Consider the following 144179-nt stretch of genomic DNA (forward strand, 5'->3'; position numbering starts at 1 on the left):
CAGAAGCACTCTCCTCTTACAGACTAAAGTCTCTAAACCAGCAGCAGTTTCCAGGAAAGGAAGGAAAAATTTAAACAGGGGGTTATTAGGTGATATTCCAGTAAGAGTCACTTTCATTGCCAGACTTGAATTCAAATATCTCAGTTATGGGAGAAACAACATCATATAATGGTCTCTGTTTCAAAGCCTATCATGTAGTGAATAGTCCCATTTTCCCAAGGAATTGCCTCCCAGCTGGGACCATAACTGAGTCTTCATTAAGTCATTTCACCATTCAGTTAAACCAGATGCTTCCATGGGGGAGGTATGTGCAGTAAGTCCAGTTAATTTTACAGGCACAAACTCATTGCTGTGCTTCCTTCGCTGTGAAATGAGTTTCCCAGATCAGATGCAAAGTTGAGGAAAACATACTGAGAGTAAGTAAAGCATTTTATTAGTTCACAAATAGTGTTGCTGGCAGAAGTATTATGAGCAGAAAAGGCAAATCCAGAATATTTGATTATTCCAATGGGGACAAATCTTTGTTCCCTCTATAATGGAAGAGGTCCAATGTAATCAACCTGCGAGCAGATGGCTGGCTCATCGCCCCTGGGAATGGTGCCATATTAGGAACTCAGTATTATCTCTGCTCCACTTTTGGCATACTAAGCAGTTAGTGGTAATGTTGGCAAGGTGAGCCTTGGTAAGGGGAAATCCAAGTTGTTGAGCACATGTATAACCTCCATTCTTGCCTCCAGGGCTACTTTGTCATGAGCCCTTTGAGTAAGCACTGGAGTGGCTGTGCAAACTTGCTGACTGATATCCTAAAAGTACGCCATTTTTATCTATCTGATTACCAAGGTGTCCTCTGCAGTGGATGCATTGCATAGTCAGATAGGACACGAATATCGTTAAAGTGTACACCTGTTAAAATGAAAATTCTTAGATCAAATAAATTTAACAGACTTTTTGAGCAAATAAAAACAAAGCAAACATATTCATGACTTGGACATCCCCCATCACCAGTGTCTAAGAACCCCCACCAACATGATTAGACAGCATTTATTGAAAACAGAATGATACATACAAGTTGCTTAGAGTTGGTGAATTGGTTACAGAGTCTCCTGAATTTAACTAAAACTCGACTGTTGTGATAAAATTCTACATTGGCTTGGTCTGTGAGACACCGCATAGGAACCAGTTCAAGTCAAATAACCACCTACAGAATTTTATTTAACATTCCTAGTCAGAGAAGTACATCTATATACATCTTTCCCATATTACCTATTTTCCATCCTCATTTCTTCTAAGCTCCTGACGATTTAAACCTATCATTAGTGATAGAGTACGCTGCTGTTCTCCCACTCCAAAATTACTGGGCAAATATATGTCAAGTTTCAAACTTAGAAGAGTTTCCTTCAAAACTGTCGTTTGGATCCCTGAGTAGGGCTGGAAAAGCCATCTGTTCTGCAAATGGTAGATGCTAGAGAGGAGGAACCTGTTGGGGAACATGCAGGAATCATAAGAAAAATCTGTACTTATTTCAGAATCTCTCTGGTATTTTCTACCTAGAGAACAAAACATTATGAGAGCTGGCAAAAGAAGACTACTTACCGGGACCATACACAACTCAACAGTGCAAGTAAGCAGAGTCAGTCTGGAGCCTAGAAGAACAGATCAGTTTCAGACTAGGTGCTGTTGTTGGCCCACCTCTGATCCAAAACTGACCTATCCATCATGGAGGCCACGGCCACTTATATTTGCAGTCTTTTTAAATGGGGAACAGGCAGAGAAGTAATTCTGCAAAATAAGGGAAAAGAGCACTTTTCCCCCAAAGAAGAAAAGAGTTATGGGCTAACATCACACAAATATTCCTTATAGTTCCCCTTTTGCCATCTCAGTACATCATTTATGAACACATACATACACACAATCTCATATGCCTAATTTCTACCCCCATAGGAGAAAAAAAAATAAAACGCAGTCACATCTAACTACTGAATTCAACCTCAAGTTTAGGATCTTTGAGCACTTAACAATCTTAACTAGATACAGATATATCTTAAGTGGTAACTAATGAATTCATCCCATATTTGCAAATATGTGAGAAAGGAATAACACAAGCTAACAACTAAAGGAAAGAAGGAAAAGTAGCATATAATTATTGTGAACATGTACCATATCCTGTTGGACGTAATTAATAGAAGTAGAGATGTCACTTCGGCACCCCAGGCCTTGGTCTGTCAATGAAAGTGCTAAGATTCTCCTCTTCTCAAAGATCCTAAAACTGAGATGGAAATATATTGGAATTACCTAAAACTGTCCTGAAAATATATTGTCTCTTTCTACCAGGTAGGGAGCACAGCCTTGGACAGAGTGTGACAGTAGCTACCTTGTGCTAAGCTGAGGACATTCTGGCAACACCTTCAAACTTCATTTGGCTGCCAGTCAATGCCATCTGGGAAATCCATTAGCTTGTTATCAGAGATGTCACTGAGACATGAGCTCTGAATATGCACTCTGCCCTTCCTGTTTCTATCTCCTGGAAACTTACCTGGCAACTCGTCAGTCTCCCCAGACCTTCCTTCAATGGTTTTTGTTCACAACCCCATCTGAGGGTAGGGGTTGGGGTTATGAAGCCAGGCTGTGGCATCGAACTGCATCCTCTAAGTTGTACAACACTCCACTTGGCATTAAGTGGAATTATCTTTATGGTATGAGGACACAGCAGGAGATCTTTGGAATGAATCCCGAGCAATAAGGTCTCCCTGCTAAATTGTTCCAATGGGTCTCCAAATTCAGTGCATTTTGCATAAGGAAAAAGGTTCAGTTTTTCATTTGGCATAGCAAGTACTATCGACCCTTGCCTGCACTCCCTGGCAGGAAGGACTCCTCTTGACAACGCTGTGTACTTTTTACTCCACTGTTGCCAGTCTCTTTAGCAAGGCCCTGTTGAATCACAGTTTGTCTCTTACAGCACTAAAGAAGTAGCCAACACATTTTAATAGCCTGATTTTTTTTTTCTAAGTCTCCTAATGACAGAACCTTATTAGGCAAAATAAGTCATCTACCAATTTCTTTGGAACTGGCTGTGGTGAAGAATCCATTTGTGTGTTGTTGTTTTTAGTTACCAACCCAAAGTAGACAAATGCTTTATAAGTACAAAACTCCAGGCTTAGATGCCACTCCGATGTCACATTACCAAAAGGTTCAAGATGTTCCTTTCAATTTCCATATTGATTTCCTTGCTGACTAGCACGATTCACAGACTGACTTTACACTGTACATCTCTTTCTGCTTAGCACTGAACGAACTAATGAAGTCAGCTATTTTTCCCAGCCTACAAGGGATGGCTCTTTCTCATTCCCATCTCACCTTGACGAAGCCAGGCAGGGTCAGACAGCTGCAAATTCCCATTAATGAAGTCTTGATTCAGAACACAAAACTACACGATCTTACTAAACAATGGTTAGTCTCTGAAGAATCGGGCCATTGTAAGAACAGGGAAGCCCAGGGTCTTCATCTCATTGTTTCATTTCTTCCTCTGGGAAGTGAGTTCCTGGGTCAGGGGAACATTGTAGGGGCTAATGCGATAGCATAGAAGCATACAGCCAGTTTATGTATTATTCATATGGACTGCAATTCCAATATGAGGAACTAGTGTGCAGAGGCAAATTGTTGGCTGATCCATGACAAAGGGGAGACCAAAGGGATTGGCAAGCTTGGTTCTGGGTGCCCTGCCTGTCTCCTTGCATGAGACTGTCCTGTAAAAAGCTTCAAATTGGTCACTGGTGCTGTAAAACTGACTTCTCAGCCATGGCAGCAACCCTTGGAAAAGCACATTTCCTTGATAAATCTGACCATATTATTCTCCAGCTGGAATCTCACTTCCAACAGAACTTGAACGAAAGAAAATCTAAATGCCTTCTGTGCTCAATAATGCATCGAAGATCCCATGTCTTCGTTTTCCTGCTACTTCATCTGGCGTCTTTCCCTCGCTGTGTTGCACAATGCCCCAGCAGAACGAACACCCCAGCACAGCAGGCAGTATGCTCTCCTGCATACACTGTTCCCTCAGATGGGAACACACCACGCAGATCTCTCCCACACCCATCCCCTGGAGGGATCAGCTGGAATATCACTTCCCAAAGCCCCCTCTCCTCACTAACACAGGGATGCCTAACTCGGGGGGATTTTCTGCACTACACCTGTCATGAGCTGCAATTTTAATTATTATTCTGTTAGTACAGACACGAAAAACGAATTCCATCATCTGACATCCTAGAGCCCTCAACTGCTCAGAGACGTGTTTGAACACTATGAGCAGGCATCAAGTACAAGATCAAGAGGCAGCCTCGGAGGCTCCATAAATAATTAAACCCCCAAATGGCCAAAGGCTTCGAGCCTCTGGAATACAGCCCGTCTCTTATCTTTCAAATGAACAGTGACATTTTCATTTTTCATCCTCGAGTAACACCAGACATCTGTGAACTCGCTTTGTGCGTGGCCTTTTAATGACTCCACTCGGGTCCCCCACGGCCTCCACCGGGGGCGGGAGGGCTCCGGCTCGCGCGGGCTCCGACACCCGAGGTCAGGAGGGCGCGCGGCGGCCCCGGAGCCGTTAGGTCAGCCGGTGTCGTTCCCGCGGCCAGTGGCCCTCAAGCCACGGTCCCTGCGGAGGCCCCGACGCGGCGGTTCCAACAGGGGTCTCCGACTGCTGTCCACTCGGCTCGGCCGCCCCCGGAGCTTCCCGGTGCCCGACGGAGAGTCCTGAGCGCCCGGGCGAGGCTGAGTAAGACACTCGGAAGGGACAAGGGACGGGGGGCGTGCGCGTCCATCTGTCCTCTCTCCTCCCCCGTCGCGCTAAGAGGCGAGCTCCAACTGCCTGCTAGGCGCCCTCGTCGAGGAAACGCTCTGAGTTGGAACAGAGAAATGGGATGATTTTTCATTTCTGCCTCCTTTGGCCGTTCAAAGGCACAGCTTCACCGGTTCTAGGAGGGCCTTTTGTATAACCTGGATGAGCTCATGAGAAAGTTGTAAGCTTTGGGTTTTCAAGTCCATGTACGGCATAGCATCTGGACAGTTTTGTTTTCAGACCCTGTTCTCAAGTGTTTCCCGAGAGAAAGCCGAGCCCGAGGCCCTCTCACCCGGGGCCATTCCCGCGGGGGCGGGAAGGACCTGACTGGGGTGTATGTGTGTGTGCGTGTGTGTGCGGGTGCGGGGCGGGAAGGACCAGGAAAGAGGAAGGGAGAGTCCGGGTGAGGGAGGCGGGGGAAAGGAGACGGGAGCAGTGAGAGCCGGAAGTGGCTGGCTAGCGAGGAGCCCGGGGCGCCCTGTCCGTCGGCGCTCTAGCCGGCGCGCGCCGTCTCTATGCTCCCCCGCGTCGGGTCTATTTATTGTCGCGGGGGAAGCGGCGGCCGCCCCGGACCCGGAACAACAAAGCGCGACAGACGGAGCCTGAGCCTCGGGGGCTCCTAGCAACGGACCGGGGCGGGAGTTCCATGGAGACTGGGGAGCGCGCCCGCCTCATCATCATCCTTGTCCTCCAGCTTCTCCTTCGCGTCCGGCGCAACCGGCAGCAGCGCTGCCGCCGCGTCCTCTACGGCCGTCCGGTCTTCCCACGGTAACTGGGGGAGAGGCGAGCCTGCAGCGGGGGGCGGAGCGGGGACGGGGGCCGCGGCGGGGACGGGGCCGCGGGGCCCCGAGCGGCCCGAGTGCTGGGTGCGTGGCGTCGGGGCGCCGGGCTGCGGTGCGGGGACAAGGGGTTCCCGGGGGTGCCTGGACATCTCGTTTAGGGTAACGGGATGGGGGTGGGGCGTCCCTGCCGGGGTGCTGCATCCTGCCGGGAACCGAGGGGTTTGTGTTTGTCCTGTGAGCCGCTGCAGGGGGTGGAGGATGGGGGCCGGGGGCCGGGGGGAAGGGGAGGTTTGCCCATCTGTGTGTGTGTGTGTGTGTGTGTGTGTGTGTGTGTGTGTGTGTGTGAGAGAGAGAGAGAGAGAGAGAGAGAGAGAGAGAAAGAAACCCTCGCCTAGTGGAAGAGGACCCTGCAGAGATGTGAGGGGGTCCCTTGCTTGCCACAAAACTTCCTGCGGTCCTTCTGCAGCAGCGGGAAGCTTCTCAAGATAGCGGCTTCATGGGTGCCCCGGTCCTGGCGATGATGCCAGCGGCTGCGCTTTATTATTGTCATTTATTTATTTGTTTGTTTGACCAAAATCAGACTTGGGGAAGACGGATCTGAAACCGAGGAGACGAAAGTGAGCTGTGGGTAGACATGAGAGTGGGGCTAACTGCTTAATAAAATAGCCTGTAGGGGCCCGGAAAGTGAGTGTGATGGGCCCTGGCGGTGTCTTGCACCCATCCGCGCCCGCCGGGCTGTGCATCTGCAGGCTCCTGCTCGCCGCTCTCTGGCGGAGCCGCAGCCAACACTCAGCTGTGGGCTCCCTGGCAGCATCTGTCAGCTGCAGTTCCAGGGCAGTGACTGGCGCGAGCCGCTGTACGTAGGCTTGTTTTTTGGAGGAGTGCCTTAAAATTGTGACTGGAGAATGGAGAGCAAGTTCGGTGTAATGTGTGTGTGTGTTTGTGTGTGTATGCAGAAGCCGTGGCATCCCCTGGGAAAACTGAAGGAGACAGATAGAAGGAGAAGGCTCATCCAGTGTTTAGGAAAGTTTGAGAAAATGGCAGTTCATTCACACGGAGATTCACTGCGAGCACTAGTCGATTGGATTACTGTTTGAGACACCCAGCTGCTTATGCATCCTGTTGTCTTTTTTTTTTTTCCTCTCGAAACCTTAGCTTACAAACTCTTAATGGTTTTATTCTTCCCCAAACCTTTATTAGTAAGAGTAAGGGGGCCTTGGGGGGGGGGCGGGTTCCTGAAAAGGGCACATACACCATTACCATGATACCATTTTTGTGATGCATGGAAGCAAGGCTCTTTATATCAAGTTAAAGATGCAGAAATGAAAACAAATTCTGTGTACCCTCTCTTCCCCGCTCATTTTGCAAGTTTGAAACAAGGTGCTCTGCGTATCCCAGACCCCTTCTCAGTCCTGTTTTCAGTGGATATTGGATGCTAATTTCTAGAGGAGGGCAAACCAGAACGGGGCTTTCAACTCCCATGTTTTTCATTCTCAGCTTTTACCTTGGAACTGAGGTCCAGTTTCTCTTGTTAAGAAATTTTGTACATGTGAAGAGGTGAACGTGTGCCCAGTGGTAAGCTTCAGTGGCATTGTGACAGCTCTGAGAGGAAAAGGGCAGTGTTGCCCTCTGTAACGCAGGGCTGTTCGCTGACAGCCTTGCACGGCTCCTCTCTGGGCGGGATGTCCTGGGTTGAGCTCACGGGAGGCTGTGGTGGTTGGGGCCCTAGAGGCTCCCGTGCACCAGCTTCACGGCTGGCTGCATCACGCTCGGTCTTACCTGAACCTTGCTTCTGCCGTGTCCTGAGTGGGAGTCACCCCACGAGTAACATTTGCCTTCTTTCATCTTAGTTTCTGTCCTTACTCGTGTGCCAATCAAAAATGCTGTATCATTGTATTCCTTGAGGGGTTTCCCACTGCATGTGCTCTGCCTGTATGTGCCTCCAGTTAATGTCTCTTTGGTCAATCATCCTTCCAGGCCCCTTCCTCTTGCTAGGACTGCTGTAGTCACGTCAGATGATCTGTATTCATTCCGAGGAACTGTTATGAATACAACAGGTTAAGATCCTTATGCCGAGATTCAAAATATTGTATGAGAATAAGGCATGTGAATATACTTGAGCTTTTCTGAATGAAAAGACATTTCACAAGTACACTGGTAATATTGTAATTTTGTAGAATAGTCGCTTTTTCTGAGATGAATGTATGGTGGCGGGGCAGCCTGGTGGCATAGCAGGCTTGCAGTGCTGACATCCCATATGGACAACGGTCTGTGTCCTAGGTGCTCCGCTTCTGATCCAGTCCCCTGCTTGTGGCCTGGGAAAGCAGCAGAGGATGGCTCAGGTCCTTGAGCTGATGCCGAGGCAGGGGCCGGGAGCTTCTTCCTGCCAATAGTTAAGTGGTCATGAGTATTGTCTTCAGGTAAAGGATATGCTGGTGATTGATTTCTTTTTATTGCATCATAGACTTCTGAGGAAATGATTACTATGAAAAATGAAATTATTTTTAGGAAAGTGTATAGTAAAATGTTACTATGATATGTGAGTTAAAGCTTTTGGTGCTTTGAAAATTTAGCTGTATTGCAACATTAAGCTATTAAAAGAATTCTTGGAATGTATATCATTTTGTTGTACTTTTCATATGCCTAATGCTATGTCAGCTATGCAAAGTGGAGTGAGAAGTACCTTCAGGTGCTTTAATTAAAGAAAAAAAAACCTTAAGTGTGTGCATTTGCATTTTTTATTTATAATTTTTTTGTGTGTGTGAAATGCAAAATGAGAGCACCAGAGCAAGCAAAAGTCGTTGATCTTTTTGTTCGCCTCCCAGATGGCTGCAGCAGCCAGGGCTGGACCGCGCTGAATGCAGGGGTCCAGAGTTCCTTCCAGGTCTGCTGCCTGCGCGGGAGGGTCCTGAGCACGTGAGCCTTCACCTGCTTTCCAGCAGGAAGCTAGATTGCCAGTGGGAAGTAGTGGGGACCTGGATGGATGATATGGGCATTGCAGTTGGCATCTTACTCCACTGCCATAGCACCCACACCCACTTCGGTACTTTTTAAATACTTGGAGATAGAAATTACATTCATGGGTAAGAAATCCTGAGAACCAAAATTGAATTTTAATCCATTGTTACATACTGCCTGGGATGTCAGCTCTTAGGATGTGGATTTCATCATGCCTGCTAAATTAGAAGTGTGTTAAGGATCTGGACTATGAGTCAGCATTGTGTTGTGCATGTATGGTTGGAAGATGTGTAAATTGCAGGAGATAAAGATTTATTTCACGTCAAGGACTTACATGGTGTACGGGAACCATTTTGAAATCTTAACTCCTGATGCCTAAAATTTCAACTTTTTTTATCTTGCCTGCAGGGCCTTCAGATAAAAGTAGCAGAAATTTCTCAAAAATGGTGAGGGCTTTATTTCAGCTAACTCAAACAATAAAAGTAAAAGCTGACTGTCTTGCTGGATACAGTATTTGCTTTTGTCACATGACGGCCACTCTGGGATGTTTCAGAACGATAAGAGACTATATGCATATCTGCGGTGTTTTCAGGCCACCCAGAAAAATATGATTTTTATATTAAGACAGTCTTTTTTTAGAGAGATGCAGCATATATGTTTGAACAGTTATAGAAAAGTTCATAAGTCATTAGTGAAAACAAATCAGGCCACATCAGATCAGATATTTACTTGATCGTATGTCTGATAAAAGGATGATAAAATTGAGAATTTGGTTAAAATGGGTGGTATTCTGGGAAATACGCTGCTAGGGATCCTGTAAAATATGAAACACACCAACATGTACTGAAATGATTTCTGGGGCAATTCAGGTCTGCCCGCCTAGGGAAGTCAGTAATTGAAAGGGTTAGTGTCCTGCTTCTGCGCCTGATTCCAGCTTGCTGTTGATGGGGAGGGTATGGTTCTGGTCACTGGTTCCTTCCACCCACATGGGAGACCTGCATTGATCTCCTTGCTGTCTGCTTTGATCCACCCCAGGCTTGGCTCTTATGGGCATTTGAGGACTGAGCCAGCAGTTGGAAACACGATGGCCATCTCTCTTTTGCTCTGTGCTTTGTTCACACCCTACCATCTCTGTGATTCTGAAATTAAATTTTTTGTTTCCACCAAAAAAGTGTAGCACTAAAGTTTGGCTGTTGGTTATTTTTCTTTTCTTTCTTTCTTTTTTTTTTTAAAGATTTATTTATTTATTGGAAAGTCAGATGTACAGAGAGGAGGAGAGACAGAGAGGAAGATCTTCCGTCCAATGATTCACTCCCCAAGTAACCGCAATGGCCGATGCTATGCCGATCCACAGCCAGGATCCAGAAACTTCGTCTTGGTATCCCACACGGGAGCAGGGTCCCAAAGCTTTGGGTCGTCCTGGACTGCTTTCCCAGGCCACAAGCAGGGAGCTGGATGGGAAATGGAGCTGCCAGGATTAGAACTGGTGCCCATATGGGACCCCGGCACATCCAAGGCAAGGACCCTAGGCCATGCCGCCGGGCCCAATTGGCTACTTTTTCCAAGAATGAGAAGAAAGTCAGATTATGTGTTAAGGACACAGTTTTCTCCAGACTTGTGGGGCATTTGATTAGAAAATTGTCCTTGGGATGGTGAGCGTCTGTTTGGAGACATTGGTCTGTACTATGGGATTTGTTTATTAACTCGTTAGGTAGGAACTACCAGTACCTGAAGAAAATGTGTTACTATTAATCGTTCCAAAAAATTATTATTCCTCCTGATAAATTACATTTTTATTGTGAGGCCGAACAGTCCTGATCAGAACTAGTTATATTTTGTTGATATTATGGGTCATTAGTACTTATGAATTCCGTGGCGAAGCACGTGAAGCAGCAGGTTAGGCTGTGTCCCATGTTGGAATGCTGGGTGAGGCCTGGCTGCTTCACTTCCAGTCAAGCTTCCTACTAATGTCCCTATGAGGTAGCAAATGATGGATCCAGTGCTTGAGGCCTCCACGAGGGAGAGCAGCAGTTCCTGGCTGCTGGCTTCAGCCTGACCCGCCCTTGCTGTCTGGGAGTGTAAATCTCCCTCTCTATCACCCTGCCTTCCAGGAGATGGAAATGAACCAAGTAGAGCGTGGACTCTGAGCACAGGCTATGTTCTGCATTGTAGATTTGCTCATGGCCTTGGTCGGTTCTGTTGTTGCCTTCAGCCACAGTTTCTTCATTTGCACCGTTTGGGTAATATTAATAGTACCTCCTTAGAGTTACTGAAAATTAAATGTTAAGTGCTTAGAATTTTACAAAAAGTGAAAAAAAATTGGCATCGCTCCTAGAGGTGGTACAAGATAGTGTGCTATGGGTGAACCATGAAGCCGCTTGAACTCCTTAGTGGTTTTAATTGGAGGCTTTTTACAGTATTGAAAGCCTTTCTTTGTGATGACTGTTGGATTCATCACTGCTGTCGGGTTTTAGGAGTGCGAAGTGCTTTTTTTTTTTTTTTAATTTTGAATTGTCCCACAGGCATCTGGTTATCTTGTAGGGCAGATGGACTATGTGAAGAGAGACAGCTCTGTTTCTTAGAACAGGACGGCCAATAAAGCCTGGGCTGGCACTGTGTAGAGCTATTGAAATGCTATTTCCCTGTGGACTTGACTGCTTGTTTAGTTGTATGGGGCTTCTGAATGAAGTAGACCCCAATGGTTTCATTTAGCAGAATTAGTCCTTTTTTTAAAAAAGACACTATTTTTTTTTAACTTGTATGACCTTAACTGATGGTGAACTTGAAACTTGTTTGTATCAGTGTCAAACCATTTAACTTGAATCTTCTGTGCCACTATAAATGTTCTAAATAGCAGGCTTCTTGTGATTTTAGAAGAGGTTGAAAATTGCTGCTTTGCTTCAGTAGTGGCTCAAGAATGGCTTGGTGACTTGGTGGATTGTAAAATTTTCTATGTATGATATGGCTAAAAACAAGTATTGGTGCTACCTAATCAGAGAAATGATTTGATAATTACAGCTTTGTCCAAGCTGGTATTGAAATAATTTTTTATTATTTAAGAAGCCAGGAGCTTCTTTCAGGTCTCACCTGTGGGAGCCCTGATACAAGCTCTGAGGCCCTCCTCCGCTACTCTCTCAGGAACATTAGCAGGGAGCTGGACTGAAAGTGGAGCAGCGCAACTCCAATCTATAATAGGATGCTGGCACTGCAGGCCACAGCTTTGGCCGCTATACCACAACACTGACTCAGTCTGAATGTTTTAGTTCAGTTATATGGACATTTCAAGCTAATGACTAAAAAAATAAGTGCTTTGCTTAAACAAAATGAATTGCAGAATATCATCCCCTTTTGCCTACTACAGTCTTGACCTTTAGGTGGATATATATACACACACAGAATCATTTATATCTGTGTGTGTATATATATATACACATACACACATATGATTTATTCTTATTGGGAAAGTGAAGTTAGCAGAAAGAGAAGGAGAAATAGAGATATCCCACCTGCTGGTTCACTCCTTAAATGGCTGCAATAGCTGGAGTTGGGCCGGTCTGAATCCAGAAGCCAGGAGCTTCTTCCAGATTGCCCATGTGATATAGGGTCCCAAGGACTCTTCCCAGGCAGGGAACTGGATAGAAATGGAGCAGCCGAGACTTGAGCTAACACCCATATGGGGTGCCGGTGCTGCAGGCAGAGGCTTAGTCCACACTCCTTCCCTGCCAGCCCCAAAATATATTTTTATAAAATGTGGGCATATTTGTGTGAAATTATTAAAATATGTTTTCCTTTGAAGATACAGTGATAAAGTCTAAATCACTTCTTTCATGTTGTACTACTTTTGTTTCTGTTTTAGTAGGTTATTATTAATGTCTATGCACTGAAGAGATAAAATGTGCTTGTATTTACACGTGTGACTTTTGCTTAAAGAAAATGAAGCAAAGTTACTGTTTATTTAGTTGAATAACTAGCTTAGCCAGAATACTGTGTAATACTAGTAATGTTATTCCCAAAAGCTGTCCAGAATTCTGGATCTAAAAACTATCAAGAAAGGAAATGATCATGGCTGTTTTGTGAAAGTCAAAAAAGTTGTTGGATGTATCTCCTTTAATTTTGTATGCTATCGAGTACTATGTTGGAAAAAAATGAGGAAAGCAGTTCTGCAAGGTGCCAGTACTATTTATTTGCAATATATTAAGATCAAAATTTAAGACACAGATCTAACACACTATTACTGTTTCCCCAGTGTTCTTTCCACCGCTCTTTCATAGACAGCTGTCCTTCAGATAGGAAAATGATACAATCAATGTGTAAATCAAAAGTGCAAATGGAAAATAAATATTTCATTTATTTTGGTCAGTATATGTAGAGCTCATTGTCTGAACTTCAGCTAGAATTGATGCTGAACTTGAAACTTGTGAAATAAGAACCACCACTTTCCCCCACAAACACACCTTCTTCATTTTTTTTTTTTAAGGGGGTGGTGAGTGCGAGAGGGAGATTTATCCAGTGCTTTATCTTCCATCCACCGTGTTGCTTCTCAACTTTTCACCATAACCTTGGCTGGTGATTATAAATGCTTGGGCCATCATCTGCTGCTTGCAGACACATCAGCAGGAAGCTGGATCAAAAGTGGAGGCTGGTGGAGACCTAGACCATCCAGTCTGAGGTGTGGGAGTCCCAAGCTCTGTGGCTTAACTCGATGTGACACACTACCCTCATGTCCTTATAAATTTATCACATTTTGGTGTTTTTTGAAACAAAGCCTTTTTTCCTCTCACCTGCTTATAATTGCAGTGAATTCCAGGGACATGTCCAGCTGCTTTTACACATGTGTGACCAACATGATGTAGTGAGTGTTCTTTAATTCTTCATGAGTTGGTCACAGTGCATGAGGCTTGCTGGCTGCCTCATTAGGGTTATCACGGCCATGTTGAAGGTAGTCACCAAGTCAAGAGATTCCCTTGACACAAATTAAGTGTGCTAGTCTCAAAGATACTCTATTCCGTACTCTTCTTTTGGAGGTGGGAGAATAGAGGAGTGAAGTAGGCGAACTGCCATACTCAATAAAAGTGCTGTAGGGGTAGTCATTCATGTCTCTTCTCAGTAGTGTGTTGCTAACATAGAGCAAAGCACAGCAAAGCAAACCTCTGTGTGCTGAGTAATCTTGAAACTTTCACTTCAGGGCATATTGCAAAGCTACTTGGGTAATTATTTACTTTCTGTTTAAGAACACAATGCCTCTTAATTCGTTCTTGGGCTTTTGTTTCTGGGCTGTAAAAATTGGTAAAGTTTCAGCTATTGAAAGTAGGTTTTTGTCATGTGTTCTCACTTTCACTCTGATAGAGAACTAATGCTCTGTCATGAAAGTGCTGACAGGGTGTCTGTCATTTGATGACCTGCCATCATGGTTGTATGCATTAGAATCCTTGAAGGTGAAGTGAAGGAAGGAGCAACTTGGAGAGGAGGAAAAGGTTTGTGTCTGTGTTATGATTAAACTGACCCAGTGGTGACATTAGAGTTGTATTTGTGTGTTTGTAAACGCTCCAGTTAGCCTTCAAGGTTTTGAGGTCTAGGCTAATACCAATAAAATAACCTGTTAGCTACACGAGCATGAGCAGAACATACCAGAAGGTGATAGAAGGAAATAATAGAACACTCAAGGAGAAATTCACTTTTTGAGGCTATTTGGTTTCTCAACTACCATAGTGTAAAGTGTCTATAATTTCCACTCTATCCCCTGTCCCACAAGTTACTCCTCTTCTATTCATTTAATCTGGTAGGATTTTTGTTTGTTTGTTTGTTTGTTTGTTTGTTTGTTTTTTCCAGTGTAGCACCAAGTGTTGTGATCCTTATTCTGAAAGCATACATTTAAAGTATGCAGTGTTTGGTGGCAAGCATCTGGCACAGTGCTTAAGCTGCCAGTTGGGATGCATACATGCCATATTGGAATGCCTGGGTGTTGGTCCCAGACCCAGCCACAGTTCTAGTTTCCTGCTAATGTTGACCTGGGGAGGCATTAGGTGATGGATGGCTTGAGTGGTTGGATTCCTGACACCCATCTGGGAGACCTGGATTGATTTACTCCTAACTCTTACTCCTGACTTTGCCAGCGTTTGAAAGTAAACTGGCGGATGGGAACCATGTCTGTCTGCCTGTGAAAAATAAGCAAGCCCTTTTCAAGGGGCTTGGTCCTATGTCCGGTAAAAGGTTGTATTACACAAAGTCCTGTTTCAAGTCTCAGCTGTTTTGCTTCCAGTCTAGCTTCCTGTTCCTGTGTCTGAGGAGGTAGCCAGTGATGAGCCCAGCGCTTCAGCCCTTGCGTTTCGTGAGGAAGACATCCGGCCTGGCCCGGCGTGGGCCGATGGGGCATTTGGGAAGTCAACTCTGATGGAAAATGACTTTCTTGCACTGACTCTCTCACCCACTCATGTGTGATTTGAATAAATGAATAAATCTCTACAAAAATCATCTTCCACTCTAAGAAAGTTGACGACTTCCCTGGAACATTCTTCCTAATTTTTCTGTGTAGTCCTCTTGTTAGTTCCTTCCCAGTGCAGATCGCCTTCACTGATGTTGTCACATACTGGCCTAATTGTTTTTTCTCCACTGGAGCGTAACTGCCATAGATTTCCTTGTCTTACCATTTTATTGTGTCATATATTCCCAGGGTTTACCCATAGGACATGTTTTGTATATTACCTGTAAAATATGTAATTGTGAGTCAGTTTGTTAGTTGCAGGATGTGGAGAGGATATTCTGGGCACATACCCAGCATCGTGAGTAGTTCTATTGCAAGAGGAATGCTATAAAATAGAGAACGTTAAAGTGTGTTGAATGTGGAAGGTTATGTTATAAAAGGAAGCTTGAAGGAGCGAAGTGCACTGCCACGCAAACAAGCTGTTTCGATTCTGTTTTGTCCGTGTGAGGGGGCAGAGATTCCTTTTCAAGCAGGGACATGGCACTTGTGTCTGTCTGGTAGATGGACTAGATCATGGTAACTGGAAGAAAGCTAGAGTTCCAGTTAAAACCTGTAGCTCTGGTGACATGGGGGAAAGCCTGCAACACTGCAGCGAAGGTGCAGGAGGGAAGCCAGAGCCTGAAACCGGCTGGCAGAGAAGGAAAGGAAGATGGAGAGAGCTGTGGGATTTGGGCCTCAGGGGAGTTTGTTCAATGGTGCTTCATTCACTAAGAAAAGACAGAGCAAATATTTGGGAGGGGATTAATCATTTTTATTCTTGCTGTGGTGGTTTAATTTATAGATTCTGATCACTGGTAGTTCAGGATTGAGAGACATCTGTAGTAAGCCTTGGAAGTGATTGAGTCTTGGAAACCTTGTAAGAGGGAATGGATTTTAGTCTCAAGATTTATGGTAACTCATTTGAGAATGTGGAAAAAAAAAAAAACGGTGACCTCCTCAGGTACAAATGCAGATTCCTGTGTATGTAATTTCAAGGGTGCTCTAAATTTTCCCGAATCTAGTACTGAGCCTTTTAGGAACTATTATAGACTCCGTTTAAGAACTTGTAATTTAAGCAGCAAAGAGGGAAGTATTTGTGATGAGAGGAGAGTCCACAAGAGAGGCCTCAGTGACCGAAACAAGAGTGGCAGGGGCAGCTTTGTGAGATCTAGCAGGGAGGGCATTGGAGCTGTGCCTGCCGCTTCAGCAGGGAGCAGTGTCGGGGCAGAAGGCAGGCTGTGGCAGCTTAGAAGATGAATCAGACTTCAGGAAATAAGGCTGGTAAGCAAAGTGTAGAAGTCGTGATGTTCTCTTTAATAAGCAGAACTGATACAAAAGTATAGCCTATTTTAAGGACTTTACAGAAAGGGAAATTATACTTTTGGTTGACTTACTGTGGTGTTTCAGCTCAGTGATTGGTACTGACTCCGCATTAGAAACAAACTTGGAAATTTTTCAAAGGTGAAAGTGGTTCTAAAATCAGTCAAGGTCAGGTCTCTAGGTCAGCTGTTTTATGGTTTCTTTTTGGTTTCCTTTTGTTGTATCTCTTAATCGTTAACCCGTGTTCCTGTCGAAAGCCTGGGTTTTTTTTTTTTAATGAGAATCCTTTCATTGACTTTCATGTTACACCAAATTACCTTACTTTGCCAGTTTTAAACAGTTTCTTTTAAACAGTGTTTTTTAGCCTTTCTCACAGTCTTCAATTTCCAGTTTTAAAAAACAGCTTTCGTTCAAATTTTCCATGCTTATCTTCACAGAGTGCACCGTTTATTAGTCACCTTTTCATTACCTTAACTAAATACCTGAAGAGGAAGGTTTCTTTTGGCTTAAGGTTTTGGAAGTTCGTAGTCCAGGATTGGGCGACCCTGTTAGTCTGGGGACGGACGGAGGCTGGCAGCGGTGGCATGCGTGCAGGGGCCGTTCACCTGGGGCTCAGGAGGCAGAGAAACACTGGCAGCCTGCTCAGTTTCTATGGCAGCCTTATCAGAGAACTGTCCCTCCCAGGGCCACCCAGCAGCAATGCAGGACCCCTGCCCGCCCTCTCAGATGCAGTGATTAGATCAGCTGTTGGCAGTTGAGATGTTAGCAGGTGGGATGTTTGAGATTCAAGCATCTGCACGTGACTTCGGAGTCCCAGGATTGTTCAGTCCTGACAGTAGTCCTCATTTACACAGATTTGACCAGCTGAGTAACATTAAACCATCCTTAGTGGTGCTTACCTAAGCTAAGTAGCAAGAGTAGTAATTCTGGAATTCTTAAACTATGATAACTTCTATTTTTTTTTTGTTTATGTTACTTTTTGACCAGAAAAGCTTGAACTTTATAATGTTACACTTCCTTTTTTTTTTTTTTTAAGATTTATTTATTTTTATTGGAAAGGCAGATGTACAGAGAGAAGGAGGAACAGAGGGAAAGATTTGCTGTCCGCTGGGTTCACTCCCCAAGCAGCCACAGAGGTCAGAGCTGACCTGGTCTTAAGCCAGGAGCCTCTTTTGGGTCTCCCGCACGGGTGCAGAGCCCCAAGACTAACTGCTTTCCCAGGCCACAAGCAGGGGGCTGGATGGGAAGCAGGACTGCCAGGATTAGAACTGGCGCCCAAATGGGATCCTGGCGTATGCAAGGCGAGGACTTTAGCCACTAGGCTGCTGCGCAGGGCCTTATACTTCCTTTTCTTAAATTGGTGTTCATGTGCTGTAGATCTTAAACAGTCTTTCTACGCTGGAATGGACGTGTTTATGAAAGGTAATCCTGTCAAAGTAGTTGTATGGATACTGTCAGGACAGGAAGTTCATGTGTTGTGTTTTCATCTTGAGGTACTTTTCTCAGGATCAAATTCTTGATGAGATACCCTGTGTTGAGAGTTAGGTGTTTAGCCCGGCATGCACTGGTGCCCGCATCTCCCGGTCAGGTCCTGGCTGATTCTTTGATTCCTGCTGATGGTGGTCCAGGCATGTGTGCTTTCTCCACCTGCGTGAGAGCCCGGGCCCGAGGTGCAGGCTGCGGTCATCAGCCCTGGCTGGCCCCCGCTGTGGTGGGCATTGGGAAGTGGACCATAGCTACAACATTTCCTTCAAATAAATAAGTACCTATATCTTTCAAAGACCTGCATTTCCACTCCTGAAACAGAATGCAGAATACAGAAAAGATTGCTTTTTATTTTAACGTATGCTAACTCTGGCACAAACCAGGAGAGGATTTGTTGAGTAAATTAATAATTATGCTTGGAAACATTTTTTTAATTGTTTTAAAACTTATATTATTACTAGCATTAGTTTACTGGATAAGCTAATTTCACATGCTGTTTTGTGCACATGTCAAAATTAACTGTTTAAAAGCTACTCAATAATAAGAAAAATGGGTACACATGTAAGAGCTGTTCAGGAAGACTGATGTCTCACAACTTGGATATTGTCAGCCTTTGTTGTGGCTTCGTTGAAGTCTGTTGGGCTTCTGATTCGCCTGCGTTTGCAGCTGTCTACCTGGGAGAGGGTTAGCAAAATGTCTGTGTTATCGGCAGTCAAGTTCCTGTTTTTCCCTGTGCTTCTCACCAGCTTTCTGTGTCTTTCCCCTCGAAAACTGCACAACCAACAACTAATTTGTTTTATTGTAAAAATGATTTTGTTAAGAGATTTCTTTCTTTAAATTAATTCTCTATTCAATTAGAGTGGTTTTTAAACTAATTTCACTTACTGGATACATAAAAATAAAAGCATTGATTTTTTATTGGAAAGGCAGATACACAGAGAGAAGGAGAGACAGAAAGACCTCTTGTCCGCTGGTTCACTCCCCAGTTGGATGCAATAGCCGGAGCTGAGCTGATCTAAAGCCAGGAGCCGAGAGCTTCTTCAGGTCTCCCATGCAGTGCAGGGTCCCAAGGCATTGGACTGTCCTCTACTGCTTTCTCAGACCACAGGCAGAAAGCTGGATGGGAAGTAGAGCAGCCAGGACAGAAACCAGCGCCCATATTGGATCCCAGTGGATGTAAGGCGAGGATTTAGCCACTAGGCTGTTGCACTAGGCCCTGTGTTCTGTTTTTACCCTTTGCTTTTAAACATGAAGAAATGTGATCAGTTTTTGTATTACAAAGCTTGAGGACTACAATGAGCAACTACAAATCTTTTCCATTTTGAACACTTCTCTGTTCGTGGAAGGTGAAGAGTGAGATAAACTAGATTAATATTTAAAAAATTATTATTTGAGGAGGAGAGAGGGAACATGAGTATGTTTCCATCTTCTGATTTATTCCCCAAATTCCCTCAATATCTAAGACTTGGCTGCAGCCAAATCTGGGTGGCAGGAAGCTGATTCTTTGAGCCGTCTCCGCTGCATCCTTACCGCATTAGCCAGAAGCTCGAGTCAGGAGCAGCGCTGGCTGAACCCGGGTGCTCTGACCTGAGGTGCAGGCGCCCTGAGCTCTAGCCCGACGTCAGTGTTAGCACTTATGTTCAGGTACTGTCAGTGCTTTGGGTGACGCTGCAGTGAATGTACGAAGCTCCAGTCGGTACTGTTCCATGTCTGTCTCAACATCCTCACCTGCAAAATCAAAGGTGCTGCTTACCTACCGTGTATGACTGGTAAGAGCCTCGAGTTAGTGAGGCAGTCTGACAAATGGGTAAGTGCTAGTGTGTTTGTGTGTGTGTGTGTGAGTGTGTGTGTGTGTGTGAGTACATTGCCTTTTAGTAATATCAGGGGCCTGGCATGATGGCTCAGTGGCTAAAATCTTGCCTTGCAAGCACTGGGTTGCCATATGGGTGCCAGTTTGCGCACTGCTGCTCCACCTCCCATCCAGCTCCCTGTCTAAGGCCTGGAAAAGCAGCGGAGGACGGCCCAAAGCCTTTAGACCCTGTACCCAAGTGGGAGACCCCGGAAAAAGCCCCTGGCTCCTTGCTCAGATTGGCTCCGGTCTGGCCATTGTGTCCAATGGATGGAAGATCTTTGTCTCTGCCTCTGCTTCTCTCTGTGGATCTGCCTTTCCAATAAAAATAATAAATGTTTAAAAAAAAATCTCAACCTAGCAAGTCCCACGGATATTTTATTGCCTATGTATCATGCTGTGAGGCCTGTGCCCCAGCTAGCGTATGGAAGTAAAAAAGATTTGATCTTGCTTCAAAGGAGCTTACTGTCTACTAAGGAGAAATGTGAATACTAAATATTTCACTCCAGTGTGGAGAGCTGCCATGATGAAGGTGTGTGCGATACATGTATAGGAACACTCTGGCTTGGGCTTGGTTCCAGATTTGTTAGTTTCTTTGATGTTTTTATTTCCCCTATTATGATGTTAACTACTCTCTGTATTAGGATTTCCGAGTTTCCATTTCCAATCTGTATTAAGACTCGTGCTGAACAACGGGCTCTTGTCCCCTTACCTCTTCTCTGGCTTACCTCGGATGTCTTACGAGCTCATTTGTGTCAGAATGTACAAACAGGTGGTTACCGTCCGCTCCTAGTCTCCCCCACTCTTCTGGTGTTTCTGTTCTCAGGCTGCACACCTGGAGTCGGGCTGCCTCTTTCTGCCTCCCCGAATCAATCAAAACGCCGTGCTGGCTGCTTCCCCTGGCCGTGTGTCTGCCCTGGCCGTGGCTCTCTGTCCAGCCAGGACCGTGGCCGTGGTCTGCGCTCCTCTCTCTCACCTGGGCAGCTTCACTTGGCCTGCTGGGTTTCTGTTCTTTCATTTCAGGCGTGATGGTTATGCATTTTTTTTTTTAATTTAAAATGCTTTTCTTTCTCATGACACACTTACATAGGCACAGGGATTTCCCATTTCACCCTCCCATTTCTTTCTCCGCTGTTTCTTTGCCTACTCTGTAGACTCTGTAGTATATAATGAATAGTCCTTCAGCAACAGTCACAAGTCCATGCTTGTGCTATTCTAGTGTGTCATGACTGTAGGTATGGACAGTGGTAGAAGGGTCAGTATTGTATTGTCAGTGTATAGCTGACAGTTGTCATGGGGAGTCCTCCTTTTATGTGGGAATAGAGATGCCCCCGCCACACATCTTCACTTGCCCATGCCAGTCTCCACTGTGCAGTTCATCTGTGAGAATATGTACATGTTTAGCTAATGTATCTATTGATCTTGTATTTTGAATGAAGGTTCCATTGTATCAGAGAGAACATTCGATATATCTCCTTTTGGGATTGGTTTATTTCACTGAGCATAATGCTCTCCAGTTGGGGCCATTTTTTGCAAATGGTAGACTTTTATTTTTAATGGCTGAGTAGTATTCCATGGAGTAGATATGCCACAGTTTCTTTATTCATTTTTCTTTTCTTGGGCATCTGGGTTGTTTCCATGTCTTCACTAACAGGATTGCAAGTCACTTTGTCATTTGTAGATTTCATTTCCTTTGGACATATTCCCAGGAGTGGAATAGTTATACAGGTTTTTTTTTAAAAAAAATATTTATTTATTTTTATTGGAAAGACAGATATACAGAGAGAAGATACAGAAAGAAAGATCTTCTGTCCACTGATTCACTCCCCAAGCTGCCGCAGTGGCTGGAACTGAGCCCATTTGAAGCCAGGAGCCAGGAACCTCTTCCAGGTCTCCCACACAGGGTCCCAAGACTTTGGACCATCTACTGTTTTCCCGGATTACAAGCAGGGAGCTGGATGGGAAGCTGGTCTGCCAAGATTAGAACTAGGATCCTGGCACTTGTAAAGCGAGGACTTTAGCCATTAGGAGGCTACCACGCCAGGCCCAGTTATATAGCTTTAAAGTTCAGATTTCTTGCCTCTGTTAGCTCACCACTGCTTTAGGTAAGAAATATGAGGATTTTAGCATGGTATAGGAGACTTGATTTGATACCTCTGTGGGCTGCCAGAAAGACTTTGGCCTTTTTTCCCTTAAAGTTTTTTCACTCCAATTGTGATGGATGGGTCTCCTTCGGGGCTGAATGATTTCTGCCTTTTAATTCACCGCAGAGCTGAGAACACCTGCTGCTCCCTCTACAGGTGTTGTTGACAGCTGGATCCCTGTGTGTACCATGGGGCTCACAGCATAGAATTCGAGCTCAGTTATATGGGGTTGATTGAGTGAACATGATGCTGAACTACAGAGCATGTAGGTGTAAGCCACATTTTTAACAAAAACAATAGGTTAAACAGCAAAAATCAGTATCAAATCTCAAAGGGAAAAAACAAGATAAGAGGTAGTTAACATGAAAGAATACAAGTGGTAAATAAGACTTGAAAAACCTGCCCTGGTTGATAGTCAAGGGAAATCTATCAATATCACTATTTTTCTTTTCTTCTCTCTCTCTCTCTCTCTCTCTCTCTCTTTCTCTCTTACCCCCCACTCCCCTTTTATTGGAAAGGTGGATTTATAGAGAGGAGATTCAGAGAGAAAGGCCTCCCATCTGCTGGTTCACACCCCAAACAGCTGCCACATCGGCTGGACCTGAGCCAATCCGCAGCCAGGGACCAGGAGGTTCTTGGGGGTCTCCCATGTGGGTGCAGGGTCCCTATGCCATCCTCTGCTGCTTTCCCAGGCCAGGTGGTGAAGTTAGCTAGTTGAGCCCTTGCGCTGGGCTGTTATCCTTGGTACTTGCAGTAGTTTAATAGTTAAAATTGATGTTAGGACTGATTCACATGACATTAGTGGGACGTCCTGTAGTTTGTGAGGCGTTCATTAATTGGTCAATGCTAGTGTTTGCAGTACAAATGAGAGTAGGAACACTCCAGAACATAACTTGAGTTAGGATTCGTGACTACTATGTTAATATCTGTGTTCACTTTTTTTTTTGCATAATTGTACACATTTGTAGAGTGTAGTGTGATAATTCAGTACCTGTATTTAGCATCAGAAAATAAAATCAGTATTTTCCATCTCCTTAAACATATAAAGATTTCCTGGTTAACCTTTAGTAATTGTACAGTTTATGGGGGACAGTGTGATAGGTAAGGAGATGTGTAGGATGTGTACCGGTCAGTCTCGTGGTAACATTTCCCTCTCCTGAATCCTGATTGGACCCTCCAAGCTTCCCCTTCTGTTTGCTCAGAAAATCCTTAACAGGTTAGAGTGAGTCACCTACTGTGCTGTGGAACACTGGGAGTTCCTCTTGTACATAGTTTAGGATGTGTGGAAGTAATGAAGTTCTTATATTGTTGAGACAAAATGGGCTGTAGATAATATATTCTTGTAAAATATTTGATTTTCGGGCCCAGCGCGGTGGCGCACTGGTTAAGGTCCTCGCCTTGCACGCCCGGGATCCCATATGGGCGCCGATTCTATCCCTGCAGCCCCGCTTCCCTTCCAGCTCCCTGCCTGTGGCCTGGAAAAACAGTCAAGGGCGGCCCAAAGCTTTGGGACCCTGCACCCGCGTGGGAGACCCGGAAGAGGCTCCTGGCTTCTGATCGGCATAGTATCGGCCGTTGTGCTCACTTGGGGAGTGAATCATCGGACGGAAGATCTTCCTCTCTGTCTCTCCTCTCTGTATATCCGCCTTTCCAATGAAAAAATAATAAAAATAAATCTTTAAAAAAAATTTATTTTCAACTATAACTTTAAGACTTTGTTTACTTGGAAGGTAAGGTGACAGAGAGAGGGAGTGATGTTTTCATTTACTTGTTTATACCTCAAATGCCCACACCAGGCAGGCTCGATCGGGCCAAACCGGGAGTCCAAAATTAATTAACTAATTAATTAATGATTACTCTTATTCATGCCATAGCTTAAGAGAAATGATGATTAGTAGCAAATAGTCAACACCATATACATCGTAGTTAGTTTAGGTTACACAATTCTGACTGAAAAATTCAAGTGTTAGTTACTCTCTAATGAGTGTGTTGTGCCCAGACCTCTTGCAGACAAGAGCAGAGCTTTCAAAAGACACTTTAAAAAAAGGAGAGGCAGAGGGGAAGCGAAGCAGAGTTCTGGTCCAGCAGTTTTGTTGCCCTCACTCCTGGAAGCCTGGACTGAGGCAGGCTGTTGCTGGGAGCTGGGGATTTGGTGTCCCATGGAACGCAGACACGTATGGCTTGAGCATCACTGCTGTCTTCCAGAGAGTGCATTAGCAGGAAGCTGCAGCCAGGAGCCAGTGGGACTGGGTGTGGAGCTAGGTACTCCAGCATGGAGCCACTGGCATGTCAGCTATTGAAGCCAGATACTCAGCGCTTCAGTGAAAATTTGAAACAAGCCGGGTCAAGATCCTGAAGCATTTCTTGTAAGAATTGTAACGTGACTTTACCTGCGTGAAGGCAGCAGTAGCTGCCAAGAGGTGGAAGTGATATAGTCAAAGCCAGAATGTTCTTCAGAGGTCATGGCAACCGTTACTTGCTACGCTCATGACATTTTTCTTTTTGATTCTGCCCCTGGGGCCCAGGAACAGTAACATCTGCTTATGAGACTGTTTTAAGAAAACCAAGCCTGAAATTGGCATTGTGGTACAGCCTGTTGGCTGTTCCTCTATCTGCAGTGCTCCACTTCCAACCCAGCTTCCTGCTAATGCGCCAAGTGCTTGGACCCCTGCCACCCTTGTAGAAGACCCTGATGGAATTTGTTTCCTGCGTGAGGCCATTTGGGCAGGGGGTGGAAGATCTCCCATAAAATAATGAAGGAAAAAAGCAGGGGAGCCGGGGGAGGAAGCTGCCTCTCCCATGACAGTGTTCCTGGTCGTTCCTCTTATCAGACATGGTTGGTCGTTGCAAGACCTCATGAGCCCATCACTAGCATTCACCTTACCATTCTTATCGGGCTCCTGATTTCTTGGTTTCTTGGTTTCCTCAAGTGAATTACTGGTTTATTCAAACCAGAATACAGTGAAGAACCAGTGATTATATGTTACATGTTTTGCTAATTTTAGCAACAAAAGTGTTCTTCTAGTGCTTTGTTTTATTGCTGTTGCTTTCTTGAACTAGTCTAGGAATGAGTAAGTCTTAGAGGACCACGTAGTGATGACTGTAGGCTCGGGAGGTGTTGTCGCTGCTGCCCAGCAGTGCTAATGGCCTTTATGGAAACACAGAAGTGTGACCGTGTCACAGTAAGATACGCAGAACACGTACTGGCTCATTGGCTGTGATGTGCTGGCCCATGCCTGACATGATCTTGGATTTTTTGTTTGTTTTATTCTCATCTGTCACTGTTTTGCATCAATTTGTTTAGTATTAATTAGTTACAGTATTAAATTTTCCGGGAATCCACCCAAGAGCAGGAATAGTTACCATTTAATAGACATGCTGTGTGCTGTGTTTTTGACATGATCATGTTTGATCCTTAAAAGCACCTGGGGTACAAGGTTGTAGAAGACAAAGAGGGTTTAGATTTAGCATGAGGCTGGGTGGTGATCCGGGGGGCACGCAGCTGAGTGTAACCTTCCTGTGCTCGGCTGCCCTGCGCATGTCAGAACATCCTCTGAAAGAACGTTCATTTCTCCATCTGGTGGTGGGAGTGTGTTGAGGAAGCACCCAGCACTGTGTTGGATCAGGATGTAGAATGTCCCCTACTCTGCCAAGCATGAGATTAGTTTGGATGTCATTTCTTTTTTTAAAAAAAGAGCCATTTAAGAACCCCTGGAGCGTGCTCCACTTTGGGACCCTGGGATGACACTGGCTGTTCCCCATCCCCAGGTACTGATGCGGTTGGGAGGCTGGGTGGGGCTTCTCCTCTTATCTCCGTGCTTTCCCCAGATGCAGGAGGAAGAGAGAAAATTTGGAACCAATGGTCTGACCCACTTTCCCCTAATCCTCTACCCTTCCCACCCTGATCAGCTATGTAAATAAACATTATCAAAAATTGTGCTGCCATTTCTCAAATCTTGGATGGCAATCATAAATAAACCTTTGAGACTACTTCCTCAGTGCTCTCAGCTGCAACCTGAATACACTTAAGTAGCTATATTCTATTTTTCTGTATTCTAGATTTTATTAGTTTTAAAGATTTGGCTTTGACTTAGATTTTAGGGCTACTTTGCTTTGTGTTTTTTTTATGATACTGCTTATTGAGACCTTTCAGTTAAGGGTATTTCCTGATGTGAAAAAAATGTAGTAGCCTTTGATGCAATTTGCCTGAAGAGCCAGGAGGTGGCAGTGTTTTCCAAGGTGATGACTTGAGGTTATAGTTTGCTGTAGTTCCTGGGTGTGTTTTTGATTACTAGAATGTCAGAGGATCTAAAATATGGACCATTTGTTCCTGTCCATAAAATTATTAAGTGCTGAAGAAGCTGGTTTTCATGGAGAGCTAAAAATTGGACATTTCTTAAAGCTAGGGCAGTGCAGTAGAAGGAACATATTTGATCAAGTAAAACCTGAACTGGTATTTACTTGAAAAACAGAATGAAACATTATGTTGTGTCTCAATAAGTAGGCCATGGGTATCAAACATTATTAATATCTTAAAACCAAATTGAGAATTAGTTTTCTTCTGATGAACCTACCATATATGCTTGTTTATAAAACCATGTAGGCTTTACCCCTAGACGAGTAAAAAGGGAGGGCCAGGATTTGGCTTGTGGTTCACAGAGCAGGTAGGGACATGGCCCGCAAGCAGAGGGCTCAGTCGATGACTCGGATGACTGAGTTGCCACTGTCATGCGGTTGGTCCGGATTGAGTTCTGGTCTTCTGCTTCAGGCCCTAGCCACAGAGGGCATTCAGGGAACGGCAAGGGAAGGCAGCTCTTTTCTGTCTCTCAAATAGAATTTTTCTGTCAATAGAAGTAGTCTGATGTCTCAATCCCCTGACTGGGGCAAGTATAAACATTTTGGCAGATAAAAGTCAGTAAGTACGTATGTAAATACATAGACCAAAATTAGCAAACACCATTTTTTGGGCATAGCGGTGTGGCCTAGTGGCTAAAGTCCTTGCCTTGAATGCGCTGGGATCCCATATGGGCGCCGGTTCTAATCCCAGCAGCTCCACTTCCCATCCAGCTCCCTGCTTGTGGCCTGGGAAAGCAGTCCAGGACGACCCAAAGCCTTGGGACCCTGCACCCGCGTGGGATACCCGGAAGAAGTTCCTGGATCCTGGCTCTGGATCGGCATAGCATCGGCCATTGCAGTTACTTGGGGAGTGAATCATCGGACAGAAGATCTTCCTCTCTGTCCTTCTCTCTGTATATATCTTACTTTCCAATAATTAAATAAATCTTTTTAAAAAAACTACAATTATTTATCTGTACTATACATTATGGACTTCAGTCTATCCACTTAGTTTTATAATTTATAAAAATTGATTTAATGTATTTAGGACTCTGTATAATCCATCCCTCTTAGGTGGACCTGTAGGTTTTCCTTGTTAACAATTGTGACATATAGTTTTATTTATATTTTGCTTAGCCATTTCTCAAAATTCAGTGATTATCAGTTGACTGTGATTCTAAATATGTGAATGCCCATTTGTGGCTATTTAAATATATATTACCAGGTTAACTCCAGTAGGAAATTTTTGTACAAAATTGTAAGAGCATATGGGTTTAATAATCTTCATCAGCATTATTTTATATATAAGTGGTATTTCAGGCTCATTAGTATTTCCTAAATTAAATAATAAAATAGTAAAAGCATATGTCCACATGTGTGCTTTTATATATGTTGTGTATGTATATATGTGTGTATATCTATGTATATATATGTATGTATATATACACACACATATGCATAAGAGGAAAGAATTTCTAAACAAATAAATAGTATAAGAAATAATAAACATTTGAACATTTTTAGAACCAAGGGATAATAGATATATATAGCCGACATCAGTCGTCCTCAAACACACTGGGTTATAATGGTCCTAAATGCGTATGCAAGAGAAAAAGTTAAAAACTACAATATTAGTCATCCAGTTTAAATGCTTCCCAGTATAAGAAACTAGACTCCAAATAAATCTGTGGAAAGATGGAAATGGTGACCACAGACAGTGATTTAATAAAGAAGGTCAGCAGTTGATAGCTCATTCTTTGAAAAACCTGATGAAACTGAGAAAGCTACCAGCAGTTTTGTAGGTGGGAGTGCAGGAGTGAGTGAGTGTGGGAGAGGAGGAGACCGTGAATGAATGAATGAATGAATGAATGAATGAATGAATTTGAAAGTAGAAAGTTGCCTTAACAATTTCATTTAGCAAAAGGCACACAAGCAGAAATAGGGAAGTCAGATGTCTTAGAGGTCTGAAAGCATCAGGTTTTTTAAACAGTAGGTAAGACTGATCTTTTAAAATCTGCTGAGGAAATAAGTCCAGATGATTTTAAGAGATCTCCTGAACCGTTTTCCCAAGAAGTAGAAAAGAAAATGACCTTGATTCTGATGAATCGAGTGCAGCCCTGATCCTGAGGCCACGCAGGAAGGCAGTAGAACTGGTTCTGCTTATGAATCTAAATGTATCGGTCATGAGTGAGTCAGTAGTAAAATCAGATCCATCAAACGTGGTTTTAAAATGGTGACTTAGTTGGAGTTAAGAATTATATATGTCATGAATTTAAGAGAAATGTGTGAATGATGCTGTACTGACCGAGCAGTATGGAGAGGAGGAATAGGGTTTGATTGGGAGAAGTGCACGTGGAGGCGCTGGTTGCATGGTAGGGTTTTTTTTCTCTAAGCTGAATGATGGGCATTTAGATGTTCATGGCAGCATTGTGTGCCATGTTGTATGTCTTAATATTTCATACTTGAATGTTCCCGTTAGTAGATTTAACAGCTTTATGGACTTAAATCTCACTTTCAAGCATTTTACTTTTTGTGTTCTCTTAAATATATCCCTCTTGATGTGCTGTACAAGCAAGAAAAAATTTATAAACCATCATGAAATATGATAAAATATACTGCATATACATCTTAATTGATATTGTGTTTTGTGGATCTGTAAGAAGAAAAAAAAGTGCTAGTTCTTTTACATTCATACAGAATTATTTTAGCTGGATAACAAGTGTTTTGCAATTAAAAGAAATACTTGGGTCCAAATTGTAGCATAGCAAATGAAGCCGCCCTCCTGTGACACTGGGAATTGGCTCATATTCTGGCTGTTCTGCTTTCCATCCAACTCTGTACTAATGGCCTGGTAAAAACAGTGGAAGAAGACCTAATTGTGCCCTGCCTTCCATGCGGGAGACCGGGGAAGCTCCCGGCTCCTGGCCCCGGCTTCCGTCTGGCTCAGCTCCGGCCATGTTGGGAGTGAACCAGTGGGTGGATGGGAGATCTTTCTGTGCTTGTCTTTCCCTGGCTCTGTAACTCTTTTAGATAAGCAAATGTTTTTAAAAACAATGCAAAACAAAAAAAGTTTGGAATTGTAACTAGATAAAAAATATAGAGAGGAATCTGAAATACTGAGTTTATAACACCCATGCACCAAATGATAGCCGAACATTCACTGTGTACATCTTTGATGGCGTAGTCTCTGACTTGAAGATGCTTAGGGCTCAGTAAGGAGTTAATGATCTAGGCATTTAACTCTAGGTACCATAATACTTGCTGGCAATTTGGAAAATTTCTTCCCTAGTGACAATTATTTTCTATTTTATTTCCTACAGCAATTATGTTGTTGTTGTTTTAATTTAACCACAACTTTGTATATTTTTAGGAATAGTATGAACTGATACCATTTACTTATGTAGACATTTTTTACCCATTGATAATTATTTCACTGTACTTAAAACTAAAAGAAATATGATAGATCATCAAATGCTTTGTAGAATTAAAATTTGTGAGTTTTACTGGATTGTCATTCTAGTTAGCTTATTTAAAAGTATATTCTTTTTTATTTATTTTATTTTATTTTATTTTTATTGATTACATTGCATTATGTGACACAGTTTTATAGGCACTGGGATTCCCCTTACACCTCCCCAAACCGACCCCCATGGTGGATTCCTCCCCCTTGTTGCATTACCACAGTTCAAATTCAGTTGAGATTCTTTCATTGCAAGCATCTACCAAGCATAAAGTCCAGCATCTTATTGTCCAGATAAGTTCAACGGCTTGTTGGGGAGACCACCTCTGGTCTGAAGGTAGAGCCAGCAGAGTATCATCCCGATCAATTAAAAGCCCCAGCATTACATCAGTAACAATTTATAACGTATGGAATTAGTTAACATGGTATTGAGTAATCAATATGTTAGAAGAGAAAAAAAAAAGAATGCAAGTTCTGAACCACATCCTGTGACTTCTACATTGACATTTCAATTATTAGTTTATATACTACCAGGTTCTATACACCTTAAAATGGCTACAGATTAGTATTCAACTGTCTTCATGTCTACTTTAATTTTAGTATTTAGCAGTTTATAGCATTGAAGCATGATTTTGCAGAACCTGGCTGTTTTCCGGGTAGTCTAACTCTATAATTCTAACAAGAGATGTGTCAACAGTTCAAGTGCAGAACAGTTTTAGGAGGGGTGTGCAGAGAAATCTTCAATACCCTAGTAAGGAGTAACTAATCTTTGTGCCCCACCTAGTAAGGTATAAGTGCATCCATGCTGACTGTTTCCTGTCTGATTCTAAGCTTTCTTTGTTGTTCTCTGTCTATCTATTCTAGTTTTTTTGTTTATTTGTTTGTTTTTAGGGGTTTCTGGAGTGATCCTGATGGTCATTACGAGAGAGGGTGGGGACCCAAAGTGGGAACCAGGCAAGAAAGGACCAGAGAAAACTCCTCTCCCTAGTCCCGAAGGAAGTTTACTGTTCTGTTTCTGCGGACTGCTCAGTGCTCCTGTTTGTCGTTCCGATGACCTTGGATCCTGCAAGGCAGGATTTGGGCTTTTTCCATCCCATGTGGTAGATCCAAATGGAGGTGGGTGACCTCAGAGTTCTTGGCCTCTGAAGGCACTCCAATTCCCCGTGTTCTCCTTGGCAGTTGGGATGTAGTCCTTGGTGCTCGTACTGATAGTCCTTGGTTAGGATCTGGGAGTCTTCAGGGTTGGGATACAAGCCTCCTCCTGTCCGCCTGCTCCACTCTGGGGTTCCCCCTGCTCTGTGTATATGAGCTCCTGTTAACAGGTTGTTAGGATCGCTCCTGAGTCCCCCCATATGCCTTTGTAGTTTGGCTATTGTCTAATGCTGATTCGAGTCTGTTGTCTATGAGTTACCAGTTATGCTCCTGATAGGATATACTTCACGTGTGTTTTACTGGATTGTCATTCTAGTTAGCCTGTTTAAAAGTGATTCTTTTTAAAAAAGGATTTTTAAATTTTAATTGCAAAGTCAGATTTGCAGAGAGAAGGAGAGTCAGAGAGAAAGATCTTCCATCAGTTGGTTCACTCCCTGAATGACTGCAAAGACCAGAACTCAGCTGATCCGAAGCCAGGAGCTTGTTCCACGTGTCCCACATGGGTGCAGGTGCCCAAGGCTTTGGACTGTTCTCTACTACTTTCCCAGGCCACAAGCAGGGAGCTGGAACACTTAAAGAAAGGACTGTAGCCACTATGCTACTGCACCAGCCCCTAAAAGTGATTTTTTGATGCTGCTGTAGTGGCATAGTACACTAACCTCCCTACAGTGTGGTCATCCATATGGGCCCCGGTTCTAGTTCTGGCTGTTCTGTTTCCAATCCAATTCCCTGTTATGGCCTGGCAAAGCAGCAGAGGATGGGCTTAAGTGCTTGCGCCCCTGAATTCACATGGGATATCGGGAAGAATCTCATCTCCCACCTTTGAACTAGCTAAGCCTTGGCCATTCTGGCCGTTTGGGGAGTGCACTGGAAGATGTAAGATCTGTCTTTCCCTCTATTCCTCTTTCTCTGCAGCTCTTTCCAGTAAAGTAAATAAATCTTTTAAAAAACGAATTTTTGTGAACATCCAGTGATACACACTTATCTGAGATTTTTTGTGTAGGATCCCTGTATTTTTGTAAAATTCCCATTTTTCATATTGTGTCTTGAAACTTTATGTTGAAGCAATACTTGCTGAGCCTGCTGGCCAGATTACTCATTCAAGATTTCAAGATACAATTCCTTAGAAATTTAAGATAAACTGTCCCTGTGACCTCATTTTTAGAATGTAAGTTGCTACCATGTGAGAGTGTCAGCAATCTTAAATTAATGTCATAGTTGTTTGAGTTCGCAGACTGGAGCTCTGTCTCCATTTATTTTCACCCTGTGCACTGCCTTTGTACCAAATTGAGCCAAATTGTATTTTGGCTCTATGCAACCAAGTCTAATCCTAACTACAAAAAAATTTTTAAAAAGTCAACGAAGAAAAAAATATTTTACCAAGAAACTATATAGAGCACAGTTTTAGTTGCATGACAGATTATTTTTTTTTTTTACATCAAATAGGATAAAACAAACTGAATCAGATACTGAACTGCCCAAGGGGATATTTGATTGGTTATTCTCTCACACTTAAAACGTCTGGAATTAAAAGCCAATACAGATGTTGACAAAGTCAGAAACCCAGGAGAGCTCTTTCTGTTGAATCATGCTTTTCTCAGTGTGGCTTGATCTCAAATGGCTGCTGGAACTCCAGCTCCCTGTTCACACTCCCAGGCAGCAACAAAGAGACAGGGCAAAAATGCAAAGGAATGTTTACTGGCTAAGTTGGCACTCTGAAACAGGCTTCCCAGAGGATAAAGGGATTTTGTTTCTTGGCCCAAACATAGTCATTTGGCCACCTGGCTGGACCGTGAAAACTATTTTTCTACCACAGTGTGCCCTTCTAGACATCTGAGTTTTAATTTGAATAAAGAGTAGAATGAACATTGGGATTAGAAACTATCCAATTAGAGAATTTTATTTTTTATAGGAAAAGGCATCTAGATATTGCATTAACTGGATTATATTATAAATCACAAGAAGTGATCCTGAGAAAAATCTTAATATGCCTGTTGATTTAAACTTCATTGGTAATCACTGTCATCATTTGAGTTTTGATTTCCCAGATATGTATGCTAAGGATATTTTCTCACTGTTTTATTTATCACAGCAGTATGCCTTAGTGAGTCTGTTTCATGCTCAGATGAGAACACTGGGACACATATATGACCTGCCTGCATTCTCCCACCTAGTAATGGTATATGATGCCTGAGCCTGCTGCCGGGACCCACTGCCTCGGCCAGAGTCTGTCCACCCCTGCGCACTGCTGCCTCTGCCCCACAGGGTGACTTACGATAATCAGACAAGGAAGATAGTGCAATGCCCGCTCAAAGGGAATGTGAGGATAGAAAATAAGGAAACACAGTAAATTTTGACATCCCTTTGGTCTACAGATTTGAATGTGTTTGGTTCTGTAGAGGTGTTAGGAGTCTTGTCAGTCATGTGTCGCTGTGTCCCATAAGAAACTGGAGGGTGGAAGAAGGGAATGTGCTTTATCTGGGTTCTTGGCATCCTCGTCTTGGTCGTGATAGTTCGAAAATCCTTATGTAGAGTACTTGCTTTTCATGTCATGGCTCCAGAGGATTAAACTATATTTTGCTAATGATTTGCTGGGTTGCAAGTAGAAGATAGTTAAATAAGCCAAGTAGAGAATTTTTTAGCTGAACATGGGTCACGTGCTTAGCAAACACTTACTTGTGTATAGAAATGCTCTTGTCCTAAGAGTATTGAAAACCACGTGGTAGAAGATAAGATGGTTTTGTGCTGCTTATTCCAGCTCCTCCCTTACACGCATCGGTGAGCTCCTTGGGGATGAAGGACTTTGCCTAACTCATAGTACTCTAGCAGTTTGAAGGTGTTCAGTGAGTAATGAATTAATGGCTAGCAAATAAATCCTGCTAGACATTCTAATTACTATTTCTGCCACTTTAAGGATAGTAAATTAGTTATTTCACCTGAAATAGTGGAAAGTGAAATCAACTTTGCATAGCCCCACCAGGTTGTGTGAGATATGTGGCAATGGTTGGATATGAGGAACCACAAAATCCAGCCCTCAAATATGGCATATTGAGGAATCACTTTTAACTGTGGCAAAACCTGGAATATAGTGGTTACAAGGACGAGTAATTGGAAAGCCTGGCAAATTCCCAGCATGTAAGTTACTTGTACATTTAAATAATGAAATTAGATCTAGATTTTGAATGTTGTAACAACAAGTTATCTTTTAAAACATGACTTTTTAGTGAGCAGAAAAGATAAGATTTGGTTCTAGAAACATTCAAAGATAAATAATAATATAAATTCATTTCTTAGAATTTACTTTTAAAATTGTTAAAATTTACAAAATATTGGAGTTGAATGACTTTTTTTTGCTTTATTTCTCAGGATGTGATCTTCGTGGTGGGAAGCTGAGTTTTTAAACTACCCCAATGGATGCAGACAGTGACGTTGCATTGGACATTTTAATTACAAATGTAGTCTGTGTTTTTAGAACAAGATGCCATTTGAACTTAAGGAAGATTGCTTTGGAAGGAGCAAATGTAATTTATAAGCGTGATGTTGGAGTAAGTATCTGTATTTTGTGATGTACCTGATTTTATGCTGCTATGAGTGTAAAATACACTCATTCTTTGCAGTTCATGAGCATCTTGCCATATTCTCGTCGTGCTGAGAACAGCTTTGATCCCTGTGTAAGAGACCGCCATCTTGTGAAGCTGGCAGCACTTAGGCACCTGTCTCTTCCTCTTAGCAAGGAACTCATTGACTACTGAGGCATTTTATTGTTACAGAAATTCCTTTAAACCTGAAGGAAGGAACCTTTCATGAACATTGCAATTTTTGTAAACTTTTGTGGAATATTTCTTTTTTTGTCAATATTCTCTTTTTTTAGATGGATTTTTTTCCCTTATGTAAGATCTGTGTGTTTACCTCAGATGCAGAAATTTTCCATTATCTAGTTCACTCTTCAAATGAGCACAGCTGCAGGGGCTGATCCAGGCCAAAGCCAGGCTCTCCCGCATGGGTGCTGGGCCCCAAGCACGTGGGCCATCTTCCACTGATTTCCTAGGTGTGTTAGCAAGGAGCTGGGTTGGAAACAGAGCAGCTGGGACTGTAATATGTAGAACCAGTATTGCAAGTAGCAGCCTAATTAGCTACCCTACAACACTAGCCTCAGATGGCTTTTTAAATTCAAATTATAGCATTAATATGATTCTAACTTTAATATAGGCAATTAGTTTTAATTAAACCCTGTAATATCTAAAAGTTCTGTATTCATACATATTAAATCTTAGTGTTTTAAGATTAATGTTAAATAACAATGCTTAAGCCTTTTATAAACACTGTATAAACCAAAGATTGATGAGGCAGATGTTTTATATGTTTATTACAAATACTTCAAGTACAAATATTAAGAATGTTTATGGGTGCTGACATTGGCAAATTAAATTGCTAGCATGTTCAGGTTCATTATAATACCATTTTCCCTTTAAAAAACAGAATGAATATATCTGCTAAAATGTTTTGACATGGAAATGCCTAACCCTGCCTTCATACTTGAGCTGACATATAGAAAGGAAGGTTTTTTCTAGGAAGGCTAACTGAAAATTTTGAGCTGATGGCAAGTTAGTGGCTAGTGACAAATGCACAGATTCAAGTCAGTGTTTCTCAGCTACTCATGCTTGACATTTCAGTGCAAAAGTTGTCTTGGTCTGTAGTAAACTTTAAGCTTTGTAGTTTAAAAAATACGACATGACAGAGGAACTCAAAAAAGTAGCAAAAACTTCTGAAAAATACCTTGATTCATTATGTGTTATCTGATAATTTTTTTCTCTTGCACGTATTGTGCATATATTAAATATTTCTATAAATGAGAAATTGCAATGAAAATTTAAATTCAGAAGTTATTTTAGAACTCAGTTCTCAACCTATTTTAATGCTGTAGGTGATTTCATTCTTGCTTTAAATAACTTTCATATTTAAGGAATCTGAAACTGCCTTTCCAGTTTCCACATTTTCTTGCACTCAGAATTGCCACTCTGCACTTGAATATGTAATAAGCATCTCAGTAGTGTAACTGCTGTGGGAGCCGTGAGGCAGAATGCAACAGAGCTAAGAGGGCGATGCAAGAGTGCCAGGGAAGGCTTTGCTGTTGTGTGACACGTAAGGAGAGACTTGTGAAGTGAGAAAACCGAGAGGAGACTGCTGCAGGTCCTGCAGGGAACAGCCGCTGCAGAGCGCCCTGAGGTTTGGGTAGATTTAGCACCTGTGGGAAACCATGTCAATCCCAGTTACATGATTAGAGTGGAATAAGAGGTGCAGCATTGCTGTCCCTACACTGTGTTGACTCCAGGTATTTAGTGGGAGTTCCATAACCCTCAAATTTTTAAATGGTATCCCTTCAGGTTAATCTATTCCTTGTGTTCAGTATTGATTTTGAATGGGTGATTTGGAGAACAATTATTTCCATCTTGGACGAGGTTTGAGTAGTGTTTGTAATGAATGTGACCACATAAAGCAGAACCATGTATCAGAATTAATGCTTCTTAAGTAATCAGATCTCTCTTTTTTTTTTTTTTAACCCCAGAAAGTATTAATGAAGCTTAGAAAACCTAGAATTACAGCTACAATTTGGTCCTCAGGAAAAATCATTTGCACTGGAGCAACAAGGTAAATGGCACTTGGGTTTTTAATTTTTTATTTTTCCTTTCATGGAGAGGACAGTTTTCTGTCACTTGTAAAGTTTATTCTCCTCAATGTAAGATTTATGTTACACCTAACTTATATTGTTTTTACTTCCTTAAAACCATAGTGAAGAAGAAGCTAAATTTGGTGCCAGACGTTTAGCTCGCAGTCTGCAGAAACTAGGTTTTCAGGTAACATTTTCAAAAATACCCATTTGTGTGTATGGAGGTGGTACGGGGCTGGAGAGAGGATGGTGAATGGGTATACAAGTGCTACTGGACAAGAGGAATAACTGCTGGTATTTATAGCACAACCAGAAAGCTCTAAGACTGACAAGTGTTGTTTCTGGTTGTGCAGAGAGGATTTTGGCATCCTACCTTTTGCAAAGACAGAATGTGTAACTGAATCAATGGGCCGGGTTCCCCTTATCTAATCATTGCATGCTTTGATGCAAGTTTTGGAAACTTGTGCTGTATCTTAAATAAGCAGTGATGTTATGTGTGATTTTAAAATAAATGTGTTAAATCCAGATTGTAAATATTCAAGGGTTTATTTTTGTAAAGTTGAAAAAAATTAGTATATTAAAAATTGAGAAATCACTGCAGGAACTCTGAATATGTCTTAGGTTTTTATTATTGTTCTTTAGTATGAACACTTAATAGCAAAATTTGGCCATGTAAGTATTTGTAAAACATCTTAGATTTTTCTCAAATTCCTTTCCCATATAAATACTTCTATCCTTACAATTGTACTGCTTTTGGAGGGCCTGATTCAGCTGGCTAATCCTCCACCTTCAAGTGCAGCATCCTATGTGGGTACCAGTAACCTATCCCGGGTGCTCCACTTCACATCAGCTCCCTGTTGGTGGCCTGGGAAAGCTGTAGAGGGTGGCCCAAAGCCTTGGGACCCTGCGCTGGTGTAGGAGAGCTGGAGGAGGCTTTTAGCTCCTGTCTTTGGACCTGCTCAGCTCCAGCCATTGTGGCCACTTGGGGAGTAAGCTAGCAGATGGACAATCTTTCTCTCTGTAGATCTGTCTTTTCAATAAAAATAAATACTTTTAAAAAAAACCTCAAATTAATCATTTTTAACAATATCTGGGCCTATTGATATGACACACTGGATGGTGGGTTCTCATGTATGTGAAGGGATTCTCACTGGCCTGTCACCCTTATCAAATGTTGTTTGTAAAGAGTAACTTTGAATAAAATTGTTGCATGTTAAGTGCGGTCTTGTTGAGTTACTTGCCGATAATAAGTGAATGGCAGATTAAGTTGAGAAAGTCTGTGAAGGAGAGGACTAGGCTGATTGGGGAAGAAGACTTTTCTGTTAGGGGAAGTCGAATTAAGTCATTAACTGGAGTTGCTGTGAGATAGATGTGGGCAGGCACTGCAGCTGGCAGGCCTGGGGGCAGTGCTGGGGAGAGCCTGGAAGGGTGACTGGTTTGATGATGGGGCTGCTTTAGCCTTCTGCCTTTCTGCAACTCTGTTGTGTAAATACTGAGGCAGAGAATAGTTAGATCAACCAGAGCTGTCGTTTTGGAATAAGTTGGAAAAGACAGTGAGGTGGAAACAAAAATTATTGTTAATGTTGTTTTTTTAAGATTTATTTATTTTTATTACAAAGTCGGATATGCAGAGAGGAGGAGAGACAGAGAGGAATATCTTCTGTCCAATGATTCACTCCCCAAGTGAGCGCAACGGCTGATGCTATGCCGATCCGAAGCCAGGATCCAGGAACTTCTTCCGGGTATCCCACGCGGGTGCAGGGTCCCAAGGCTTTGGGCCGTCCTGGACTGCTTTCCCAGGCCACAGGCAGGGAGCTGGATGGGAAGTGGAGCTGCCAGGATTAGAGCTGGCGCCCATATGGGATCCTGGCACGTTCAAGGTGAGGACTTGAGCTGCTAGGCCACGCCACCGGGCCCGACATTGTTAATGTTAAGACGGTGTTATTTTTACCCTTGGAGCTACATTTTTTAACCATGATATGAAAGGGTTGAAAGAAATCCCAGTTAGTTAGAAACACTGTGTTTACTAGAAAGAACTCCCATTGACAGATTTCTTTCTCCCAGTTATCTACCATGGTGTGTACAAATGGCCTTTCTGAGGCCCAACCCAGGAGCTAGGAACTCCTGCATGGGTGCGTGGTGAGAGCCACTGCTTCACAGGGTCTGCACTGCCCAGAAGCTGCAGTCGGGAGTGAGGCAGCCCACTCTTATGCTCAGAAACAAAGTAAACATATTACTAGAACTCAGGGAAATGTCCTCTTGTTGCATATGAGAAAAAATATATGACATTTGGAACTCAGTGCACATAGTCTGTAATTATTGACATTTTAGAGTGACTGTTTCAACTAGCTCTTTAGGACAGGAGTGCAAAAAAAATTTGATCTGGCCCTGAATTCCACAGGTGGAATTCCAGAGTCAATAAATCTATATAGCAGGCTGATTTTTAAGTTCATAGTTTTGTATGGATTATGAGTGATGTTAAAATACACAAATGACCCCTGAATGTATAAAGGTCCTCCCATCTACTTTAGAAGGTGATTCCTGCTTTACTTTAACCCCTGCACTATTCTCTTTCTATTCCTGGTAGTTTTAATTAAGTGTTCCATTTGCATTCTTAAGGAATTAAAAATTCTGAAGGTCCCACACGTAGTGTTTTAACCATGCAAGTCCCTTAGATTATAAAATTAAAGACGTTTTGGGCATATTTTTAAGAATCAAAACTTAGTACATGATAAACAGGTTTCTTTTTTTGTTTTGTTTTGTTTTTCCCCAAAATGATTCATTGGGTTTTACTTCTCTCCTAAAGGTAATATTTACAGATTTTAAGGTGGTTAACGTTTTGGCAGTATGCAACATGCCGTTTGAAATCCGTTTGCCAGAATTCACAAAGAACAATAGACCTCATGCCAGGTATGTCTCTGAAGAATCAGAAGTTAGCCAAGTTTGAAATGACTGATCAGGCTGGAAGTATTTGTATTAATTATGTCCTTTTAAAAATACAGTTATGAACCTGAACTTCATCCTGCCGTGTGCTATCGGATAAAGTCTCTACGAGCTACGTTACAGATTTTTTCAACAGGAAGTATCACAGTAACAGGTATTCTGTGGTGTTGGAAGCAGATTGTCTTGACTGGTACAAAAGATGCCCTGCAGAGTGTCTCTCCCTCGCTTCTTTCAAGCTGCAGCTCATCTCCTGGCTCTCCTGTTGGGACTCCCTCTTCTTTCTGTGTTCACTTTTTCACTTTGCAAATAAAACTTCTCTATCTAGGGGATAGGAGGGAAACTGCCAAGATAGAAATAACATCTAATTCAGGAGAGTCTAGTCTCCTGAATTTTAAACATTATAGATTGGTTTTACCTCTTTGGTAGCATTTGTAAGCCTTTATGTCTGTGTCCCCTCCTTCATGACTGTCTTGGAGAGGCTCCTCTATATTGTTCCATTTAGTTGTATGTGGATCATTCATTTTCATTGTTGTATCATAGTTAATATGTGAAAATACTGTCCATGAGCAAGTAAGTAGATTGCCATATTGAAGTTACTAAAAATATTATAGTGAATATTCCAACACTGATGCTTTTTGATTTGTAACATCTTAGTGTTTAAAATATCCAAGAGGAATCAACTTTACTGAACCTCACAGAGGTTACACTTAAGCAAAATGTTCAGTCATTATTGGCATCTGTTATGTTACATGTATTTTTTACAACCTTAGGCACAATTGAGGGTGACATGACCAGAATAATAATAAGCATATAGATACCAAATAGTAGATCTGTGGGTTTTAGTTTTTAAGACCTTACAGCTTAAAACCCTCTGCATTCTGCTGAACTCTGCCATGTCCCTGTGAACCCCAGTGGTAGTTGAACCAAAAGCTGGATGACCCTGACCCAAAGGACAGCGGTTCCCTGCAGCCACGTTATTCCCCCACTCCACACACGTCATGTAGTAGCTTGTTATTCTGCTTCATGATTGTTTGAAATTTTTGTATGTTCTGATGCTCCTAAGCAAACATCAGTTTGTATTTTAGATTTGTCAGAAAATACTCTTTTCATTCTTATGACTATAGATGATTGTGCAAGTGTAGACATTTTCAACAATTAACTTGAAACTCTTTAACTATTTGCTAATTTGCAATTCTAGTATGTCAAGTTTTCCCCAGTATTCCCTTTTGTAACTCTCCTCACGCTTTGCTCCATTGTTTGTTGCAGGACCCAACGTAAAGGCTGTTGCTACTGCTGTGGAACAGATTTACCCATTTGTGTTTGAAAGCAGGAAAGAAATTTTATAATTCACCACTTAGTGAATCTTAACTGAGCACCTTTTAAAACCTGCTGCACATTGGACTCAAAACATAAGAAAAACTGGACCAACAGCAATTGAGGAAATAGACTCTTTGATTCATTTGTGGCTACAGTGTAAGCTCCAGTCCATTTGGATGTTCTTTCAAAACTTGCTGTAATATAAAAAAGAAGTTTACAAGACATGACATTGCTGCTTTTACAAAAGGACATTCTATTTATTTTCGCAGTGATTTTCATGTCCTCATAAGCAGAGCTGTCACGGTGTGCACTACCTTACATTGTTTTATTGTTGTTATTTTTTCCAGTTGGAGCTAATGTGTTTTATTTGTGAATAGTCTTTTACATTTTTGTATGCTGAATATGGGCACCAAAGAACCTGTAAAAGTTATCTTTTTCAATTGAATGTGCACAAATAAAAGTTTGGAAAAGATCTCTTCATATCCATTCTATAAATTTTATTCCCCATTTTCTATCTTAACAAAAACTGTATCTCTTTTTTTTTAATCTATGCAAGCTTAGACTGGCTGAAGTGTGTCGGCTTCTTTTTGAAGTATATTTTGTGTACATATGTATATGCCTTGTGTGTATAGTGTCTCAACGCCCTGTTACCAAATAGCGAGTAGATTTTTTTCTTGCAGATTAGAAATAAAAGTATGTATATAAACTCTAGGAGATGGGAGTAGAACTTTGTAGATAAGACAGTGCTTATGTTGTTAATTTAAAATGGTAGAAAATGTTAAATAACTCTTCAAAGCTAAGAGATTGTAGTTTTAAAACCAGAAACCTCTTCACTAGATGTTATGAGAAAGAAGCTGTGACAGGATGTACTCCATTTGTACCTTGATTGTTCTGGAAAGATTCAATTGTAGTTGTATGGAATTGGTTGAGATTCTTGCCTGTTAACCTTGGGTTGGTGCTCTAAGGAATCCTTAGAACCTTGTCACGTGTCATTGTGCTCTTTACGGGAAGTACCTACAAACTGCCTCTGTGCCACAGTAGGTTATATGGTTCACCTTGAACTTGAAAGCCATTTTGCCAGTTATATCTGTCTCCCGGTTGTGTCTTACTTAATGCCGCTGAAAATGGCTGTTCTATATATGGGATTGCCACTCTTAAAGTTACAGTAAGTAACACATTTTTGAAACACTGTCTCCCTGGCTTGCCCATGAATCTTGGAATGGTAATACAGGATCCAACCACAGGTGGGCTTCACTGCCCCTATTTGGGAGTTTACTGTATAACCAGCAGGGATTTTACCTGGAAATAAAGCTGAACAGAATCAGATTCACTTATCAGTAGGAACTTAACCCAGGCCAGTGTCCCAACAGCAATCTTCTAAAACCTAAATTGCCAAAATATTTTTAAGCCTTTATGAAAAAATTGCAACATTTTTAGCCTCCATAAAGAGTACATTTTATCATATAAAATCTTGGAAATTTAAGCACTGCACTGAGTAATACATATTATTTCATGCTTATTTTTATCTTTTTCCTTCCTTCCTTGCTTCTTCCCTGCACTGCTTGTCACTCCTTCAAAAATAGGGGCAAAGGCTAAGTTATGTTATTCTTACACAAGATTTAATTGTGGTTTTCTAAGACCTTTTATTTTTACCTTTTATTTAAGATCTAGTTGGATAACTGAAACCTTATGCACAAAAACTAAAGTTAAATAAAAAAAATCACAGGCAGGGTATTAAAAATTTTGGAATTTTCCAATTGATAAGTTATCTCCTGATTTGCATGTTCACAGAAAAATATGGAATGTGGCGGGGGGGGGGATTATTACAGAGCTAAGACCTGAGCCCAGATCATGTAATATTATCAGTATTCAAGTAACTTGAAGCCTATGGGCGGATCAGCAGCTCACTGGAAGTGCTTTATCTGGAAAAGGAGGAAGGACAGGCTGGCCAGGACTGGGTTGGGGGAGCACTGCCTGGCAAGTTGTTCATGTGATCTATAAGGCTGATATTCTCTGCTGGCTTCCCACAAGTACTGTCAGTTTTTTAAAATATGAATAAAAACTGTGAATATGTATATAGAAATTTAAGTATGCCCCTCTTTTTATTTTTGAAAGCCAAATAGCTTGATTTGATTTTGGGGAATGGGTGGGTGTTGTATAAAAACTATTTTGAAGACAAAATTGTTCAGTTATAAACTGGGATAATGAAAGACAAAACTGGGTAAAGTAATTAGTAAGAAACCAACTAAATTTACATCCTGTTTGTTCATTTTCAATGGATGGCTAAACCAAGAAATAACTCAAGTGCTACTGCAGTGTTTGAAGTTTAAAGTGAAAACATGGAACTGCTTTGCTAAACAATCTGTAATGCTTAGCAAAGAAGCAAAAGTTGATACTGATCACTGTCTTGATTTTGTTGAAGATCTCACTGTACACTGATTTTGGACAGAACTTCCCAAGTGTCTTGACTTGATCCTCTGCAGGGCACATCCTCCTTTGTCTCTGCACACAGAGAGAGATACAAGCTGCAACTTGCATACGGACTATATGTTACAGAATCAGATCATGGATCTCTCGTCAGGCGCCCCTGTAAGTTGGTGAGTTTCAGGGCCAGGATGACACGAGCAGTCTTTGCTTACTTTACCAGATTTACCATCTTTCCAGTAGTCATGCACTCTCTATTCCAAATTGTGAAAATTTGTCAGTAGCCAGGAGGAATCTTCCAACCTAAATAAAAGGATTTTGCCCAAGAATTCTTTCTTCAAGCTAATCAAATTTTTTACAATATCTTTGAAGTTAGATTATTATAAGTTTTTGGTGTGTCTTTCATACCTTATAATAAATTACTAAGTTAGCAGGTGACAACTTCAATGGTTCATGATTCTTTATTGTAGATTTTCTATCATGTCCAAATTGTTTTGGTAAAATGCCTGAATAAGTGTTAAAATTCAACTGGAGTAGTACAGATGAGAGCAGTCCATTGTACAGATGAGAATTCAAATTGGCCATCTGTATTTAATCACAGAAAATAATGGAAATATGTCTGCAGTCATTCGAAGGCATTAATTATAGCCCGTGTGCCATAACCTGAGGTAGAGGTTATTCCTGAGGACTGTGAAGGATTTCAGGAAACTACAAATTACTGTAAGTTAACGTAAAAACTGTATGAAGAGAATTTTTATTGACTTGATGTAATAACTTACACCTAATTGTTTAGAGGTTTGGACAGATGATTTAATGGTCTGATTCCATATGTTTTATTAACAGCTATTTCTAAATAAATATGGTCCCAGGATTGTTAAATTGTCCTTTCTATTAAAAAAAAAAGTGAAAATGTTTACTTTTTCTGCTTATTGCAAAACTAATTAAAGCAGATTAATTTGCATTCAGGTATAGTTCATGACAAAGTAAGCTGTATAATCTGTACTCGTTGAACTGTGGCTAGATATTATCACTAGAATCGTTGCTAATATCCTGTCCTAATCTAGAACATATGTGCAATTATATCTTCCACATTGTGTGGCCTGGTTCGTCACACAAGGCCCAGGTGTAGGTGTGTCTTACTGTAGACAAAAACTCAGCTTGTGCCCACATCTCCTGTCTGTCTGAATAGTAACATGGGCAGTTGGTCTCTGTGCATATGTTGCTTACGGCCAAGGTTGCTCATTGCTAGGACTCGGTCTCAGCAAGGCTGTTCTGTGAAGAAGGCATTGAAGAAGTATTGAATCAGACAATACATATAAAATACATATATTTTACCTGATTCTGTGCTCAGAGGAGATCATTTAAGATCTTGTACCTCATCCACCTTGTGGGGAAGAGAGAGCTAAGAGTTGTCTTTATAAATTCATGGAGACCCTAAAGCTAGCTCCATGCCCCGGAAGAGGAAATGTGGAAGTGGCAAATATGTTCTGGTGCAAAGACCTCTTGCATGTTCTTGAACCGTCAGTGTTTCAAAGTGTGCAAGCCGTTTGGTCTCTGGGAAAGCTGCTTTGCTCTCCCTGCCATGCAGCTGTTATACCCCCAGGAGCTGCTCTTGGGGTTTTCCTCTTTGAAGCTGGGTTGGCACTAATTCTTCTTGGTGATGACTCACAAAACAAATGTTGTTTTTCACGAAGTTCCTGAAAGAGAAAGAGGCACTAATGAAGATGTCATTCCTTGTTTACACTAGAATGAGAATGTGCAGGCTGCTATTTTCAGAATCACCTTGGGATTTGAATGTTTTAGCTGTCCAAAAAAATTTTACTGCCAAGTCTTGATGTGTCATGAAGTTCAGTGTACCGCACACAGATCTTTGGTCAATGCCATGCAAAGGGTGAGACAGTTGAACTTCTCAGATCACAACTACGGTCTCTGTAGAGAGAAATTCCAAACAGAACCCGACCCCAAATCCTATTTTAACTTTTCCATTTTTCAAACTCCACTGAAAGGCCTTTATTGTACAGACATGATCCTTCCTTCACATTTGCAGCAACGAATTCTTTACTACAGGATTACACAAATCAGCATATTGCCAGATAGTATTTTACCTTTTTTTTTTTTTTAAGAATGCCATCTTTTCATCTTTGTTTTAGATTTACTTATTTTATTTGAAATGCAGAGTTACAAACAGAAGAGTCACTCCCCCAGTGGCTGCAATAGCAGAACTGGGCTAATCCAAAGCCAGGAGCCCTGTATTTCTTTGGGTCTCCAAGCATTAGGGCCATCTTCCATTCCTTTGCCAGGCACATGAGCAGGGAGCTGGATCGGAAAAGGTGCAGCCTGGACTTGAACCAGTGCCGATGTGGGATGCTAGCATCAGAGATAGAGCCTTAGTTTGCAACACTGACACTGACCCCGTGAACTTTGTTCCCATTTGAGCATTTGTCTAATTTACCCAAGTGGCCAATGTTGTGTTTATTTTTTTAAAGATTTACTTTTATTGTAAAGTTAGATATACAGAGAGGAGGAGGAGAGATAGAGAGGAAGCTCTTCCGTCTGATGATTCACTCCCCAAATGACTGCCAACAGCCGGGGCTAAGCTGATCTGAAGTCAGGAGCCAGGAGCTTCTTCTGGCTTCCCCTCGTGGGTACAGGGTCCCAAGGCTTTGGGCTGTCCTCGATTCCAGGCCACAGGCAGGGAGCTAGATGGGAAGTGAGGCTGCATGGATAGAATCCGGCGCCCACTGGGATCCCGGCGAGTTCAAGGTGAGGACACTAACCTCTAGGCCACCGTGCCAGGCCTGTGTTTAAGATTTATTTATTTTTATTGGAAATTAGATTTACAGAGGAGAGATGAAGAGAAAGAGCTTCCATCCACTGGTTCCCAAGTGGCTGCAACAGCTGGAACTGAACTGATCCAAAGCCAGGAGCCAGGTGCTTCCTCTGGTTCTCCCACATGGGTGTAGGGTCCCAAGGCTCCGGGCCATTCTCTATCACTTTTCCAGGCCACAAGCAAGGAGTTGGATAGGAAGAGCAGCAGCCGAACATGAACTGGAGCCCATAAGGGATCCAAGTGCGTGCAAGGCAAAGAATTAGCCACTGAATTAGCCATCACACCGAGCCCCAACAGGGGGACATAAATGATGTGTTTAGAAGTGCTAAAACAAAGAGTAAGCAGGAAAACAAGTGGCTTAGGGTGGTTATTGTAAAGATTGCTCCCTACCCCCCACCCAAAGGTGACATTTTATTGGACACTGGAGTGAAATTAGCACTTGGTGCGCTGGAGAATGAGGTGTAGTCATCCTAAGACATGACAACATAGATATGAAGGGAGCACCTTGAAAAGCAAGCCAGTCCACAGGAAAATTAGGTGGATTGCAGGGTATTTCTACAGACTTGGCATGAGATTTCTTCAATTTTAAAAAAGACTGGCCAACTTTATTGTGTTTACTGCAGCCATGTTTAGCTGTTCAGATGGAGGAAAAAACTAAGAGGGTTTTTTAATCATCATCATTATTATTATTTTTACTGTACTCAGAGTCTGTTTTTGCCTAAATGCTCAACAGAGGGATGGTGAAATGGTGGAGAGAGCATACCAAAAGGTGACCCTGGAGATGGACAAGGGATCTACACAGGGTGGTAGAAGAGGTGAGGACTGAGTGCTGGGGGCCTGCAGTGGACAGCTTCCCATCCTTCTCCAGCCTCTTGCGGTCTGTGTGCTGCCCACCAGTACACTGACAAGTACCTGATGCCTATGGTCACTTATTTGTAGCTGGCTGCGTAGCCCCACCCCCAACCTGTAACACTAATTTGCTTTCAGTGATCCCTGCTCCCCTGGCTCTTCTCCAGCCTCCCTGTTGGCTCCTTTTGAATCTATCTTGATATTTTATCTCCTCTGATGGATCTTTTCATGTTGGCATCATCTAGGACTTCGTCTTTGGCCTCATTCCCTTCTCTGTCTGCTCTCCAAGTGGATCTCATAATACCCATGTGGGTTTCAGTAGGGTGACAGAAGCATGGGGGGAGTAGAGCAGTGAGCCAGATGCATGTCTGGAGAAAGATGCTTCTAGATTGAGGAGACGTAAGAAAGACCTTGAATCTTCAGTGTATCTGCTGTGTTTGGGATGTGGCAAAAGGCCCATGTGGCTGTGGCAATAGAGGGGAAGGTAGGAGGTGCATGGCTTAAGGCTGTCACAGTGCTTTTACTCCAGATAATTTGAGCAGAGGTCGTGTTTACAGGCACTACTCTGGCCACTGTGTAGAGATTGTGTTGGAGGAAGACAAGGGAGGAATTGGGAACGGCATCTGGTTGTTACAACGACACTGGATGAACTTCCATGGTGATTCAAATTAGGGTTGCACTGGAGGTAGCAAGTTCATTTTGAACAAAGAACCAACACAACTTCCAGACAAATCAAATGTGGGGTGTGAGGGAAAAAGGATCAGGAAAGACTCCAAGGTTAATGGCCAGAGCAAGTAAATGGGTACTATTGATGCAGATTAAGAGGGGAAAAACATGAGTAGATTGGGTTTGGGAATATCACTGGTTCAACTTAGGACATGCCAACATTAAAATTTCTCCCCGATACTGAAACATGTGAGCAATATAGAAAAGTCCCACATAAAGAGAGCTGAGCTAGAGATGGAAGTTTCGAAGTCACTGGCACAAAAACCATGACATTGGCCAAGGCTAGTGAGTGGGACAGAAAAGTGTTCGAAAGATAAAACCCTGAGACTGGTAATGTTGGAGAAAGCCAGGGGTGAGGCCACAAAGGCAGAGGATCAAGTACTGCTTTAGTTCAGCCTCTGAGTCTAGTGAGGTGTGAACTGACCACTGGGCTCATAGGTATAATGGTACTTGGGATATTAAAAGCAGTTTCGGCAAAGAGGCGGCAGAGGACTCACTGCTGCAGGTTTGTGGGATAACAGGAAGAGAAACCGGTGACTGAGTAAAAGCAACTCTTCCCAAAGAACTTGGTACTCAATAGGAAGAGCAAGGCAAGAGCTGGAATTGAAAAATGGCACCAGAAGAACTTTAAAAAGGAAAAGGGGAAAACCACTGCCGGATTTTGTGTAGAAGAGTAGAGGTGAAAATGCAAAGAAGGTGGGGCCAGCACAGTGTCTCTACAAACTAATCCTCCACATTACAGTGCTGGCATACAGTTTGGGTGCCAGTTCATGTCCCGGCTGTTCCATTTCTCATCCAGCTTCCTGCTTATGGCCTGGGAGAGCAGTGGAGGGTGGTTCAAGTCCTTGAGACAATGCCACCCATGAGGGAGACCTGGAAGAAGCTCAAGGGTTCCTGGCTACAAATTGGCTCAGTTCTGGTCATTGTGGCCACTTGGAGAGAGAACCAGCATATGAAAGATACCTTTCTTTGGCTCTCCTCTCTATAAATCTTTCTTTCAAATAAAACATCTTCAAGATGCAAATAATGCAAGAATCAGAAGGGAGAATTGTTGGAATGTGCTGGAGAGGGCATGAAGGCCTGGGAATGGCTCAGGTGCTACATTGCACCTGGGGGATGTTAGTGAACTTGGATGCGAATGTTGCTATGTGGGTTAATGATGAGAGGTGCTTGAGGTCCCTCTTGATTATGTCTGCTTTCTCAGTGAAGTCAAGGTCATCAGTAGTGAGAGGAGGCGAGAAGATTGTATCTTCTCACTTCTTTGAAGTGTTTTGTCTCTAAATAACCTCTGGTCCACAGTAGTAACCCAGCATTCATTTAGCCTGGTGTTAGAGATGCTGGTGTCATCTGACTCCAACTTCCTGTTAAGCAGATCTGGGAAGCAGCAGGTGATGGCCCTAGTGATTGGGTACCAGTTACCTACATTAAGGCTTAGATGTAGCTCCTGACTCCCTGCCTCAGTCTTGCCTACTAGATTGTGGGCACTTGGGCAGTAAGCAAGGAAGGAAAGTTCCCTGTCTCTCAAATAAATATTGAAAAGAAACAAGAGTGACCCCCTCAATTAACATCCAACCAGCAAGCCGAGCAGCATGCTGATAGCATCTACATCAGTGCATAATAAATGCTCAACAAATATTTAGAATAAACAAATTTGAATGAAGGAAGGAATGGCCACATCAAATTAACTACTGAAAGTGGGGAATAATTAAGGTTCAGAACGAAAGTATTTACATGATATTATTTTCTTTGTTTCTGTTTCCACTTCAGCTGGGGGAGAGAGCAAATAAAAATGCAGCTGAAATAGCAAATATACTGAACATCCCATTTTGAGTGTGTGACAGGCAGGGCAGAAGTGCAAATTAAAATCTTTTCAAATTATGTTATTGCTGAAATCTGTTTTGCCCTCTCAGCAGAATCACTGCTTATTTTATAAGAAACCTAACATCCTAGAAAGAACATTTGTTTTTTCAGCTTTGTAGAGATAGGGATAAAAGAATTCAACTATGTGAAAGGAAAATAGTAAGTAATGTATAGCACTAAATTTGAAGTTAATTATGTATTAAAAATAGTTTCCTTCCTTAGGCCTTGGGAAAAACTCATTGGGATTTATGCATCAGTACTGTTTCCTTGGTAACACAAGTTGATTCGTTGTTTTATTTATCGCTAAACTAGACTAACTCAGTAGTGTCCTTCCTTAATCTTCAAGTTCATTTCCTCTACATACCAGTAATTTACATGGACTTTCCATTGCTCCATATTTCTATACTTGATTTGATAACTTATGAATATTATTATTATTTTTTGTCCATGTCATTTCTCTCCAGGAAGCCTAACACACATGATCTCTGTACAGTTTGGTCAATATACAAACTACGTCTCCTTACCATTGCATTTTAAAAGTCTTTGCCAAGCTGCTGCTTCCAGCCAAGAATGGCCACTGGCTCGCTCGTGTTGCATGAGTAGAAGTTAACTGAGATTCTGAAACTGAGTTTTCATCCTTTCTGCCCTCTGCACCAGGCTTCCCCATAATATATACTGCTACTGCTACAAAGTAAGGTTTATATACAGAGCTGCTTTTCCTGCTCATTTTGTATTGTTCTCTGCACCAATGACATTAACTGTAAAATTTTTGTTCTCCACCATAAATTGTGCAGGACTCCTGTAGTCTGTTTGGACGTATACCCGTGGCTTTTGGTCTTGTCCTAATTTGTAGTTTGTAACTTTCTTGGAGAGTGTCTGGATTTAAGTTGGAGTCCTTACATGACTCAGAAGTAACAAAAATGTGATTCTTTCAAAAACATTTCAAAGATCACAATTTAGCAATTGCAGCAAATTCTTTTACTGCTCAAATTCTAACTAGTAAGTTTTGTTGAATTTTAGATTCCCAAGTCCTGTTCTTAAGGAATGGCTTATTCTGGAATCCTGCTATGTGGGAAGATTGGATATCCTTAAGTCTGCCTTCAGATTTTTGGTTGATTTGCGATTTATGCATTCTGACAGTCCCCACTAAAAAAGTAAATTTGAAAGCTGTAAAATCTTAACTCACGCAAAACATTCTGCTTTACAAGCTAAACTTTTAAAGATGGTAACAGTGAGTGATACTAAAGTAGGCCCTTTCTTCAGTTCATTAAACAAATATAGTAATTCGTTCAGGCAGTGATGCAACACAACTGCTTTCACCCAGTGCTGTGCACATAAATTTGAGCAAGGGTTAGTTTCAAATTACTCAGTTCCAAATCACGACTACTTCACATTTCTAATCCAGCTTCCTCCTCCTAATGCACCTGAGAAGGCAACAAACGATCCCAAATACTTGGGCTTAGTGCCACACGTACGAGAGACCTGGATGGAGTTGGTGACTCCTGGCCCTTCTGCCTGGCCTATGTTTGGCTATCACGAACATTTGAAGAGTGAACCAGGAGGTAGAAGATCTGTCTTTCCCCCTCTCTGTGTCACTCTGCCTTTCAAATAAATATTTAAAATACAATATTTAAAAGTGCATATACATAAGATGGATTTAGCATGAAGCTTGTGAAAGTCACACTGCCAGGGTCTCTCACCTGCACAACTCCTCCAACACCCGTGTGTCATGTCCAATTCTGCTTGTAGAGTTTCCATTAGTTTTTCTGAAACAGGACCCTCCGCAGCTTAGTCTCCCTAAGATATGAACATGCCCTTGCATCTACCTCACATGCCCACGAGTTGAACACCAAATCTCCATCTCCTAAATAAAATCACCTTCTAAGTTCCAAGCCCCAACGAACGCTTGTCTTATTTTCTCCTTCCACTTGCACATCCATCGGCATCTCAAACAGGATCTGCACAAACCAAGCCCATCTGCATCCCCAGTACCCTGAGACACTCTGCTCTTTTTCCTAACTCCGGTGGATGGTACTGTTGTACACAGCATTGGTTTCTAAGCTTCAAACACGGTCTGTACCCCTTGTTCTCACAGCTGAATTTTCCAGTGAAGTTCCAAGTGTTCTGAATTCTATCCCAGTACCACGTTCGGCTTCCCAGCTTCCTGTCAAATTCCTCTAATGGCTTCCTCATGAGTTTCTTGTGTAGCGCCTCTATTTTCTTGTTTTGCCAGAGCATTTCTTCTGAACTCTGGTCATTTTGTAGTCCTGCGCTGTTACTTGAAATACACTCCCTGACTTCAGTGCAAGATCTGAATTCCCTGTCAAGCCAGACAGGACCCTTAATGACAGCCTTTTGCCCTAGGCTTTTCTCAGTCCTCAGACAAGAATCCTTAGTGTCATACCACACCATGGAGTGTCCTGGCTGTTAGAGGTTCCTCTCCTCTGACACTACCCCCCTCCCCCCTACATACCTTGCTTCCCCAGACAACTTCTAAAGCACAAACAGTCTCCGATATTATCTCCTTCAGGAGCTGTTGCAGAATGAACCCTTCCAAAACAGGCAAGCTGTGCAACAATGTATTGTACTGGTTTGACTTGTTCTACTTCCTCAAATGAAGGAAACCAGGTTTTTTAATTGTTTGTCACCTGTGTTTTCAGTTCTTCCCTACTCCAGAATCTATCACATAGTAGATGTCAACAAAGGGTTGAATAAATAAACCCACAATAGTGGGGAAGGCGTGATCTAGTATGACCTCAAGTCACACACGCCTCCACTTCCTCATGTTTAATTCATGGATTAAATTACATCTGGTGGCCTATGGATCAGAACCTGTGCAATTTATCCTGTTGGTGGTTACGCAGGACATGAGGTTTTTCTCCCTCAGATCCAATGCCTGGACGTGATAATTCAGCATCAGTTCCGCATCAGCCTTTTCCACAGGTTAGCAAATCAGTCAGCAGATACTTTGGAGCCATCTGCTAGGAATTAGTATGAAGCTGGGTACTGTAGACGTCACGTAAAAGGTAGTGGCAGAGAGCCCTTTTGGAAACATCATCACTTAGTTCAGGAAGTGAAAGCATGTGGGTATTAGCTAAGGCAGTGTAGAAGACAATGAGATTGGTGACTATTCAAAATACAAGAGAGAGGTTGCTTTCTAGGATTAGACTTACTCTGGGATTCGAGGACTTGACATGACTCTTAAGGCATATGATGTAGGGCCAAGTTTCCAAAGGCAGCTGAGATGCTGAGGGCACCTCAAAAAATTCTTGCACACTTAGTTTCTGTGTGGCAAAAATTGAAATCCATCCATTTGAGAGAACCTTAAAAAGTTCATGGCTGATGCATACTATGAAAGATCAGGCCCAGTGCCTCAAAAGGCTAAACACCCACCTTGTAGAACCAGCATTTCAAATGGGTTTTGGTTTGAATTCTGGCTGTTTGACTTCCCATCCTGCTACCTGTTTATGGCTTGGGAAAGCACAGGAGGATGGCTCTCCCTACACCCATGTGGGAGACCCGGAAGAAGTTCCTGGCTCCTGGCTCAGCTCCAGCTGTAGCAGTCACTTGGGGGTTGAACTAGTGGACAGAAAATCTCCCCTTGTCTCTCCTTCTCTTTGTAAGTCTGCCTTTCCAATAAAGATAAAGAAATTTTAAAAGAAAAAACCAAACATGAATTTCAAAATATTTTGCTTCTAAATAAATTTATCTTTTAGTTCCATGAATTTTATTATTTTTTAAAAGATATATTCTATTTATTTGAAAGGTTGAGTGACAGAGAGGGAATGAGATACACAAACAGACAGATCTTTCATCTACTAGTTCACTTCCCAAGGGTGCTATGCCTGGGGCTGGGGCTGGGCCAGGCTAAAACCAGGAGCCTCGAATCTCATCAGGTTCTCTCAGGTGGGTGCCAGGGACCCAAGGACTTGAACCAACTTCTGTTGATTTCCAAGGTGTATAACCTGGGGGCTGGATCCAAACTGGAGCACTGGCTTCACAGGCAAAAGCTCAGTTCATTGTGCCACAATGTCAGCTCCTCTGTGTACTTTCTAACTCATACTCTGATAGAAATAAGGAGGTAAAAATCAGTGAGGTAGGAGACGCAAGTACTATGATTTTGTAGAGACTAAAAGAATTTCCAGAAAGAATAGGTTGTTTAAGGGCTGTTGAAACTTTCTGCCCCTATTTCCCCAAGAGACAAAGTTTATTTCTATGACCCTTGGCTCTGAACTGGCTGTGGACCTGGGGCTGGAAGAGAAAGCAGTGAGTGGCAGTGATCTTGTGTGAATTCTAGAATGTATCGTTCAGAAGGCCTGGCAGTTTCTGCTTGCATGGCCCTGGAACAGTACCACACATCAGATGTGTGAGCATTGTTCTCCAGCCTTCCAAAGCATGGAGGAGATTGGAAGCCCCACTATCCACTGGACATACCACCATTTTGTGGTCAGATCCTTTGTCACCATAGGCCCTTCAGTCCGGTTGCCCAACCAGCCCATGCAGCCAGGTCCAGGTGAATGGAGCAGAGGTACCAACAACCTGGAATATGAGTTGTGGAAATGGTAAAGGGTCGGTGTTTCAAACCTGTCCACCAGGGCTGTTTATTAGGCAGCAATAGATAATTGCTACAATGCAGGTGCAGGGAGGAATGGGAAATGAAGGCAGACCAAGAGAATCTGAAGCCACCAGGTGCTGCCTTGTTGGTTCCAGAATGGCTGGGATCTTAGGAATGTTTTCAGCCTCCCAATGGATGTATTGAATTATCCAGATCTAAAGCCATTTGTCATCCAAATCAACTGGTTGTAAGCAAGAGCCTGATTCTTGTCCAGAAAAGCTCAGCCAAGAAATCCAACTACCTGATTTCCACTTACGTAAGGACGGGTAATAATTCACTGGTCAGGCCAAGGGCACATCCAGTCTTTCTGACAATTCTTTCTCTCCTTGTAAATGAGTTATTTTCATGTTCTTCTTTTACAAGCAAGGGATTTTCTGAATCAAATTTTAACCATACAATTTGATATTTAACTTATGGTTTCATTTAAGAGAACTCTTTCCTGCTTAATAAAGTAAAACATACAAAAACTTTCCACCATTTGAATGTGCAAAGGGCACAGAGTGAAACTTTTCACACTCCTACTTTCTACATCCCTATTATACCAGAATCAAAACCTTGAACTACATATATATACACATACATGTGTGTGTACCATCAATTCACTTATCAAGTTTATTCTTCCTTCAGATAAAAGCTGTAGAATCAGAGTGTCCACCATTTTTATAACCATTTATTTCTAGTGTTTTCAAAGTGTTTATACTTTTAGATTACTTATTGAAGAGCAGAATGAGAGCAAAAGTGCACGCACTCACAAGAGAGAGAGAGAGAATCCTTAATCCATTGACTCATTTCCCAAAAGCCCACAACTGGGACTGGAGCAAGCCAAAACCAAGAACTCCATCCGGATCTCTCACATAGGTGGCAGGAATCCAAGCACTTGAACCACCATCCACCACCTGCCCACATGCATTTGCAGAAACTTGGATAGGAGGCAGGTAGCCAAGTCTTGAACAAGGCACTTCAATATGGGATGCAGAATATTATAAATGGTGAGTTAACCCACTGTACCACAATGTCTTCCTCAAAAATATTTTTAAAAGAAATTTGAAAGTTGTAAAAACCTACATTCCAGGGCCAGTACTGCGGCTTACCAGTTAAGCTGCCCCCTGTAGAGCCGGCATCTCATATGAACAGATTTTAGTCCTGATTGCTCCACTTCCCATTCAGCTCCCTGCTAACATGCCTGAAAAAGCAGCACGAGATGGCCAAATGTTTGTGCCCCTCAATCATATGGGAGACTTCAATCTGAGCCAGCTCTGGCTATTATAGCCATTTAGGGAGTGAACCAGTGGACAGAAGACCTCTCTCTGTCTCCCTGCCTTTCAAAATAAGCAAAATAAATCTTGAAAAATTAGCAAAAAAAAAAATACATTCATTTTATTATAGTAAAACCCAAGAAACCCAAGAATAAGCATCAAGCATCATACACTTCGCAAGGGCAATGATCTCATCCCACGAAGTTTGGTAAGTCTGTCTTCATTTCCAGTTCCTTCTGCTCTTTCCCCAGGCCATCGTTTGTAGAAACTGTCACCATGAGTTAACAGTGTACTGTGCCTAACAGGACCTGCTTCTAAATCAAATTGCTTCAATAATCTTTCCAAGTAAAGTTGACTTAATCACTTTTCTAAATGCCTGTTCATATATGAAAATTTTAAATCTTTCTTAAAATTGCGTTAACTCAAACATATCAAAAGTAATAGTGGACATTTTGTCCTGGAGGTTTTTCTCTTTATTGTGGCCTTACCGGGTACTCAAAGCTCAAAGACCCATAAGTCTGATAGAGACGGAAGGGCTGATGTGCATGGTGTATGAGGGATTCCAGAACCTATAGGAAACCCCAGAGAAGGCAAACTTCCTAGAGAGAAGGGAGAGGTGCCAGGCCTATTGCTGAAACAGCTTCAGAAGGCTCACTAATTGGAAGCATTATTTCTTCAGTCCCTTACTGGAAACTGCAATTAAGTATTGGTACATGCTGTTACAGTAAAAGGCACCCTAACAATTTCAGGTCTCGGTGCTTAAGTGTTGAGAAAAACTGCCATTTTGGCCAACAGCTGTTGTTCAGAGATTGGTGCACATAATACTTACGCTTTTGCTAGCTCCACTGATATTTGTTCCAAAGAGCGTCCCTTCGTCTGAGGGATAAACATGACAACAAAAGCCAGGGATGCCAGACTCATGATTGTATATATAAAGCACACCCACGGCAGGCCAATGAGATCTAGAAAGGATAAAATAAATTGATTAGAAATGTGGTTTGCGTTTCTTTGATCCTGTTTGTGAACAGCTGCTTCTAAGAACATTGATAAATGTGTTTTCAAACACACCAGGAAAATAGGTAGCACAAGTTAAAAAAAAATGTAGCCAGCTCTTGAGGCAAGTGTTCATTGTAGCAGTTAAGCCACCACTTGGGAAGCCTGTATTCCATCTCAGAGTGCCTGGGTTTGAGTCCTGGCTCTGCTCCCATTTCAGCTTCCTGCTCATGCAGGCCATGAGAAGCGGCAAGTGATGGTTCAAGGAATTTGTTTCTAGTCTCCCACTAGGCAATCCTGGATTAAATTCCTGCCTCCTGCTTTTGGTCCCTGGCTCAGCACTCTTGCCGGGCATTTAGGAAATGAACCAGCATATGGGAACTACATATCCATCTCTCAAATAAGTGAAAATAATAAAATATTTCTAAAAAACTTGGCCAATGCCAAAAGTTTTTTTTTTTACAAACAACCCCAAACTTATCTGGTGAGAGGAACAGCAGTCTAGCAGTCTTAAAAAAGATTTACTTATTTTTTATTGGAAGAGGAACAGCAGTCTTACAATTGACCATGTAAGCTTGATTTCAGAGTGGACATTCTAACACATGGTAAGCTGCACAAGGCGTGCTCACCTCCCCTAAGGGTGTCTTGCTGCTCTGCACCTCCAATCTAACCTCCTGATGATGCATCTGGAAGCAGCAGATGACAGCCCAGGATCGTGGGCTCCTGGCTTCAGCCTGGCCTTGCTCTGGCTTTAGTGGCCATTTGGCAAGTAAAGCAATGGATGAGATCGCTCTATCTCTCCCTCACTGTGTCACTCTGTCTTCAAGTAAATATGTATATCGTTAAAAATAAATAAGCCCAATGCCATTCTGTTGATGGGTGTGTCTTGCTTTTAACAAAATGATGATGTGTCTTTATTAATATTAAGAAGCCTGTGCCTATGGAAAAAGGGAATCTCAAACTATTGCAAAGTACAGTGAAGAAAGCAGAGGATCTCTTTTCAGCCTCCTCAGCCCCCCCTCTTGGGAACTCTTACAGTCATACTTTCCTTTCTATTCAGAGACAGAACTTTTCATGACAGTTTTCTGCAGCTGGACTTTTCCTGGAATGACCTCACCCTGCTTTGCTCTCATCTGAAGAAATCATCTCATGCTGGTGCTATTTCACTATTTTTTTTTCATAGCTGAGAGTATGCTTGCAATGTTCCTTATGGGGTCCAGTGAGAAACAGTGGACCTGGTGAGAGGCACCACTTTGCTAAGATTCATCAGCAAGAAGCAGGGTCCCCTGGGTCTAGTTTTACCTCTTATCGCTTCTACCCTGAGATACTCACACAGTCCCATGGTACTCGCTGGTCAAGGAACATTAACTGGTGAGAAGTGGCACTGTGCCCCTGAGTCTGCTGTATGCATTGTCCTGGCTCCTGGTTTCCTACCAGAATGTCTAGCATGACAAGGAGTACTGAGAAAGAAACTGGCTCTTTTTGAATACAGGCACAAGCTAACTGTGGATGAAATTTGCAAGCAGCCTTTACCAGTAGAGGCCCTGTCATAGCTGGCACAGCAGAGGGCCTGCCTGAGTGGCTGGGAACTGAGGCAGCTTTGCTGGGGCTGCGTGGAAGGACAGGATCAGGAGGCAGGAACTGTTGGGGGTGAGCTGTACCAAGGTAAAAAACTGGGAAGGGCCACGGCCTGCAGTGCTTTAAAAAGGCAGTGTCCATGTGGTGCCCGTTTCCTTGTGTTTTGCTCTCTGTCCGGCTGATCGCTTAGTAAAGTGCTTGTAGAATTGGCTCCTAATCCCACTTTGGAACATGAGAATGGAATAGAGGGAATGAAGGAACCCAAAAGGCTGTTTCAATAACCCTGTCCTCCTGCTGCTTGAGCACTTTCAGTAACAGAGAGCCAGGCACCTGTGCTCTGTGTCTTCAAGCTTCTCAATGTCAACAGAGGCAGCTTGCTCTGTTTCAGAGCAAACCCAAGCCTGCCTTTCAGAAACCCTGCTTGCTTCTTCCCTTGGCAGCACACACACTGAATCAACTCCCCCACCCCTTAGTAACAAAATAGTTGAATACACCTCTACCCTTTCTCTGAGAAGTCTCTGGTCCAAGTCACCTTTGATGGATACATCATCATTGTCAAACTACCTGCTCAGAAACGTTCCTCCAAGCTAACTGTGGCATTGTGGCGGTGCCATCGCCACTGCTTCTGTCAGCATCCATCTACTTTGATGGATATAGCTGCAATCCCATCAAAATGTTGGTAACCAAGAGCTGTTGTCAAGTAGAACCCTGCATCTTTGAGGCCTCTCTATCTTTTGCTTAGAAAATTGATTTTTGGAAGTGAGTAGTGGATGTCAAGCATTCCAATGAAATGGCTTTAGATCATCCAAGGCTTTATTTTATTGACTCTCTTTTGCTGACATTTGTCTGAGAGCTCTTGCAAGCAGTTTCTCATTCTTCCTTAACTCAGACAGTATGTTACCGAGACATCCCAAAGATTCATGCCACCTTGACTCACTGTCGCCTTCTTTTTTTTATGTTTCTCTTAGAAGGGTGTGTGTGCATGTGTTAAGTGAAAGGTACACACTTACGCTAATAATCACTTTGTTTCTTTTAATCTTGTGCTATTTCTAAAAATCTAGAGCATAAATATTTTTTAAAATCTACATGTAAATTCTAACCATGCTTAATTAACAACTCCAAAAGAAAATTTCCAAATATGGCCATATTAAGTATACCTATAATACATACATATGTGTGTATGTATGTACATACATAAAAAGACAGTTTTGAGTAAATATCTGTTTTTGAAAATTAGCTGTATTTGTGTGTGAATAGATACAGAAATGGAGAAATTGGGTCATTTCTTTCATAAAATTTTTCAGTATATGGGGCTGGCATATTGGCTCAGGGGGCTAATCCTCCACCTTCAAGCACCCGTATCCTGCATGGGTTCCAGTGAGTGTCCCAGCTGCTCCACTTCCCATCCAGCTCCCTGCCTGTGATCTGGAAAAGCAGCAGAGGATGGCCCAAGGCCTTGAGATCCTGCACCCACATGGGAGACCCGGAAGAAGCTGCTGGTTCCAGACTCATATCAACACAACTGTGACTATTGTGACCATATGAGGAGTGTCTTTTCTCTAAAAATTTGCCTTTTCACCAAACCAAAATCAAAACCAAAACAAAATCTTTTAAAAAAAGAATTTCTCAGTCTAGATTTTTTTTTAAGTTTTATTTTGTTTGCTTGAAAGGCATAGTTACAGAGAGACAAAGAGAAAAATCTTTCATTTTCTGTTTTATTCCAATATGGCTATAACAGCTGGAGCTGGGCTGATTTAAAGCTAGGAACAAGAAATTTTTTTCCCCCAAATCTCTCAAATGACTGTAAGGGCCCAAGAACTTGGGCCATCTTTTCCTGCTTCTGCAGGCCTATTAGGGAGATGGTTGGAAATGGAACAGCTGGGATTCAAACGTGTCAGCACTATGGGAGGTAGCTTAACCCTCTAAAACACCAACCCCAGTCTGGATTTTATTGATTGTAGCCATATCGCACAGCCCAAATATGTTTGTATACTTTTAAAACTTCATACAAAATGAAATTAAGGGTCTGCTCTGCAGCGCAGTGGCTTAAGTCACCACCAACATTTGCTATCAGATCAATTGTAAAGTCCTAGTTGTGCCAGTACTAATTCAGCTCCCTGTTCTTAGATTTGAGAAGGCAGCAGAAAATGGCTAAAGTACTTGGGTGCCTGCCATCCATGAGGGAGTCCCAAATAAGAAATCCCAAGCTCCTAAAGTCCTGTCTGAGCCAATCCTGACCTGTGCTGCCATCTGGGTGATGAGCCAATGGGAAAAAGATCTCTCACTCTCTCTCACTATGTGACATTTCCAATAAAGAATGAACTTTTTTTAAAAAAGAAAAAAGGGAAAACAGAATTAAAGGATAAGTTTATTAAAAAAAACTTTTTGAACTCCATGAATATTTTTAAATTCACATTGCCATGAACTTTTTCATGACAAATTATATACAACTTTCAAAAATTATCTTTTAAATTCCATTTTTCCATGGACACTTTGTAGCACCTTTTGTATATATGTGGACAAAATAAAACCCAATGCATTACAAGATTATATTAAGAAAAAGAAAACCCAACTCATTGGTCATTTTGGAAGCTGATGGGGGACTATCACATGGAATTTCATGCACTTATCTTGACTTTCTTCTGTGGTCCACAGAGCAGGGTATCAATAACTATTGGGGAAAAATTATTTTTAAAGAAATGTAGTAGAAGAAATGATCCCAAAACAAAAACAAAAAGAAATCACAAAACAAAAATGGATCTGGGAATGACCACGCAAGGGGGCCAACTGGGCAAGGTGGAAACGATGTGGGCCTATGCTGCTTGCCGTGGAGGCAGGAGGCATATTCACTGGTAAAAGAGATGATACACAGTAATGCATAACCCAACTTACAGGAAACATCAAGGACAAAGGGAAGTGAGGCTTGAACATAATCAACACCATCCAGCTTGTGGAAAATTCTATGAAACAAATGACCCAGTTTCTGCAGTAAAAGTGCAGGGGCAGGACATGAGACCTACAAATTATGAGACACAGCCATCAACTGTGAATTATGTTTATGAATCGTATTTCAAAGTATAACGCATGATTACAAGAGCAGTGGAGGGTTGAAGGCACAATGGATACTAGATTGCGAAGGGTGATAATTACTATTTCCCGGCATGAGCGTGATGCTATGGCCATGTTTCTCTGAGTGTTGTACTTTGTAAAGGACACGGCTGAGATCTTACTGACCAAATGACATTACATGTGGGACACAACCTGAAAAAGCTTGATAGGCAGGGGAGCCCAGGTGAGGTCATGAATAAATGAGTATTGAGAATCACCTGAATTGGGTGATGGCTGCACCAGGTTCCCTGCCTTTCTCTTAAGTCCTGAGTGTGTAAAATCACTCACTGCAGCCGAGGTGCATGTGTGTCCTGACACTTGTCTTGATTGAGTTTTGGGGGAAACAGAAGGATCTTACCAGTTACTGTCAAAAATGTCAGAGAGATGAGGAGATTGATGCCCCAGTTCATGCTGGAAGTTAATGCCATGGCTCTTCCTCTAATGCCACCAGGAAAGATCTCACTGAGCACCAGCCAGGGCACTAGAAACAAGAGATGGAAGGGAACACAATGAGCAAATACCCAAGGAAACTGAGGCCAGCCCGTCCCCCAGCGCCCTGATCTCTCTGGGTCTGCAGTGGGGACAAGGAGCATTTCCTAATGTCAGTGGGACAGAAGAGCTAAGGGATGTGCCAAGGGAAAATGAACTAGGAAGAGCCCTGGGAGAGCTTGACAGTGATCCCTCTGAGGGGCAGGGGGAAATGCGTGCATTGTTGGTGTCAGACACAGGCCTACAGACAGGGTACAGGGGCTGCTCAGAAGCCCTGCCTAGCAGCAACACAGAACCAGCTTTGAACATCTGTTGACCTCATCTGGCACCAGAGGCCTGTAGTCCACCTGTGCCTGCCTAGGGATCAAGCCCTTTTCTGTAACCTCCTTTTCATTAGACCTTGGAGAACTCTGACACCAAAGCCACTGAGTGGGCAGGACACAGAGCTAGAAGGGCAAAAGGGAACTGACACCTTGATTTCCTCCCACTAGGACTTCCTGGCAGGGGGCATGCTGTAGAGAAGTTCTGAATTCAGTGAAGCGCCTAGGTTAGTTTATTTGGCCAGACAAGATTCATGCAATTCTTACCATCAAATTTGATCAGAAGACTTGATCTGAGTGACAGGGAACGTTATAGAGCCTGTTTGATGTCATTAGCAAGGACAGGGAGGAGGAATTAAGTTGTCTTTTGCTCATGGTCCATTCAAGCCAGTTTGCGTAATCAAATAGCCACAAGCACTTTCTGCAGGCTGACTTCACAAACATTATCTCATTTGACCTCACCAAGTCCTACAAAGTACACACTATTACTGTCCCTCTTTATAGAAGAGGAAAGTGAGGTTTAGAAGGATTTATAACTTGCCAAGGGCACAGGGCCTGTAAGTGACAGAGGTGAAACTAAGCTGACAATCTCTGAAAGTCATACTTTTTAATCACTGTACTTTCCTGGTGGCGGCTCAACAAATACTTGTTAATTAATAGATAAACATACACAGTGCTCCATGAACTAAGTCGTTCCTGCTTCAGAATCAAAGGTGCTCATACTGGAGTGTATGAGGGGACTGCAGAAAGTTCGTAGAAACTATGTATTGTTGAAACACTTTTTAGGGATTTGAAAATTTGTCATACCAAAATAAACTTCCCCTTCACTTCTATTTTCTGTGAACTTTTCAAAGTACTCTGTTCTTTATTTTTAAAAATCAATTTATTTATTAAATATCTGTTTATTTGTTTGAAAATCAATGTCAAAAAGAAAGGGAGAAGTCAAGAAAAAGAGAGATGCTCTATCAACTCGTCCACTCCCCAAAAGGCCACCATGGCTGGGGCTCACCAGGTGGAAGCCAGGAGATAGGAACTCCATCTGAGTCTTCCACATGGGTGACAGGAGCCCGATTGCTCCAGCTTTGCTCTGCTGCTTTCTTGGGTACATTGGCAGGGAGTTGAATCAGAAGCAGGACAGCCAGGACTTGAAGCAGCACTCCATTATGGGATGCCAGTGTCACAGGTGGCAGCTTAACCCGATGCACCACCACACCAGCTCCCTTAAGTGCTCTTGTACCTATTTCATATTATCACATGCATATATATGTACACATAGTGTGTGTCAGTTTTAAATAAAACAGTGAAACAAATATATACAGGAAGAACTTGGGTGCTGACAAGCCCTAATTACAGGTTGGCTAAGCATTGTTCTACCACCCAACCACAACATCCTAGTCTAGAGCAAGGGACTAGACTAAGCGGCTGGAGGTCAGACATTGGCCCCACTGGGCAGCAACTATGTGGACTGCCTATGCTAAATTCGAGTAGAGCTGTGCATCTAACTCAGAAGTGCCTTTCTTTATGCTCTTGATTGCTGCTTGCAATAAATTTGCTACTTTAAAGTAAACAAAAAATTATAGTATTATAGAAGAGTATTAGAACATTATGGTTTTTCTTGAGTATCTTCTCCAAGCAAATTGGCGTAGGATTACTTTTCAGACTTGGCACAGGACTATAATAAAGGCAATATAACTTTCATTATCCTAATTAATGGAAAATGTTTATTAAAGAACTCATATTTTGGGGCTGGCATTGTAACATAACAGGTAAAGCTGCCATCTCCAGCATGCCATGTAGGTGTTGGTTCATGTTTCAGCTGCTGTACTTCAAGATCCAACTCCCTGCTAATGTGCCTGCGAAAGCAGCAGCAGATGACCCAAATTCTTGGGACTCTGCCACTTCTGAGTTAGACCTGGAGGAAGCTCCTGGCTTCTGTCTGGTCAAGCTCTGGCCATTGCAGCTATCTGGTGGAGTGAACAAACCAATGACCCATTTCTCTCCGTCTCTCTGTCTCTCTCTCTCTCTCACTCACTGTGAATTGTGCCTTTCCAAATATAAATAAATGTTTAAGAATAAAGAGACCCGGGGCCGGCACCGTGGCCTAGCGGCTAAAGTCCTCACCTTGAACGCACCTGGGATCCCATATGGGCGCCGGTTCTAATCCTGGCAGCTGTACTTCCCATCCAGCTCCCTGCCTGTGGCCTGGGAAAGCAGTCGAGGACGGCCCAAAGCCTTGGGACCCTGCACCTGTGTTGGAGACCTGGAAGAAGTTCCTGGATCCTGGCTTCAGATCGGCACAGCACCGGCCGTTGCGGTCACTTGGGGAGTGAATCATTAGATGAAAGATCTTCCTCTCTGTCTCTCCTCCTCTTTGCATATCCGACTTTGCAATAAAAATAAATAAATCTTTAAAAAAAAAAAAGAATAAAGAGACCCCATATCTCCTACAATTTCATCTTACCTCCTTTTTCCTACGCCCTCACCCCAGAAAAAACAAATCACTGAGTTCTTTAGATTATATCCTTTGTGGAATCACTTTCCACATAATGAGACCAGTTTAGTGCTCAGAGAACCCTCTTGTGAATTTGCAAGAAGGAAAAAATCCAGCTCTGGGTAGAAGAACAGCCACATAATTCTAGTTAAGCGTCTGCCATGAGGACTTGTCCTTGAGCAAATGCAAGAAAAAATTATATGAATCAAAAATGTTAAGCTAGATAATGTATACCACAGATTCCCATGTTCATGTCCCTTTCTGCCATGGGTATTTGGCATGGGTCAAGTGCAGCTGAAGTCATCTTATAGCCTTTTGCTTTCACAGTCATGAAGAGGAGGTAAGGAGAGGAGTACTCCCTTTTACTGTTTTTAAAAAAGACCTATTTGTGTTTTAGTTGAAAGGCAGAGAGAGAGAGAGAGAGAGAGAGATCTTCTATCGATTTGTTCTCTTCCTAGATGGACTCAATGGACAGGATGGGCCAGGGTGAAGCTGAGAGCCAGGAACTTCATCCAGTCTCCCATGTGGGTGGCAGGGGCCCATGTACTTTAGCCACCTTAGCCTACTTCCCCATGTGCATTAGTAGGGAACTGGATAAGAAATAGAGCAGATGGCACTAGAACCTATGCTCCACTATGGAATGACAGGACTGCCAGGGGCAACATAACCCACAAGGATGTACTCTCATTTTCTTTTAGTCTAGGAGTTAGCTCATGTTTTCTTGTTTTGGCTTCTATCCCCACCACCTTCATTTTTCTAATCCCTTCATCACCTTTTATCATGATGGCCTCTTAGAATTACTTGGAGGAGATTGGGGAGAATCATTGCTGGGCTTATCCCAGCTACATTAGGCTCAGAGGGAAAGGAGTTGGTATTGCTCTTACAGGAAGTAGAGGATCATGCTAACAAGAAGACAGGAGATGTTTGCACAAAATACCAGTTGTGCACATGCTCAATTTAAACTGCCAAGGGCCTGCCTGAAAAACACAGGGTCCAGAGTGAATGCTGACTCAGGCAGAGATCCAAGGCTACAGCTGAGCCAACTCCTCAATGAACTGCATGTTGCAAGAGACCCCCCTCAGTCTCCATTCTAATAGGAACTTGTGGCCAGGCAAGCGCTGTGACTGATGTTTTCAGAAATAGACGTAGTATTGCTGAAACTGTCCATTTCTTTTCTGATCAAGTGGAGAGAATTCAAGAATTGATGCCTTGGGTTATCTAACATCAACAAAGTGAATGCTGCAGCAACTGGCAACTGTTTTTACAAGGGTGATCCAACCTCCAAATGTGGAGCATGTTGAGTTAAAAGTGAGGCCATTACAACAATGGTTTCAGAACTGTAAAATCATAAGTTTTCAGTTTGTAGAGATTGAAGTAAAAATCTACAGGTGTCTGATTCTTTCCATAACAGACTTAACAGCAAGACTGCAAAAATCTTGCAGGCCACAATGTTCTCTGCAGAGAGACTTGGACTATCCCAAGCAGAAAGAAAAGGGGACGCTTGGTTTCGTGTCACAAACAAGAGCACAGAGGCTTAAATCACCTCTGGAGAGTTAATGCAATGGTCACTATATCAGGTAAAAGTTTCTGTAAATCACTTTTCTTTTCCAATGTAATGGCCTGGTTTCGCCCCCATAAAAACTTTTTTGACATTACCCAATTGGAGTGTTCTCCTATCCTCCCTCTGGGCATCCTTCTGATTCCCTTTGTGATGACAGGTCAATGGGGGATGCATTGTTTTATTTACTGTTGGGAAACCCATGGAGAGCTCAATGTAGAGATACAGCAAACTCTCCCACAGGGGACACAGCGCTGCAGCTCAGTGATTGCTGAAACACAACTCCTTGACTCCTGTCATTTCTGCCTTCAACTTCACCTTGCCAGAACCTCATCAGCAAAGCTCGGCCAAATGCACTTTATACACAGCAATCCGTGAACGTGTTTCCTGTGTTCTCCACACTGCAGTGACTAGGGACACGTTGGACTTGTTGAGGATTAAGGGAGTTGCATTGGTTCACAGATAAGCAACTCTTTAACTTCATAGGATATGTAGTCACTGGAGCTGCCCAGGAGGACTTGCCTGCTACAGATAAAATGTGCAGAGCATTGCCGGCAACACGAGTATCATGAACAGATCATTAGCAATTATCTTGGGCACTTTCTGTGTTAGTTGAGGATATGAATGTAGATGGATAAGTAAACTTAGTGAAAATGATAGTCTCACTACATGTAAGTTACCCCTGCCTATTTCCTTCCTGGCTGCTGCCCCAAATCTTCCCACAGAAGATTTCTGTAATCTTCACACTTTTAGATGGCAACCCTGCAGCTCTCCAGGCATTCTCATCCTGAGCTCTTTCGGAACCACCTGGCAAGCTAGCTAAAGGTTTGAAAGACATAGAGATCTTCAATTCTAACCAGGCAAGTCCTAACAACTTCAGAGAACTTTCTTTACTTAGCATGCAGAATTTTCAATAACTTGACTTTCCAAGAAGCCATGTGCTATGCTTTGTAGGAAGGAAGTAAAATTATATGTTTTTACATGTTTTTATTTTAAAAGCTGATTTGAAAGAGAGAAGGAGAAGAATGAGAAGAAAAGAGGCGGAGAAAAAAGGAGAAGTGAAAGCAGACAGAAAAGCGAAGGAAAGGAGATACAGAAACAGAGAGAAATCTCCCATCTGCTTGTTTACTCCCCATATGCTCACAATAACCAGGCTGGAGCAAGGTGAAGCCAGAAACCTGAACTCAGTCCAGGTCTCCCAAATGGTTGCCGGAGACGCAACCACTTGTGTCTACATCTGCTCCTTCCAGGATGCACATGAACAGGAAGTTGAAATTAGGAGCAGAGGGCAACTTGGACCTGGGGAATTGCATGTGGGATACAGTTTTCCCAAACAGCATGTTAACTGCTTCAACTAACACTTGCCCCAGTGGTTTGTTTGTTCGCTTGCTTAGTTTTTTGGTTTTTTTTAAGTCAACTTTGCTCTCTGTCTGCAAACAGTACTCTAAATGTGGATGCAAGGGGGAACACACCGATTTTTTCCAATCAGATTTAAAATTTTGGCTCCATAAATTTCCTGAATGGAAAAATCATGTTCTTTAAAAAACAGACTACACAATGGGCAAGACTATCTATTAAGGGTAATGCTATGCTGGCTCTCATTTTCTTCTTTTTGCACTTCTCTTAACCCATCTAAGTTGTGCCCAATATGGCATTTTGTAAGAAAAAGAAAAGGCTTATCTTGGATTACTTACAAACAAAGAAAGGTAATGAAATAAAGCCTCAGTGTTCCCTATCTTTCTGCCCTAAAGGTTTCCAAACAAAGCAACTGAAGTTATTTTTTAGGGAGAATCAAGATGGCGGAATAGAGTAAGGGAACGTTTATAAACAAATGGAAAAGTGTTAGCCACAGGAAACAGGAGAGGACAGAACAGCAGCAGAGGGGGACCTGGAGACTGACAATACAGGAAAGAAGAGATAAAACGGTGTGGTATTGCAGTGACTCATACCCCAGGGGCATTCAGCGAGTGGCTATCGGAATCGCACAGGCAGCTGGAACTACACCAACAACCAGGTGGGAAGGGACTTTCACTGGGTGAGCTCAGGAGTTGAACCCAGACAAAGAACTGCTCGTCCTGCTGGTCTGTTTGATTTGACCAGGAACAGAGACAGAGCAGCAGGTCCCAGATGGGCAACGTGGGAACAGAGTGGATTTCACAACCCAGTACACCCCACTAGAGCTGAATTGGGCACCATTTTGTTTAAGGATGCAAGAACAATGGACAATATTGTGCATGCACTGAGCTGGAAGTGAACTAATTTCTGACTCAGCGAACTACAACTACGTGACATCCTACAGGTTCTATCCAAGACAGGTCTGGGTAGCCCTCAGATCTGACAGCCAGCAGATCAAGAACTCCAAGAACTTATTAGTGCCACATCAGGTGCCATTTGGTACAGTGTGGAAAAACTTAAGATTGTAGGGGCAACAATGCTAAGCTGCGCATGTGCAGAGCTTGGGGAGAACTCACTGAGCTCATTGCATTGCACTGGTCCCACAGGAAAATAATATCGACAGTGGCAAAATAGGTCCATGTGGCCCTCAGACGTAAAGGCTGACAGGTTTCAGCAAGGTCAACACTGACAACAACCTAGCTATATAGGACTCCTGGTATCTCCCTAATTGTGGGAACTGCTCAAACAGGAAGTGGGAGAAAGGTTATACAGACAATGGTACAGCCTCAGCACAGTATCACAGAGGTGGAGACTGATGAGCCAGGAGCTGGGGCTACAGACCATGGTGGAAATCTAACATAAGAACCCAGTCCTGGAACTTGCTGGAGAGAGTGGCACAAGTGGCTGCAAAGAGCCATGTATTAACTGCAAAGGAGTAAAATAGAACTGTAGACCTGTGGGTGGCACAGCTTAGAAACCTGCCCCAAGGAGAAGAATCTGCTAACCAGAAGTACAATGACCAAGAGCAAAAGAACAGACAGAGGCACAATGAATACTACTGAAGATTTTTGCAAAGGAGCAAAACCCTTTGCCAACCTCAGAGTTAACTAAGGAAGACATCAAGAAAATGGGAGATACAGAATTCAGAACACTTGTTAAGAAACTTCTTATCAACAATGAGAAGCATGTAAAGCAGGCATTCAAGGAATTTAAGGAATCTGTCACACTGGAAATTAGTCAAATGAAAGCTGATATATCAGAAATGAAGAATACAGTGGAATAAATTAAAAATACAGTGGAGAGGCTGAAAAACAGAATGAAGGAAGCAGAAGAAAGAATCTCAAAATTAGAAGATATTTCCTGTCACCAGGAGTAAATAAACAAAAAGCTGGAAGCAGAGCTGGATCAAGCCAAAAAAAGTATTCAAGAACTGAAAGACACTATTCAAGAACTGAAAGGCCAAGTACAAGAGTTATGGGAGTCCCAGAAGGTGCAGAAACAGAAGCTGGCTTTACAAATGTATTTAATGAAATAATAAGGGAATTTTTCTCGAATTTAGAGAAAGAATTGGGAAACAACATCCAGGAGGGGCACAGAACTCCCAACAGGCTTGACCAAAAGTGATCTTCACCACAACACATGATCATCAAGCTCTCTTCAGTCGAACATAAGGAAAAGATCCTTAAATGTGCACGTGAAAAAAAATCAACTGACATATAGAGGAATGACAATTAAACTCACAGGAGACTTCTCACGGGAAACTCTACAGGCCAGAAGAGAATGGAGTGACACATTCCAGATTCTAAAAGCAAAAAATTGTTGATCCAGCACAATGTACCCAGCAAGGCTTTCCTTTGTTGTTGAAAATGAAATAATGTTATTCTACAGTCTAGAAAAGTTAAAAGAATATGCCTCTTCTAAATCTGCCCTGCAAATGATACTTAAAGATGTCTTTTGACAGAGAAGAGGAACAGCACCCACCAAAACCAAAGGTAAATGTGAAGAATATTCCGATAAATTAACAACAAAAGAATGAATCAATGAACAATCCATTGCTAAAATGACAGGACCAAATTATCACCCATTCGTATTTACCCTGAATGTAAATTGATTAAACTCATCAATCAAACATCATAGATTAGTAGACTGGATTAAAAAAACAGAACTCATTTATTTGTTGTCCACAGGAGAGACCTCTCACCAACAAAGATCAATAGAAATTATCTCATGGATTTTGATTTTTTTGTTAGTTTCATCTCTTCAAAACACTTTCATCTGATTAAATACTTCAGTGACTCATAGATCATATGGAAGCATCATTTTCTTCAAGAAGGTTCTTGATTTTCATTTCTTCAGCGACACATTAGTCATTCAGTAGCACGTTATTTAACTTCACGGTGCTGTTAATATCTTTTTTTTTTTTTCCTGTTGTTGATTTTGTTTTGTGACTTTAAGGGAGTGTACAGTAACTGTGTAATAGAGATTATCAAGTTTAGATCTGAGGATACAATGCAGTATGCATTTCTACTTCCAGACAAAGATGGACTCCCAATGAAACTGTTTACTATATATTAACAATAGGATGCTGGATTCTCTGCCATTGTCCATGCCTGCAATGCTGGACATGTGACTGTGTAGCAAGAACTACACTATAGTAATGATACAGGGAAACTCAATGATGGGGGAGTGATTTGGGGAGGGGATAAGGGAAATCCCAGGGCCTGTGGAACTGTATCATAAAATGATAATAATAAAAAGAAGTAATATAGCCCAGCACCATGGCCTAGCAGCTAAAATCCTCTCCTTAAACACACGGGGATCCCATATTGGCGCCGGTTCTAATCCCAGCAGCCCTGCTTCCCATCCCGCTCCCTGTTTGTTTCCTGGGAAAGCAGTAGAGGACGGCCCAAAGGCTTGGAACCCTGTACTCTCATGGGAGACAGAAGAGTTAGTGGCTCCTGGCTTTGGATCAGCACAGCACCAGCATTGTGGTCACTTGGGGAGTAAATCATCAAGTGGAAGATATTTCTCTGTCTTTCCTCCTCTCTCTATATATCTATCTTTGCAATAAAAACAAGTAAATTTTTTTTAAAAAGAAGTAATGTTAAAACAAAAGCAAAAAAGAAAAGAAAAAATAAAGCAACTTGTTATTTTTTAGAGTATTTTTAGAGAAACTGCATTAAACTGATTTATTCTTAAAAAAAAAAAACTAAATAAAAGCGTGCGAAAGTCAAAATTAGGGCTCTTTTTTTAACCAGTACCAATTGGGAATAAGAAAAAACTCTGGCAGTGGTCTTTAAAGTTTCTTGCTTGTGCAGCTTGTAAGGAAAAGCTAAATGTTCTTTTTCACTTGTAGTAGTGTCCTCTGCCTCTTTTATCTGCAGGAGATTCATTTTCAGATAAGTAGATGCCTAAAGTCATGAATGCTACTGAAATTTACATGTGCTATGGGTTTCGTAGACAGATACACTGGTCGTGTTCCTAAATCTATAACTAAGGCACAGTAGCATATTAATAATAGTAACACTTAATAGTAGAAAAGGATAATCATAGCAATATGCATAATAAAAGCTAATGAATGTAATCACTCTTTCTCCCTCACTCAGAAACCCTAACTGGGCTTTTACCTTTCCCCTTTGGCACATCTTAATTTCCTGTGTCACTACTCTTGTACTTCGGAGCTATAATTAAATCCATATTACTTGATTACAAGTATTGTGATATGGTCATAATTGATGAAATAATTGAGATAGCTAGTAAGTGACTAATGAGAAGGTAGCTTATGCAAGGTGCATAGAGTGGACAAAGTTACAATTTATCTCTTGGGTGGGACGCACAGGGCATCCTGAGATTTTATCAACCTACTCAGAGTGGCATGGAATTCAAAACTTGCTTTTTCTGAAATGTTTTACTTTTTAAAAAAAGATTTATTATTTTTTATTGCAAAGTCAGATATATATATATATATATGGAGGAGGGCTTTGGTCCAGACTCAACTGCTTTCCCAGGCCACAAGCAGGGAGATGGATGGGAAGCAGGACTGCCAGGACTAGAACTGGTTCTCATATGGGATCCCAGTACGTTCAAGCTGAGGTCGTTAGTTGCTAGGCCACGGTGCTGGGCCTGAAATTTTTTACTTTTTAAAGAGGTGAAATTTATTGCTCTTAAGGATAAATATAACATATGTGGAGTTAAAGAAATAGTATAATAATACCACCTAATGCTTTGAATTAATGAGAATTATGTGTAATGATATATCATCAGATGACTCGTTAAGTTCATTCTTTTTTTTTTTAAAGGTTTATTTATTTTTATTACAAAGTCAGATGTGCAGAGAGGAGGAGAGACAGAGAGGAAGATCTTCTGTCCAATGATTGACTCCCCAAGTGACCGCAGTGGCTGGTGCTGTGCTGATCCAGAGCCAGGAACCAGGAATCTCTTCCAGGTCTCCCACACGGGTGCAGGGTCCCAAGGCATTGGGCCATCCTTGACTGCTTTCCCAGGCCACTAGCAGGGAGCTGGATGGGAAGTGGAGCTGCCAAGATTAGAATCGGTGCCCATATGGGATCCTGGCACGTTCAAGGCGAGGACTTTCGCCGCTAGGCCACGCTGCTGGTCCCGTTAAGTTCATTTTTGTTGCTAAAAATAAATTACTGGAAGCATCTTTGCTTATTAAGAGCCATTATCTAAAGAGGACAGTGATTTGTTCAATGACCTCACTATTATTTCAATGATCTCCTTTAGTAGTATTCTCGGGATTTTATGTTTAGGATGTGCAACATAAGAACGCTTCTGATGGGTAATAAGTGTGCTTTTTTTTACATGGTAATAGTTGCAATGGAGTAATTCTTGAAACTGGATGGATGGGAAAGGAAAATGGTAAGAAACTTGAAGTTCAAACTTGATTCTCTGGAATTTAATTCCTGTTGAGGCATCTTTGAAGGAATGTCCTTGGGGAAATGCACCTTCTCCAGTCCGCATGCTTTAATTTGCAGTCCATTGCAGTTCAGGATGCCAAACATAAATGGAGGAAGCTTCAAACAACAGTCGTTTCCCCACTTTTTCTAGATAGTCTTTTCTACTTTGAACTAGAACTTGAATGTCATGGCTACTGATGTGATATTGCATCTTGTACTTTTATTTTTTGCTTATTTATTTATTGTATTAAAAAAAATCTTACATAGTTGATTAGGGTACAAAGGGTCAAGGGCTACAGGAAAGTGGGTAATACCATTGTCTCCACTCTACTATCATCTTTTCCCCCCCTGTATTTGGGGTCAAAGGAGAAACAAAGGGAGAAGCCCCATCCATCTTCCCACCCATCCTAGGTCCCTGATGTGGGACATGCTCCAAGGGTCCTGCTCAAGCAGTTTTGATAGTTCAACAGTTCTGAATTGCTGCCAATCTTGCTGTTCCAAGCGTGATGAAATCTATTCAGAATCCACTGGCTGACATAGTCTCGTCATGGTCGGGATTCTGAGATCAGCAGTTCAGTTGGAGGAATCTCCAAAGAAACTTTGTCTGAGGTGATCCCCGACCTGATTCTTGTGTGTGCTTGCCAGTACAGGGTCCGGCACCGTCTGTTGCCCCAATTAGCTTATGCACATGCTGGTTGTTGCAATTGCTAGGTCTGTTCTGTTTCTAGTCCTGTCTTCCATGCAAACAGATGGGACTTCCAGTCCAGTCCAAATCTGCCCACTTCATGCTCGGCCCTCACACAAACCAATGGGAGCTACAGCCTAGTTGGGGTGTCTCCCCATAACCCCCACCAGGCCTGCCCCTACCATGGTTCCCATGCATGCCAGTATGTACCACAGACTTGTTCAGTCCGTCCCACATCCCATTTAGCTCTCATACATGTCAATGGGCATTGAAGCCTAGTTCAACCCAACCGACTCTACTATCCAGCGCACACACAAACTGGCGGGTACCTTTCTGCCTAACCACCCCTGTCCCTGTCCTGGTTTTCATGCTCTCCAGTGGCAGTGGTAGCCCAAGAGAAAGGTGCCCATTATTTCCCGACTAGGCCACTCTCATTCTCTGATTATGCACTCTCCAGGTGGTTCTGGAGTTTAGTTTGACAGAATTGGCCCCCAGTGCCAGCCTCTGCCAACTGATGCTGCAGCAAAGCCCAACCAACCCTCACCCATTCTAATTTTTTGTTTGCACCAGTCAGAACAGTTAGCCCAACCTGGCTTTTCCCTGATCTAGCTCACCTGAGGCCCACAGGTGTTGTAGCCCTGCCTGCTCTGGTCTGCCCCCATGCCAACTCATGCTCTCCAGTGGGAATGGTTGTCCAGCAGGGGAGCCCACATTCCCCCTGCCAGCTTTGCCCCTTCCCTCCCTGGTTCTTACATGTGCTGTTTGGGTGCTGTGGCCACATTTGGTATGGCTCACCTCACTTTGGCATTCTGTAATGTATGTTAATTTGTGTTGCGACCAAATCTGACCCAACCCACACTGTATTCTGGTACTCGGATTTTCCAGTGGATGATGGGAACTGGTTCAATCTGGTCTGCCCCCGATCTATGCCAAATGTATGACTGTGGTATCCTTCTCTGGCCTGGTCTAGTTGCTCCCTATCATGGTTCTTGCACTCACCTGCAGGGACTGTGTCCCGACAGAGGAGTTTCCCAAGCTTCTCCATCAGAACCTCTCCCTATGCTGGATCTTGCGCATACTGCTAGGTCCATGGGCCAGCCCTCCTTTATGGCCTTCAATCCATTCTAGTTCTTACTGTTGGGTGTTTCAGCCCAGCCATGGCTTGTTCATACCCAGACACTGCTCACAAAGGGGCAGAGACCTAGCCTAATCCATCCTATATCTACCCAGGTTCTCCAGAGCACCAGATGGTGCTGACATCTAGCCCGGCTAGGTGCACCAAGCCCCAGTCCACACTTGTGCCAAGAGAGATTGCAGCCATATCCAGACCAGAATGCAGCCTCCAGTCTGGTCCCTGCACTCTCCCTTGGGAACCCCAACCCTGCAAGGGTGTACTCTCACAGTTCCCCAACTGAGTGTATTCCCAGCCCTAGATTACGTGCTCTGACCTAGTTGGCTTAGTCCCTCATGTGTCTCAGCCTTTGCCTTCGATGCTGTGGCCCAGTATCCCTGGCTCATGCAGACCAGTCAAAGAGCCTAGTTCAGCATGACCTGTGCTCCATCCTGAATTTTGTTCTTCTTTGTGAGTTGAGGTTTGCTTGGCCCTGCCCCGTCCACCGCCTTCCAGTTGCAGCTAGGCCCACTCCACATCCTATTTTAGGATGCACTTTTGCATGCTGCTGCCTTGACCTGTCCAGACTGTTGTCAGTTCCTTTACCCATAAGTAATGGCAGGTTCCATGATCACATATAAATCACCCCATCACCACCCCAGCTCATGAGCTAACCTGTGGAACTTGTATTTCCACAGGGATGGGCCCACATTTCTCCAACAGAAGCAACCCCCGGACCTGGTTCTCTTGTGTTCTCGTTAGTGTGTTGACCTTGCCAAGTGTGACCCATCCACTGTTCTATCACTCAGTCAGGTAATTGTACCTAGCCCTGCCAGATGGGCCCCCATTCATAGCTCTCGTGTGGACTGGTGTGTGGCAGTCAGTGATGCTCTATGCTAACAGCCCATCTCAGGATTCCCATTTGTGCTGGTGAATCAGTCTGGCCCAAATAGATCTTATGGACTCTCCCCTCCAAACCATCAGGTCTCAGTCCTTACACTTGCCAGAAAGTCCTGTGACCCTGTTGCTGGGAATCACCCAGAATTCATCCCTTACCTGTACTCACACTTGTCTTATCCATGGCTATCCCTAGGCAGCAATTACATATCCTAAAAACCCTAGAGCTTACCGCCGGGTGGCCAGCAGGCAGAGCTTCACGCCCAAAGCCTAGGACTGAGTCCCCAGCATTGAGTCCAGCCTGGCTGGGGCACCACCCCCACAGCCACCACTGTATTTCTTTTCATTATTAAAACTTCAGTTAAGAAAGTACTTTAACTTCTAAAGCTGCAATGTTTCTTGGAAAAAATCCTTAGGGTAGCTTTTTGAAAAACAATAAAGTCACAAATGGATGCTTATGTTTATTGTAACTGTATTGAAACAATCTGTCTCTGTAATGACTGTCTAATATTTATAATTTTCAAGGACAAAGAGCTATAGTTGGAGAGCCAGACTTAGAAGAAAATTAGAGGCTGGCACCATGTGGCTAGTAGGTTAAACCTCTGTCTGTAATTTTGACATTCCATTTGGGCACCTGTTTGAGTCCCAGCTATTCTACTTCTGATCCAGCTTCCTGCTAAAGGCCGGGAAAGGAAACAGAAGATGGCCTAAGTGCTTGGACCCCTACACCTGTATGGGAGACTCAGGAGCATCTCCTGACTCCTGGCTTCAGATTGACCTTGCTCTGGCCATTGTATCCATTAAACACTGATGCATTGTATGAGCAGCTGCTGATGGAGAACAAACAGAATATTCCATTGTGTTTGCCTGTGCTTATACTACAAAACCACAACTCTATACTCTTTGGTTCTATTAGGTATTTCTACTTAATGTCTCCCACCAAACCAGAAAATGGGATTCAGTTGTTGATCAAGAGCACAATTTTGTTTAATTTTTTTTTCCTGTTGTTGGATGCGGTAGTTTCTGAACCATATAGATACTACTTTTCAATACTTTACATTATTTTAATGATTTTAGAGAACCAGATGATTCTCCATTTCTATAATTTCTATTACCTACATTTCTGTTTATTACCTTTAGCTTAAATAGATAATTAATTAAGGGATAAATTTTTGTTGAGTAATAGTGATACCTAAAAGCTAAGGTTTAAAATGGGGAAAAAAAAGATGATAAAAATGCACACATTGAGCACAGCCCCTTTATGTGGGTATTATTATATAATAGCTATATTTGGTAGAAAAACTCTGCTATTTCAGATAGCTACACAGTATATCTTTTTTCTAAAGATACGTATTTATCCCATAAGAATGGTGGGAAAAGAAGATGAGCCACTTGCAAAGCCTTTGATTGGGATAGTTCTGAATGTTAGGAGCCTGGAGTCTAGAAAAAAATGTGAAGACTATCAAAGCCTGTTTTAAAACGCCTAAGGTGTTGTTGAAATGTCAGTTTCTTTGTCTTAAATCCAGTGTGTCTTGGAGTGAGATGGTTAAGTCAACTTCTAAATTAGAAACTGCTATTTTTCCATACAGGAGTTGTCACAATCTTCAGCTCTCTAAACATCCCATGAACTATCTTTTTTTGAAGAGTCACAGTTATTTGAGTATAAAACGTAAATGTGAATATTATGGCAGATGATTCTTAGATCCTACTGAGACCTATCATTCAAAAGCTTGATACAGCTCTGCAAAATGAAACAAAACAAAAAATAAGGCTCTATTAACGCTTTTAGAAATCTTGCTTCCCTGTTTAATACAGAAAAGAAGATATTTGAGTTTTAAGATATTTGAGCTCCTCCAGGGAAGAAATCAGACTGGCTTACTGTCTATGATAAAAGATTTGAGTTCCATAAGCTTAAGATTCCTCTGTTATAAAACAGCCTATAATACGTTCAGGCAACGTTTAGTCTTCCTTATGTTGACCTATAGAGATTTGAATTTGAGGAACTGGTGTAGCTGGTGAGTTTTAGTTATTGCAATTGCTTTCAATAATAAACTGTCTTTTGTCCCTGCCCAAGCACTCTTGTGTCTTTTGTCAACATCTGTGTGATTGCAGCAGGCTAACCTGTGAGCTTCTAAAACCTCAGTTTCTTCATAGTTATTGACTGTTTGATTATTCAAGGCTATAATAAGACTTTTCTGTAAAGACTTTTTATTACTGACTTTGGATTATGCATTCACAATCTAGGGAATGTGATTCTTAAGCTTAAAATAATCCACTGAAATATTTCTGTAAGCTCTCGTGTTGTTTTAGAAATTGGTAGAAAAAAGCTTTCCAAAGCCTAGGTCTAGATTTCTACATATTTCCCTTAGAAAAACCATGAAGAAATTGCCCCAGTCTTTTTCTGTAGATAGCCAAGTTCAAACACAGCCAATTAACAAACCAAGGTAGGAAAAATTATCCCATGTTATTGTTACTCTGAATCTTTTTTAAAAGAAAGGCCAAATATCTTTAGAAGGCAAAATGGAAGAAAAAAGGACTTTAAATAAACATTTTGTCTGACACTATAAAATGTTTGAAGACATTAATCTTAGTAAATTTAAAAGATGGACATTTTTCAGTCATCAGACATTAAACATGGCCCTATATTTTCAACTGAGTAACTTTCCTCATACGTAGATTTTTGCAAATGTGCATAGAGTGCCACACAAGCGACATTTTCCTCTTGATGCTTACAGTTTCAGTGCAGTCCATACAAGAGGAGACTAGGATTATGGTAACAGAGTCACAGAAGCTGAGAACTTGCTAGAAAGATTTTAAGAAGTATTTAAGAACTTGCTAGAAAGATTTTAAGAAGTATTTAAGAACTTGCTAGAAAGATTTTAAGAACTATTTATTGAACCTCTATCATTGTCCAGTCTCTATGTTAGGCTTAGAAAAGAGTTCATGTGCTTGTCAGATACAGAATCTAAATTAGTCCAGTTAACCTAAAAGAAGACAGTTGGGCCCAAATCTTACAAGTGTCACCTTCTGCAAAAGCTACATGATCTTCTATAAAATCTCTCTGATTTTCAGTAAGCCTCTTGCATGTGGTCCAAGCTTCAGCCATGCTTAGTAAAGTCACAGATCTATTTTCTATCTAGTTGATCCAACTGGAGTGGTAATAGAGGGGATGAGCCTGATCTTGGCATCATAAATCAGTGCAGAACTATGTGTTAATCCAGTGAATTCCCAAGCAGCTTCAGCACAGTGTTTGCTGAGGTCAGAACTGTTGATTTTCTGCCTGGACCACAGCTGGACACTTAGTACTGCTCGTCACTCCATGTAATGAGTCCACACTGCACACCAGGCAGGCAAGAAAGGACACGTTTTATAGACTGTTTCATTTTAACTGATGATTATACTGTGAGGTAGCTGCTGAAGCCCCATTTCCTAGATAAGGAAAATGAAATCTGTAAAGATTAACTGGCTTTCCCAAAGTCTTATAATTTATCTGGAAGTCAGAGTTAGAGTGAGGCAGGGAAAAACAAAGATATAGAAAAAGAGTAAGAGAGAGAGAGAACTTCTAATCTGCTTTTACTTTGCAAGTAGCCACAACCCCAGGACCGATCCAGGCTGAAGCCAGGAGTCAGGAGCTCATATGGGTGCTCAGCCCCATATGAGCTCAGCCAGTCTCCCATATGGGTGGCAAGGACCTAAACACCTGAGTCATCTTCCACTTCTTTCCAAGGCCAGCAGGAAGCTGGATCAGAAGTGGAGCAGCCATGAAAAGAAACAGCGACCATTAGAGATGCCAGCGTAGACACCAGTTCTCCCTTCCAGTCTCAGTACTGAGCTGAAGCTAGTTGAAATTTAAGCACTATGTTGTACAGCCTCAGCAGGATGTTTCCCATTCTCCTAACCCATCAAACTTACAACTTCCTTGGGGCCATTTTATTTGCTGAATCCATGTCGAAATTCCTTCTTTCTAGCTCTTCCCTTTGCTTTCTTCATATGGTCCTTGGCCCAGCGTTCAGCACCCCATAAATGGCCTGTGACCAACGTGTATTTCAAATAACCCTCCTCCAAGCACTTCCTTTTTTATTTTCTGTTTTCACTATTATCTCTACCTGAATTTTAATATTCCTTCTGAATTTGTATTATAGATGAATACAGGTGCTCCACTTCTGAGGGCAAACACATGGTGATTAAAAATATCAGAAATTAAAAAAAAAAACAAAAAAAAACAAACCAAACAACTTACTTAGTACAGTGCACCTGCCAGGCATCCTAGCACACTGTTGAGGATGACTATCCTTTGTCTTGGAACTAAGTGGGGCTGTGGCTCACCACTGCTGCCTACTGTCACGCAAGAGAGAATTTGTTATGACATTCCACTGGATACAAAAAGATCCAGATTCGAAGTGTGGACTCGTGGCCTAGTGAGGAAGACCTTTGTTAGGATGACTATATCCTACATGGAGTGCTTGAATTCACTTCCTGGCTCTGCTCCTGATTCCAACTTCCTGCTATTGCAGACCCTCGGAGGCAATGGTGATGGCTCACCATGAAGTCATTACTACCACTTGGTAGGCCTGGGTTGAGTTCCTGGCCTAGGACTCTGTCTCTCTCTCTCTCTTCCCCTTTCCCATTTTCTCAGAAATCACTTTTTAAACATTTTTGAAGTAGAGTTTCTACTAAAGTTGAAAAATTACATCAAACCAGCCTCAGTTGAAGACCATCTGAATTAATTTTCTTGTTTATATTGTATGCTCCATCACTAGTTCTATGAGGGAAAGGAAACGGTCTTTCTCATCCCTTCCTAAATCTCTAGCACCTACATCCTACTCTGCAGGTGGTGAGTGAGTGAGCGAATCAATTTATCCCCATCACTCTTTCCTTCTTTCTGTCTTTTCTTCTTGGACTCTCCCACATGGTTCCTTTGTTGGAACTTCCACTCTGTTTTGGCCTTCAGAGTTGGTAGAAATCAAATAAGGTTTTTCAATGTCACTTATCATTCAGTCTTCAGTGCACTATGAGGTTGCACTAGAACACATGAAGATAAAATTATTCATAACCTCATTGCCTAATTTAATACAGGATCTTGGGGGAAATCCATTTACTCATAATGAAAAAACATTAATCATGAGATGCAGAGAATCATTAGTCAACTTACAGACAGTTGCATTTTTGGATTAAGCAAAGAGCGTCCACACACATTTTTCTGTTGCATATCATTGTAAGAATGATGGGGTTTCTGCACAAATTTGCCTCAAATGAACTCATGAGATGATGATGTTATGACCATTGGGTGTTGGCTCATCATGATTTTACTTGGAAAACACGAGTGGAAAAGAATTCTTCATATAGCTCTAAGCCCTAACAACATCAAGAATCCGTGCTATGATGCAGACATGCTCAGTGATTAAGAAGTGCTGCCGGTGAGCAGCAGAAAGCTGTTCGTGTCCCATATCCAGGATCCCGGGTCTGAGTCCCAGCTCCAGCTCCTGAATCCAGCTTCCTGCTGAGGCACACCCAGAGAAGCAGCAATGGTGCTTCCAGTGAATGGAATCCTGCCTTCTAGTGGAGATCTGGACTGAGTCCCTGCTTCCCAGTTTTGGTCTTTGCCCAGCCCTGACTCTGCAGGCCTTTTGGGGAGCAAATTAGCAAATGGGAATTCTCTTTGTCTGTCCCTCTCTCTGGTTCTCAAATCAATGGACCAAAATTTTTAAAATAGGCTGAAAAGGAGCTAAAATGATGATCACAATCAGCTCAAAAACAGAGTGTTTACAGTCAGGGTTATACTTTGATTCTGTTTGGAGCTAAAAGATGAAGTATTCTGAGTGGAGCATTTTTAATGAGAGTCTCGAATAACATGTACTATGCTCCTTGATTTCAGCTGATGGATGAGTTTTAACACTGGTTACAGAAGAATGGAGGACAAGGGTTTGTGACTTCTTTTGAGCCCTCTAGTACGCTGGTGAGGTGTATAGACTGCTTCTTAGAATAATATTTTATATTCATAAAATTAAGTCCATAAGATTACTTAGTTCCAAATGTGCACTCCTTCCCTGAAGCCTGGATTCTGAGGCAATCTCATTACATTACCGTCAGGAAAACAGGCGAACAGAATGTAAAATGATGAAGTGCACACACTTTCACCTCAGAAAAGAAATATTTTCCTGGCAGGAGCAAGCCAGGCTGTGATCTAATACAACAGTATGATGTTGTTCTAAGCCAACTCATATTTAAGGTTTAATGAGGATGGTTTAATGTTGTTTTTGATTTCACTTTAGAACAGCAAGTACTTTTCCTTTTATATGTCTATTTACACAAAGGATATGTTTACCATACTAGCAATAAACCATAATTGAAATACCTGAGTGATAATCACATCAGGTTAATAAGTTTCATAAAGCATTTGGAACTGGTGTGAAAATCTTGTGCCTAATAAAAATCATTACATTCCAGCTGGCCAATATAGTTTACACGAGGGCCATAGAAAATAGTTTTGAGGATTGAAAATATGATTCTTAAGGCATTTGTTTATAGAAAAAAAAAAGAAACTATAGCGCAAATATGGGCATCAATGGCCAATTCTTGAAAAGATAGAGAAAATGGACACTAGGAGAACACACAGCCCAAGCCACGGGTCCTGGAATGGCAGGTGTCTGCAGGCACCGACAGTCAGTGCTGTGGGAAGGGAGGGAGGCCTCCCTGGTGCAGTGCACTCCAGGTGACAACCCACATCAGTCTTCAAACTACAATTACAACCATGAGATGAAAGCCTTACGTCCCCCTCTCTGCCCAGACTTCCTTCAGCCCTGGGAGACTCCATCTTCTTGGCCTTGAGTTTGGTCTAAGAAATTCTCAAACAGACCCTCTTTTCAGCATTATGTAAAAAAACAGAGGTGGCCCTAAACCACCAGGCTGACTTTTAGATACTCTGTGTCCAAAATGGCCAAATAAGTATTGATGGCTTAACAAAGGAAAGCTCTCAATGTCCCCTCGCAGCTGTTTCTGAGGACTACTTAAAACCCCCGTGTCTTTTCTTACAAGCAGAAACAGAAGACCATTTTTTAAAAAAAACATACCCAAGTGACAGAGGGCACTTCTATGCTAAATCTCATGATGATTGGAGTCTGACATGATGGAATTTCTCTGGCAGCCCAGTGTTTCTAGCCTGCAAGGTGTTTAGCCTACCTACAGGACAGCTTGACACGAGTAAAGAACCACGCTGTGAGAGCTTTTCTGTATCTGCATCACGTTTAAGTCCTTTCTCCTGCCTCTCTCCTTAGCAACTCAGATGTAACCCAGCGTGACTTCCAAATAGACCGATGGAGTGTTCAAATAAAGGGACAGGAAGGAAAATGCAAGCTGTCTTTTTTCCCCCCGTCATACCGCTTATATTCTAGTAACTAGATTTTGGTGAATAAACCAAAATAAAACATTAAAGAAGCTATCTATTAGATCGTTAAGGATTAAATTGTGTTATTACACTGTGCCTTACATTGATATCTTGCCTGATACATGCCTGTTCTGCTCTCAGAGACTGGACAGCTATTATGTCACTCATTTCATAGATTAGAGTTTAGAGAAGAGAAACAGTTTAAGGATTGCACAGCCAGGAAATGCAACAGCTCAGATTAAACACCAGATTTTCTGATTTTAAATTCAGACTCTTTGCTACCTAGAACTAAGTTCTTCCAGATTAGAAACACAATAGTTCATACAAATTAAGACTTTTGTGAAAAGGTCTGACTCTTAGAGGAAACAAGATTTTCACTAAACTTATATATGTAAAGGATTTGATAGATTAGAGGAACGAGGAGGAGGGCACAGTGAGTATTTTTTTTTTAATGTAGAAGGGAGGGTTTTAAGCAGAGAAAGATATGGTCCAGGAAGGTGGCCAACTTTTCCCTTCTCCCTCATGTCGCAGCCCGCCGAGATCAACCAATCATGCTCTGCTCCGTGTTCCGGGAGCTCTTTCAAACAGTTAGATCCCTCCATCCCAAGTCTTGTGGGCTTGTGCACAGATCCCAGCACAAGCAGCAATGGCCTATGCCCTGTGTGAGGGCTGCCACATCAGGTGACACAGGTAAAAAGGATGTTAGATCACATATTAAACACCTAGGGGTGCACTTCCTGAAAGGAGATCCAGCTCTGGGGTCCCCTCTTTGGGTCTTGACTATTGGGGAGCTCTGCTGTTGCATTTTTTCTCTTTGCCTTGTTCTCTCCCTTTACAGCTCAGATTGTTGCTTTGTTTCTACACTGGAAGAAGTGAAGGACCAAGTAGCGCTTTCCAGCTATTTACAGTAGGGAGATGAGCAAAGAATTGCCTCATTGTATAATGTCAGGGACATCATTTATTCTAAGTGAGGCCTAGTTGCACTTCTGCAGGAATGGTGGCCTAGCAGCACAACCACACAGACCGCACTGTTAATAATATCCTGGCATTATGCAGAGAGAGCCATAAATAATGACCAGGGTCTTGAAAAGGAGATTGAGATTTACCCATCAAAGCTGGTGACAAGGGTCAGCCTATAAGTACCTGGGTGGGGTTCTACTCTCATATCTTCCTGATCCCAATCTCTTGGACATTCTTATTTCTTCTCTGTAAAAGGAAAATGCTGGACTAGGTAATTTCTGTTCATCCTATAAACGCTTTGCCCTCTCTGGTGTAAAAAATAAGAAGGCACCGAAGTTTCATGATTATCAGTGATATGAAACAAATGGCACCAAAAGAGTTCTGGTGGGTCTGGTGTGACGGCTCAATTGGCTAATCCTTCCCTCGTGAGCACTGGAATCCCATAAGGGCACTGGTTCACATGTTGGTTGCACTATATCTCATCCAGCTCCATGCTCGGGTCCTGGGAAAGCAGTAGAGGATCATGCAAAGCCTTGGGATCCTACACCCACATGGGAGACCTGGAAGAAGTACCTGACCGTTTTGGCCATTTGGCAGTGATCCAGCAGTTGCAAGCTCCTTCTCTCTGTCAATCTGCCTTTTCAACAAAAATAAATAAATCTTCAAAAAAAATGAAAGTACCGGGCCCGGCACAGTGGCGCAGTGGTTAAAGGTCCTCGCCTTGCACGCCCGGGATCCCATATGGGCGCCAGTTCTAATCCCGGCAGCCCCGCTTCCCATCCAGCTCCCTGCCCGTGGCCTGGGAAAGCATTCCAGGACGGCCCAAAGCTTTGGGACGCTGCACCCGTGTGGGAGACCCGGAAGAGGCTCCTGGCTCTGGATCGGCAAAGCATCGGCCGTTGCGCTCACTTGGGGAGTGAATCATCGGACAGAAGATCTTCCTCTCTGTCTCTCCTCTCTGTATGTCCGCCTTCCCAATTAAAAAAAAAAAATCTTTAAAAAATGAAAGTACCGATGTGAAGCATGGAGGATATGTGACAGGCCTGCAATGGAAGCGGATCTTGGTCGGCATGTCCAGCAATCTAGGAATGAGATCACAAGGCTAGACTACAATGTCAGAAATTACAAACGTGGAGCTACCTAAGGGGAAACATCCAAGAGGGTTGGGGTTGCACTGCTCCCCAGATTGTAGCCCTAAGAGCAAGATGAGTGGAGATGGAAGGGAAGAGGGCGGAGCCCCTGGTGTAGGGGGAAAGAAGTCCAGCACCGGGCTTGTTTTGCTTTGCTGAAGTGAAGCATCAAAATGGAAAAAGCTAACTGCCTTGGGAAAGAGGAACTGGAAGTCATGTGAGGTGACAGAATCGATGATATGAGAGAGCAGCAGCTCAGCGAGGCAATTAACGTTCCTGAGAAGACAAACACAATACCTTCCGAGTGCGTTAGTCAAAGCATGCTTTCAGTTTTATAGCTGAAGACGCAAGGTCCAAAAGGCATTAATAAGAGGATCTTGTCTCTCTTTTTAGAAGTAGCTGGGATGAAAACTAGGTATATTCTTTAATAACTTGCATTTTAATTTTTTCAATTGTCTAGAATAACCAGTGAAGAGTGAATGCAGGCTCATTAGCCTGTTGAAAGGCTATCCTCTTAGAGTTATGTGTTTATTATGGTGGTTTTATGCTCTCATGTCAGCTAAGCTGGAGCTATGTTTCCTAGAGTCTCTGTGGCCGTGTTGTTCTAAATTAGGGTTAGCAAGAAGGGAAATTTATTTGCATAAGACCTTCCAGATGGAAGGTCTCTTCTTGCCTGGGACTGGGGATCTGCACTGCATATCAGAAGATAAGTGTTGCTTTCATTTATTTCAACCAGTCACTTAACCTCTCTGAGGCTCATGGTCTTTATTTGTAAAATTCCATGAGCAACACATGTGCTTGCTGTGATGGTTAAATGAAGCACTCGAAACTGCCTGTCATGGCTTTTGACAAAATAAATATATAGAAACTATTGTTGGCTAATCATTATTAGTTCAATCTGAGCTGAAATTATCTTTTAAAACAATTAGTATAGAATACTGTGTAAGAAATTCTAGAAAGCAAAGTACTTTTTTTCAAAAATCAAATTGTTTGCAAAAGTAGAAACACTTGATCTAACATAGGTATCACATGATGTATGATAGACTGAAAGATGTGCATTTTCCAAAGCCAGCTCCAAATCAAGAGAAGGTTGGCATGAGTAAAAGGGCTCCAGACAGGAACAGGTGGTTCTGGACTGTTTCTCACAATATTTATCACATTAGCTCTTTTACAACTGAGTTACAACTGAGTTAAAACAAAGAAGACATCCTTTCTTTCTGCAGACTAACTGGATTTTTGATATTTCAAAAGACTAGATCAGGAAAATTGATGTGAAAAAGGAATATTTTTAGCTTTACAATGAATATATAAAAGGGAGGGAAGATGCTTGCAAAAGAAATCAATGAATTAATAACTACCACCTGAAGTTTGTCTAATGGATAAAACTTGCAAAACTTGTTAAAATGAAACTTTGTTTCATAGACAAGGATAGGGTATTCCTCGGAATATGACAGGACCCATATCTTGCCTTTCTGATAGATTTTGAAGAGTTTCTTGAAAAATCCAAGTAAGATGCTTAACCAAATTTGATTAGAGTATCACAGGGTTCACTTAAGTGTCTCATAGCTACACAGCCCAGAAAATTGAATCCTGATAGTGGTAGAAATTTGCTTATAGGAAACTGTTCTTAGATGGTGCTTATCACTGTTAAATCTTGATAAACAAGGTCAAGGCTCAAGAACAAGAAGGTGATCAGACACTTAGGGCACAGCTGCCCAGGTACAGCCCTTGCATGGGAACACACTCACGTGTCTACTCATGTGCCTGTGGAAGGGTCAGCTCCATTCTGTGGTTTGGAACAGAGGACCCAACCTTGCCACTGCTGATTAGGTTGGAACTGCCACCTCAGACATGACAAAGAGCAGGGTCCATCAGATCTCTCCCTCCTATGGAATTTGAACAAGTCAATATCTGGAAATTGATATTTTAAAAGTTGATGTAGCAGCCACAAAATAAGGAGATTGAGTCAGGGTTACAGACTCGAGGTTTCAGCCACGTACAAAGCTGGCTATTAATTAACTGGGATTAGACAGACCAACCATGCAGGTGGTTGAACAGAAACAGATACCGTGAGTGAGGCTCAGTCCACTCAGCTACGAGCTCTTTGGAAAAAGTGACAATGTTCGCTTTGCTCATTTCTATTTCCGCAGCATTTCTCAGAGTTCTTGGGATTTAAAACCTGATCACTCAGTGCATATCAGGTGAATGCATCATTAATGAGCTAGCAGTAGTGATTGAAGCAGGTTTTTATGTGGCTCTCTTACCAGAAACAATCTTCCACTTCCGTGAAATTCCTTCCCTGCAGCCCAGCCTATGTCTTTTTCTTGGTCCTGAAACTTTTACACTTTTCTTTTATTTAGGCCAATTGTTTACCTCCTTGTTCCTTGTAAAGAGATTTCAAAACCAACTCTATAATAGAGAGGACTGAAAAAGAAAGGAAAAGGGAAGGAGAGGAATGAGAGAATGATAGAAAGCTGCAGACGAAGTGGCAGAGAGAGGCCAGTCTCATTTTTAAACACTTTTCTTTCAACAAGGTGAACAAAAGGCTTTCTGGAAGGCACCAGGTGATGGTTCAAGTACATGGGTCCGTGTCACCCACATGGGAGACTCCAACAAAATGGAGTTCTAAGCCTCTGGTCTCAATTTCCTGGCTCACCCCTGCCTGATGAATGTGTCTGGAGATTGAACTAGCAGTCATAAGATCTCTCTATTTCTCTCACATTAATAAACATAAGTACATTTTTTAAAAGATTAGAGCAAACAACCTGTTCTAACAAATCCATTTCTGATGAGAGTTTGCTCAATAGAAGTGCTTAAGGATTGTCACTGGAGCCAACTGGCTATACTAAATAAAGCAGCCTAATGATTCTCTCCCTGTGAATCATTTGTGTTGCAATGAAGGGTACTATAAGATGGTTTCACAGGAATAATGCATTCTCCTTCCCAACTCATAATTTCCCTTTCTTCAGTATTACTGGCATGCATCCATTATTTGGCTTTGAGAACATTTAAACTCTTGATTGTTTTTTCTTCCATCTATGAAGAGACTCAGACATGATATGGAAAATGTTATCACAGCAAAGCCTGTAATAATAAAGCAATCTTACTCTCCTGGGCAATAAATACTTTTCTAGTCTGAGTCATCCCCAATCAACTGAAGGTTGAGTGTCCTCAAGCGACTGATAGTAGGCAACTTGTCTGTCAGCTGAATATTAGCCCTGCATATTCACAAGATAGAATCCACACATACTTTCCATATTTACAGAAATACCAAATGGCTAATAGGATTCTTATCTTGTCTTTAGCACTTAGGAATATGGTGAGTTTTTTGAGGAAGCCCTGACTAGTCAAAAACAACACATCAACATACATGAGGAAACAGAGGAAAAGAATACAAATAAAGTACTTACTTGGTCCTAGACCAATTGAAAAAGCAGCCACATAAATAAGCAAGCTGGCTAAAGACAGCCATTTCAAGTAAGTTGGAACATCTGCAGGGTCTGCGACTGTCTCGTGTTCTGTTTGGCTTAGTCCTGAATTTGGTAAGGATGTAGGGGCTGTCTCCGCTTTTATATCTTTATCATTTTTCATAGGCACAACAAGTGAGTTGCTGCTGTGGGAAGGGATCCCTTTAAAGTACTCCCTGAGAGTGTTGTTGCTGACAGACAAGTTTCCTGGACCATAAAATACAAGCTCATCCAAAGACTGGTTGACTGGGCTATGGCTTTGGCAGATATTGGTGACATTCATGTGGATGTTGAGATTCACAATGCCCATGGTCAGCAGTGAGGCTGCCATCACAGAGGAGCCAATGCAGAGGAAGGTTTTGCTGCCAACGTGGTCAACAAGAAAGGTGGCTGGGATGGTGCTGACAACCTTGACCACTCCAACCCCAGTGGAAGCCAGGCTAGCTGCCTCATTGCTTTGGAAGCCAACAGACTTCAAAACAGTTGATGCATAGAATAGTATGTTTGGTTGTCCAGTGACTTGTACAAAAAAAACCAGTGTTAAACCTATCATTATTCTGGTCCTCATGTTGTCTTTTGAACGAAACAGATCCCCAAAACTGAACTGATATTCATCTTTCAGGGAAGATTTGATTGTAGTGAGTTCCTCTGTGGTATCTGAGACAGATCTTAGTTTTTCAAGGACCTTGCTTGCAGCTTCCTCTTTTCCTTTCATCACCAGAAACCGAGGGCTGGGAGGAAGAAAGTACATTGCAATTGCTTGCAAAATTCCGAAGGGAATAACAAGGCCAAACATATATTTCCAGCCCTGGGTCACGTTGGCAAAGGCGTAATTTGAAATATAGGCACAAAGAATGCCAATGACTATCATCAGCTCATTCAGTGACACAAGGAGACCTCTTCTGTTCTGAGGTGCAATCTCAGCGATGTAAACACACGTGGCAATTGAAGAGAGGGAGATAGAAACCCCTATTGCAATGCGTCCTATGATCAGAACGGCATAGGATAAACTGAGAATTAAGACCAAGCTTCCAAGTCCAAGAAGGCAGGATGACAAGATGATCGCAGTCCTTCTGCCGTGCCTGTCGATCAGAATGCCACCAATGAGGGAGGCCAGGAAGGCCCCAATGAGGAGGGAGCTCACCACCATCTCCTGTTCGTGACAGGTGAGGGCTAGCAAGGTTCTGATTTGAAGAAGGGCCCCAGAGATGAGGCCAAGCTCATATCCCACCAGGAGTCCGCTGACGGCTGCAGTGACTGACGACAGGAAGGTAAACAGGCTGCAACCTACAGGCAGAGGAGAGACAGAGGAGTCGGTGCTGGATTTGTTAATTTTAGATATTTTACAGGCAAACCAAGACTTACCTTTTCTAGCACTGAATGTAAGCACAAACTATATTCAAATAATACACTAACCACAAATATAAACTTTTTTCCTTGTTTAGAGAGAAAGGTAGGGAGATTTTTAGAAGTTCAACTTCCTCTGATCTTTGATCTTTTTGATGTTTTTAGTGTAGAGCAGAAACCAAAAGAGAGGCTGATGACAGCTGATGAAGACAGAATGAACAAGAGTGTTATCTACTTTATGCCTAGTCATTGGATTAGAAATTCAAATAGCTGCTTCTTCTGGTCTTGGAAAACAAAGTGGACACTTAAGGTAGGGCTTTGCAGGTCATGCTCACAATTCTTTACTGTTATCCTAAGTGTATTGGAGTTAACATACAAATGCTATGGAAGGCATTGACTGTACGAGTTCCTTGTCTTAAAGGCTACTACTGCTGTGGAGTAGAGATGAGAAGACTGGAAGCAAAAAGGAATTTGTTAACCTTGGTTTTGGCAAAATTATGATAGTTTAGGCATGGGTGTTTAGAGCAGACCTGGAGTTAAGTGTATGGATTTTTCTAAACCAACATATAAACCAAAAATGACTGAAAGTGCTCATGCATTGGAGGTGGAGGTAAGCAGGTAGGACAGAAGCCAAGACAGCTGTTGGTTTGAACAGTTGTTTGGATAATTTTACAGCTTTACATTCATCATACACAGTTTTATACATTATGTAGCACAGTATACCAACATGTGAGAGCTTTATAGAACAGGTTTTGGGTGACAACAAGTGGAAGAGTGAAAAACAGAAGCTCCCTTTTGGTTTTACGGAAATGTTTTACTTGTTGTACATAACAACATAGTTGGGTGACATTTTCAAGTGGCATATTGGGTATGTGTGAATATGGAACATAAGGGATAGGACCTGCCCGGAGATATGCATTTGAGAGTCAATAGCCTGTGTTTAGCATTAAAGAAATGAGAATGGGTGAGCTCTCTTAGGATGGTAGAGAAGAGGACACAAAAAAGCAGAATTAGGATTGGGACCTAGGGAAATCCAATGTTTAGAAGACACATCAGCAAAGACACAAACACAATTGAGCAGCAAGTAAAGCAGGTTCAATACAAATGCTTTGGCATACAGTTATCAAAGGCCTTGCTGAGGCAATGTGATATTGTCCCCCTTTTCCGTAAGGGGGCTAGATTTAGTCAAAAATTCTATTCAGTTCTAGTGAAATGAGCAGGTTAAATAAATGTGATTTAACTCTTCCCATCACAAACACACAGCTTTTTCACCTGTAGGATCTTGACCAGATATGAGAAGTAGAAAACTCCAAATGGCATGAAATATTTAGATGGAGGAGCAAATAAAAACGTAATAATCCACGTCAAATGAATTTGTGAGCATTGTAGACAAAAAAAAAAATCAAACTGAGATTAAGCCAGAAATTGATCCAACATGAAAATAAATACTTTTAGAGATCAGTTTATTATTTTAAAGACAGTTACAGAGAGAGAAGGAGAGACAAAGAGAGATATTTCATCCACTGGTTCACTCCCCAAATGGCCACAAGGGCTAGAACTAGCCCAGGCTGAAGCCAGAAACAAGGACCTGCTTCCGGGTCCCCTGCATGGGTGCAAAGGCCCAAAAACCTGTGCCGGCTTCTGTTGTTTCCCAGGCCATTAGCAGGGAGCTGGATTGGAAGCAAAACAGATAGAACCCGAATCATTATCCGTTTGGGATGGTGGCACCACAGGTAGAGACTTAACTTTCTATGCATGGCCCTCAAAACAAATATTTATCACCACGACTTGGTAGGTACTTTTCCAGGTATTGAGAGTAATGGAGAGATAAGATACTTAGGTGTGTAGAGCAGTACAGCATTTGGTCCTTACCTCCAAGACACAAATTATTATGGTAACACATTCTATCATCTTGTACTCTTTTATTTATTTATACATAAAGTCACTGTAAAGTATTCTTGGATCTTCATTCATGCCCTCATTTTCTTTTCTTTTTTTTTTTTAAATAAAGATTTATTTATTTATTTATTTATTTTTTAAAGATTTATTTTTATTATTTTTTCATTGGAAAGGCGGATATACAGAGAGGAGAGACAGAGAGGAAGATCTCCCGTCCGATGATTCACTCCCCAAGTGAGCGCAACGGGCCGATACTATGCCGATCCGAAGCCAGGAGCCTCTTCCGGGTCTCGCACGCGGGCACAGGGTCCCAAAGCCTTGGGCCGTCCTTGACTGCTTTCCCAGGCCACAGGCAGGGAGCTGGAAGGGAAGCGGGGCTGCCGGGATTAGAACCGGTGCCCATATGGGATCCCGGGCGTGCAAGGTGAGGACCTTTAACCACTTGCGCCACCGCGCCGGGCCCAAAGATTTATTTATTTTATTGAAAAGTCAGATGTACAGAGAGGAGGAGACACAGAGAGGAAGATCTTCCGTCCGATGATTCACTCCCCAAGTGAGCGCAACGGCTGGTGCTATGCCGGTCCGAAGCCAGGAGCCAGGAATTTCTTCTGGGTCTCCCACATGGGTGCAGGGTCCCAAGGCTTTGGGCCGTCCTCAACTGCTTTCCCAGGCCACAAGCAGGGAGCTGGATGGGAAGTGGAGCTGCCAGGATTAGAACCGGCGCCCATATGGGATCCTGGTGCGTTCAAGGTGAGGACTTTAGCCGCTAGGCCACGCCACAGGTCCCATACCCTCATTTTCCACACATTATTCTTTTCATGTGATTGTAAACTCCTAAACATCAAATTCTTTTTCCACAAAGGCTAAATCGTAATATTTAGATGAGAATTGTATTATTCTTTTCTCTGTTTGCCATTGTTCATTTATATTTTATGTGCTTTAAGAAAGTGTTTATTTGGCGGGGAGAGGGGTGCCCAGTGCGGTAACCACCTAGCAACTAAAGTCCTCGCCTTGCATGTGCTGAGATCCCATATAGGCACAGGCTCTATCCCAGTAGCACCACTTCCCATCCTGCTTGTGGCCTCGGAAAGCAGTCTAATACAGCCCAATGCCTTGGGACCCTGCACCCGCGTGGGAGACCTGGAAGAATCTCTGGGAACCTGGCTTCAGATTGGTGCAGTTCCGGTCATTGCAGCCACTCGGGGAATTAATCAATGGATGTGAAGATCTTCCTTTCTGTCTCTCCTCCTCTCTGTATATTTGACTTTTCAATAATTAAAAAAAATCTTAATAAAAGAAAGTGTTGTGCTCGCTTCGGCAGCATATTTATAAAAATTGGAACGATACACAAAAGATTAGAATGGCCCCTGTGCAAGGATGACATGCAAATTCGTGAAGTGTTCCATATTTTTAAATCTGTAAAAAATTATCAAAAACAAAATCAAAATCAAAAAAGAAAGATTGCTTTTTCATTTATTTGAAATATGAAACAGCAGAGAGCAAAAGGGAGAAGCTTTTCCCTCTATTAGTTTACTCCCAGATGATGCCAACACCCAAGGCTGTAGCAAGTGAAAGCCAGGAATCTGGAGATCCACCCAGGTCTCCTACATGGATGGCAAGGACTTAAGTACTTGCACTGCGACCCACCAGCTTCTTGGGCACATTGGCAGGAAGCTGGACTAGAATCAGAGTACATAAGGTTTGAGTCACCACTTTGAAACGGTATGCAGAAGTGCCAAGCAGAAGATTTAGCCCACTGCTCCGCAATATCTGTCTCTGAATGTGTTGATTAGGGTGTGTGCCTTGATAATTAATATTTAGTCTCTGATGTTCTTTAAAAAAAGAAATGTTTCCTCCTTTTAGAAACAAAGTGAGAGACAAAGAGAGATCACTCCCTGGTTCACTCTACTGATCCTCAGGAGCTGGGAGTTTATTCTAGGTCTCCCAGATAGGTGGCAGGAACTGTCACTCGTTGCTTGCCAGGGTGTACATCAGTAGGTTGCTGTGACTGGAATGAAATTAGGACTCAGACCTAGGCACCCTGATTAGGAATGTGGGTGTCCGAATCACTGGGCGAAATGCCCACCCCTCTGATATTCTGATTGGAGCAATGAAGGATTTTGAAGAATGACTTACTGGGGAGGCAGATTAAGTGAAGGACTTAGGCGGGTATTGGAAGTGATAGAAGGTAGCCAGGAACACCAAATTAAGGATGCAAGAAATTGAAGCTGGAATTTTTTCTTGCCACTTATCATTCTCCAGCACCTTCCTTATTTGCCTCTTTCATTGTATAGAAAATGATATTTTCCTTCATTTGAAATTTAAGAGCTCCCTTTTCTGATCCTCTCTTATACTGCCTGAGAGAGAGCCCAAGAAGGTGGCATAAGGGACATATTTTAAGGATCTGGAAGCCATCCTAGCTTTGTATAAGGTCCCTCACATGGCCAGAGTCTGATAATATGCTCTTCTGGGACATATTAAAAATATTTTCAAGTGGATCAGTAAAAACATTTTTCTCTCAGTTTAACATATTCCAACACATGACTCTCTTGTTACTGATCTGTCTACTCTTTTCACCTGTCTTTAGGACACCTGTCTCCAAAAGATTAATAACTGTCAGAACATTCCATGTCCCTAGTGCTACAAGTCAAATTTACTAAGAAAGCCTTTTTTTCTGTCACAAAATCAACATGAAATCTCTGTCTGAGTTGTACTTATCTTCCCTATTACATGCTTTAAGGGCTCCTTCCCCAAAACCGACTTCCCCACTCACCTTACTTCCGACACTTAGGACTCCAATTGTTCTACTATAGTCCTAGGTCATCCATTGGGGACTTTGAATTCTAACTAGAGGTGTAAGGGTAGCCCTAATTTTCCAATATTATGTCCTGTGATACCTCAAGATTTATTCAGAAAAATTTCTTCAATGAAGAGAGACATGGAGTGGGCTCTTTACACTAATGATGATTCCTGATGATGAGAGAGCAAAGGTATGCCAGAAAATGGAAATAACTTTTCCAAGAAGTCTGCAATGATGATAGGAATAAAGATATAGGATATGATCTGAAAGAGCTGGAAGAAATTGAGATTTGCTTTTGTCTAAATACATCTGTGAGAGTTTGGGGCAGCTGGGTGGGCTGAAGAGAAGCAGGGCATGCCACAGGACAGCATGACATTAGGATTCATAATTAGTGACTTTTCAAAACAGCTAGTGCTGATATCAAACTCAGTCTGCATTTCAGCATCACACTCCTGTTCCAGCCATTTTGCTCCTGGCATCTCTTCCCAAGAGCCCTCTTTTCATGAATTATTTCTTCCACAAGGTACTATACAGATGATTTCTGTAGCCATCTGTGAACATCATGGAAGTGGAAGCCATTGGGTTCCCATCAACTATTGGGTTGTGCTTCTCCTGTGTCTTCTTTTTGCTTAGTTTGCAGAGCAGCAGTTGCAACAGGAAGATCCCAGTTTGCCCTTTGATGCAATGACAATCCTTTGTTACAGTAATAAAATGAAACTGTTCCTACTGGAGATATGATGCAATTCTGAGGCTTGATGTAAAAGGCTCACCTCACCAGAGAGCCAAGGACAGGTGGTCACTCACCAGCCTGCTCCAGGCAGGGCTACCAAAACAATGGCCCCATTGTCTGTTCCCTCATGAGTCATATTAACATACTCATAACTGGTGCTGAATAGGGCACTTCAATTTTCACAATATTTGCATTTCTGCCTGGTTTCTTCCTTTCTTTCTTCCCTGTTCATGTATTACAGCCACACAATAGACGCTTGCCAGCTCACTAAATCTTACAGCAGACTGCAAAGCATGCCAGCACAGGTTCTTTTGGCAGACAGCCAGGAGATCACATAGCTTGACCAAATGCGAATGTTTCACAAATTTAAAAGATCTGCTACTTCACACTTATTTAGAAAGGAGTCATTTATTTATTTGAAAAGTTGAGTCACATACACACACACACATACACGTAGAGGGAGTGAGAGATTTTTTTGCCCACTGGTTCAGTTCCTAAATGTCAATAACCAGCACGGCTGAGTGAGGCAGAAGCCTGAGCCAGGAACTGCATCCAGGTTTCTCAAGTGAGTGCCAACACCCAAGTCCTTGCAGCATCATCTGCTGGCTCCCAGGCACATTTGTAAGAAGCAGGTTTGGAAGCACAGAGCCGCTGGGACCAAGCCAGAGCTCCAATATGGATGTGTGTGCCCCAGTCAGCAGTTTATCCTGTTTAGCTACAATGCATGATTCCCCCATGTCACACCTTGTGCAGGAAACACAATTGCCCCCTAAGTAAATTTGACATTGAAGTCTGCCCAGTCTTGGGTGCTTCTCTCTGAAAGCCTTTAATTCCAACTTGTTTTTCTACAGTCACCTTCAGCATCACCTCCCCTAGCAAGACTCATCCTGCCTCCCGATACTTACTGGCCCTGTCCTGAAGGACTCTGTTGTTCTGCCCTGTTGCCTTTGTGTCCCCACAGTGCCCAGAAAGTGTGTTTTCAGAATCCAAGTCCACTTGAAGACATTCACTTATTAACCTGCTTATGTTTGCTGGTAGACTGAGAGGCCTTTAAAGGCTACAGTGTTGTTTTACTCAAGTATGTCTTCTCCAGTCATTTGGAGCAAGGTAAACAATTCAGGTTTATTGAGTCAATGAATAAAAGAATAATAGGAAGCATAACTCCCAAGTTTTAATCCTTGATCCTCTTCCCTCCCACCTCCAAAGATATGTTTTCCGATCGGTGTGAACATGTGGTATTATGTAATGGTTGGTCTATAGACCTCTTGAGTTAACATAATGGCTAAGCATTGGAAGACCATGCTATAAACACTTCTACACAGCTTTCAGCACTATTCTAGCTAGACAATACAGCATCATTGGAGAGTGGGAGGGTGACATGGAGGATTTTGTTGTCATTGGACATCTCTATTTTACTAAATGTGAGCACCATGTGAGGAATTGTTCTCTGTTCTTTTAGACTCAGTGTTTGCCAATTCCTTTCAGTAGACCAGGTTTTCATCACTCTTACAGCATTCATTTCCTGGAGCCGTAGAAACTTGTTTCTAGAAATTTGCATACCTTCCTGTTCTTTCTCAGAAGTGTGTTTCTCTCTACACAATTCTCCTCACCCTAGTGGACTTGGCTTTCTCTCCAACTCAGAAATCCTGACACTTCTTTGGTGAGCCAGCTCACATCTCCAAACCTTTCTCAGCCAAATCTCTCCAGACTTCTTGGATTTGTGTTAATCTCTCCTCTCTCACTTGAATGTGCACTCCTGGTGTTAGGTACCTGAACTACATATAGGTAGCCTTGAATTGGGAGCCTTTGGAGAACAGGAGTGTGTGCATGTCACAGGCTGTGCTCAGGGGAGCCCATAGAATGCTCTAGAGAGGAGATACCACACATTAACCAGAGAATGGCTGCACACTACCATGGAGAGTGGTGACATGTGCTGCTAGTCTGCCAGAAGTCCCAGGTACTACCTCTGTGCACTGTACCTTGGATGATGACATTGGCAGTGGTAAGTACTGGGCACGAACATTTATCTGTTGAGGGTGGGGAACCTTTTTTTCTGCCAAGGGTTATTTGGATATTTATAACATTGTTCATTGGCCATACAAAGTTAACACCTTTAAAATTAGCCTGTCATATATTTATTGAATTTTGAGTCTCACTTACAGTTGCCTTGGCAGGGATGGACCAAATGATTTCATAGCTAGTAGGCCAGACATTCTTCACCACTTCCCTTTTTAACTACCACCCCTTCTCCACACACCAATCTTTTATGGAACACACAATGAACGTTAGGTCAACAGAAACAGAAAATGGAAGAAGGCTCAAAGCAACAGACTTTTACCCCCTTCTACCTCTCATTTTTCACCAAGGACAGAACTTTCCAGAAGCACCAGGGACTACTTACCCTAATATCTCCTTGACCAAAATCAGTGGGTTACTGGCCAAACCTGGCTGCCAAGAGAGACTAGGAAGTAAGTACTGTATCTCTTAGCGCTCTAAGAAAGAAACACAAAAGGGAATGGGGTGACTGTTTTGTATTCCAGATCTGACATACCTGTGCTGGCCACCTGGTTGCAATTAGAAACTTAGTCTTGAACTGGAGATGCAACTGATGTGCACAGCTACTAGGCATAATCTAAAATCTGGAAGTGATTTTTCTGGTGTGGTTACGTTGGACTGAGAAAGGAGCACTTTTGGCTTATACTTTTTGATTCCATAACTATGAATGAGATCTATTTTTCCAGAATTATTTAAAGAAGTCTACAGTTCTTTGCCAATCAAAAACACTCTGTGGGATGGATATTTGGCCTAGCAGTTAATCCACCACTTGGCATGCCAACACCCTATATTGTAGAACATGGGTTTCTGCCCTGGCCACGCTGCTGATTTTCAGCTTCCAGCCAACACAAAGTCTAGTTCAAGGAGGAGTTTGGTCCCTGTCATACACAATGGAGACCTGGATTGAGTGCTTTGCTCCGGAAGTCAGCCTGGTAAAGCCCTGGCTTCTATGAGTATTAAGGGATTAAATCAATAAAGAGGAGCACTTTTTCTGTCTGTCTCTGCTTCTCAAATTAAATTTTTCAAAATTCTATATTAAAAAACTTTAAGTAACAAACAAACAAAAACAGCATGGCCAAATCACCACTTGTGGAATGAACCACCTCAGTGGCCCTTCTAGGCTTGCTACTTTCCTAACAACAACTTAGTTTTCCAAAACGCAGTGAACTGCTGTGTTTCCTATTCAACCCGGACATGTTGCAATCCTGGAAATTATAGTCCCTGAATAGGAATAGTAAGAAATGGGAAAATGACACAATAGTGTGAAGATTTGGGCTATGGTGCAAACGTTTCTGAATAATCTCCCCCCACCCCAGCAGCAACCTGCCCCACCCTGCCCTGATGCCAAACAAACAAACAAAACAACAACAACAACAACAACAACAAAGCAGCTTTAGAGAGTTACCTTCTTATTGCCTGGTTGGTGAAAATCCTGGATGTCCCAGGTGGGGTGCCAAAGAAGGAGTGATTGGAAATCTAGCATTTTATTGTGTGGTCTTGTAGGACAAGTTCACATCTGCATTTATTTATTGCTATGTTCTAACTCACTGACAAACAGTTCTGGCTTACAATGCCATTTAATGTTGTGTGTATTTCCATGTTTTTACGGAGATTCTCCATAGATGGTTAGAGGGTAAATCTGGAGAAGAAGTTGGTAGCCTCTGGTGGCGAATGCTCTGAGATGAAGATTCTCAACGTATGAGAGGTGTAGTGAATTAAAGATACTTGAGGATCCACAAGAGCTTCTCAAGAATTCTTAGTACAGGGAAGAGTATTAAATGTCTTAAAAGAATGGTAATATTCGGGGCTCGCACTGCAACTCCAAAGGCTAATCTTCCACCTTGTGGTACCAACATCACATATGGGTTCATGTCTCAACTGGTCCACTTCCCATTCAACTCCTTGCTTGTGGCCTGGGAAATCAGTGCATGATGGCCCAAAGTCTTAGTATCCTGCACTCACGTGGTAGACTTGGAAGAAGCTCCTTGCTCCTGGCTTCAGATAGGCTCAGCTCCAGCCATTGTGGCCAACAGAGAAGTGAATCAGTGGAGAGAAGATCTTTCTTTCTCCACTTCTCTCTGTAAATCTGCCTTTCCAAATAAACAAATCTTTAAAAATGGAGTACATGATTCAATAATCACTTCTACAGCTTTAAAATTCTTGGGCCCAGCATGGTAGCCTAGTGGCTAAATCCCCACCTTGCATGCGCCAGGATCCCATATGGGTGCCACTCCTAATCTTGGCAGCCTTGTTTCCCATCCAGCTCCCTGCTTGTGGCTTGGGAAAGCAGTGAAGGATGACCCAAAGCCTTGGGACCTTGCACCCATGTAGGAGACCCAGAATAGGCTCAGAGCTCCTGGCTTCAGATCGGCATAGCTCTAGCTGTTGCGGCTGGAAGATCTTCTCTGTCTCTCCTTCTCTCTGAATATCTGACTTACCAGGAAAAATAAAATAAGTCATTAAAGAAAGTATTTAATAAGTAGAACAAAGTGGGAAGAAGGTAAAGAATATATGGCTGAAGGTTCTTTTGGAAGGTTATCCTTTGTATTTACTAGACTAATATCTGGATGGCCACTGGCTGTTAGAGAGAAGCTCACAGAGCATGTGATTAGTGGACAGGTCAGCTTCAGGAAGAGGAGAAAGGCTGAGATGCCTCATCATCCAGACAGAACTTTGCTGGAGGAGAGAAAAAGACTAACAAAAATAAAAGCCAGTGACGAGAGCCCAGGGGTAGAAGCAAAAAACAAGGTTAGGATGAGGTGTAGGATTGTACGTAATGGGCATGGAGAAAAGCCAAGGAAGCAATGTTAAGAAGCCTGATCTCCAAAATATACATGGTGGATTTGACAGGATGGTTTTCTTTTTAAAATTGTATATTTCACATGAAATAAAGAGAGGCAGCGAGACAAACACACACATACAGAAGTTATTTGCTTTGAACTTAGTGTTCTCACCACGATGGGACTTCTGCACTTCCACGAACAGGCCCTCTGTCTTCCCCAAATGTGCACTGATGTGTTTCCTCTGCTCAGGATGCTCTGCAAGCAGGTTGGCCTTGCCTCTACCTTCTTGACCTGTCTTAGTCACACAGTCTTCCAGGAGGCTTCAAGAGCCAGATGGGCATCCCTCTGTGCACCTGCTATGAATCTGGACACTTCTTCTATCAGAGCAGTCCTGGTTTACTGTGTCTCTTGCACAATGGGCAATAGACATCCGTCCTCCCTCGATGCCTCTTGGGGACCTCTGAACCTCAGTATTGTTCATACTAGGCACTCAATATGTGCTGAAAGATTGTCTTGCAGTCATTAAGATTCTTATCTCTCTGATGAACTGGGAAAATCTACACACAGGCGTAATGTCTTATTCCTCTCTTTGATGCTAAAGCATCCAGCTTAGTGTCTTTCATACAGTAGGTGGCCGGTAAGCATTTGCTGAACTAGTCTGTTTTGTTGCTCTTCACTCATACACTGTTGAAGCAGTCAGCACCTTTGTGGGCATGAGGTTGCTAGAGAAGACCCAGGCAGATACAGAGCACAATCAGCCTTGATGGCTTCAGTGAGCCCTGTGTTAAATGGTTTCCTAGTCTCTTCTGCATTGGATGGCATAAGATGGTAGTACTTGTGTCACTTGTGTATGATACCTGATGTTTATGAGCTGCAACTATGGAAAATGTGTATTACGAGAAGATGAGTGGGTTTCAAACTTCTCTTGTACCAAAATAAACTTATTTTCAAATTTCATTTTCTACAAAGTATTTGAAGTGCCTGTATACCAAGGGAAAACACATAATTCCTACCCATTACAAATTGCACACAAATTTCTAGACAGTATCAGTTGGCTTGGAGCTCTGCTAAACCGAATAAGCTTATGCATTTTATCCAGGAGTTTATAATCTTATAGAAGAATGAGTGGCATGAAAAATTCAGGAGCTAACTAAAATTAGAATGTAATAAAGTTCTGAAATGAAATGTAGCTGGTATCCAGGTTTCCAAATTGGACAAATCAGGAAGTAGAAACTGTGGTGCTGGCTGGTGTCAGCCAAGGGGCCAAACCCAGGGCTGGATTGAAGATACAGTCTCAGGCCTCTGTGCTCTCACCTGGGCCAGGTCATTTTGCTTCCCTCCAGAAGGAAGCTGGGCATGATAGGGAACATACAATCTGAAAATAAAAGACCTAATTGTTACCAGCTAGACTTTGCCACCTGCAGTAAGACTTTAACCTCACTGTTCCCGGAGTCCTCATTCATGAGATTAACAATAACTATAGTACTCTTTGCCACAGTTGTAAGGATAAATGAGAAGAATGTCTGGGGCATGATCACAGGCACTTGGTGAGTTGACTGTTGTTTCTTGGACCTCAGTTTCCCTCTGTGAACTGGAAGTAATAGTATCACTCCCTTGGATTGTAAAAATAAGAAAGAGTAACAGTAATAGAAGCTCTTGGACTATGGTGATTACTAAGCAAGGATTTGTTTCATCTGAATCTATAAGTTAAAACTTTCATAACATGATACAAAAACATGGAAGCAGTTTCTCTTTGCAGATAGCAAACGAAATAAAAATGATACCTTGTTCCTAGTGTCATAATCATACCTCTTTACAAATTCTTGAAATCTTTTGTTTTTAAAACAGGCAGTGCCTTCAGAATCTAGCTCACATTATATATAATGTATATATAATTAATATATACAATAAATGTATGCAAATTCTTTCTGTGATTTCTGTTTTGTGGTTTGTACAAGTTAGCTTCCCTAGAGAAATAAACATTTTATAAGCATGGGGATGCTCTCGAACCACAAACATTTACTCTAGTAATTCCGCCCTCCCCCCCCCCCCATTCTTAAAAGTCCTTGTATCAGAAACTAACTTGTCAGCTTGGGCAGGTTTTTGAATTAACTTGGTCTATAGCCCGACTCCAACTTCCACAAATTGTGGAAACACCTTGTAGAAATGATATGGACATTGCTAAGGAGCCCTAAGACACAGGGATGTCAGGCCGACCTGAGTCATAAGTTGTCCGAGAAGGGATTAACTTCCCAGGGAATCACAATGAACAGTACATAGATCACTTACACTTGGTTTACTTAAGGAAAAAAAATAATAATCCTGTGAGTCAAACAAAGGATTGCAGCTTTCTTCTTAATATATGGCACAATTATATAGTTTTTACTTAAAAGTAATGATAGCTCCTAAATTAGAATAACGTGATAAATCCACTTGTTATTCTTAGTTTACCTGAATTGCATGGAATTAATATATTGTTGAGAGATAGCCTAAGCTAGTAAAACAAGAAAGAAAAAGCTCCTACAAATTTATGAATTACTCTGAATACATTTTCTCAGTGTCAGCTGGGAAGTAATTTGAGGGGATTTCAGTTGTTGGGACTTTGAGATTGGTTACATTTAGAAGAAGAGGGAGTGAGAAATTGCCCTCATCTGCATGCCGATTTGCTCAGATAGCCCATGGGAAGGAGTTGATTCCAATTTCTTCCTTTCTCAACACTATAACGTGGTGTCTTTCAAGAGGCTTTCCTGGTGCTATTCTGTTCAATAACTCACCCATCTGGGAAAGACTACTCATTATGGGGGGTGGGGGGAAAGAAAGAAAGAAAAAGAATAGGGAACTCCAACTCTGCTTAACTTAAAAATCTTATAAAACCCATTCTTGCTCACACATGCTGAGTAAATAGCTTCTTTAACTCTTAAGAGCCAAAGCCAATTGCTCATGAGTTGAGGGCCTTTTGGAGCCCTCAGAACCTTTTCCTAAAACTAACTAGTACTTGGATTCCTATCATTAAGAAAATGCTGTGGCCTAGCTCAATGGCTCAATAACTAAATCTTTACCTTGCAAGCTCCAGGATCCCATATGGATGCCGGTTCATGTCTTAGTTTCTCCTCTTCCCGGAGAGCTGGAGGTGGGATTCAAACCTCATCTTCTCTGATGTGGGACACGAGCATCTGAATGGGCATCTTGACTGCTAGGCCAGCTCCCTGCTTGCTGCCTGGGAAAGCAGTAGAGGGTGGCCCAAAGCCTTGGGATCCTGCACCTGCATGGAAGATCCAGAAGAAACTCCTGGCTCCTAGCTTTGAATCAGCTCAGCTCTAGCCATTGCTGCCACTTGGGGCGTGTACCAGAAGAGGCAAGATCTTTGTCTCTCCTTCTCTGTGTAAACATTCTTTTCCAAGTAAAAAGAAATAAATCTTTAAAAAGAAAAAAAAAGGGGGGGGGTGGGGAAGGAGGCTGAATGTGGGTTGGGTCCAAATGCCCAATGTTTGCCCCCCTTAGGAAAAAAAAATTGCTGCCTCCGAAACCTTGAATTAACAACTATTCCTCCTTCCAAAGTTGTATTTATTTGAGGGGCAGACAGAGAGCTCACCCTTCAACTGATTCATGTCCTAAATGACTGTGACAGCCTGCACGGGGATGGGAGCAAAGCTGGAGGCCAGGAACCCAACGCAGGTCTCCCACCCGGTGACAAGGACACAATTCTTGGTGTCATCCCAGGATCAGGAGCTGGAGGTGGAACTCATGTTCTCTGATGTGGGACATGAGCACCTTATTGGGGTCCTAACTGCTAGGCCAAGAGCTTCCCTCAGAAGGAACCTAAAGGGAAAGACGATCTCACACAGCTACAACAATTAAAATGAGGATTTTGAAACTGACCAATCTGTCTTTCATACACATATCTGCATTTGCATTTCCTTGAGCTGTCTTGGAGAGGGCTCATTTCATTCTGAGCGTTCCCCTAGCCAGTCTAGGATCAAGGCATGTGAATAATCACTCCTTTGAGGATTACTCACCGGAACAACCCTCAAGACTTCACATGAGGGGCTTGCTCCTGGGATCGCAGAGGCCTCAAAAACTGTGGCACAGTGGCAGACCGCGGGGATGAAGTGGAGAAGAGTTAACAGCCTTGACACGGGCGCCGACTATCAGAAGGGACACAGACTGCCAAAACCAGTTCAGGCATGCAGGTGAGTGCGGTTAGTTCCAGCCCGCCCAGGTCTCCCCAGTGCCTGGGTGTCTGCTATGAGGCTGGCTCATCACATCTTGCCAGTGCTGTGGCAGCCTGGAGGGGGTCTGCAGCCAAGTGGCACTCTCTGCCCTTTCTGGGTGTGGTAACCTCTACGTGTGTGCAGAGTTGGCAGGGAAACAGCTCCTGCCATGTTTGTTGTAGGCCTTCCCCCTCCCAAGGAGAGCCAGAGGAGCCATTTGCCTGCACCTCACACTCAGGGCAGAGCCTAACACTTAGACATTTGCCATAATCAACAAGAGAGGCTAAGCGTGCAGTCCCACAACAATGCCGACCGGACTAGAAGGGGACGTGATCAGCTTTAAGTGAGCTCCCATAAGAACTGTATCATAAAAATAAAATAAAATAATAAAATAAAATAAAAGTGGTCCCATGACCAGCCAAAAGACGCTCTTGTCTCCAATAAATCCATGTGTTCATAAATCCACGAGTCCATAAATCCTGTCATTTTACTGAGTATCTTGAAAGATGTACAATAATTTTGTTATTATTATCAACCATTAATTTGCTAGAAACATGTGGCCTTAAAGCACAATATTTTTTGGTCAAAGTTTTGGCATTTGAACTTCTGGTATCTAGGAAGCCTGGAAAAGTGGCGATGTCCCCAGATTTCTACAGATTGAGAGGCCCAGCCGCACTGTGAGTGAGCAGGATCCCATCTAACCTCAGGTTGCCCTAGTGGGCCTTTCCCTTTGCAGAAGTTGCCTCTGTTTGGCTTCAAGCTGCTTTCTTCGCTTTGGGTTGCACAGGACAGCCAAGCAATCCTGGCCTGATTGATACCAAAGGGCTAAACCCGAGGGAACCCTTAATAGGAGCTTGTGTACCATTATGGCTTGCGTGCTGACTACCTGCTCAGCTTTCAGATGTGAAAAGTATGTTCAGAATCTTAGGGTGTTGCTCTGAGGAGAGATCTGAGTAATTCTTAAATTTCTCTCATGCAGGATGACGTGTGGCCCCGTCAGAGGAGTCAGTGAGTCCAGGTCTCCATGCTCTGCTTCCAGTGCCTTGTCTGCAGTCCTGGGTACCTGCTATTTATGGAGTAACTATCACTTTTGATCTCTGATTTTCTGAGAAGAAGCTAGAGGATGAGACAGAGCTGGTGGGGAGTAAAGGGAAACGTAAGGGGACACTCAGCCACTTACTTGTATCATGAACAAAGGGATGAAGGAGCAGGCATCAGGCTCCGGCTCAGAGGCCAGTAGGGTCAGCTCTGCACCAGCTTCTGCATACACTTGGGCCAACCACAAAGCGCCGGGCCTCAAGCTCCCCTTGTCTGAGATGTTTTGGCTGTCTAGTTTCTCACGTCACCTGTATCATTTGTGTGTCTAGGCACCAGGATTTCAAACTGAGCTCAACTCTGCCTTGTAAGGTGGATTAGATCATGTCCATGAACACTGAACAATTTACTAAAAGTATATCATTGTGAGTCACAGCTTCTTGAAATGAGTGGTGTTCATTAGCTTCTAGTCAATGAAATAAAGCATTCTTTTCGGTTGCAGAGAGGTCAGCCTAGGAAGACCTGCCAAAATTTTTCATTGTGCATGACAGCATCCCGGGGTTCAATCACAGAGCTCAGGGACTTTTGTTTTGTTGCATTTTTCAGTAGCTCACATGACTTAATTACCTTGTCTTGGGTTACATAACTTATTCCTCTTTGTGCTCTGATTTTTCCATGAAGAAATGAAGGAAAATATGCTGCCTTTATACGCAAAAATAAACTCATGGAGCATGTTTTAAATACTCCAAATGTCCTAAACAAAGGAAAGTATAGAAATTCAAAACATAAGGAGCCAAAGGAGTATTTGACAAATATCAAGAGGGTTATGGGAGGGGTGGGGGGAATCCCAATACCTATAAAACTGTATCACATAATACAATGTTATTAACAATAAAAAAAAAAACTCAAACCTAATGATAAGGAGTGGAAGTGTGAAATGAGTTGTTAAAACCACATGGCTGTACTGCACTATGCACTCATACCTCTGTGTGTCTGACTGCTCTGGAGCGCCATGAGAGGTTCCAGACAAACTGGGACAATTTGTAGAAGTAAGAAGGAAAGGCCTGTATTTATCAGAGTGCAAACTTAGAAGAGCACAAAGTTGTGTTTAGCTGAGATTTTAGAGAAACATTCAGGCTTCCTCTTCTACATAATACATGTGCACTTGGAATTGAGTGTGTCATTGATGTATGTCATTTCTTCGTGCACTACTTCACTATGGCAACATGTAAATAATTGAACTTCAAGTTGAATTCTGGCCATGCACCCTATGCGTATTAACTTCCTCGAGAACAATTGTGAACGTGTACACTATGTAAGCTATTAAGAGCCTTTGAAACCGTATCAAAATTAAGTAATGATTTCTAATGGTCACTACAAGGGTCTCCCTAAACTGTTTCTTTTCATCTTTGTGACATTATCATTGATTTCCACTTACTTGGATGAGGTCACTGCTTCAGTGTGCTCTGCCACCTGCACCACCGACCAGTTTCTCAGGAACTTGGATAAGAGAACTCTGTAACTTTTCCCCTTGGACCCCTCACAAAAGTCTCCCCCTGACAAATCTCCTTGGCTTGCTCTTAGGAAACCCGTGAGCCAACCAGCAAGCCATCTGTTAGGGAAAGGGGCAACTCACTTCAGAGAGGACTAGGCCATGGAAAAGGTGACTTCAGAGACTCATTCTTGACTACAGTCGGGAAGGCGAGAGGAGGCTGAGCATGGAGAGATACCGGGAAGACTGTGGGTATCTCCATCTCATACTCAGGGGCTGCCCACTTTCATGAGGGCTGAAAACATCAGACAAACTCACAGTGCCACTATCAACACACCGCTTCTTCCAAGAGTTCACAGGAAATGTCATTATGCACAAACTTTGCACAGATGGCACAAGGATTTTGCACTAGGGCAAATTTCTGTATGTTTTGCTTTTCCCACAAGCCTTTGGAAGTCCCCTTGTGTAGATCCATTGCAAGGCGAAAGGGCGAATGCTCTTAAATAAAGAGAAGTGTGTGAGATTGTTCACAGAATTTCAACATGTAGCACGGAAACGTGATTTACGCCTAAGGGCAGGGCTGAGTGAAGCAGAGGAGAGGTGTGTTCAGTTTGGAGAACAGACTCAATGAGTAGCAAGAGGCAGCAGAAACAGTTCGGTGTGTCGGGGAAGTGTAAGTGCGGACGCAAAGGCACGCATTTGGGTTAGCAGAGGTAACTGAAATGAATGAATGCCTTTCCAAATTCCACCTCCAGAAGGAAAAAGCTTGAAAGGAGCCTTAATTCAAAGGGACTCATTAAAGAAAGCCGGAATAAGGGAAGGAGTCATGCGGGCCTCACGTCATGCTCAAGTTACAAACATGCTGGTAATTTAAAAAAAGTTGTGTTTATTGGTTATGTAACTAATAATTTCATGAAACTTCCTCAACATACTGATTTTAAAACCAGCGACATTAAGGTTCACTTGCGACAGTCCGTGTGTGTGTCCGTGTGTGCGCCCTTATAAATGAAATTTTCTTGCTGACAATCTTTGCCAAATGATTAAGATTCATATATTGATGTAAACACAATGAGGGCACCCATTCTACCTGCTCCTGTGAGTGTAGCTTACATTTTCGAAGCACACCAAGTCCCAGGAAGCCTGCAGGGTTCACTGCCTTTCAGCTCTGGGTCCCTCTGCATCCCACCAGAGCCCCGTCTCCTCTCCACGCAAGCAGCGCGCTCACTCGCGCACGCGCGTGCACGTCCACACGCGCGCACATACCCCAGGGAGACGCGAGCACGCCTCGTTCCTCGCTTTACCTCCAGAACAAGAAGGATGCCGGCGGCGGCGGGCCCGAGCGCTGCCCTCGGTCTGGGCCGCTCTGCCCTTGTGTTTCAGGAGCGTGGGGCCCTCGGTGTTTTCAACAGGTACCATGGTCACGTAGAAGTCACAGACTCCCCGTCGCCAGCCAACCTCTGCTCCTTCTCCGATTGACAGGAATGGTCACTTCGCCCATAGCAGCATGCTAAAGAAGAGCTAGGAGGAAAAAAAAAAAAAACTTCGGGCAAAGCCAATGTGATTTGTGAACAACTTTGTTTCTATTTCCGAAGGCTTTGCCCTCTTCGGTGACACAGGCTGTTGCTATTCCAAGCAGCCAATCCGAGGCAGGGGGCGGGCTGAACCGCTGCGAGGACTGTTTGTGCCTTGCCTGGCAGAGTTACAAGCAAGAGGTTGAAAGACTTGGGACTGCTGTCTCAGCTAGTGTGTTCGGTCCTTAGCTAGAGGTGGCTCTTGTATTCCTTTCTGCTCCTTTGGAGAGAGACACAAGAGAGCATGCAGATGAAGATGCGAGCTGAGTGGAGGCAGAACACTCGCAGGATGGGATCAGTTTTTCTAGCCGAAGAGGAACAACTGATGCCGAGATATGCCAGAAAGTCAAGTATGCCAGATTTTTCAGCAAGGCTGTCATTGCAAGAGTCATGACACTAATTGAGTTACACAAAGCACCAAACTTCTTTATTGTTTCAACCTGGTTTTGCTTAGGTAAAGAGATGCTTAATATGCCTTCCTCTCGGCTTAGCACGTGTGTCAAAGCCTAGAATCAGGAATACAGCCACTCTCAATGCTAAAGTCTCTTTAGATTTTTCACATCCTGGGATCGCAGTAAAGATATTCAGTTTCTAACGCATCATGGTCTCTCTGAGAGGACATTCTGTCATGTTGCACATTTGCCTGGGAAAAGGAGGGGACCAGTTTGGAGGCCAGGCTGAGTGACCCATTGTGTAGGTGTGTCACCAGATAATCTGAAAAAAATCAGACTGTGAGGGGCAGCAATTTTTTTTTACCTGATTTGTGAAACTAGTTATAGGAAAAAGCTTATAGAGCTAGCATATAGTTCATGTTTAGTTGCGTATTTAACCAATTTCATTTATTTTAGAACTTTATAGAAAGAAATGATGAGTATTTTTTAAAATATTGGAGTAAAAAAAAAAAAAGAGTAAACTTTATGCAGCATTTGTTGCCTGCCAGGAATTACATAAGGGGCATTAACTCAAATAATTCTTTTTGGAAAAACCTGTGAGCAGGTGCCAATATTACAAAGAGGAAGTGATGGCTTGCAACTAGCCTCAAGTCTCATGACTGCTCTGAAGTGGGCTAAGATGATGAACTCAGGAGGCGAAATGTCCTCCCCACTCCTGAATCCTGACATTGTCTTTCTCTGATTTTCTTGGCTTCCTCCACCTTGAGGTGATGCCATGACATATGGTTAGCCATTCGTTTGGGTAGCCAAGAGAATTTGTTTCCATCAGTAGAAATGGACTGATTTTTGACAGTTTTCACTGGATTATATTTAAGCTTTACATGAACTTATTTGTATATTTATTTTGTCACTGAGTAAGTCTATATGCTTTTTATCTCTTAGACAATCAGGTGACAAGTGGACACAAATCTGTAGTAATGCCACTACTATCGGTTTTGCACCTGCCAGATGTTGCTGATAGCACTGGAAAATTGAAGGCCTCTAAGCATGGCTCATAGCGCACCTTCAAATAAGGAGGGCGATAGGCTCACAACCGTATGCATGTGCAATGCAGGGATGGATTGGATGACTCTTTAGATGTGTTCCCAGGGATGTTATGGCAGTAGGAACAGAAGTTCTTACCTGTGAGACACATATTTCACCTACTTCCCCATCTCTTGACTTCTATCTCCTTTCTACTAAGATCAATGAGTTTAGAGAAGGGGGATGTTCTTGCACTGGATCCTTGTGTAATTACTTTGTTTAATGATTCCAGAACCTGTGTCTCGAGCAAATTGGATGTGCTTGCTGAATGTTTGAATAGGCAAGGCCAACCCAACTCCACAAGACTCAACTAAGCAACTTAACGATTCTCTCTCTGCTTTCTGTAGCTGAGCTATACAGCTCTCCATAGGCATAAACCCATCACCAGGACTAAGGAAACGATGGGACTGAGCACAAGGCCTCCTGCTACACCTAATTCTGTTCCTACTCTGCTGTTGACCTCACATGGGCCATTGCCCTATGCTCCCTTCATTATCTTAACTCCGAGGAAAGTTTCAGAATGGGAAGGGAGGCTGTTGTTGACAACTGTCACACAGGTAAGGAGTAGATCCTTTATCACAGTCCTTCTAGGAGACCAGAGCAAAGCCATAAAACAGAAAGCTCACTCTCTCCCTTAGAGCCTTTCATTCCAGAGCGATCCAGATTATGCCCAGGAGGAAGGAGGGCTCCACTGAGAGGCTGAGAAGAATCTGAACCAACAGGCCTTGCCGGGTTTCCCTCATCTGTCTATTACCATTAGCTCACATGCTGTTGTCCAATCACATTTCTAAACAGCTGCTCATTTCCATCAAATGTAAGCATCGCAGTAGACAGTATTCTGCGGTCTTTGGGTCTTTGTTTGTGAAGATTCCTATGTAATGTGAAACTTTGGTTAAATGCTTATTGCTTTTCCTTTACTAACCTCTCTTTTGTAATAGGAATGTTAACCATGACCCTGATGATGGATGGGGAAAGATTGTGCACTTTTCCAGCACTACAGCTAATCAAGCGACTCCTGCCGAAGCATTATTGGAATGTAAGCTCCTGGAAGATATGCCCTGATGTCTGGCTGAACAATCGTTCGTTTCTGCAGCCCCAGCTCCTAGAGAAACATCAAAGATGTCTGTAGACACGCAATAAATGTTCCTTAAATAAATGAGGACTAACAAATGGAATTCTCAGTGAGCCAAATAATTATATTTTTACCATCAGAACCCATGGGATGGTCTATAACACTTTATCCTGTTTCACTCCTTTTTTGCTATCTCTTTCTCTTTTTAAATATTCATGTATTTTTATTGAAAAGGCAGATTTACAGAGAGAAGCAGACACAAAGAGAAGGATCTTCTGTCCACTGGATCACTCCCCATGTGTCTGCAATGGCCAGAGCTGAGCCAATCTGAAGCCAGGAGCCAGGGACTTCTTCCAGGTCTCCCAAGTGGGCGCAGGGTCTCAAGGACATAGGCCATCCTCGTCTGCTTTCCCAAGCCACAAGCAAGGAGCTAAAAAGGAAGCAGAGCAGCTGAGACATATGTGATCCTGGTGCTTGCAAGATGTGAACTTTAGCTACTGAGCCATCATGTCAGGCCTTCTGCCAATCTCTTTAGAGAAAGTATCACCACAGCCTGTCTTTTTTCTTTTTTTTAAGATTTATTTATTTTGCCTGAAAGTCACAAAAAGAGGATACAGAGAGATCTTCTATCTGCTGGTTTACTTACTGAGTAGTGAAACAGCCACAGCTGGGTTGATCTGAAGCTGGGAGCCACAAGTTTCCTTGGGGTCTCCCACATTATTTCGGGAGTCCATGGCTTTAGGCCAATCTTCACCGCTTTCCCAGATTATTAGCAGGGAGCTGGCTGTGAACTGAAGCCAGTGGGACACCGATATGGGATACTAGCACTGCAGGTGGAGCGTTAGGCTACTATGCCCCTGCACTGTCTGCCACGGTCTGCGGTTCTTCACTGGAACCTGAGAAAGAGCCAGCACTGAAAGCTGTTTCTCCACTGAAGGGCTACATAATCAGCAGATAACAGACAGATAGCTCATTCCTAATAACCCCAATCGTTTCACTGAGTATTATTTCAGATAACTGTGCATAGGAAGTGCCACCCAATCCAAGCCGACACATTATGGCTTAGAAACTAAGAAACAGAGAAAAGGGTGGGAAAGAAAGCAAGCAACTTCACAAGGTATGTGAGCTTCCGCTATATTAAAGGCCTCTTTGCTGGCAATATTTTTTTAAACTCCACAAGTCTCCACAGCACCTGCTATTACCACCATTTGGCAAACATTGAAACTGAGAAGTTTTAAAAGATGTTCAAGGTCAAAAAATGCTTAGTAACATTTTATCATGAAAATGTTTATTTTTACAGGAAAGCAATGTTATAGTCAATATTTTCCTCTGCTTGTTTGCTTACCTCTCTGTGAGTCAAGCCCCTGGCCATCCATTAACACGTTTCAGTTTTTATGCATTTCAACACAAGCTGGAATACTTTGTTTTGTGCATTATTTTAAAAGATTTATGTTATTTTTATTGGAATGGTAGATTTTACAGAGAAAAAGAGAGAGAGAGAAAGATTATCTATTTGCTGGTTCACTCCCCAATTGGCTGCAACATCCAAAGTGAGGAACCAGGAGCTTCTTTTGGGTCTCCCATGTGGGTACAGGGTCTCAAGGAGTTGGGGCCATCTTCTACTGTTTTCCCAGGCCATAGGCAGCAAGCTGAATGGGAAATGGAAAAATTTGGACACAAACCAGTGCCCATATAGCATGCTGGAACATGCAATGTGAAGATTTAGCCATTGAGCCATCATGCCAGGCCCTGTTGTGTGCACTTCTAACTAGAGTTCAATTTGCATTTAAACTTCTTTTTTTCCCTTCAGGTAAGCTTCACGTACATGGTAGTGCACAAATTCTCAGGGTGCCATTAGAGGAGTTCAGAAGACCATGTGCACGTACAAAGCACAACTGGCATCTCAGAAAGTCCCCCTTACTTCTTCTGACTATAGCCATGCATCACTTCCTGATAGGGATGAGTTCTGAGAAATGTGTTGTCAAGTAGCTTCATCACTGTGCATACATACTAGAATGTGTGTACACAAACTTAGGCTAGATGGTAGAGTCTATTGCTCCCAAACAGCAAACCTATATGACATAGCATTGTACAGAATGTTGTAGGTAGTTGCAATGCGATGGTAAGTATGTGAGCATCTAAACATGGAAAGAAATAGCTGAAATGGTAGGAACAAGAGGGCACTTATGAGAAATTGATCCTGCAGGAAATTGAGGTGGATTAGCCTAGAGTGTTAGCATACACGACTATAGACTGTATCAGCACTGTGCCATTAGGTTACGCTAAATTAATAAAGAGTTATTTCTTAAATAATAACTTATTGATAATTCTTTGTAGCCTTTATCCTTTATAAACTTTTAACTTTTGGACTCTAGAGAAAAACACAACTTAAAATACAACGTTATTGTCCAATCATTCAAAAATATTTTTCTATCTTTCCTGTATAAAAGTTTTTGTTAATTTTTAAAATTTTAGATCTTGTTTCTCCGCATTTTTTATTATGGAGTAAAACAGAAACACCACATTGGCCTAGGCCCCTCGTAGTGTCCAGGTCCTCACTATCACTGCCTTCCACTTGGGCATCCTATGGCTATGGAAGATGCTCAGAGCCAGTAACCCACCTGGCATTGCTGTCTCCGTGGTAGCCGGTTCTTTGGCCGCCTCCTGCAGGACCATGTGGAGACTGCTGCTGAGAAGGGACCACTCTTCAGAAATCTCTCCATATTGAGTTGTTAGTTGTTGGTTTCTGGAGGTGTTTGTTTGTTTGTTAGTTTGTTTGCTGGTAAGTAGACGATGAACCTTCTTCTCTGTGAATGAAAACCTTTTCCTCTCAGGATCCATGATTTCAAATGTTTTAAGGAGCTTTTTGGAGTCAAAACGTTTCACAGTAAATTTTCCTGGGGTTTTTCTTCTTTTTCTTCTCCTGCAGTTTTTCTTGTTTTATCCTTTTCTTCAGCTATGTGTTCACTGTACAGCAGGGAGTTTTCAAGTTTATTATACCCCTATGAGATAACTTCTGTCTAAGTGGCTCATCATTGACAACACTGCCATTTTGTTGCCCATGAAGGTAAATTCTCTCCCTAGTCCTTAGAAGCAAGCAGGGTTCTGATCATTTCCTCAGGGATTACAGCTGCCTGTTTGTAAACCTTCATGTGCTGAAAGCACAGGCTATTCACTCTTGTGCACAACTTCTTTTTCTGAGTATAATTTTGAAATTTATACCTATGTATATTATTAGCTCATTCTTTTCACTGCTAACAAAGGACCACATGACTGAATATACTGGAATTTATTTATCCATTTTCCTGGTGTTGGACACATAGGCTGTTCCCATATTGATCTGTTCGAACTAATGCTGTTGTAAGCATTGTTGTGAAGTCTTTTTTGCACAGCAGTCTAAGTCTATTTAATTCCAAAATCCACATGCTTTGCACTGTACCCCATTGCTTCTCTGCAGGGCGCCCCAGGGCACTACATTTGTGTGGAATGTGCCCTGGGATGTTTTATCCTGCAAAAGTTCAGAACAGTACAAACACAAGTGAGAAGGCACAACCTTTTGACAAACAAAAGTATTCCACATACAAATGCAGTACTTTATTAGCCATATTCAGATGAAGAACTCACTCTGCTATGGCTGTTTGAAAGGATATATAAATTTTCATCTGATTATTACTATTATTAAATCACTCTGCTCTCTCAAGGTTTTCCATGTAACTTTCTAAATGTGAAATAGTGTCAATCATACACCACACTCACTAAAGCATTGAAAATTACAAATTCACTCCAGCTAAATTCAGTATGACACGGTCAGTTGATATATCACATATGCAACCATTAAAAAGAAGATCATGTTGCAATACAAGTAAATGATATTTCTATTATTTTATGTATGAAATAAAGTCAGGATATGAAATTATGTATGTATTTCAATACTTATTTAAATATATGTACATGTTAGCACTAGAAAAGAATTTTCAAAAAAAATGAAAATAACCTATACTGGAGTAGTAAATAGAGTGTAAAAGGCATTTTGCTTTGTTTAAGATGTGCTTATTTATTTATTTATTTATTTATTTATTTATTATTTGGGAGGCAGTGCATCAGAGAGGGAGGGCAGACAGAGACAAAGAAAGAGAATGAGAGAGAGAAACGCCACCTGCTGTTCCCCCCCAAGATAGTTGTGAAAGGCAGGCTTGGGCCAGTAGGCAATAACCAGGAGACAGAAACTCCGTCTGGGTCTTCACTGTGGGTGGCACGGGTCTTCAACAGGGGCTTTCACAGGAAGACAGATTGAAAGTATGGCAGCCAGGATTTGAACTGGCACTTTAAGTTTCGACTTAACCTACGATGTCACAATGCTGGATTCAAGAGTACTTTTTTAATAACTGCTGTTTAATATTATAATATTGTATGTATAATAACAAGATTGAAGAGAAGTGCTTCATATTTGAGGCCACCATATACTATGAGCGATTTATAAGGAGTTCTGCTCTAAATGAGCCATTCCCATTTGCAGACAGGAAATGTTTGCTCATTTATAAAACAAACTTGCCAGAATATGACAATAAAGGTGTCTTCAGGAAGGAGCGCTTTTTCTAATTTGCAAAATTTGAGCTACTGAGAGGATTGTTCACATCATAATCTCCATTTAAGTAATGCTGAAACTAGTAGCTTCATGTAGATCTGCTTTTGTACTGCTTGTTGACATAAAATAAATACTCTTTCCTACTTGATTAGAAATTTTTCCAAATAGGTTACTTCCAGTCGTAAAAATTTACCCCAGTGCCATTCCTGTCACCCTGAGATAGAGATCAGGCAAGAAGTGTTCTTCAATGATTAACCCTTCCAATGAGGTTTCCTTCCTTTTACAGTTTAATGTCAAAGAAAGTGTTTTGGTCATGTATGACAACAGGCAGTATTTATGGGTTAGGGGACTCTGGTCCCCTTCTATTATATGTTTGGGTTGGTTTTCTGGTTAATAAGGAGAAAACAACTTCATCTAAAAAAGACTTCAGTACATTTATGAGCAAAAAGAAAAAAAAAACACCTACCGAAATGAGAAAAAAATATCTCTTCTTCAGATGAACTCATCAAATTTCAGCCCCTGGGCTTTTTTTTTTTTTTTTTTTTTTTTTTTTTTTACAGTTTCTTGTGGACCTATATCTACCTTCTAGGCAACCTGAAATGCAGGCACCCTTCCTGTTTGGGACATTCCCTTCTCTATAGAAGAATGTGATTCTTCACAAGAAAGTGGGAAGGCCTGACGTTCCCCTCCCTTGCTCCCCTTTGTAGAGAAGGAAAGATGTGAGACCTTCATCTATCGTAAGAGTCATGGCTGCCAATCCTATAGTGAAAGACAGGCTGGTAAGAGAAAGAAGTAAGAGATTGCCTCAGGGAAGCTTAACATAACATAGAAACTTTCAGAAATGAAGATCCAAAGACAGGTTTGATGAAGAATGAGCAGCTGTGTAGAAATGTGACATGAGGTCAATGTCGTAGATAGAGTAGGCTGAGCCTTTACCTGCTGCACCAGCTGCTCTTGTGAGCGACAGCTGTGTCCTGCTAGTTCCACTTCTGATACCGCTCTTTGCTTCTGGCCTGGGAAAGCAGCAGGAGAGAGCTCAATTCCTTGGGCCTCTGCACTCATGTAGGAGGCTTGGGAGAATGAATGTGATTGGACAAGAAGGTAATAATAATAGAAGCAGAAGAGAAGCCAGTGAGATCTATTTGTCCAAATTCTTCACCTCTCTTTAAAATATCCATTCCTCCTAGGTATGGTGCAAGACCTCTTTGGAATAAGGATCTTTAAAGAAGAAGAGAGAAAAGCATAGCTTACTTGGGGGAAGAAGAGTTTTAATTTCTTTGTGACCTGTCTGGGGGAAGAGACATTCTGACTTCTGTGACTTGCTTTAGGGGAGATAGAGAAGCTGAATGCTGGCAGTAGGAGAAGCTCAGAGAAATTTTGCTTCTGGGACCCTTCCTATGTCATTCAGTTTGTAGTATTCTGTATGCCAAAAGACCATATTTTGGGGTATCATTTTCTGAACCCAAACATATTACACTTAGGGATAGGTTCTTCCAAGCAGATTCCTATATTTGACAGTAAAACAGGGTAGCAGGAGCCTCAGACTCCATTCTGGTGAGGATGGTAGCAGTGGTTGTGGCCAAAGGACTCAGGGCCTGGGGTTACTAAATACTATGAATTCTGTGCTGAGGGGTGGCTGAGCCAGATCAGAGCAGCACCTAAGTTCTCCTTCCTGGACTCAAGCCTCGGCCTTGTGATGCAGGATACAGTCATCCCAAGTGGCATCCTAGCTACTGTGCCAAACACTTGCCTCTAGGGGTTATTCTCTTGACTACCAGGTCTCCAAGCTGGAGTAGGATTCCGTTGCTTCAGTTCAGGATCCGTGAATGACACCAAATTCAGCTAGTTCTGCTGTGCTTTGTTCATGTGTGCAAAGGTAGAATAATAATGAAGCGAATGAAGTTGAATCTTTAAGCGACTCACGCTCATGCCCCTTCTTAGGCTCCAGGAAGCATCCAGAAATACATTTGTATAATGTTGTTTTTGGCAGTTTTACAAAAGTAAAACATTTAAATGCAATAAGTCACAATCATTAATTTTTTGCATCTTGTTTTTTGTATGTTGCTGTCTCCTTTGTGTCATGTGACATAGCATAACCATGGAATATTTGGGATATGATTTAAGGTCAATTAAATTAGGAATAATGTTTGGTTCTGTTTTCGTGTATATGGTGTATAGTTAACCTCACATTAGCTCTTCTCATCTACAAAAGAGTTCCAGGGATTTGGCTATTCACAATGCCAAATCAGATTGCATGTAATTCCATCATCAATCGTAAGACACAAAGTTGAAAGGCACAGACGTAGGGTTTGTCTCTCAAATGTGAACTATTCCTTTGTTCCATTGGTTCTCAGGACTAAAAGGGCAGCCATGTAAGCGGGTCATCTAGTTCTTTATCTTCCGTATCAAGTAATGTCACTAGAAACATCGCGTTATGATACGTATATAACCAAAAAGTGAGTAGAAAAATACTATAGGGATGTATCAGGCAATTCCTTTTTTATGCTGTATTATGATTTAAATAGTATCCATTTGATACTTCATGATTTAAATAGTATCCATTTCATACTTAATTTTATACTCTTAGGTTTAAAAAATATTTACTTATTCAAAAGTGAAAGATAAAGAGATAGGTTGACAAAGAGCTTAAATCTTTTTCATCATCACAAATGCCTGCAACAGCTATGTTGAAGCCAGAAGCCAGGAACTCCAGGTTTCCTACACAGGTGGCAGGAGTCTGCCACTTCTGCCATTACTTATTGCCTTCTGCAGTGCAGAAGGATGCTAGAATGAAGGAATGAAGTCTCACATACCAACATTGGGATATGGGATGCAGGTGTCCCAATGGTATCTTTATGGCTATATCTACTATATTCTTGTATTCTTATTTTTGAAAGAGTCCCCAGATATTATCAATTTCAGAATCTATAGAACCTGGTCTACCTCCATGAATCTGTTCTGGGAATATAATTCTTTCCAGATGACCATGATAACTAAAAACTTCTCAAATCCCTTCACTCCTCTCCACACCAGTCCCACTCTCTAAAACCAGACCACCCAACCATCTCCCACCTAGTCAGCGGCTATTGCCTCTGCCAGGGCTCCTGGCCTGTGTTGCTATTCCCCCAATCTATTTTCCAAACTGCAGCCGAGAAGAATTCCCCCTTAACCCTAAAATCTAGATCCTTGAATGACTTTCAGTTATTTCAAGCTTTTTGCTGGCTTCCAGTTGTTTTAGAGTTGCTCTGAATTCTTTCTGAGATTTCAAATGTCCTTTGAATTTTGCTTGAGCTGACTAAGTCGTATTTCTTGCGACTTGCTAACTTGAGTGTAACATAGGTAACTGAATGCTTATAAGAGCACAAGAAAGCCTGAAAGATCAGATTCTAAACATTTGGGAATGACTCCCAGAATAATATAATACACAACTGATTTTTCAGCTGAGTTCCTACATCTAAACTGCCCAAAGTTCAAGAATGCTACACTTAATCCAGGGACCAGAGTCCTTCTACCCCCATCACTACAACAGATGACAGGAAATACTCACGTCTTCCTGGACCTGAAGGTCACCAGAAACTCCTCAGAAAAGCAAAGGCAGAAGCCTGCCCTATCAAAACAACCTTTAGGCAGATGCATCTAGCTGATACCTGGAGCCATGTTGCAAGGGAATTGGAAATCTAGCTTTACAGTTTCCCCAAGTGAGAGGGAAGATGGAGAACAGTTTGAGAAAGCCATTCTTTGTATCCACAATAATGCAAAGTGCTGGGAATATGGGTCATATGAAATGGGGCCTGGGATCAAGGCCATAGCATGCCAGTTATAATAGTGGAGGTAAGAGCAGAATGCAAAATAAGAGAAGATGAATACAGACCAATTATATGAATTGAAGCCAAGAGGTCAAACTCTTTGAGTATGTGATAATATGATACGGAAATGATTTGATACAATATGTTATATATGTCCTTGTTTTCACCCATAATTTGTAGCTCCTTCAACAAAGCACACCACAGAAACTATAATTTCTCTTGCCTAAGTCACGGAAACTTAAACCTTCCTCCACCCTAAAGAAATTCTCTGACCTGCTTTGTTTGATAGTAGATCATATTGCCATTTTAGACAGAATCATGCCCACTATCCACAAGGAAGAATTCTTGAAGAATATGAACAGACTGTCATAGATTTTCCCACTTGGTCTATTAGCAATAGATTGTGTTTTTTGTCAAGTCACACTTCACCACATTTGTTCATGCTCCACTGATGTGTATGTAATGAAGCATCCACAATAACCCCAAAGGACAGCTTCAGGGACACTTCTGATAGTAAAACGTGCAGGCTTGCAGGAAGGAGAACAATAATTCATCTACCTGCTGGAGGAGGGAGCGTGCCAATCCCACAGAGACAGAGTATCCATGTCTCAGTTGATTATTTGTATCCTTAAGGAGCTGCATATAATGATTCAGTGGTTCAGTGGGTTAAGTTGCTATTTGGGACACCCACTGTATCCCATAACAGATTCTTGATATTTCACCTGTGATCTAATTCCTACAAAGGGATACTGGAATGGAGCAGATGGTACCTCAAGCATTTGCTGTCTTCCATCCACATGGGAAGCCCAGGTGGCATTCTGAGATTCTAGCTTCACCATTGCTATCACAACCATTTGGGGAGTGAACCAGTAGATAGAAAATCTCTCTTTCTCTCTCTGTCTCTCTCTTTTTCTCTCTCTCTCCTTTTCAAGTAAATGCAAAATATATAAACAAGCATTAGAATACATATACTGTATAAGAAATATAAATGTTAATTATAATATTTTCCTGAACTCGGTGAATGGCTGTAACAAATTTATTAAACTATAAAAGAGGATTGTGGGAATCTTGATTTAGAAGGGTCAGTCAGAGACACAACTAAACCACTCAGGGCTTACAACTGGCATCAAGAGGGCAGGGCAGTGTTGAAGATTCGAACTATCAATTTGTGGGATTTGTTGTTTGCATTGTGCCAGCACTGAATTGAATTAGGGGAGACTCAGCTGGTGGTCCCTGCAGAAGGAAGGGCTTGCTTGCTACTTGGAGGGAAACATAACTTTTGAGGGTTACAGAACTGATCTGTGCTGTGAGCACGCAGCAACACAATCTGAGTTAGCGTGTTACTTTTGTTCAGGCCCCGCATTCTTACGGTCTGAGTTTTCTATGAAGCCCAGTTGTGTTTAATTCTTACCCTGCAATCCTTGAGACACTGGGTGGTGTATTCTTTTCTACCTTCCCTCATTCCTTCCCATCCCTATTTGCCAAACTCTTTGACCTTCTGACTCCATTGTGTGGGTTGGACCAAGTGACCCTTCTCATTGCTGCCAGGGCACACGTTGCCAGCCCTGATGGGTCACTGAACAGAATGCTATAATAATTTACTAATCTGTTTATCCCCTTAATCTGTAAACACTGGGAAGGCATGGGTACGACCTTGGGCATGTTTCTCCAGACTCTTGCGTGGTGTTGGAAACCTTAAGCTATTCAAGGAATACTTGCTGAAATTCGAGAGAAAAGGATGGTCGTGATAAACTTCTGGTTGATCCTGTGCTATTTTATTGCCACATGACTTTGCGAGTGGCCTTTCACATGACTCCTGGTTTTAATTCTGCCTGTATGATTAGATCGGAACCTCTTTTTGCTTCAGGTTCCTCATCTGTAAAGTGGAGCAATAATAGCCCCATATCAATGGTTTCGGTGTTTGGAGCAGATCCAGGGCACAGTGGTGCTCCATAAATGATAACTGCTGTTGTCTTGAAGGACTCCATGAGGTTGTAAGGTAATCACTTAAAAAATACTAACTTAGGAGTAAGATAGAATGCATTCTAATTTGCACTTTTATTATCTGCATAATGTTGGACAAATCAATTGATTCTTGTAAGTTCAATTTTTTCATGCTGGGACAAAGAGGCACATATTTGCCTTATATAAAGCAGCTGCTGATGTGACCAGAAGCCAAATACTCTCCTTTTAGCAATATTTTGGGACAACTGCATGCTACTTTGACAATCTGCCAATGACGCACACCTCTCCCTAGCCAGGGAACAGTCTTTCAACTGCCTGCTATGATTATTGGATGTTCTAGTTGTGGAATCTGAGTAATCAGGGTCAGCACGACCCCATGTAAAATAGTGCTTTCAAATGGCAGAACTCAGAAAAGCTCTACTGCTGCTGCATCGCCTGTTTCTCATGAAATATCTTGGCTCTTCTAAAGACTTAGTTTTTCCTGCTTTCTCTTTAGTTCCACATACAACTTTAAAGTCAAGGAACAAATTCAGTTTAGGCTGGTACCACCCAGTGTCCAAAGATTCCCTAATGCAAACTCTTTCCGAGGATTTCAGCTGAGATAAAACCAGATAAAGGATTTGAAAACATTTGGAGCAGGCATTTAGATGAGCAGTTATGACATCATGAACTGTACTGGGGCGCCTCAGTTTGATTTCTAGCTCTAACTTCTGCCTCTAACTCTCTGTCTATACAGAGCCTCGGAGGCAGCACCGAACGCTCAAGTGGTTGGCTTCCTGCCCACTTCCCTCACTTCCAGAACACCTGGATGGGTTGAGGTCCAGCACCTTGGCTTCAGCCTAGGCTAACTCTGGGTGGTGCAAGCATTTGGAGAGTGAACCAACGGATGGGAGCACTATCTATCTCTCGAATTTTAAGCATGTAAAAATGCTACTTCCTGTGTGAATATATACTTTTGAACATATACATAATATATATCTTTTGTGTGAAAACATCTTAAAAAGTAAAGTATTCATTGGGCCCGGCATGGTAGCCTAGTGGTTAAAGTCCTTGCATTGCATGTGCCAGGATCCCATGTGGGTACAAGTTTGTATCCTGGCTGCTCCACTTCCCTTCCAGTTCCCTGCTTGTGGCCTGGGAAAGCATTGGAAGATGGCCCAAAACCTTGGGACCCTGCACCCATGTAGGAGACCCAGAAAAGGCTCTAAGCGCCAGGCTCCTGGCTGTGGATCAGCTCAGCTCCAGCTGTTGCAGCCACTTGGGGTATGAATCAGTGGATGAAAGCTCTTTCTGTCTCTCCTTTCTGTAACTCTGCCTTTCCTATAAAAATAAATAATTTTTTTTAAACTAAAGCACTCTGTAAATATAATCTGTTCACCTAGGTAACAGGAACTGTAGAAAATAATTGAGTTAGTGCTTAATCTGTTTATCCATTCAAACTATATGCTGCCTTTCTAAATAAGGTTTTAAACACTGTATGACAGTGCACTGGCAACTGATACAGTGATGATAAACCAGAAAGGTTCATGTCTTTCCCACCTTTACAATAGCATGACCTGACTCAGCACTTCATAGAGACACACACCCAACTGGAGGCGACTGGTGAGATCTCGGACAATAATTTGGGGGCCAAACTTATTTCCCAGGACTAGTAAGCTAACTAATATTAGAATATATCTGTATTTTTCAAGCTCCTTCATTAGACAGCTTACTCCAGGAAATGACCAAAACTGTAATCTTTTCAGGGTTAGTAGAAAGAACTGATACTTCAAAGCTGAGATAATCAGTCTTAGCATAGGAAGGAATGGATTTGCTGGGCAGCATTTCTGAATATATCTTCTGTAGAGCTTGCCTGTTTACAGGTATTCTGAGGAATTAAAAATTAGAGGGCTGCCTCTCATCATTCAAAAATTTGAAGAATTGATACTACATATTGTTTGCAGAATATCAGAAGACTACTTTATTTAAGAAATGTTGCAGGATAGATGTGCAGTTTTAATGTAGAATTTTCCATACCTTAATTTTCTGGATCCTTAATCCACTACCCAGTCCCTAGACACAAAAACAACTATTAGGAGGACAGAGCTTGGAAACTCTCACCTGGTCCATGAGAAAGGGGTGGCTTGGCTCACAGCAGGCCATGAACTTGAATTTTTCTCTTCTCTGCTGCCCCCTTTTGATAGATAAAAGGAGAACAGAGTTCTAATTGCAATGGGTAATGGAATGAGTTTGAAGTTGGCTGCTAAGGTTTACTGAACAAGCCAAAGAGACAGACATTTGAACCCTGGGAGTTGCTCTTGTCAACCATTCTATGCAGTGGCTGTGACCCCGATAGCTGCCTGCACACATGTCTTTGGGTCCTAGCACAAAGGAACTATACCTATTCATCCTGAAACACTTGTACTTACATGTTTGCTATGCTTGATATGTACTTGGTACAGTGCAAGATGGGAGGGATAGAATGGCTGAATGAAGGCTTTTGAATGAAGACTCAGAGACGCTTCCAGGAGCTCGAACTATTCATTGCCTGACCTTCTAAAATGGAAGCCTTTCCTCTAGATTTCTTCCTATCACGTCAGTTCCAATAACCATCTTTCTACAGTTTTTCAGATCCCAAATGCTATGTAGTAAGGACACTGGTTTTTCATTACAAGTGGCCTCTTCAGATTCGTATAATTTTTGTTGTCTCTGGAATTCTCACATCATTCTGAGATTTGAGTCAAGAATCTGGGTCACAGATGTATTGACGCTGGAATGAAAGGAAATTGATTATGGGAATGAATTTTAATGAAATTCTTAAGGTATTAAAGTGTCATTACACACTGTTCACAAAAACTAGAATTTTAGAATTTTTAGAATTTTTATGAAAAAAAAATTGTGAGGCAGTTTCTAGCCGCCTTTATCCTTTGCTTGACTGCCTCCAATTTTACACAAGCCTCTAAAGTGATAGTAAACAACTTATGATGGACCAGCGCAGTAGCCTGGTGGCTAAAGTCCTCTTCTTGCATGTGCCAGGATCCCAAATGGGCACCAGTTCATGTTCTGGCTGCTCCACCTCCCTTCCAGTTCCCTGCTTGTGGGCTGGGAAAGCAGTGGAGGATGGACCAAGGCCTTGGGATCCTGCACTCACGTGGGAGAACTGGAAGAACCTCCTGGCTTTGAATCAGCTGAGCTCTGGCCATTGCAGCCACCTGGGGAGTGAACCAGTGGACAGAAGATCTTTTTTTCCTCTCCTTCTTTCTGTAAAATCTGACTTTCCAATAAAAATAAATAAATCTAGAAGGAAGGAAGGAAGGAAAGAAAGAAGGAAAGAAAAGAAAGAAAGAAAGAAAGAAAGAAAGAAAGAAAGAAAGAAAGAAAGAAAGAAAGAAAGAAAGAAAGAAAGAAAGGAAGAAAGAAAGAAAGAAAGCAAACTTTCAACAAATGCCATAGTCCTGTTCCACTGAGCACCATGGAGCAGCCCAGATAGCCTAAGACACTTTGTCACCTCGATAATTATTGTGTGGTGTTTACTCATGAGTAGATGTGAAATAGTGGAAGGAAATGAAAGCAGCCTTTTATTATGCCAGGCGCAGGGAAAGTGTGTATTCTCCACGACCTGCTTGCAAAACCAGTTGTTATTAGGGGAGGTTCCAGGACCTGCGATATGCAGGAAAGTCTTTCACACTTTCTTCACTGTCGGAATCCACAGAAATGATTCATTCCCTAGACAAAAGCAGTTCCTTTTGTTGTTCTCTGAACTCCTACCAGACCGGTGTAGGCAGCACTTTAAATCTATTTTCTGAAAACAAGTACAAAGCTTGGACTTATCTATTACGGGCAGCAGGTCGTTAGGGATAGTACCATTCCCTAGACTTTTTTTCCCAATAATCTACCACCCAATTTACCAGCGGCAAGAATGCAATCTTTCCCAAAAACTTCATCTTCATCCCCTTGCTTCTTTTTACAGTTCGTAGAATTTACTCTATTATTTTAAAAGGATAACAATTTCATCTCATGCAAACTGCACTTTCCTTTTTCATAATAGTCATTGCATACCTTAATCAAGCATTTAAAAGAAAAGGGAAACTCATATTCAAAGCTTAGTATGCCTAAGTAACACAATAAACAGGATTAGCAAATGTGTTCATTGGAGCGCTGAGCACCCGTCAGAGAAGAAGTAGGATCCAGCTGTCTCTGAACGAATTTCCAGATGACTATGTCAGGGGAGAGGATATTTGTATTCTCAAAACCTTCCAACCACAACCTATATTCTGAGTCTCAGAAGAGATTTTTTTTTTCCTGATGCATAATCACGATTGGGCAAGTGAACAGAGCCCTCTTCATTTGTTGTTTTCAGGATATCACTAAGAATTACAACCTGTAGAAACTGTGGTAACCTCAGAGCCTATTACCGTGTCTCCCTGTGATGGTTGGGAAACAAAGGACCTACAGGATTAAGTAATTAGCCTTAGTTCATGGAAGAAGTAATTATTATGTAGTAGAACTATTAACTGAATGCTATTTCTTATTTTTTAAATGGTTGAAAACACTAGTAGAGTCCAAATCACTGACTGGACTGCACCTGGTGTAGTTTTGCTAGACCCAGGGCACTACTTGTAGAGTTCCTATTTTTCCTCTCCTCAACAAAGGAAAGCAATTTGTTCAAGATCAAAGGACTGGTGAGGAACAGAACAAAGATAAACATATCAAGCACTAGTGAATATGGTTTCCTCTCTCCGTATTTACGCAGGCACTTATTTTTATTTTCTGCTGTTCATGACACAATATTCAAATACCATGGTGGGCAATTGAAAACACACAGCATGTCCACATTCACCGTGAACTGGCAGGAATACTATGAAACAATTTTTTGTTCATCCTAGGATAAATTCTTTAAAAATCATCTTCCCAGTGCATGTTAGGTACTTCTTGGTCTTAGTTAACATATAACAGGAATGACAATGATTATTTCTTAGTTACTCTGGGCAATGACTGCATTATTTTGTCATAGAATGTCTTGAGGTATAACTGGTATGGAGATGTGAAGTCAACTTAGCGCCTTCATAAATTCCTTCCAGATGGGAGTCCTCAAATGTTTTACTCATGTACTCTATAAAAGAATTTGAAAAACTCTGTACCTCTTCACACATTAAAAATATTTATGACTAAAGAGGCAGAGAACAGAGAAGGAAGAAGTGAGAGAGTGAGAAAAAGATCAAGAGAGGAAATAATGAGAATTCAGCCCAGGTTTCCAACATATCCAACATGGGTGGCAGGAACCCAGCCATTGGAGGCATCCCTGGTGCCTTCCATGGTTTGCATTAGCTGGGTTTAGGAGTCAGTCAGAAATCCAATTGAGACACTCAGATAAGGAGACATGAGCATCTTAACAGATGTTTTTACTGCTGAGACAAGAATCCATCCTTTCTTCACAGATGCCAAAGCTGCTAGCTAAATGTTTTAATGTGAGTTAAAGTAGTTTCAAAGTCTTTTTCAGAGTATTGTATACTATACTTACATTCAAACAGGAGCAATGGATTCAATCTGGGTATCTGCCACATACCTTAGGAAGCCTCAGTGTCAAACCAAACAGTCAAATAAAATTCTCCATCACAAAATGTCTAAGCTCATTTTTCAAGTTTAAATAAAAACATTAATGGGACTCTTCAGTCACAATCTTCTTGTTTCTGAATTCTTATTCTTGAGAAAATCAATGGCCATGGAAGGATGAGAAATTGCCACGAACTATTGTTTCAGACCTGATTACAGTAGGAGATGAGCACAGCCCCCACCTCACATTGGAAGTAGCAAATGGAGTTTCAGTCGATGGAAAGATGTGGAAGAAACATACATGTGTATTGCTAAGTAACAGAAGCCAATGTGAGAAGGCCGAATGCTATCTGATAACAACTCTACCGCAGTCTGGAAAAGTCTGACCTATGGAGAGAGTTGAAGCACTTAAGGTTGCCAGGAGTATGGGGACATGGAGTGAAAAATAGACATCATACAGAAGATTTAGGGGACAGTGAGACTATTATAATGACACTTATAATGATAGATTTTATACATTTCCCAAATGCATATAATGTCCAATACTAAGATAAATACAAACAATGGACTTAGGGTAATAATAATGTGTCCATGCAGGTTTGTTGTAGCAAACACACCACAGTGCTAGGAGAGGTTCATGGTCAGATTGACATGGAATGTTGCAGAAGGCATAAGGAAATCTTTGAATTTTCAGTTCAATATTGCCGTGAACTTAAACAAAATTGGTGATACAAAATAAAAGAGAAGCAAGAAACTGGTCTAAATTCAACTGGTCCCATCTTATCTGCTCCTTCCTTGCCTCCCTGTTGTAGTGATTCCAGATTGCATCATTGTGCTAACTTGTGTGCACGCCCCCTTGCTACCACTAAGCAAGGAATTCACTCTTTCCTATTTGGGGCTGTGTCTCCATGAAGCAGATGAGAATTTGCACAAAGACTACCAGAAGGGGCAGAGCTGGAGACCAAAACTGAAGGCATTGAATTTAGGCATGAGACTGGATGGCAAGAATGAGAAAAGAGCCTCTTTCTTCTGTATTTAGGACAAGAAGAATTTCAGATCAGAGCAAACTGATCCAGCAGACTCAGCTCTGTGAGTAGATGGCTCCAGGAACTAGAGGCAGCAGGTAGAGCAGATGGCAGGAGAGGTACCATGAAGCCAGCCCTAGGTCCCAAGCTGAAGGCTATTCTCTGTGTTTGCACAGGCTGTGGATTCAGCAAAAGCTCCATGGGGGGCGGGGGGAGGGGTGAAGACCATTGTCTGTGCTGTGGGCATGCTCAGAACAAAGACTGGCAGAAGAGCATTTGCCTGTGAGCTTCCAGGTATTGCTTTTGCTTCCTCCACTTCCTGGGAGGCCAGGTAGACTGCAGCTCTCCATCTTGCTCTTTTCCTACACTCTGCACTCTCTACCTCAAAACCCTCCACTTGGAACTCAGCAAGGAATTTATGATCCCTTGATATCCAAAAAGCACCTATGGGGTGAATGTTGTGGCTCAAAGGATTAAGCTGCCCCTTTGGACATGTGGATGCCATATAAGAGTTTCTGAGGTTAAACCTCAGCTGTCTTGCTTCCAATCCAGCTTCCTGTGAATGTGCACCCTAAAAGAAGATTATAACTTAAGTACTTATGTACTCACAGAGGAAACCCACATAGCACTCTTGGCTCCTGACTTTTACCTGGTCCAGCCTCTACTGTTTTGGTCATTGGGAAGTAAACCAGCAGATGGAAGATCTCTCTCCCTCTCCTTATCTCTCACCCTTCCTCTCTTCTCTCCCTTCCCTCTCCCTATTCTTCTTCCTCTCCCCCTCACTCTTTAACTCTTTCAAATAAGCATACATAAAACCCTATGCTGTATTTTTAATTTCAAAATTTCCATAACCTTTTTTGAAGGCCCTTGATATAATTAAACAGGTAATGTATTTGAGGAAGAAATATTTGATTCCTATTCTCTTCTAATGAACAAAATGCACAGCCCTACAGTAACTTTTGAAAATGTCTCAAACATGATTTTTGGTGCTTATTTATAGTTTTAAACCCTTTATCAATGGTTGACATTGTCAAATATGTGGATTCAGCTGCATTTGGAGAAAAAAAAAAGGAAGACTCACTCGAAGATATCTTTTTCCCATAAACTTTACCAATAGGGAGGGTATTTTTTAAGCCTAGCAGTTAAGACAGCAGTTGATATATCTGTACGAGAGAATAGAGTTTAGCACAGTTGTTAACCACTTGGCAGGGTGAGCATTGAAGTGCAGCTAGATAACGTGCCACTTTAGATGCCTCATCCTGTCTGAGAGTACCTGGTTCAAGTTCCAGCTGCTTCCAGCCCAACTCCTTCTAATGCTTCTGGAAGGCAGCAGATAATGGTCTGGTTTTGGGGGTAATTGGATGGAGCAAATCAATGGAGTTACTGGATCCTGGTTTCATTCTGGTCTTGCCCCAGCTGTTGCAGAACTGGAAGAATGAAGCAATGAATTAAAGGTTCTCTCTGTCTCTGTGTGTGTGTGTGAGTCACACTGCCTCTCAATACACACACTCACATTTCACAATACTGTTTGGGATGCCTGCTTCCCCTGTCAGAGTACCTGGTTCGAGTGCTGGCTCTGACTCTGATTGTAGCTTTCTGCTAATTCACACCCATGAGGCAGCAGAAGTGACTCACACTGTGAGTCTCTGCTACCCACACAACAGGCCTGAATTGAATTCTGGAACCCTGGCTTTAAATCTAGTCCAGACCTGGCTATTGAGGGCATTTGGGGAATGAGACAACAGCAGGAAGATATCTCTCTGTCTCTGTCCTTATCTGCCTTTAAAGCAAATTTTAAAAAAATTAAAAGACATCTGTTCCTATCTCTGGCTGCCTACAAGGCAGTGTTGATGGCACAAGTAACTGAGTCCCTAAAACACATATAGAAGAACTTGATTGAGTTCCTGGCTCCCAGCTTTGGCTTGGCTCAGTCCCAGCTGTTACAGACATTTGAGGACTAAACCAGCTCACAGAAGCATATATTCCGTGTGTGTGTGTGTCCCTCTGTAGTCACAGAAGAGAGCAACAGCTTCCTCACCTGGCCCATCTCCCTTTCTCTCACCTGCTTCAGTGGAGAGCAGAGGGATTGGAATGCGGAAAGCAATACACAGAGTGGAGAATCAATGCAACAGAATGAGACACAGCTGTGTGCTTGCCCATGCCTGTTTGAGCAGAGCCAGGTCTGAGTCATTTAGATCTAGCTGTCTCAAACAATAGCAAGTAGTGTGTGCTTTCCATGTGGATGACTTACACATAAGCAGGGAGCTCCTGTAGCCCTCTCTCAGTCCCATTGGGCATCTAAGGACGTAATCAGGGCTGGATGCATCTGCTTCCCAGGGGCAGACTGGCAGTAGCAAAGACCTGCACTGAAATATGAAGCTTCTTCCAGGTTTTTGTTTTGCCCAAGTCTGGACTAAAGGAGGTTGGATTGTTCTGGATTGTCCAAAAGAGAGAGATAAAAGCAGCCAGCCTTACGGCAAAGCCTTCTTAAGCCACTGCCCACCACAGGCATCCCATATGGGCACCATTTCATATCCCATCTGCTTCACTTCCAATCCAACTCCTTCCTAATGGCCAGGAAAAGCAACAGAGGATGATCCAAGTGTTTGGGCTCCTTCAGCCTCACTGGGAGATGTGGATGAAGTGCCCGGCCTAGTCTTGGCTCATATGGCCGTTTGGGGAATGAGCTAGTAGTTGGAAGATCTCTTTGTCTTTCCCTCTTTTTTTCATAACTCTAATTTTCAAATAAATAAATACATCTTTTTTTTTTTAATAAATACATCTTAAAGAGAGAGAGAAGTCAGTGTCTGGGGCTTGTATTAGCTATACAAATTTCCAGAACAAATTATCACCAACACCAGGTAACCACTTTCTCCAGGTTCTGCAGGTGGAAAGCTGAAATCTGGCCCTGCTCTCTGAGCACTCCAGAGCACTCCCCTCTTTCTGTTTCCTGTGGTTAGTAGCATCCTTTGGTTTACGGACATAGCACTTCAACATCTTTCTTAAGTAATTAAATCAACAGGGACCTTATTTCCAATGACTTTAGTCTGGGCCTGTAGGAGGTTTAGGAATTTGGGGGGACCCTATTCAATTCAGTATAGCACCGAAGAGACAGAAGCAACCACAAGAAGTGCTTGAAGAATTTGCAGATGAGACTGGAGGTTTGTGGGGTCACCATTGTTAAGGAGTCTAATGGTGCCCCTGGTAGGGTCCTAGAGAAGTGCCAGAGCCTGGGTCACAGTGGCTTTCTGATGTACTCAGAAGGGCTTGGGCACAAAGCAACATGACTGTCATTCAGCAAAGATCTCTGGGCTCCAGCCTGGCACTGAAGCAGCAAAGCCATGTTAAGTGTTTGTAAAGGGGAGAGCTTCACAGTGACTGGCTTGGGTCAATGACCAGAGGATGCTTTTCAGCATTGCAACCAGGGAAAACCTCCATGTTGTTCACCAAACCTGGCACAAACAGAGTTCAGAAACGACACAATGAATTTTTGTCAGCCAAGATGTTGAACAAAATTTCTAACAAGTGCTTATGAGGAATGTGTCAACATTCTTATGCAACCCATGACTAATTAGAACACATAACATTCAATGTCAGTGATTCATTGACAAGGACTAAGTTTTGTTTGTTTTTGGTGAATTGACTGACAGAGCTGGGTAGAGTCTTTTTGTAAGTTGTTATTGATTTAGGGCAAAACTGGTGGATTCTGAAACAGTGCTTTCTAAAAAAAAAAACTTTTAAAAATCTTGAGCAGGAACTAAGTGAGATATCAGAAAAAGGTGTCAGAAAAGCATCACAAAGAAAACCTCGTGTGAGTTTCATTAAAGCGACTTTGATATTGATCCTGGGAATCACGAAAGGAGAGGACATAGATGGTGATTGTCATGGCCACCATCTCAAAGTGTGAATTTCTCCTTTAAAAAATAATGTGCTTTCTGGAGTGCAAGGGCAGCCCCGTGGTCTTCTATTGTAACCATGTGGTCCAAGTTACAGACTGAGCTGTTAGGATTCTTAGCAGGAGAAGCTAATGGTAGAAATCAATCAGGAAATAATCCACTGTGGGTCCCAGGCTGGGAAAAGTGGGACAATGAAGTACCTGTGTCACCGTATTCAGGACTAGAAATGATCCCTAATGAAATTTCCCAAAGGCGATAATTTCCTAGGGCTGCTCTATGGAAGTACTATAAACTAAGTGGCTTAAACAACAAAATGTGTTTGACAATTCTGCACACTTGAAGTTCATGGTCAGAGTGCCGGCAGGGAGAGGTTCCCTCTGTAGGTTCTATCTCAGTCCTCTCTCCTAGCTCATAGTCCCTTGGCTTGTAGCAGAAACAGCTGACACCTAGTGCGTGTCACGTGTGTGTCTGCTTCCGAACCTCTGCTTAGGAACGCTGCTCATCTTGGATGAGTGATCCACTGTACTCCAGGATTACCCAATCTGAACTCTTCACCTCTGTAAAGACCTTGTGTTCCATAAGGTCATGTTCTGAGATTCTGGAACAAACTTTCTTCAAATCGTGTACCTGAAGGTCTGAGAACTTTAGCAACTGGCTTAGGACCCACTGAAAAACAGAAGACCCTGCAAGTCAACTCCCTGAACATCCTCTGATGAAGGAGCCAGACTCTGGGTTATACTGAGATTGTAGTCTATGCTACAGAGGGAGTTGGTCAGCGAGTCGCAGATGCAAGTGGCTCAGACCAGGCTCTGCTGAGTGAGGCAGGACAGGCCCATATATACTCACTTTGTCTGGATTCTGTCGACCCTCACCTCAATTATTCTTACCACTAAAACTGGTAAAGAAAAGGAAAAATGGCAAGTGAAAAAGGTATTGCACATTTCTATCAAATACAGAAGAAAAAAGCCATGGGTGAGTTGACATAAACCACTCAAGCTTTACCTGCTGAGATAGCTGAGTTTATTACAACAGTAGGAAGCCCTGACTAGCAGTACTTTTCCATTGGGTACTGAAATTGGGTACTGAAGCAGAGTACCCTCTGTTCTGGCCCTTCATCCACAGACATGGCTCCTTCATGGTCCTTGAAGGAGTGATCTGGTCTGGAACGAAAATGACAGTATTACCGAAGGCAGCCCGAGATTCCAGGCTCAAAGCAAGCCACTGAGGGTTCCAGGAATAACAACGGGCTTTTGTTTTCCCCTAGCTTCACAAATGATAGCTCTCAGCCATGAATGAGCATATGCAACCTGAAAGAGGAAAGTGGGTGAGTCTTTGAAAATCAATGATGGAACATGAAGTGGAGGCTTCCAAAAACTAAGAAATCAGGCCCAAGGGCTCCTTTTTTTTTTTTTACTGCAACCTACAGAGGTCCTTAACTTGAAGGGTTTAGTGTGAGGTGAAGAGGGTATGGTTTATTTTTCTCAAAAATGGATCCTCTTTTTTCTGAGCCTTTGGACCAAAACCCTGAAGTTACCCAGGGCCTTCACCCCTCAGAGAACATTCCAAGACACAGATTTCTTGGGGTTGCCTCCCTGGCCTGGGCCTGGGCATACTTGCTGTAGACCCGAGCTCCTCTGGCTATTCCCAGGGGTATCTGGGGGAGATCTCTCACCGACTTAACTGGCTGCTGGAGGGAAAGTTAACATCCTGGCAAGTCCAGATCTGGCCCTGATGGTGCCGACAGAGTAAGGAACACATTTTTCTTTCAGAAATCTAAAGATTGTCCGGGAGGGAGCTGGAAAGGGGTGATATAAGATCCTTATCCCAACAGCAGTTCGCTGGTTGGGTCCCCTGGCACTCTGCCTTTACCTCCCCCTAGCCAGCAGAGAGCCCAGCCTTTGTGTTCCCAGCCTCCCAGCCAGCTTTGCCTGGCTCTTTTGTGAGGCACTGCAGGAAGTATTGGTTGCCAGGCACCCAGAAAGCACCCCTCCTCCTGGCTTTTGTTTTGCCTGTGTTGGGGGGGAGGACGCAGGGGGATTGTGTCAGCAGAAAGGGAGAGAGAATGCAAAAGAGAGCTTCACTTGACCAAAGCAACTGTGGCTGAGCTCCCCTCCAACTGCTGGGGAACAGGGGCTTTCGTGATGGTCAGCCCTCAGAGCACTCACCTTAACACGTCTGGCTTTGTCCATTGCAAAATCTCAAAGAACTGGATTCTTGACTGCTGTTTCTCAATCGAGTCCTTGTGCACCTGAGAAAGCAATGCCCAGCTCTCAGACACAAGGCCTCCTGTACACACACACAGACCTCAATGGTCCTCTCTCCTCATGGTCACACCGTGGTTAGTCTATCATTCACCCATTGTTCTATCAATCATCTATCATTTGAGAGAGAGAGAAAGAAAGAAAAAGAGAAAAGAGGAAGATCTCTCACTCACTGGTTTACCCACAAATGTTCACAAAGGTAGGGATTGGGCAGGGTCAAAACTGAGTGCCAGGCCCTCAGTCCAGTCTTCCAGTGGGGAGGCGGGGCTTCAGCTGCAATGCCCATCACTGCCGCCTGCCAGGGTGGGCATTGCCAGGAGCCTGGAGGCAGGTGCACGTTCAGGCACTCTGACGGGATGCCGAAACCAAGGAGCTGTCTTAAGTCACTGCCAAACACTTGCCTCACTTATTTTTAATTTTTCTTTTTTGACTGTATTTTACCATATGCTTGCCATTTCCACTGCACCATCTCCCACATTTTATAACTCAACTTATTTTTACATTCTTAGTACTTATGGCAATCATGGATTTACTTTGATTTTGAAATCTTGTATCCACCATACAGCATTTACAACTCTAATTACGAATGTATTGTTCACTGATCAAAGTGACTCTATAAGACAAATAAAAGCTGCAGCACTGGAAAAATTATGGCCCAAATGTCAGGTCAAATAGTGGGTTTTTTTTTAAGATTTATTTATTTTTATTGCAAAGTCAGAAATATAGAGAGGAGGAAAGACAGAAAGCAAGATCTTCCATTCAATGAGTCACTCCCTAAACGGCCGCAATGGCTGGAGCTAAGCCAATCTGAAATCAGGAGCCAGGAGCTTCTTCTGGGTCTCCCCTGTGGCTGAAGGATCCAAGCTTTGGGCTGTACTCAACTACTTTCCCAGGCCACAAGTAGGGAACTGGAAGGGAAGAGGGCTGCTGGGATTAGAACCAGCTTCCATATGGGATCCCAGCGAGTTCAAGACAAGGACTTTAGCTGCTAGGCTACTGCACCGGGCCCAGATGAAATAGTTTTTTATACTGCATCAACTATTAAAATTATATCTTGTTTAAGATTGTTTCATATTTGAACACTGTGTTCCTTAGAGATGAACTTGTTCTCTTTTAATTGCTCAGTCTTTAATTTTTTCTTTTCAATAATGTTATATGGCTTCTTAATGGTACCTACGAAAGTGAAGCTACTGATCTTTTTTTTTTTTGTCTTCTTTTTAAGCCTTGGCTGGTTTCTGTCTTGGCCTGCCACATACTCTTTACTGCGCATCAGTCTCTTCTTTCCTAATCATGCACCTTCTTTGAGCTCATTTTAAGTCTTGTTGGAGTAGAACTTTAAAATACAATTTAGAAGAGTAAACTACAGAAAACCTTATCTGTGCCTATCTGAGATATTTTATTTTTGCCTGCAGTTGGAATAATGGTGTGAATTGGTATGTAATTCTAGGTTAAAAATAACTTCTTAGAAATTTGAAGTCACCCAGCAAAAATGTAGGAAATGTCATGTTCACTTGCTTATCATTCCCTTTAAAAAAGGTATCCTGACTTACCTGCCCCGTGTTTCACTTTCTTTCTTTCTCTTTTTCTTTTCCTTTTTTTTTTTTTTTAATTTATTACATTGTATTATTTGACACAGTTGTAGGTACTGGGAATCCCCTCTCCCCTCCCCCACCCTCCCTCCCATGATAGATTCCTCCACCTTGCTGCATTGCCGCAGTTCAAGTTCAGTTCCACTCACATATTGACCATGGGAGCCTTCTGACTGCCCCCTGGCTGGTCACTTCTTCACAGAGAACTTAGGAGACTGCTTGGCCCTGGCCTTCCAGCAAGAGAGGATCTTGCATGATGTGATAATGTATTGTGCATAGGAGTGATGGCCTTTCATTTTTGTCAAAACCCACCTGACAGAAGAAAGCTGACGTCAGGAGATCTACTGCCCATCGTGGTGATTCTAGCCGATGACAAGGCATTGCATTCTTAAAAATCACTGACAGAGGAGATTTTAAATTTCTTACGACAAAAAGAAAATTATTTGTATGCCTGATAATAGATACATAAAAATAGCTTGATTTAATCATTCCACAATATTTACATACTTTCAAATACTACGTATTGTACCCGATGATTTATTTTTTAATTAAAAAAAAGAACAGGGGGTGCATTCTGTCACAGTGAGCTAAGTTGCTGCTGACAATACCAGCACTCTAAACTGGAATGCTGGTTGGAGTACCAGCTACTCCACATCTGATCCCACTTCTTGATAATGTGCCTGAGGCAGGTTGTGACACATAATCCCGTACGTGTGTCTTGCCATCCATTTGGAAGGCCGTAATTGAGTTCTTGTCCCCTGGACATCTGCCTGGCTCAGACCCGGCTGTTGGGGCCATCTTGTATTGAGAAAGCTTTTTGATCATCTTTCCCTACCTCTCTCTGTGTATTCTCTGTCCTTCATATAAATAATAAATTTTCTTTTCAAATGAGTAGATGAACAATAAAGAAAGTGACAGGTCCGGACTACACTCAAAGGGATGGGATTATGTCAGTGTGAACACCAGGAGGTGTCTACTATGCCCAGGATGGTTAATCAGTCCCTGTCATCTTTGTCAAACACAAGCAATTTCAATGTAAAAGTGCATGCTCTGGGGTGGGTGTTTGGCATAGCATTTAAGATGCTGTTTGGGATGAAACAGTGCCTGGCTTTGCATCCCTCGCTATGCTTCCCACTAATGCACACACGGAAAGTCATCGGGTGCTGGCTTAAGTACCACACACCTGAACACCCAGATTGTGTTTCCAGCTTTCAGCTTCAGCCTGGCCTTACTGTTGTAGACTTTTAAAGGGAGAACCAGTGAATGGATGGAACACGTGTGTGTGTGTGTGTGTGTGTGTGTGTGTGTAAAACTTTCCCTATTCCTTTCAAATGAATAAATATTCTTTGAATATTCTTTTAAAACTGTGTCTTTTGAGACAACTTCCTTTTTTAGTGTGGGTGTGCTAGGAGGAAAATCACAACCATGTGATGTTCTGGTCTAGTGAAAGGTATGTTTGAGGGAGGTGTGGAAAACAATGCTGAAAATGTGTTGCATTTGCTGATGCTGAAGACTGATAGTTGCAATGTGAGGTTCAGCCACTATGCTGTTGTGCAAGGCCTTCATGATAGGTTTCTATTATTCACCCTTCAGTCCAACCTGAAATGAATCCAAGGAGGGTATGGGGCCAAGATTGCTTATTTTGAATTCATCTGGAATGTATGGGGTTACACAACTTGGAGAACAAACCACTCAAGTAAATATCTTCCTTTGAAAATAATGACTCTGCATAGACTGATGGTTCATAGGACAATCTGAAAATAAATTATGTTTAAGGGTGAGCAGGAGATTTTGGAAGCAGACTCCAACAGATCTGTTCTCTTCCTGGATGAGATGCCACATGTGTGCTTAGTGCTTGCCTGTAGTCATTGAATTACTAGTGAAATTTGGGAAGGGAAAAGATGTACGATTCACATGAGTGTGTTTCGACAGTTCCCCTCCTACCCTGGATACAGGTAATCGCAGGTGCGATTATGAGAGTGTGCTGTGCACAGTATCTTCTCTATCCATTGAAAACAAATTCTCTTTGGCTTCCTGGGTAAATTTTGGTTTCTCTAGAATTAGTCATTCTGTTTATTCCTCCTGGTCCTTCTCTTTTGATCACTAATTTTGGGAAATCGTTCTTGGTTGCCTAGCAACAAGCTAGCTGAGCCTGAATGCTCAGGCCTCTTGGGGGACAGCCTAGATTTTCTTGTGCAATCAAGTGGGTTCCTGTGTCCCTAAAGAGGTTCAGTATCAGTTCAATTTCTTTTGATAGCAGGCACCCTCAGCTTTCCAGATGCTGATAGCCGGCATTTCTGCTGACATAGACAACCCCTCCCCGCTCAATTAGTTGGAGAGGTTGTGATTGAACTCCCAAAACTAGATCCACTCTCCTGACATTCAAAAACCAATCACTCACAAGGAGTAAGGGAAGAGGCATAGCACAGTGACTTGATTGGCAAATTCTCATCTTTCAAGGACCAAGATCCTATATAGGTACTGGTTAATGTCCCGGCTGTTCCATGTCTCATCCAGCTTCCTGCTTGTCACCTTGGAACGCATTAGAGAATATCTCAAAGCCTGTACCACATGGGAAACTCAGAAGAGGCTCCAGGCTCCTGGCTTCGGATTGGCTCAACCTTGGTTGTTATGGCCACCCAGGAAGTAAACCAGTGGACAAATCTTTCTCTCTATCTCTCCTTCTCTCTTGAAATCTGCCTTTCCAATAAAAATTAATATTTTTTTCTAAAATAAAAGAAGTGGTGGGAGGATGGAGATATTTATTCTATAGCACATAATAGGGTGCTGGGCAGCTATGACTTCATGAAAGCTCCTACAGACCGAAACTGAAGCTGAGAGGTATGTTCAGATCATGTGCACGTTCCTGAGTGATTCTCCAGTGCTCACAACAAATCCTTCATTTTGTCACTGATTATGTCATTGAGGAAATTTTGATGATGGCAAGACTCTATTTTAGGGGCCAGCACTGTGACACAAAAGCACCCCTTACAAATGCTAGTTCAAGTCCTGTGGCTCCACCTCTGATTCAGTTCCATGCTAATGTGCCTGGGAAGCAGCTGGAGATGGCCTGAGTGCTTGGGCCCTCAGACCATGTGGGAGGCCTTAAAGAAGTTCCAGGTTCCTAGCTTTCACCTGGCTCATCCCTGTATGTGGTAACCACTGGGGAGTGAACTAGAGCCTGGAAGATTTTTCTCTGCATCTCTCTTGGTCTCTGCTTCTTTGCCTTTCAGACACATGAACACATCTATCTTCTTTAAATGTTGTTTATTTTAGAAACAAATGACTGCAATGGCCCAGAACTATGTAGGGCCAGCTGCACCACTCCCTTAATTCATTGAGTGAATTCTGGGAAGTGGTTGATGAATAATCACAAAGGCAGGGTGTGGCTATGTTAAGCCAAAGAAGAGAGGCTAGGAGCGGTCCTGATGGGATCTAACATCTGTATTCACAGCATTGTGCAGGAATCCGTTCCACTGAAACTTAACACTTGATCTCACACATCTTGATACATGAGGTCAAAGTATTTATTTGCCACATTCAAGATCATCATCATGTCCACTTTTCACAAAGGGAGAACAACAGGAACAGAACCTCGTGCTGCAAGATTCCACTTGCCTCTCTTGAGGATGTGAACAATCAAAGTCTCAGGCACTTTCCTTTTCCCTTGTCCACCATGTATAACAGCCATTGCCTGTGGTGTGGGTCTGATTGCTTTGATGCTGATCTGTTGCTGCTTGGCTGTCTTTACTCATTTCTACTTGCCAGTCTAGAATGATGAATGTGTGTACTTGGCACAGCTTCTAAAGCTATTATGAGGGTCATCTGAAACAACTTAACCCCAAACTGGCATGCTGTATGTGCATATGTGTGCATGTGCAGAGGATAACAGTACTTGCTTGTTCATGGAAGCCCTTCAGGGGACACCTAAACCAGTGTTCACAAACATGCCAGGGCTTTGCTTTGACATGCCAGACTAAGGTACTGGAGTCTTAAGCCCAGGGTGACATGTCACCTTTAGAAAAAACATCTAGGGCCCGGCGCGGTGGCGCAAGTGGTTAAAGGTCCTCGCCTTGCACGCCCGGGATCCCATATGGGTGCTGGTTCTAATCCCGGCAGCCCCGCTTCCCTTCCAGCTCCCTGCCTCTGGCCCAGGAAAGCAGCCGAGGATGGCCCAAAGATTTGGGAACCTGCACCCGCGTGGGTAGACCCGGAAGAGGCTCCTGGCTTCGGATCGGCATAGTATCGGCCCGTTGCGCTCACTTGGGGAGTGAATCATCGGACGGAAGATCTTCCTCTCTGTCTCTCCTCTCTGTATATCCGCCTTTCCAATGAAAAAATAATAAAAATAAATCTTTAAAAAATAAAAAAAAAGAAAAGAAAAAACATCTAGGGGCTCAATGTGATAGCTCAACTGCCTAATTCTCCATCTCCAAGCACCAGCATCCCATATGGGTGCCAGTTTGTGTCCTGGCTTCTCCACTTCTCACTCTGCTCCCTGCTTGTATCCTAGGAAAGCAGTAGAGGATAGCCCAAAACCTGGGAACCCTGCACCCATGTGGAAGACCCAGAAGAAACTCCTGGCTCCTGGTTTAGGATCAGCTCAGCTCCAGCTATTGCAACCTTTTGGGGAATGAGCCTGCAGATGGAAGGTCTTTCTCTCTGTCTCTGTTTTTCCCTGTAAATCAACCTTTCCAATCAAAATAAATAAATTTTTAAAAGAATCATGTCTAGGGGATCTTTTCTAATGGCTAAAAGTAGTGGTGGCTAGCTGCTTGGTAAGTGTGGGGTCAGAGAAGATAGATGGGAAAGTAGCCACAAGCACTACTATGAGATAGAAGGACTTCTGATAAATGTCCTTGCTGCTTTTGTCTTCACTCTTCAGATCCTCCCAGAAGTTTGCAAAGGGAACCAGCTCCCACTGCTACTGCAGCCTTTTCCTGGGCATCTCAGTTTCTCATCCTTTCATTTATTTCACTGACCAGTCTTCATTCTGAAATCCAGAAATCAGTCAAAACTCATAGTCTGTTGATTGCCTCATGTGATTGCTTTTACCTCTGTATTTCCTCATTCATAACACATGCACTTCCCTATTATTTTGTGCCCAGAAGCCTATTCCATGTAATTTAAAAATTCTCTGAGTTTGAAACACTAGGCTGTTATGAACCCAGCCCTTTGTGTTTGAACTGATTGTTAAAAAATAGAACTCTTGGCTCTCAATCTTGCCTGTAGCCTCAAAAGCTCAAGTCAAAAACAATAGGTGGAAAATGTTCCAGATATCCTCCCTGGGTGCTGAACTTTGTATACAGAATCTATCAAAGGTGGTCATCAAACTGTGCTGTTCTGTGCACTGCAGATTCTGTGGCATCAACCTTGGCCTTCACTCCTCAGCTATCTGTTGCCATGACTCCCTCTTCTAACATCTGCCACAGAATATGAGGCTAAATGTGAAGAGGCAGTTTCCATGAGAAAAACTCTAGCAGGCTGAGCTCTATTGTTTGTTCTCCAACCACAGATATTAGAATGTTCAAAGAGATATTTTTTCTTTGCCTAAAGCCTGGTGAGAAAGTCTTCAGAAATACATTTGGAAAGCCTGATCGATCTTATAGCTTGATAGCGTGTTTGGCCTGGAGTTACGAAGCCAAAGTTAGGAGGCTCAGCTGGAGTCACAGGGAAAGGAAGAGGGCTGATGCAAAAGCAGGTGGCAAGCTCAAGCACAGGATGAGCCAGATGGGCTGTGAGAATTGTAACTGGATCCATCTGGAAGCCACCCTGCACAAAAGAACAGCCAAGTGAGGCAGTCACATCAGTATCTGGGCAAGGGAACACCACTGGGTCAGGTGCTGAAGCTGAGGGTTGTTGAGCAGCAGAGTACTGTGGAAGAGGCACTGAGAACTCTCCTACGAGCCTCTAGGGAACCCCACAAGTGCACTCCAGCTTGGAGCTTTCACCACCCACCCTCAGCCATCACCCCAGATCATCTGGTACAGAAAAACACGCAATGAAAGAGAGTGGCCACAACATTGTCCATGCGCTTCTTTTGTGAATTTCCAACACTGAGGAGATCTGAACTGGATGAGATTTGAGTAACCTTAGCACCTGGAATTATTACATAAAATTAGGTGTAGAAGTGATTGAAATAAAACTGTTGTACTAACTGGAAGTAACTAGAATTATTTTCTACTCTCTGAGGGTCTTACTGTGAGGGTCTTGAAGCCAGCCTTCAATTTTACCTAGCAACCAGAAATGAAGCACTTCCAGCGAGTAGATGGAAAAGGCAGTGAGGAACAATTACAAGGCTGTGATTTTCTTATTGCACTTGCACAGAGGTTACAGCACCATTCTCTTTGCTCCAATCCAGTGTCAGCTCTGGCTTCCGAGAACAGATGGAAATTAGCAGAATTTAGGTGACTAGAGACAGCAGGTATGTGTCGAGATACCCAAATATGAAGATACCTAGTCATTTTTAACCCATCAAAAATATAATACACTGTGGATTTTGAAATACCATGTTTCACCCCACAAACATATGTAATTATTAGATGTCAACTAAAACTAATAGAAAATGCTAACTTATTAAGCTACACTACGACATAAGGTAGGAATAAAGGATTTGAATATGAAAGACAGCCTGTGCGTCCCAATTTCTAGGCTAATGAAAGGGTCAGACATATGAATAGGTAGATTATTAACACAATGAGATGTCATAATTCAGATATACTCACAGATTGACATACTAGCAGACTGACATCTTTCAGTCACATCTTGAAAATTATATTTGAATATACTTGGAGAAAACTACCAACTCTCAATTTCAAATTTTCTAGGAGGGAAATGGTGAGACCACAGTGTAATGGTGGATGGAGTGGGGTGCAGACCACAATAAGGTTAAACTGGATGGGCCAAGGGAGAATCTGTCTACTTCATGACTTTGTTGAAAGCCCGAGTTACTTGCCAAGGAACAAATTTTGTAACAGCTATTATGTAAATTAAATCCAACTTTCTTTGATTAGAGCCTGGTAAAAATTGGCATGGTAACATGGCTTTTTTTTTCTTTTTCTGCACATTATTTCTGAAAATCTTGACTGAAGCTATTCTTGTACTTCACTTTTGAGTTTGGCGAACATTATCACAGAGAAATGGACAACTTTTAAATGCTTTTGGCATTTGGTCCTAGTCTTAGGTAAGGATTAAAAATAAGAGTACTGGGATCTTTACTACCTTAGCATTCAAAATCATTTTTTCTTTCGTATTCCTAAAATGAGCCCAGGACAGGGGCTGTAACACTTTGTTTCCCCGACAGGTTCTAAAGAAGATGATTGGTGGGATCAGAGTGATAGCCTAGCAGCTAAATCCTTGCATTGCATGTGCCAGGATCCCATATGGGTGTCGGTTCATGTCCTTTCCAATTGGGAAAGCAGTAGAGGATGATCCAAAGCCTTTGGACCCTGCACCTGTGAGGGAGACCAAGAAGAAAAAGTTCCTGCCTCCTGGCTTCGGATTGGCTTAGCTCCAGCCATTGTACCCACTTGGGGAGTGAACCAACAGGCAGATCTTTCTCTGTGTAGCTCCTTCTTTGTGTATATCTGCCTTTCCAATAAAAATAATTATGGCTTAAAAAAGATAATTGGCTTTTTGTTATTATATTCGATTGAGTAATAATTCTTGCTCAGAATTGTGGTATTTGGGCCAATCAGCTGTTTGCACTGCATAAAATCTGATTCCCATCAATTCAAGATATTTAAATTTATTTATTTGTCCGAAATTGAAAATTTTTGAGTGGAGAGAACAGAGAGCTACATTTTAACTTTCCATTTTGCTTGTTAGTTTTTTCCTTCTTTATTTTATTTTTTAAGGTTTATCCAGAGGTGTTTATTTTATTTATTCATCTATTTATTTAAGAGGTTTACATTTATATTTTCTTAACTGAAAAGGTAATTAAGTACAGCTTTACTCCTTAAATAGTCACATTTCATTTCCATGAATTTACAATTTGTCAAGCTACTTACACCCATAAAGGACTTTATTATTTCTGGGCTTACTGAACAACAATAAAAACGAAAAATAAGGGGAGAAGCTACATCCAGTCTCCCAACAGCCTCCTAGCCCTGGGATGGGGGATAGCCACCAGACACCATCCGAGGGTTCCCAGTGTGGGACATGCTCCGAGGGTCATGCTCAAGTGGTTATATTACTTCATCAGTTTGGAATTACTGCCACTCTTGCCACTCCAATCATGATGAAATCTGTTTAGAATCCACTGGTCAATATAGTCTACCTTAGAATCTCCATTTGCCCAGGTGTTCACTGCCAACATTTGCCTGGGGCAGTTGACAATTTGTTCTGTCCTCCATCCTCTGTTATGGTACCAGGTGTCCTTTGCAGGTTCCAATGTTCTTCCATATCCTCCATGTGCTTTGTTTAAGCCACCGAGAAGGCCCAGCTCTGACATTTGCACTCCATGGTCAGACCATGGAAACTGAAATACTCTCCATGATTGGGGTTCTGAGTCTAGTGATTCAGTTGGAGGGATCCACCACCCCCCCTGCCAAAAAACTTCATCTGAGGTGATCCCAGACCTGAATCTTGTGTGTGCTTGGCAATACGAGGTCCAACACAGTCCATAACCTCAATCAGCTTATGTACATGCTGGTGGTTGTAACTGCTGGGTCAGTTCTATGTCCAGTTCTGTCTTCTACACAAATGAATGGGTGTTGCAGCCCAGCCCGATCCTGCCCACCGTGCAATCAGTCCTCATGTAAACCAGTGGGAGCTGCCACCTAGTCAGAATGACCCACAA

General features: G+C 42.4%; 2 protein-coding genes and 1 non-coding gene across 4 annotated transcripts; 2 read left to right on the forward strand and 1 right to left on the reverse strand.

Moving 5' to 3' along the window:
* Positions 1-5271: 5271 nt before the first annotated feature.
* Positions 5272-42784, forward strand: TBPL1 (TATA-box binding protein like 1). Of its 2 annotated transcripts, none has more exons than XM_040965603.1 (7): positions 5272-5602; positions 34146-34324; positions 36346-36428; positions 36571-36634; positions 39254-39357; positions 39450-39544; positions 40657-42784. In XM_040965603.1, the coding sequence occupies exons 2-7, from the start codon at positions 34190-34192 to the stop codon at positions 40734-40736; spliced, it is 561 nt and encodes a 186-aa protein (XP_040821537.1). In that variant the 5' UTR covers positions 5272-5602; positions 34146-34189; the 3' UTR covers positions 40737-42784. The 2 variants fall into 2 exon arrangements, with proteins under 2 accessions (XP_040821537.1, XP_040821538.1); XM_040965604.1 differs by lacking the exon at positions 5272-5602 and adding an exon at positions 32944-32958.
* Positions 42785-44629: 1845 nt separating this feature from the next.
* Positions 44630-108018, reverse strand: SLC2A12 (solute carrier family 2 member 12). Its single transcript, XM_040965602.1, has 5 exons — positions 107904-108018; positions 88194-89537; positions 61305-61427; positions 56097-56229; positions 44630-44828 (listed from the first exon to the last, which is right to left on the reverse strand). Exons 1-5 carry the CDS (start codon positions 108016-108018, stop codon positions 44723-44725), a joined length of 1821 nt encoding a protein of 606 aa, XP_040821536.1. The 3' UTR covers positions 44630-44722.
* LOC121146317 lies at positions 92802-92908 on the forward strand. The gene has a single exon (XR_005882185.1). It is a non-coding gene; the product is annotated as a U6 spliceosomal RNA (small nuclear RNA).
* Positions 108019-144179: the final 36161 nt, after the last annotated feature.

This window comes from Ochotona curzoniae, unplaced genomic scaffold, assembly GCF_017591425.1.
Source record: "Ochotona curzoniae isolate NIBS_2020 unplaced genomic scaffold, NIBS_Ocur_1.0 scaffold_3890, whole genome shotgun sequence".
Taxonomy (NCBI): Eukaryota; Metazoa; Chordata; class Mammalia; order Lagomorpha; family Ochotonidae; genus Ochotona; species Ochotona curzoniae.

Bases quoted from the DNA above. Each gene is read 5' to 3' on its own strand.
- TBPL1 (XM_040965603.1), top strand. From the start codon at position 34,190: ATGGATGCAGACAGTGACGTTGCATTGGACATTTTAATTACAAATGTA. The intron at 36,635-39,253 runs GTAACATTTTCA...TCTCTCCTAAAG, and splicing joins TGCAGAAACTAGGTTTTCAG to GTAATATTTACAGATTTTAA. The intron at 39,358-39,449 runs GTATGTCTCTGA...TTAAAAATACAG, and splicing joins AACAATAGACCTCATGCCAG to TTATGAACCTGAACTTCATC.
- SLC2A12 (XM_040965602.1), bottom strand. From the start codon at position 108,018: ATGGTACCTGTTGAAAACACCGAGGGCCCCACGCTCCTGAAACACAAG. The intron at 61,428-88,193 runs GTAAGTACTTTA...TCTTGTTTCTAG, and splicing joins TTCAATTGGTCTAGGACCAA to TGCCCTGGCTGGTGCTCAGT. The intron at 56,230-61,304 runs GTAAGATCCTTC...TATCCTTTCTAG, and splicing joins GACATTTTTGACAGTAACTG to ATCTCATTGGCCTGCCGTGG.